Consider the following 144,179-nt stretch of genomic DNA (forward strand, 5'->3'; position numbering starts at 1 on the left):
ATGTTTTGATACATTGTTCTATTTGTACCTGATGCTAAGTGGTTTGAAAGGTTACAAAGTTTATATACAGTGGAACCTCGGTTTATGAACACCTCGGTTTATGAATTTTCGGTTTATGAATGCCGCGGACCCATCTGGAACGGATTAATTCACTTTCCATTACTTTTAATGGGAAAGTTCACTTCAGTTTATGAACGCTTCAGTTTATGAACAGACTTCCGGAACCAATTACACCCATGTTTCAGTTTATGAACGCTTCAGTTTAAGTACTTCACGGACCCGTCTGGAACGGATTAATCCACTTTCCATTACTTTCAATGGGAAAGTTCGCTTAAGTTTATGAACGCTTCAGTTTATGAACAGACTTCCGGAACCAATTGTGTTCATAAACCGAGGTACCACTGTATGTTTAAAAGCTTTGACAGCCTGTGCTCGTAAAAGCAGCAACAAAGTTACTACACAAGCACTCAGTACCTCTACATTGTTTCTCTCCCTGTCAGCCTAGGTTCATTTTTAAACAAAAGAAAGGGGACATGTGGGGTTGGTGTATGATAGTAGCGTGGCAAACCCGCTAATCCCTTAGGCTTAGCTAGAGTAATACTGGCAAACCAGTACAGTGTGAGAGATAGGAAGGTGAGGTACGGGTCAACTGTGCTGGGGGAGGCTGGATGCACCTGGAAAGGTTTGGTTCAAACTAGTTGGATCTAGCCTGACAGGGAAAGACCGAGGTGAGAAGAGCACAATGAATCCTTATGGGGAGTTTGGAAAGTTACTGAGGATCACAAGACTGAGAGGAGGGGGATGTTTGATGAGAGGGACATGTGACAGGTATGGGATGTGAGAGATGTGCCACTAGCCACTTCCTCTATGGCGGAGAAGTTAGGGTGTTGGCAGGAAGTGACCTGTACCTGTACATGTTTATGCATGAGGTTTGCTCTGTGATTGGCTGGAAGTTACATCGTGAGTTAATGTTTACCTGTCAAAGCTGCTGCTAATAAATACAGATCCCCAAGCTCTGTTTGGGGTTGTTCTTTTGGAAACTCAGCCTTGTCTTAATCTCATTGTTGGATCTAACCATTACTACAGTCCTCTATCATTCCCTCATTGCATGGGCAGAGTCGGAGGTTCGGTGGTATGTTGGAAAAAGCACCGTGTAAGAATGCTGTAGGTATGGCGTGGAATCGGGCTAGTGTGAAAGCCCTTCTTAGCTTGGGGTTTGTTAAATCACACAAATAGTGGGCCAGAGATTTAACTGCCTTCACGTGGGGAAGCCACGTGGAGATTCTAGCCGCCTTAGAAAGAAAAAGTTCTGGTTTTATGTTATTAACAAACTCATACTGATGCCTTTAGCTCTGTTGTGTTTTCAGACATAGTCACGTGATCCAGGTGGGTGAATAGGACCTCCCCAAAGGACTGTACACAAAGTCCTGTAGACCACAAATCTCCCACTGTTCTAGATCCTGCCATCTGCAAGGGAGAGCATGGGTACTTGGTACCCATTTGAAAACCTGCCCCTTGCTTAAGTTATCCATGCCTTTTCCTCCCTGCACATGCCCAAGGTGAATGAAGAAATGGTGCCCTCCCACTCAACGGATTCACCCTGACCGTGCCAGCTCTGCTTAATGCAGACTCAACCTGCAATAAACATTGTTGTTTTTGGAATGAAACCAGTTTCTCAACAAGCGGCTTTTCAGGGGCAAAGAGCATGTGATAGATGTAGACAGTGTGAGGACTACATGGGGGGGGGACCCAAGTACTGTACTCATGTGGGAATGTTCAGGGATGCAGGAGAGGATATATTGTTTGATTATATCCTTTCCAACTTGTGTTAACAAGTTCCACAATTTAGCAGAGTAACATTCCCCCTTTTAAACTTGCACAGCGGATGCGTTGGCTCAGGCTCGCTAAAGCCTCTAAAAGAAGTTACCTGGTAATTTCCCCTTTAGTCCCTCATAAAAGAAATAGACAGAATGTTGGTACAGGAATGGTATGTCAAATTGGTATGCCTACAACTCCCATGATCCCTAGCTAAGAGGACCAGTGGTCAGGGGTTATGGGAATTGTAGTCCAAAACATCTGGAGGGCCAAAGTTTGGGAGTGCCTGAGATAGAAAGAGAAAATGAGAGACCTAGGGTCCTCCTGACCTGACTATTATAGTCAGCATGCCCTTGACAGAAAGGATAAGAGAAGCAGTTTAAACCAGCTATGCCGACAAAGGTCCATATAGTTAAAGCTATGGTTTTCCCAGTAGTGATGTATGGAAGTGAGAGCTGGACCATAAAGAAGGCTGATCGCCGAAGAATTGATGCTTTTGAATTATGGTGCTGGAGGAGACTCTTGAGAGTCCCATGGACTGCAAGAAGATCAAACCTATCCATTCTGAAGGAAATCAGCCCTGAGTGCTCACTGGAAGGACAGATCCTGAAGCTGAGGCTCCAATACTTTGGCCACTTCATGAGAAGAGAAGAATGCCTGGAAAAGACCCTGTTGTTGGGAAAGATTGAGGGCACTAGGAGAAGGGGACGACAGAGGACGAGATGGTTGGACAGTGTTCTCGAAGCTACGAACATGAGTTTGACCAAATTGCGGGAGGCAGTGGAAGACAGGAGTGCCTGGTGTGCTCTGGTCCATGGGGTCACGAAGAGTCGGACATGACTAAACGACTAAACAACAACAACTCAGCTTCCCAGAAGGAATAACCCAAACATCAGAAACCTTCTGTCTCCTCCTCCCACATGGAAAGAAACCTTCAAGAACACTCTTGAATTAAGTAGAATAGGAAAGATCTCTACACATCAGATCAATACTTTCTGTACTAAGAAATGCAAACTGACAGTACAGTATTTGCATTCCCACCTGCTCCCTCTCTCTCACGTGTCCTGGGAATCTAGCTCTGGTTTCTTGGAATCTGCGTCGTGGGATGATGGCTTCCTTCTGTTTTCGGTCAGGGTTGAGCCCTATGAAACAACCATCTAAGACTGATCACCCTTGGAGAAGGGGAACTGTCCAGGCCTGCAACTACTGTGTTTCTCCGAAAATAACCTTTGGTCAACGTCAGATAGGCAGAATCCCACACTTTCACCTTGCTGGGGTTCCAGACCACCCAAAAGAGGGGACAGCACACGTTGACGGAGCGTACTGTACAATGGGCAATGAAAGAGAATCTGCCTTGTAGGTTAAACTGTACCATATTTAATAAAAATAAGACACCCCCTGAAAATAAGCCACCGTGTGTTTTTTAAGGAAAAATAAATATAAGACGGTGTCTTATTTTTGGAGAAACACGGTAGTTACAATGTTGGGTGGAACCCAGCACGCTTGGATGTGACTGTGGCGGATTTTGGTTTTGTAATTGTTCATTTAGAGATATATTGAATTTGATGGCGCTGTGGTTACTGTTCCATATTGGTTCAGCTACAATTACACCGGGTCCTGGGCACCACCCCTTTCGTCACCCCCATCTGTTCTAGGACACAGTCATTTGTGGTAGATAACACTGGGTATAAGAGAGTGTTCTGTGCACCCCATAAAGTTGGGGCTGAAAGACACCCTCCCAATGCTACTTTCTGGACCTCTGTCCCAGAGGTACAACTGGAACTACTGTAACACAATGTGCCCAATTCCTATTCCTCAAAGCTGCTCCAAGAGGATGCCATGGTCAATAATAAGCTCTATATATGAAAACTGTGCCAGATAAGCAAGTTTCCTTACAGGATTCCTCCATCCAGGTATTGCCAGGTTTGACAACATCAATCACATGTTCTGGGGTGACTGAACCCAGTCCATCTTTCTCAACAAATGCTCACTCTTTTCAAAGCTGACAGTGTCAATTATCTGTTTGAGAGTGCACAGGAGAGCATACATGCTCTTATGTGTAAAGTGGTGCCCTATTTGCACTTGAGACTCAGTGGATCTTCATTCTTCTAGTGCCAGAAGAATTGACCCAAAGCACACACAGCAGCCAAAGAAGGAAAACTGTTTGAAATAGTGCTGTGCTGAAACCCATCCTCCAATTTGTCACAACTTTTATTCCCCCTGCAAAGAGGCTTCGGTGTCTCTGTCTCATTCATTATTGTAACTCGCTCTACGCGGGGCTGCCCTCAAAGCTGACCCATAAACTCCAGCAGGTGCAGGCTCCTTACGGGGTCCCGGCCGCGGGATCACATTCATCCAGTGCTTTACCAGCTGCACTGGCTCCCTGTGGAGTACAGGATCAGGTTTAAGGTGTTGGTTTTGACCTTTAAAGCCCTATGCGGCTTGGGACCCTCATACCTATGGGACCGCCTCTCCTAGTATGCCCCGCGGAGGACCTTAAGATCCACAAACAACAATATTCTAGAGATCCCAAGCCCTAAGGTGGCTAGATTGGCCTCTACTAGGGCCAGGGCCTTTTCAGTATTGGCCCCAACTTGGCGGAACGCTCTTTCACAGGAGACCAGGGCCCTGCGGGATTTGTCATCTTTCCGCAGGGCCTGCAAAACAGAGCTGTTCCATCTGGCCTTTGGGTTGGACTTAGTCTGACCCGTGTTTTCCTCCCTCATGGCCTGGATTTATGGACTACTTAAAACCAGGCTGCATTTTAAACTTAAATTTTAAATTTTAATACTGTATTTTAATCTGTATTTTAATCAATTGCTTTTTATGTTTTTTTGTAATTTTATTGGTGTGAGCTGCCCTGAGCCTGGTTTTGACTGGGAAGGGCGGGGTATAAATAAAATTTTATTATTATTATTATTATTATTATTATTATTATTATTATCAGAGCACTTTAGAATTTCTTCATTAAAAGGCTTGACTTTAAAAAAATAATGAACAGCTGTCAGGCACAGCTTAGGGTGTCATATTGTTTTCAGAAAGCATTTGCACCCATGTAGACTGCATGGTGCAGGGTGCTGAAAAGATGATTTGCAGAATGAAAGGAAGGACACTCACAAAGTAAGCTAAGTGCATTTTTTTAAAAAAAACACAACTACATCCCACCCATGAGAATCTCACCATGGTAATTTCATATGCAATTTATTTTGGCATTAATTGCCGGAGAAAATAAAATGAAAGGCTTTTTGGCGCAGCACTAATATAAAATGAGAAGTTAGATAATCACTGCAATGTGAAAAGGTTGAACGTTCCGCTATTTTTCTACCATGGCACCTTTGAATAAATGAAGCCAATGCTTCAATAAAAAGTGGTCATTTCTGCCTTGCCCTTGTTTCATTTCTGTTAACAGCAAAAAGCCTGTTTACTGTGCCTTGTTTCATTATTCCCTTTCCTTTTGTTTCATCAAATGAAAATATTATTTATGTGAGAGTTGAACAACATGTTTTATTGTACTATTTTTCTCGTGGTTTTATTGGGAAAGATAGCATGATTTTGTGTGTTAAACAGTGGTGGTGACTAATTTCCCTAAACTGAAAAATGAGGGGTTCAAAATTTAAGTCTTTACACACAGTAGGTTTTGTTCGCTTGTATTGGGTGGGAATAGGTGGTTAATGACAAGAAGCAGCTTGTATAAAAATCAAGTTGTCCTGTGCATAATAAAAAATGAACTTCTGCCAATTGCCCAAATGTTCTTCCAAAACAAGAGTGGTGAACCTTTGGCCCTTCAGATGTTGCTGAACTGGATCAGCCCTAACAAGTTTGGCCAGTGACAAAGGATGATGGGAGTTGTAGTTCAGCAACATCTGGAGTGCCAAAGGGCCACCCATTATAAAGTCTAAAAGAGTAAAGGACAGGTTCACACGCACAACATAAGCTCTCATGTTGGTGAGCACAAAGGTTTCCAAGATTTCACAGACTCCCCTTGCTAGCCAGTACATATGTACATATAAAAATGGAAATTAAGAAAATGTGTATCCAAGCTTTAGATAAAAAAACAAAGTAAGAAAACCATGAACTTATGAAAAAATAAATCAAATGTATATTTTGACTGTTTCCTAAATATATACTGTATCTATTTGTCTATGGATTATTATTTTTAAGTAGCAAAACTCTAGTTCGCCTGACTGAAAATTTTGATATATTTATTGCCTTGTTTCAAAGTGATGGAGTGCATAATGGCAGGATATATATGATAAGTAACCTCCTTCTGGATAGGAGTGTAGTCTCTGCTTTCAGAATCTATGTAAAATAATAGCAACGGTTAGCAAACCTTGAACAGGGATACTCAGGAAGGAGAAGACTTAAATTATACTGATACAGTTTAACGTAAGATTTTCCAAAACTGCAGATAAAATAATTTGGGGGGGGGGTTGCATCTATAGAAAAGTCATGGATATATAAGTAAAACACAAATAATTTGGTTGGCATATTTATAAGGTGATTTTTAAAAAAACAAAACCCACCTAACAACCTTGAAGGAAACCAGATATATTTAGTCCAATCTTTATTAATATGTATTTTAATAAAGTCACTGCATAAAGGTTGGAACTGCAATATCCAAGACAAGAATATAGAAAATTTATTAGAATCTGGTGAAGAGTGGATAACATCCGGCCAGCCGGGTCCCGTTCTGAGGCTGTCACGTGATGGTGTCTTTCGGGGTGAGCGCGCGCGCACAGACACGTGTCCAAAAAAAGAACCCCTCTGGGAATGCACACTTCTAGTCTGTTTGTTCTTTAATGGGCTTGTGAAATGTCCATCTTCTTTGCAGTGCAAGAATATTAGGCACCTTTAATGTTCAGAAAGGAAAAGGGCCCCCAGCAGGCTATTGGGGAGCCTGTGGGGGTCCTGACCGTCCAAAATACTGCTTCTGCCCCAGTCTCTGCCCCTCCTCGTTTTAGTGGGGCACCTACCTAGGCAGGGGGGTTGTTTTGCTTTTTTTATTTTAAAAAAATGTATATATATTTTTAAGCAGAATGTTCTCCCGTTGCACAGGAGGGCCCCGAGCAGTTTTCATGCGAAAGCAGCGGGATCTGCCGTGTCCCCGGCGGGCGCAGGGCGCCTCTGGGCCGGACAGCCGCGCGCTCCGGGTCTGCGCCAGCCCATCTCTCCCGCTCTGTCTAGCTGAAGTCGGTTGTCTATTTGTTCCTTCACGGCTCCTCGTCCTTAGATTAGATTTCTCCTTTCTCATTACCAACCTTAATAGACCTTTCAGACCTAATTCCAGCCCCAGATATTATCTGACCCGTATAATTAATTAATTATAGCCCAAATATTATAGATTATTAAAAATAGCATAACTAATAGTGTAATATCTCAAGCTGTCGACTTTAATAGTCAACATTGTCTTGGTCTCTCTTATCAGGCTGGGACACCCGGTGAGAATATTGATTCCTGGTAATTTTAACCATCATCTGCCACCCTGACGGGTAATTGTCAGATTTTCACCCGAGTCAACGCTCATTTGAAATCGTTAAACCGTCGGCAGAGCTCCCGGTTGATCTTAATGTTTCCTTTTTCTCCCCCTTCAATATGTTGCAGCAACCGAGAGGAAAATAAATAGAGGAGGAGAAAAGAGATAGTTGTGGCAGGAAAAAGCCATCTGATTCTCCCCCTCGCGCTCGCTCTCTGACAAAAGGCGAGCGCGTTACGAATGGTCCCGGCGGCTAATTTTGGCCTCTTTTGTTTTATTTCGAGATTGGCCCGGTTTTATTTAAAGCAAGAAGAGGGGGCACCTCCCTCTCCCTCTCGCTCCCCGATGGGAGGCGGCAACCAGGCAGCGGCTCTCGCCGTTCCCTGCGCGGCTGCCGGCTGCTAGGCAAGCGCGCACGCGAGTCCGCTCCGGGCTCCAGGCTGCGAGGCGCCTCCCCTCGGGCTCAGCCGGCCACTTTGCCGGGCAGGCGGGGCTTCTGTTTGCGGGGCTCCCTTTGAGTTTAGGATCTGGGCCTTGGAGAGGAAGAAACTCCAGCAGCCAAGCGGGGTCGGGTGGGGGTGGCGCACGTCTAACTGCACAACTCCTGTTTTCGTTTCATTTGGAAAGAAAACGTGCAGTGCAGCTACCGAGGCCTTTGGCTTGGGCCGGGGGGGCTTTGGGTTCGTTCAGATTGGGGGGGGGGGCGTTATGCAGGGTCAGAGCAGACTCCAAACTGAGCCACCGAGGACTCCACCGAGCCGCTGCTCCTTGGGGGAATACGCTGGCGCAGAGGCGTCTCTTCCAAGGATCCCTGCGCCTCAACAGGGACAGATTTCGGAGAGGCAGCCTGGCCTCTCTGGGGAGGGGATCCTACAGAAGTCAGAGTGCAGGAGACGAAATCATTCTGACGGCATCAATGCATGGCAACAGCATTTATATTAATAGTCTGTTTCAACTCCGAGGACTGGAGAGATCGGTTGTGAGGTCCGATCAACAGAGGAGGGGTGACGTTAAGCAGGATTCTGGTTGCCTCTGGTACAGGGGTGATCAACCACGCAAGAGGGGCTGAGCCGAGAGACGTCACGGGAGAAGCAGGCAATAGCAGGGTCCGGGAGGGTGGGCTGGCGGGAAAGAGATTATTCTGCGCGCGCACGAACTTCCCAGGCCCACATCCCCGAGCGCAGCACCCCTGGATCCCGCAAGCCCAGCTGCCATTGCGCGCCTCTTTCCCCGGGAAACCAGCGAGAAAGGGGGGGGGGATACCCCCGTTTTAATAGGTCCTCCGAGGATTTCCCGGAGCATTATTTAAACTTCTAATTATGATTCATGCGTGTGATAATATTAATTTAATAATCAAGGAGATGTGCAGGAAGCATTAACCTCAATTAAGCTCATTACTAGCCTAACCTGGAAATCCCCTGAGCTTTTAAATCTTCCAGGATGAAGAGCTGACAGTGTATTGATAGAGGGCAAGATCAGCTCCATAGCCCTCCTTCCCTCCCACCTACCCCCATTCCATTTGTTGGGGGAGAATTAATGCCTCTTTGACTGTGGCTTGATTAGCAATTTAAATAATTTTTAACCTTTATCGTGAAAACCATCTCTGCTCGCGTCATTTCAGGAAGTGGGAGAAACCCAAACAACATGGAGCTCATCTCGTTGTGTGCCACACACACACACACACACACCGCTTGGTTGTGTCCGGAGCAAAGGCCTGTGCCCGAATTCTCGGGGGCAAAAAAAGTTGGGGGGGGGAGGAGAATCAGCTGGTTTTGCTACTGCTGAGAGTTTTATAAGAACCTGGGAGCAATTTTTTTTAAAAAAAACTCCAGTAGCCTCCCCGGACCTCATTCTCTATCTTGAGCCAAAAAGTGTCTGGGACTCAGCGAGGTGGGGAATCCTCCCCTCTCCAGAATGTAAAAGAACCCACGAAAAGTTTAGCTCCTTGCAGGCGCAGAGGTTTGCCTGTGTGTCCCGGGACGGTACTGCTTTTCAAAGGGACTTGGTCCTCCCCAAAAGCCCCAAACGGACAAAAGCAAGAAGTCCTTTCCAACCCAGCCCATTTAGAGACTGCCTAGTGGGGCGGGCTAGCTTGCGTATTTACGAAAGGGAGGGAGTGTGGAACCACGAGGCAAGCAGAAACCAAACGGAAGCAGCTCTTTTTTATTTATTTTTTGCTGCCAATTCCCGACGCGTTTCCGACATGAAATTCCCTCCTCGGGGGAAGTGAATCAGCAGCAAAGCAAATGGAAGGACAATATTCAGGTTTGCGATTAGGACAGATGCTGGACAGCAACCAGCTCATCCCCAGCAGCCTGCTGTTCTTTCATTCGCTTCGTTCCAGATTCGTTTTCCCCGGAGGAAAGACTCTCAGGATTGAAACGTTGTTTAACCATAAGTGTCGGATCTGGCCCAAGCAATCATGCTTGCATAACTGCGCCTGGAGATTTTCAAAGTGCCCAAAAAGGGTCCTTGCCCCTAAGAGCTAAAAATCTATTATAATTCAGCACAATGACGCCTGAAAGGGAATGAAAGTCAGGGATAAAGAAAGCAGGACTACCGTATATCCTTCTCTTAGCTGCAGATACTTCGAGCTGCTAGACAGTGGAACGGTTTCCCTCGGGAGGTTGTGGACTCTCTTTCCTTGGAGGTTTTCACGCAGAGGTTGGATGGCCACCTGTCATTGGTGCTTTAGCTGAGATTCCTGCGCTGCAGGGGGTTGGGCTAGATGACCCTCAGGGTCCCACCCATATCTCCAATTCTATGATTCTAAGACTTAATTGCAGCACGTGAGTTGTACCAAAGGGCTTCAGAACCGACAAGCTCATCTCCGCGTTGCAACCGGGCGCTCCTCCGGTTGAAGCTACCCCGAGTGAGTGGCGAGAATAAAAATGGGGCAGGCCCCTTCGTGCCATAGGGTGCAAGCGATGCTCTTTCACCAAAACCTGGTTGCCGTGCTGTTGGTGTAAAAGCTGCTTGTCTCTTTCTGTTGTCACTTCTGCTTTCACCAGTGGAAATGTATCTGCGTTTTGTAAAGTGTGTGTTGGGGTGGGGGGGGGTGGGGAGTTCAAGCAGAACTGAAAGCGTCTGGTGGCTCTTCTGGGGCAAAATGACCCGCCTGGTTATGCTCTTCTTGGCAGTACACAGTCCTCATCATATTGGCCGTCGCTGCGCTCTCGGGAAAATGATGGCGGCCTCGAGGAAGAAAGAGAATCGTTTCTTTACGCGGCGCTCCAAATAGGTGCACCCAAGACAGGACAAAGGGCGGACGCGCGACGGGTGCTCTCGTCTTTTCCCGTCGGAAATGTTACAGGCGTTGAAGGCACGGGTTTAAATTAATGAATGAATGAATTGGCCCGTTTGGGAAGAGACGCCTTCCCTCCCCGCCCGCGTCTCCCAGTCCCACCCTCTGAGCACCTTGGGGTGCAGGGCGCACAGGACAGGGGGGCCCCCTGCCGGAGCCTGGCTTCTCCGTACCCCCAGCCCGGGGCCTGGGCGCGTTTCTCCTTCCCCCGCGATGACCTTTCCGTGCTCTCGGCACACGTTTCTGATCAATGCTCGCGGCTCGGAGGCGCGGAGGAGGGGGGATGAGCACCCCCCTCCTGCCCAGTTTCCCCCCATCCCGTGTAAATCCATCAAAGTGACCTTCCCAATATAACAAGGGCTGCTAAACTGTTTTACCACCACGATAAATGTCCTTAATTACCCTGAGATCTGCCTGCGCCGCTGCAGGGCGATGATGAATGGAGGAAAAGAAAAGGTTCATTTGTTGACTGGACTTGGGAAGATCTAATTAAAAAGGAAGTTTGGCGCTGAAACTCCGGAGCGGGACGCGGAACCGGCAGCGGGGAGGGGGGGTTGGGCGGAAGGGCCATGAAAATACTTTCGGTCTTCCGTCGCTTCGGCAGCCCTCGGGACAGAGAACCAAGCGGGCGTCGAGTGCCCGGTGGCCGGCTCGACGCCCGGCTGGGCCTCGCTTGAAAAGCCCCGGGGCACCTGCGAGTCCCACCAGCTCGGCCAAGAGCCCCCTCGGTTGGCCGCAGCTTCTTTTCCCCGGAGGTGCCCAGCTCTCTCCTGCCCACCCACCTGCCTTACGATACGGCGCCCCCCGAGGGCATCGCTCCTAAGGCAACTCAGGGAGAAGACAAGCTGCTGCCTCGCCCAAAAGGCCCTGGGGGGGGCAGTTGGGGTTGCTTTCCGGGGCAGGAAAGCCTTGTCCCTGATTCGGGCTGCCTTGGCCCCCTTCCCCTCCTCCCTCCGAGAAACGGAAAGGAAAAGTTTGTGGCCGCCTCGCTCCTGCCCTGCCTGTGGCCGGGGATGAGGCTGAGACCCGGCCCGAGCAAGAACAGAGATATTATTGCCTGCCACGGCTCGTCGAGGCCCCCAGAATCAGCGCCAACTTTCCCGAGAACAGATAACCGGAGATGGCAGATGGATGGAGATTGCGCAAATGAGCCTCTAATTGACAATCAATTGTGATTAGGAGCAATGGAAGGTCTTCCTTGCGCGGCGCCCAGCTCCTTCCTCCTGCCAGGCTGGGGGGGGGTGGAGGCAGGAGGCCCAGGAGGCGGCTCCCCGCTTCGAGAAGGTCCCTCTGGGGCCTGTCAGCGAGGACAGAAATCCGGCGTTGGTTTCTGCTCCAGGGCCCCTGGTCCTTCCCCTTGGGGGCTTTGCGTCGGATTAATGCGCAATTAATTGCTTGCCCAAAGTGGCCAAGATGTGTAAGAGGGGTGAATGTAGATCATGCGGGACGAGTTTTCCCCACGCGTCCTAAATATAACTAAGTCCTAAAGGACCCTTCTTGGGCGGGGGGGGGGGCTACAGGTAAAAAGAAAGAGAGAAAGGCCTCGCTCGGGTACCCGGCGAACGCGGTGTCCAGAAAGAGCCGAGCCGCGCTAGCTCTCCTGCCTGCAGGGCCTCCCCTGGGCCCGGCCCACTGATGGGCTAATCATGTCCGAGCCCGACCAAAATTACAGCTGATTGCTTTAGCCATTATTCCTTCCAAGTTTTAATTTCTGCTTTCCAAAGGATCATTGCTCGCGGTAATTGCAAAAGACCTGCCCTTGTATGTGTCACTAGACTCAAAGGCAAAAAAGAAAAAAAGGGAAATGGGGGGGGGAACCCACCCACCCACCCTAATTTTTCGTTTATTCCTTCTCTAGTCCCGGCCTTTCTTTTGGCAGGTAATTCAAGCCACCGTGATCTAGACATACAAAACAAGAACAGAATTTACGCCCTCAAAGAAGCAAACAACAGAAATTTCCAGATAGCAACTTGCATTTTCGCCTCCCCGCCCCGCCCCCCCCCCCCACGGGCTGAAAAGTCATGTTCTTTTTATTGTATGTTCCAGCTGACGCGCACATAGCTGCCAAGTTATCCCTTTTTTTAAGGGATTTTCCCTTATGCTGAATAGGCTTCCTCGCGAGAAAAGGGAAAACTTGGCAGCTATGCGCGCAAATTATTGGATGGGGAGTTCTAGTCCCGCCACCCTCCCCACACTGCTTTGCAGGAGGTCTTGGCGTTCCAGGGCTTTTTGACTCGGGGTCTCTGCTCCTGGGCAATTTCTTCTCTCACTAATTCCGTAACAGGGTCAGGAGGGGAACCTGAATGTGGAATTCGAGGGGTTTCCTTGCGCTAAGAGGGCCGGATCATCCGTTTGGCGTCTTTTCCACCCTCGTGTGAAAAGGTCCCGAGCTTCTCACGTATCTGTGGTTCTTCTGTACATCAGTGTGTCCTTCTTGTTCGTGAGTAAGTGCTACTTATGGGCGGATCTGGAGGGCGGCGATGGTAAAGACCCACCGTGGGACTGGGGGCGAGTGACTTTTGCGCGCAATTTACGCCTCGGGGTGGAAAGCAGCCTCTCCAGTCGCTGAGAGCGCCTGAAGGGCCAGAGCCCAAGCGCGGCGTTTCGTTGGATCCCGCAATTATTTCAAAGCGAGCGCCTCCTTCTCCTCCCACCTCGCCAAATAAGGCTATTTAGATGCTTTCCAGATGAGTGGAGGGCGCTGAAACCGAGCTGACAGCGAAGTATATCTCCGGCAGCCCCGCCATTCTTCACCCTCCCGGCCGCCCCCTCTCTACCCTCCTGCGCGCTCCTCTGGGACGAAGGTTGCTGGCCGTTCTGGGCAAGGGATTAATTTGCAGCCAATTACCACCGGGTGTTAAATATGAATGCATAACGAAGCCCCCCTCCCCCTCCTGCGGGAAAGGAGGGTGGAATAAATGTCTAGGCTGCCCTCCAGCGAGGAGGTGTGGGGGTCAGAAGCCGCAGCAGCGCAGGGACCTTTCGAAGCGGAGCGCACAGACACGCACACTCCGCGCCTCGCTTTCTCTGCCAAGTTCCTCCTCCTCCTCCGGAGGGGGTGTTTCCAGGCGAAGTTTGCAGAAGGAAGTCATCCGGAGGGGGCGGGCGGTGGAGGCGGCGGTGGAGGGGGGGAGGGCTGCTCTGCGAGGAGTCATGAACGTGAGGCGAGACAAGGCTCAGGTGGGTGACGTCTCTATTCCGGCTGCAGCGGTGGCGGCGGCGGCGGCGGCGAGCCCTCCGGAGTGCCTCTTGGGGGAACCCGGGTCGTGCAGCTGGCCGAGGGGGGACAGCATGGACGGGCCAGCGGAGCAGCGCCTGACGCCCAGCAGCGACCTGACGCCGGTCTACTCGTGCCCCGTGAGCAGGGACAGGCAGGGCAGCGAGAACGCCAACAACACGGCCGGGCCCGAAGGGGCGGGCGGCGCCTTGCCAGTTGTGCACAGAACCACCTCATTCTCGGTGCTGGACATCCTGGACCCCAACAAGTTCAACAGCAAGAGCCGCAGGCACTGCGCCGTGCTCTACAAAGCCGCGGCCGGCGGAGAATACACGCTGGTGAGCGAGGAGAAGCTGGACGAGGCGGGCGCGGATGGCAAGGCTCTGGCTGACGACTTCCAGGCAGCCAGGAGAAAGTCCGCGGCCGACCTGCGCAGTAAGTACCACGGGCCGCCCTCGCCTGCACCCCCGACCCCGCAGCAGCAGCCAGGGAGGACCCCGGTGGGTCCCGTCTAATCGCCTGCATTGGCCGGCTCGTCGGCCACTTCTGTCTCCGCGCAGAAGGCGTTCCTCTGTTGTTGCGGGCCAACCATGGGGAGCAGAGGCCCTCAAGAGAGAGGGCAAGCTCTCGAGGCCCTCTGCAGAATGGGGAGAGGAGAAGGGAGGGCTTGGCGGAACTCTTCCTGGTCAGTCGCGCCCAAAGTTTTGTGCCAGGCAATGCCACCAAGTGGGGAACTCGCCCTCTAGACTCCTATGCTAGGCAGAGGGAGAGGGAGCCTGGGAAAGGAGGAAGAAGCCTCCTTTCTCGGCCTGGAGAATCTCTCTTGCCGGAGAGGAAGTGGCCCGGGCCGGCGCTCCAGCTCTGGAAGATGCCTGCTTTGTGCGCTCCTAAGCTTTTAAGGCCAGGGCAAACTCTGCGCGCTGCTTTCTTGGACTCAGACGCCTGAAGGGAACGGACAGGCCAGGCAGCATCCTGCAACTCCAGGTGGCCGGCTGGGGTTCCCAAGAGATGGCACCTTGCAGCCACGTCCCCTTTTGGGCCACTGGAGAGCGGCTGGCGTTAGCGGGAAGCCTGCCAGAACCCTCCAATTGCTTCAGAAACACAACCGCCGCGGTTCCTGCGCGGGTTCTGGTCCCCCAGGTTAACCTTTTTCGGGGTAAAATGTGCCTTTAAGGTCCAGGGATGTTCTTTTTTTAAAAAAAGCAACAACACACACACACAAGCACAGAGCTGGCTTTTTGCTCCCGGCGACAGATTCAATTTTCTCTCTCTCCCACCCTCTTTAGCTTTTTTTAAGGACAAATCAGACTAATTGTGACAAAATGCTGGTTATCTCTGGAAAAACAATTAAATTCCTTCGATTACATTTAAAGTAAAATGTGCTTAGCAGCGTAAAGAGGCTGCATAATGGGGGAAATCGCCCCAGAGTGGCGTATAGGACTGAGCGGGTCGATATCCTATTATCGAATTGTGCATATCTCTTTCAAGCACCTTGCAAACTCTCGCCTAACATCTAAATTATAGGGTCAAAATTCGGATAATTACTCGATTAAAACCTATTACACTTATTAGGGCTGCCTATCGACCGGGAAGGGCGTTCGACCCGGGCGCCAGATTGCTTTTGCCTCCCCGGGTCCCTCCTAGGCTCCCGACGCCCCCTCCCTCGCCCTTGCTCCCATCCGGTTCCTTGGGCTGGGACACCCCTGCGCGGGACCGGGGAGCGCCGGAAGCTCCGTTCCGAGGCCGGGCTAGTCTCTGCAGCCAGCAGAGCCGGCCACATCCCCGGGGAGCGCGAGCCGCCCGAGGCCTGCGCAAAGTCGGCGGGCGCGCAACTCCACTGCCCCACGCTCGCACCCAACTGCCAAGACCTGCGTCTACTCCTGGACACTCCGGCTTCCAGCCACTTGGCCATGGAGCCCAGAGGGGTCCTCGGGGTCGCGGGTGTCCCAAACAGTCCAGGCCAGGAGGCGCGGAGGCCCAGCTCTCCTACTCCCAGTGCCAGGGCCCGTCTGGACCCCACTCCTGGAGCCAGGCCCAGATCCTAAGGGCGTGGTGGCGCAGGAGAGGGACTTCGAGGAGTTTGGGGACCAGAGAGGAAAAGGCCCGTTCTCCCTCGGTCGGCGAGACTGCTGCGCTCGCACTTTTCTTCTAGGGAAAACTTTGGGGCGCAGTCGAATGGGAAAGCCTCCGACCGAAGCGCCCCGAAAGGATACCGTTTTGTGGCAAGAAATGCCGCGCACATCCAGAGGCTTTGCAAAAAACCAAACCAGTTTGCCTAAACTTTCATTGAGCTTCAAATTTCCCGATCGCGCGCCGGAGTTTCTGCACCTTTTCCCGGGGTAGGCGGCAAACCAAGCTTTGGAAAGCTCGATTGTCCGACAACTCCCCACTTCAAAAATGAGGTTCCGGTTTCTTTTGTCAGGCGAAGATCAAGCAACAGCCCGCGTTAAAACAATTTATCTATAAATTCGTTTACGCCGAGCCAAATTTGAGATCAGTTAGTTCTGGTTTAAAGGAGGTCGATATTGCACAGGAGGGAAATCTGTATATTTTACGCCCAAGCCCTGTATCCTGGATTTCATGTTTCCTCCAACAATTTAAGTGCGCGAACTTCCCTGAGAAGTTTGGGGGGTCTTGGCGATTTAAGGCTTTTAAAACCAAACAAACAAATCATTCCCAGGCCACGTTTTGCCACCCGGGAGCTGCTTCCTTTCGAAAAGTGAGATATTCTTCTTCGCACATTTGCCTCGTCGGCGAAAGCAAAACACTGGGGAGGTCTGGGGGCACCGGCAAGAGCCCGACTCTCGCCCGAGTCCCATTAATTGGCGATTAATATATAACCCCAAACAAATTAAGTGACCGCTAACTGCTTTGTACATTACACAGAATTGGTTTAATTAAGTTTGGATCTGCTCTAGCAATCGATACAAGTATTTGGTCCAATTAAATCCTCCTTCCAGGGGATAACCAAAAAAACAAGAATAAGCAAACAACGGACAGACAAAGCTTTGATGGGAAGTGAGCGACGTACTGCTTGCTTCTTCGGTTCCATTCGGATGAATGGCACTTTCTGACCTTTTAAAAAAAAATTAAAAAAAACAACAACCAGCTTTTTCAAGATCAGGCCATAAACTGCACGTGTTCTGCCTGCCTTCAACAAGTCCTTTGCAGTAAGGAATGAGGGAGCCATTATTTCCACGAAATCTGCATGTTGCGGGACCGATGCCTTTTCGCCCAGCTCAGCTGGCTGGTGAGAAGCGTTTCTCCGGGCGTCCCCCGCGGTCCGCTCCCGACTTCTCCGGCTTCGTTTTGCTCAGGCTGCAAGGCAGCGAGCGAAGGGCACCGATCCTTTGGCCAATGAGATCGTGCTTATTTTTTTTAATTATTAAGCTTTTTATAAAAAATTTAAAAATATTATTATTTAGTTGGAGTTTTGTCCTCCAAGTTGAGTCCGCGCGTTCCTGGCAGTACAGTATTTTAGTAAGCCAAAAACAACATATTCTTTCCGTCGACTGATAATCTTCTGGGCTGAGGGTAACGGGACCTAAAGTCTATAGTGCAGGATGCCAACAGCCTAAGAAGTCACCCCAGGGGTCCCAGAGGGTTGGACGGTCATCTCCAAGCCATGCCAGGGAACACGCGCTTCGGGTACTTAAGGGGGACCCGGAGTTTTGTGTTTTGGCGGTTCAAAGCAGGGGAGTGAAACCTCCCCCTGGGCTCCCCTTCTGGGGGTCCTCTGGACGCTAACCAGCGCCACTCGCAGGCCCCCGCTCCCGGGCCACCTGGATGGCTCTGGACGCGCGCGATCAAACCCCCAAAACAACAGAGGCGACCATCGCCTGGCGGCCTGCCGCGAAGGAGACAGCTCCGGGTGTCGTCCCCCCGCCAGCCCCCTCCCTCTCCCCGCCAGCATTATCCTAAGTTGCAGCGGCACAGCATTCAACAAATAGGTCCCGGGGCTCAAAGGCGACGCCACCCACCTTCAGGCCGCGTCCCAAGGCCTCTGCCGCGCTCAAGTTTCGCCTTTCCAAACAGAGCCTCCGGCCAGCGGGCCTAACCCGACCAGCCCCCCGCCTGCCAGGCCTCCCCGGTTGCCCCTCCGACGACTTGGACGAGCTGACCTCATCCAAGGGCCTCGCTGCTGCTTCTTCACCTGCCACTCCCCGAACTTCCAAGGCCGCAAGTTGCGGACAAGGAGTGGGAGTAAGGCGTGTAGAGGGTGGGAATAATAATAATAATAATAATAATAATAATAATAATAATAATAATAATAATAATAATAAATTTTGAAGTAGTTTTATCTTGCCCAAGGTAGCCCAAAGTGACTTACAACCAACCATTCCTTGCTTTGCCTAAAGAGGGGATTCACATAAATTATTCCGAGGGGGGCGAAGGAAGTAAAAACTAAAAATAAATAGACAAAGCTAACTTGCATCAGAGAACAGGTCTTCAGCGGTGACGCCTGGACAGACCTGGACACACCACCTACTTGGCGTCCAGACCAATCTCTGTCCGTTCACCACTGACCATCTGAATTATTTCCCCGACTCCATTTACTTCCTCCCAGCCTTTATTAATTGCACTGCTCTGACAATCAACTTCACAGCCACTACATTTATTTTAAAAACAAAAGCACACGACCCAGATACCAGGTAACAACACTGAGCAACATTGAGCTATACTTTAGAGCTGTCCTAAAGTACTTCAGCAAAATGGGTATAACGACACTAGGTTACTTTGCAGAGCTGGCGAGACCCCTCAATTCCGCAGGCACCCTCCTGTCCTCTGCAATATGGCAGAAACATGGAAGATTTTATGTGCATTGGTATTAACAGAATGAAGAAAATCACATTTTTTGGTGTGAAATAAAACCCAAGTTAGAAACATTATGAGCTCCCGTCTTGGCTGTTACTTTGGCTGACACGCTTTTATTATGAATAAATTTATCGGTAAACAATACTACCCCAATCGAAGCTAACCCAGAACTCCAGACCCCGGAGTTGTTTTCCTGTGGGGCAGCAATCTTTTTTTTCCCCTAACAGGGAAGACCAGCAGAAAAGGCTTTATAAAACACCAAGAGTCTCGCCTTCTGTTTGTTTAATTGGCTAGCTCTGCTTTCCTAAATCTCGGTCACTGATACAACTTAATTCTTAAAGCACCGAGAGCAGGGCGGGCAGGGAGGCAACTTTCTCACCAAACAAATGAAATGAGAATGGGGTCCCAGGTTCTACAAATGCTACTACAGTAGAAACTTTCTATTTTAAATGAAAAGTGGGGATCTGGAGTATTAAGGTCTGTGGGAGGGGGGTGGAGACGGCCCCCTCCCCGGTGCGGACACCAATGCCCACCTTCAGGATCACGAATAAGTAGACGCGCCTCGCCTTTGAACGACACATTTCTGACCCCTACTAGGGCAGAACAGCAGATCCACGTATGTTTGCAGAGCTGTAGTCTGAGGAACTTATGGGGGGAGGGATAGGATGAGCAAACTAGAACGGAGAGACTTCGGTTGTGCGGCTGAGGAAATGTGCCCACTGTCAAAGGAATGTCTCCTCCGTTCCCGTCTTCGACGGTCTGCGCCTGGCGCTGCTGTTCTGGGGGCGAGGACACGGCCCGGCTCGGCGCCGGCCACACTGAGCCCAGCCAGGCTGTATGGGTGCTTTGCGCGTGGAGGGGTGGGGGCGAGGACGGCCGCAGGAGCCCCGCCCGGCTCACTCTTTTTCGCTTGTGTGTGCAGAGACCGGCGAGCTGTACCGGAGCGAGGAGGCAGAGCTGGATCCGAGCAAGCGGAGGAGCCCCTGCGCGGGCAGCGAAGCCGCTGACGAGGAGGACGACGAGGAGGAAGAGGACGACGAGGAAGAGGAGCTGTGCAGCGAGGAGAGCAGCAGCCACAGCGAGGGGGGCGCCCTCGAGGCGGGAGGCGGCAGCACCCTCGCAGCGGACGACCTCGGGGCTCACCCACCGCCGCCGCCTCAGCAGCCCGGAGGCGCCTCCGGAGGGCAGCCGCCGCAGCCTCAGGCCCAGGCCCAGGGCCAGCAAGCAGCGTCGGCGGCGTCCGTGCCGTCGGGCAAAGCCAAGCGCAAGCGCCCGGGCTCTGATTCCAAGTCGGGCAAGCCCCGCAGGGCGCGGACAGCGTTCACGTACGAGCAGTTGGTGGCTCTGGAGAACAAGTTCAAGGCCACGCGGTACCTGTCGGTGTGCGAGCGCCTCAACTTGGCGCTGTCCCTCAGCCTCACCGAGACGCAGGTCAAGATCTGGTTCCAGAACCGGCGCACCAAGTGGAAGAAGCAGAACCCCGGCGCAGACACCAGCGCCCCGACGGGCGGCGGCGGCGGCGTGGGAGGCGGCGGTGGAGGCCTGTCCGGCGCGCTCAGCCCGCTCAGCCATTCGCCCCCCATGGGGGGCCACGGCCTGGCCATGCACGGCCCGCCGGGCGCCTACGGCAGCCACCCGGCCGGCGGGCTGGTGTGTGCAGCCCAGCTGCCCTTCCTGCCCAGCCCAGCCGTCCTCTCGCCCTTCGTGCTGGGCTCGCAAACCTATGGCGCGCCAGCCTTCTACACGCCGCACCTCTGAGGGAACGACGGGGCCCCCGCCGCTGCCACCAGCCCTTGCGGAACAGACGCCTGGCGCGGAGCCGGCCTCCGGGCCGAGGCAGCCTCGCTACCCAGCCTATGGTCCCCGCATCCACCCGACGGAGCGAAGAGGATAGGTGCCCTGGCGTCTGGTCCACGGACGATTCTCGCCTGCGGGCAGCCGTCACGTTGCTCTGAGCTGCGGGACAAACTGAGCAGAGGCCGAAGGATGCAGCCTCGGTCTCTCCATGTAAATAATGCGAGCTGCCCCGTCTTTGCCCGGGTCCCCTTTCTCCTACTCCACCGCCCCTTGCCCAAGATGCCTCTGCCCCGCAGACTCTCATGGTGAAACGGGGCGCGGCGTCCCTTCTAGGCGCCGTTTAAGAAATGAAGCGCTCTCCGCGCTCGGGACCCCGCGCTTTTACGCACTTCAGCGTTGCTGGTTTTTTTTTTTAAAAAAAGGACGAGGAACTGGGAGGAGGGAGTTTAAAAATTGGAAACTGAAGGGGCTGTCTTACCGGAAATGCGTTTTAAAAAAAACGAGGGAGAAAGAGACAAGCTTTTTGTAACATCAGTCAACTATGTATATTTCTGGATGTTATACAAATGTTAACTTTATAATTTGTGTATAAAGTGCGAAGGAAACATTGATCCAAAAGGTATAGAAAGCACTTTGCTGGAAATCTAAATCAATAAAGAATTGATTTAGTCGACTTTGTTCTGCCTGAGCGACTGTTTTTAACCTTTTTAAAAAAAAGAAAGAAAGAGAGAAAAAACACTGCAATCATCGCCAGAGTTAGTTGGCGTTGACAGAAGAAGCAAATAATCTAGGTTACTCACGATCCAGCCAAAGTTAAGCAGTTATTAGTCCCCACCCCCTTGTGATTTCCGGAAGATTTGAAGGCGCGCGCTCCGCTTTCCCATTGCAATTGTTGTTACAGGTAGGTAGCCGTGTTGGTCTGAGTCGAAGCAAAATAAAAAAATTCCTTCAGTAGCACCTTAAAGACCAACTAAGTTTATATTTTGGTATGAGCTTTCGTGTGCATGCACACTTCAGGTGTATCTGAAGAAGTGTGCATGCACACGAAAGCTCATACCAAAATATAAACTTAGTTGGTCTTTAAGGTGCTACTGAAGGAATTTTTCCATTGCAATTGTGTAGGCTTAACCGTACATGGATTCGGCTGCCTTTAATGTTTCTAGTTTTCAAATAAACCCAAAGCCCACCGAGAAGGCTGCCGCGTCTTCCCCAACACCTCCAGCGTTTCTGGTTTGGAGAGAAACATATTCCGCATGTAGACTTTTTTCTGTGTGGACGTTATTTCCCATCGTTTATTTCCAGGCCCCTCGCCAATAATTCGTGTGTGCGTGTAAAGGTTCTCCTCTTGGTAGTTTCCAAAGACAGCGAATATAATGTGTTGGGATTAAATAAGTGTAATAATAAACCGATCGTGGTTGTATTTTGGCTGTTTGTTCAAACATACGATTACTGCCATTATTTGTGTACATAAAATATGTAATCTGTTTCTTAGCCAATATTTGGTTCCCCCCTTTTTAAAACATGCTGCGTTTCGGGAGCTTTTTCATTTCCCATTCCTACCCCCACCGCGCCAAAAAAACCGAACAAACTCCGCTTTCCCTCTGAGTAGTTGGCGTAATTTAAAAGTTAAACGATATTTTGCATATTATCAATAATAATGATTTGTCGTTTAAGCTATTTATTAAAAGCCAGAAATATTTGGCTCATCTTCCGCAGCTTTGTGGCGTGTCGGGAGGCGCGCAGGACTGAGTTCAACCTAGGTCAGAAGGTTTTGCTGCCAGGCGGAGGGGGGCACTTTGCATTCTTTTCCCGACCCCCACAGTTTGGCAATGTTAGTCTTTGGACTTGCGAGGTGCGGTTGTTTCTAGATTGCAATGGGGGAAACTTCTCTCGCGGGCTGCATTCCTGCCCCCTCCAGCTGCCAGCGCATTTTCGACGGCGCGCAAGATTCCTGCTGGCGAGGCGCAAAGCCGCGTTTGCAGGGGGGTCGGCTGGGCAGCGTTAGTCCTGCTGGCCCCAGGGCCGGAGGGACTGGGCGAGGGGTCCCCGCTGGTTCTTGGCGTTCAGGTGACAGGGCCTTCCTTTGGGGACGGGCACTCCTTCCTTGGCGCGTGGTGACAGAATTAAACGACTTCTTTCTAATCCCATTAGCTCCTTCCTCTCGTTTGCTTCCTCCGCTGAGCATTTTTGACAGCCTCTTGCTGCCACCGCTGACACTTGAGGGGCGAGGAAGTTATAATTTCTGACAGAGAAATTACAGCTTCGCGCAGACGGCCTCGACGGCTGGGAATGGAAAAGGAGCGAGAGGGAGAAGGAGGAGGGGCGCACAGCTGGCTGGGTCTGCGCTGAGCGCGCTCGGCCGCCAGAGGGAGCAGGAGGAGCGCGTGACGGGGCTAGGGGAAGAAGAGGGCTAAGGCAGAAGGAAGGCAAAGAATTCCGCTAATAAAACGCAGAATTCTGCTACCACTGACATATCCAGACACGGCTGGCTAGGGAACAAAAAGCTATATACAAAGTTGCATCAGCCCCAGGCCGGTCAGCGTGGCCATTGGTTAGGGAGGATGGCAACAGGAGGGTATAATGGGAGGAGGAATTCCACCAAGGGCTATGTCCTCAGCGCTGGATGGGAATGGGAACTAACAACAACAACAACAACAACAACAACAACAACAACAACAACAACAACAACAACAACAAACCATTTGTTTGTGACTTTACGTTGCCCAAAGCGACCTACAAACAAACACATCAATGCATCGAAACCAAGCGGGACATGCCTTGAAATTTTATTATTTATTAAATTTCTTAGTCGCTTTATCTTGTCCAAGACAATAATAATAATGATGATGATGATAATAATAATAATAATAATAATAATAATAATAATAATAATAATAATAAATTAATAATCCCCCTTCCCCTTGCACTGTTCTGGGGTTCTCCCGCCCCCCCTGCAGCCAATTTTGGGGTGAGGCGTGGGGGAAGGAAAGGGGGGCGCTGCTGCCCCAGCAGGACCCGTTGAGCAGCTGACAGGACTCCTTAGCTGAATTCCACCCTTTGTGTGGCTACTCATAAGTAAGCCCCCCTGAGTTCAAGTGTGTGCTGGCGCATTTGTATCCTCAGCAACTCCTAGGCCCAAACTGACTGCCCTTCTCTCTCCGCCCACCCATGAGCACAAAAACACATTTCAACAGAGCCAGAACTTTCCCCTGTAGCAGCTTTGAGAGCCAAGGCAGAGAAGAGGGGCTGGTAAATGTTCTTCATTTGCTCATAATAGCAGCACACAAATGTGTTTATTTATGATGTTTCTATACCACCCTTCATTGGGACCCAGGTGGCGCTGTGGGTTAAACCACTGAGCCTAGGGCTCGCTGATCAGAAGGTCAGCGGTTCGAATCCCTGCAACGGGGTGAGCTCCCATTGCTCGGTCCCAGCTCCTGCCAACCTAGCAGTTCGAAAGCACGTCAAAATGCAAGTAGATAAATAGGAACCGCTCCAGCGGGAAGGTAAATGGCGTTTCCATGTGCTGCTCTGGTTTGCCAGAAGCGGCTTTGTCATGCTGGCCACATGACCTGGAAGCTGTACGCTGGCTCCCTCGGCCAATAATGTGAGATGAGCGCGCAACCCCAGAGTCGGTCACGATTGGACCTAATGGTCAGGGGTCCCTTTCACTTTACCCTTATACCACCCTTCATCCGAGGATCCCAGGGCCCACAGAAGAAAGAGCTTTAGAGGGATAGATTTGGGCTGGGTTCTTATGATTTGACTTGCTGCACGGTGTCCCCATCTGCAGCTTGGTCCGGGAAAAGGATTCCACCAGGAATTTAAAGCTCCTTTCTAGTGTTACCTTAGCTGTGGGCAAGCGCCTGCAACACCTGCTAGCCCCAGAGGATCTGCAACACCAAGGGGATCCCTGCCATCGGTGCCATGCTACCATCTCCAATCCTAGATCTGTGGTGGCTCCTTTCCTGCTAAGGCTCAGATCCTATCAAGATCAGAGGGTTTGGCTGTTGTTTGTTTTTTGCCATAATGCTACTTATTGGTTGTTCCTGAGCCACATGGTGAATTAATCACCCTGCAGTTACTCATCTGCTTCTGCCCTTTTATTTTAGGATTCTCCTCATTTTATTATTCCCCTGCACTATTTTGGTTACTCTTGTGACAGATTTCCATGTGAACCAACTACTATACACTATTGTTGGGGGTGGCGGCTTTCCACTGCAGAATCAGTTTGCTACTTTCCTCTCACCTATATTGAACCTTCGGCCTCAGATAGGTAGAATGGAATCCTTAGGAAGGAAGAGCTACCTTCTTTTTTCCTCCCCAAATCATAATATATTATTTATTATAATGCTCATTCTCAATGCACACATCCCCAAAAACCTTCACTTTTCACTGCAGGGGAGATAAATGCTTGTTATTATCCTACATTTCCCCACACTTTTTGCAGAAGTGTGTGTGTGTGTGTGTGTGTTCGTGTTCTCAATGTACCCTTGCAGTGCTGTGCAACAGTTATCTGCAGCCAGACACCCCAATGGAAAACATTGCCAGTGCCACAGAAGATGTAGCTGGTGGGTGTCTATCAAAGTGCAACTGTAATGTGTGGGAATGTTCAGGGAGGCAGGAGAGGATATATTGTTTAATTATATCCTTCCCAACTTGTGTTAACAAGTTCTATAATTTAGCAGAGTAACAACACCCCCCTTTAAACTTGTACAGCGGATAACGTCTTTGCCAGGCTTCTTTAAGCCTCTAAAATAAGTTTCCCGGTAATTCTCCTTTATTTTGTCATAAAAAGATTAGACACGACACAGTCTTGTATAAAACGTATAAAACGTATAAAAGAGTTTACTCACACACATTCTGTTCACAGAGGGCAGACTTAGGTTACATAAGGAGATAGTTCCTTTGTCTCTCTTGGCTGGAACTAAGAAGATGTTGCTTCTTTGAGGAATGGAGTCAGAGAGAGATGGCTGCCTCCCCTGTGCTCTTTTGTTACCTGCATAGGTGAGGTCACGCCCACCTCTGGTCACATGCAGAGGAAGTCTGTCCCAGCCCAGGAGGAAACAGGAAGTTCCGACTGGCTGGTCCAGACATACCCTTTTATGTCCACTCTAGGAATGTTGTATTTGACTGCTCTGTGTTTCACATCCCACATAATGTACCCTTTCAGCTGTACATCTTAACTTGGTAATCTTAGTGTGTTCAGGGTGTTGGTGACTTGTGGGAGTCAGTTGGTAATTCACTACATCTCAACCTGTGCGATGCATCAGCAAAGGATGCGGAGCCCCAGCAGAGGCTTCAGATATTTCCTACTCCCGGCAGACAGCTTCTTCCAGAGTCCCCGGTGAAGGGGAAAACTGCTCTCCCACACAGTTCAAAGTAACCAAGTAACAAAGTGTTTATTGTCTCCAGACGCAAGGCAAAAAACTAAACATGATATACAGTTCTTCAGGACTTTGAAGTAAAGATACATATGTACAGCGAGATCTACTAACACTGTCACCCTGCTAGTTAATGCTGCTGTGTAAAACCCACAACCTTGTCCTCTGACTCTCACAGATTCAACAGGACATAATAAAAGGAATGCCCTGGAGACTATTATACCTGTCTCTACATTCCTGAGCCAATGGGAATGACTCAGTGAGTCATGCCTTGCTCTGTTGCTATGGTAACCCAGTGCACCTGGTACCCTTATCTCAGAACATCCAGACCTGGGGGGGGGGTGCTACTCAGGACATGAGATCAAGCATTGTGTAATTCGACCCATTGTTCACATTGCACCAACAAGGGGGACTGGCTCGCGAATAACTGTGCCTAAAGCTCTAGCCATGGTGTTCCTTTAGTCAGATGAACTTGAAAATGCGCAGTAGTGATAAAAGGGTAAGTAACAACATTTAGCAAAAGCGGTTACTAACCATGGTTCCCCCCCCCTGATTTCCAGGTAACCAAAGGGCAATAGACACATATCTTTTTGTTAGTTGTGCAAAGAGGGCATTTTAGCAGGTTCAACTTTTCTTACTCCAGACAAGAGCATGGTGCTCCCCGCTGTTGATTCATAGCTTATAATCTGAACTATTAAGAAAGTAGCAAAATTAATAATGTGCAGGTAGAAAAGGCTAATACATGGACTTTCCTGTGTGTTATAAGTTAGGCTGCTGGTAAGTTCAAATGAAATAAAAAATAGCTATAACAACAGGCCACATCAGTTAGAACCCATGGTTTGCATGCACCTTAGGTTCTTAAATCCCAAGCATCTTACATTAGCAGTGGGTGCTAAAAACCCGGAGAGCTGCTGCCAGTCAGAATAGGCAATAAAGGTAAAGGTAAAGGGACCCCTGACCATTAGGTCCAGTCGTGACCGACTCTGGGGTTGCGCGCTCATCTCGCATTATTGGCCAAGGGAGTCGGCGTATAGCTTCCAGGTCATGTGGCCAGCATGACAAAGCCGCTTCTAGCAAACCAGAGCAGCACATGGAAACGCCGTTTACCTTCCCGCTGTAGCGGTTCCTATTTATCTACTTGCATTTTGACGTGCTTTCGAACTGCTAGGTTGGCAGGAGCTGGGACCGAGCAACGGGAGCTCACCCCGTCACAGGAATTCGAACCGCTGACCTTCTGATCAGCAAGCCCTAGGCTCAGTGGTTTAACCACAGTGCCAACAGGCCACATCAGTTAGAACCCATGGTTTGCATGCACCTTAGGTTCTTAAATCCCAAGCATCTTACATTAGCAGTGGGTGCTAAAAACCCGGAGAGCTGCTGCCAGTCAGAATAGGCAATAGCTCTACTCAATATATGGCAGCTTCACATCTGTATACATTACAACCTGAACCTAGAATGGAGCGGCTCTCAGCATTAACTCCTGAAAAGGTATTGCTTCTCTCATTGCCATGGCTTTGAATTCCAACATAACTTCCAGCTTCTGCCTGCTTTTGGCTCAGCTCACACATACTCCGCCTTTTGTCTTCAAATACTTCTTTCTTCTTTGGCGGTCACTCGTAGCTGAGTAAGATTGTTTTCCATTAACATGGTCTTAACAGTGAGTCTGCAGGTGACTGTGGAAGCCAATTCTGGATCCAGACGTTGTTGGGGACATAGGTTTCCAGGCAGGAGTTGATCATGGCGAGGGTTTGCCAAACACACCTTCCTCTTAGCACATTTCTCCCTTTCATCCTGAGTTCAAGAATCTTCAAAGCCCACAACACCTTTGGTGAAGGCTCTTCTCTCACAGGTCAACATTCCCCAATTATCAGTGTTTATACTACATTTTTAAAGGCTTGCCCTGAGAGAGTGTTTAAACCTCTTCTGTTGACCACTGGCATTACACTTTCCATTTTTAAGTTCGGAATAGAGTACAGGTAGTTGCTTTGGGAAATGATAATCAGGCATCAGACCAGTCCAACGAAGCAGATGCTGAAGAATCGTTGCTTTGGCACTGGTGATCTTTGCTTTTTCCAGTACACTGACATTAGTTTGCCTGTCTTATGTGCAAAATTTTTCAGAGACACCGTTGATGGAATCTTTTGAGGACTTGGAGATGGTGTTTATAAGTACCACCCAGGTGAGGGAGGCAGCCTACCCAATTGCACTTTGGCACAGATCAACTTCTATAGTTATACTAACAACAGTACTCAGGCCATTATATCGCAAATAGATTGGGCTGACTAGTTTAATAAGGGACCCAGGTGGCGCTGTGGGCTAAACCACTGAGCCTAGGGCTTGCTGATCAGAAGGACAGCGGTTCGAATCCCTGTGACGGGGTGAGCTCCCGTTGCTCGGTCCCAGGTCTTGCCAACCTAGCAGTTTGAAAGCACGTCAAAATGCAAGTAGATAAATAGGAACCGCTACAGCGGGAAGGTAAACGGCGTTTCCGTGTGCTGCTCTGGTTCGCCAGAAGCGGCTTTGTCATGCTGGCCACATGACCTGGAAGCTATACGCCGGCTCCCTCGGCCAATAACGCGAGATGAGTGCCGCAACCCCAGAGTCGGTCACTACTGGACCTAATGGTCAGGGGTCCCTTTACCTTTACCTAGTTTAATAATGGGATCCTCCATTAGATTTTAACACTTGCTGAATCCAGGACCCCAGGAATGAGAAGGGACTCGGGTATCGTGCAGACGAACTCCTCAACCAAACTCACAACCAATAATTTCCGTCTTTTGCTTTTCTTTTTATGACAGTTATGGCCTCTACAGTTATACTAGCTATTGATGTGTTCAGAAAGGAAGTTGCAATACAGGAACAACCATTTATCAAATGTGGTCCTGCAAGAATTTGAAGTGTGTGTGTGTGTGTGTTTAAGGAGATTATTTCAAACTGGAACTATCCTTCCTAACTCACACTAGTGAGTTTATTCATACAGCAGAGTACCTCCCCCCTTTTACACAGCAGGAAGCTAGTTGCAGATGCGTTAGAATCTCGAAAGTTATATTATTCCCGGTAAGACCCCTTTGATTCCCTCCTAAAAGGATAAAGACACAACAGTCTTGTTCATTAGTAACAATAAGAAGTTTACTCACGATCGGAGCACAGTGTGATCCCTGAAGGCAGGCTTTAGGCTTGACGTTACAAATAAGTAGAAGGTGTGGGTTTACCCCATGTGGGTATATCCCTGTACTGCTGTCCAAGAGAAGAAGAGGCATCAAGAGAGGGAGATGGCTGCATGACTGGACCTTCTGTGGGGTCTGAAAGGGTCACGCCCACCTACCTGGTCACATGCAAAGGAAGGATGCGCCAGACCAGGTGTAACAGGAAGTTCAACTGGCTGCACCAACATTCCCCTGCATGTCCACTCTAGGCAAACAGGAAATCTTGTATTTGACTACTTATGTTACATCCCACACAAGCAACTCCCCACTAGCACATCTACCTGTGTGCGACTGCACACATGCACGGTGCTGGGAACCCAGAAGCGGGGAGCACCCTCTTGGCTCCTGAGTGTGGGAATGTTCAGGAATGTGGATAAGGAGATATTGTTTAATATATCCTATCCCCGCTTGCGCTAGCAAGCACCAAACTTTAGCAGAGTGAAAACATTCCCCTTTTGCAAAATACACAGCAGAAAAGCGTTTGCGCTGGCTTGATTTAAGCCACTAAAATAAAGTGTATTTTCCTGGTATTTTCCCCTTTATCCCTCTTAAAAGAAAAGACACAACACAATGCTCTTAAAAGTGTAAAAGATGTTTACTTACAAGCATCTCGAGGTACAGCACACTCAAGAGGTAGACTTGCTTAGTTAAAAGGTAATATATACATTGTGAAGTTCACTTATAAGAAGTGAGACTCCATCTCATCTCTCTCTCTAGGCTGGAGGCCTTGAGAGAGAGACTCACTAAGATGTTGCTTCTTTGCAGTCCAACAGAGTCTGGTCCAAGAGAGGGAAATGGCTGTTTCCTTCAGAATTTATCTATCACCTTTCCTATCTAATTAGCATGTAAAGGAAGAGGAAACTAGGCTTAGTCATGTGTTCTCCTCAGTCCTCCAAGTGGACTATCTAGGGATTGTTGTGACTTGACTGCACTTAACCCTTTGCATCCCACACTGAGGAGACTCACTCCAGAGCCCAGAGAGGACATCCTCTTTGAGCTCCAGGGAGGGTTTCCTTGCAAGCCAGAGGCACAGTAGTACTTTGTTTGCCATGACTCACCTTGGGGCAATCTTAAGATGGAGAGTAGGAGGCATCTAACAGATGAAATTAATTCTAAACAATTTACCAATTTGCTGTATGTTTGACTGTATTCTTTACATTGTGTATGCATGGAATGTTTCTAGAGGGGTGGGGGTATATGAGGGTTGCTTGCTATGTGAATTTTAAAAAACTGAAAAATAAGGTAGCAAAAACAAAACACAGAAACCTTATTTGGAGCACGGTAGCTGCATGATTCAAGAATGTTTTGTTTTGTTTGAGCAAGTCAATGTAGTTGAGGAAGTTTTAGCCATTTCAAGAAAGATAATGAAAAAGAGGACTTGTAAAAAAAAAGTGACAGGCTTCTGGGAAACGATACAGTATGAATTTAAAAAGATAGATTCCCCAGATGCTTGAAGCTTCTCTTTTGGGGATTATAAGGGCAGAGGTCTTGAAAAAGATGGTTGAATTGTTTATGCATGCTACTACCGCAGCCAGAATCCTGTATACACAGAAGTGGAAAGAAGGAGAAGTTCAAACTAAAGAAGAATGTCTTTTAAAGTTATCAAACTATGCAGAGATGGTGAAGCTGACAGCAAAAAATAAGAGATCCAAAAGATGAACATTTTGTTGAAGAGTGATGATTCTTTTTGGACTGTTTAAGAAAAAAATACAGTCCAATGAAATTGCAACCAGGATTCGAACTATAGGCAAGGGAAGGAGAATAAATAAATGATTGTTATGTAAGTCACAATATAATAGAAAATAAATGGTAGTGATGGCAGCAGATAAAGGATTACAATAGGAGCACCACAGACATAAGGATGGAAGTCAAAATGTAAGAAATTATTATATTGAAGGTGAATTGAACAATGTTAAACTGTGTGTAAAAAAAACTAATAAAAATTATATATAAAAAGAAATATGTGGAAAAGTTGGAGGGAAGGGATGTAGTTTGGGCAGGCTAATCAAACTGCTAGGAACCCGGGTGGCGCTGTGGGTTAAACCACAGAGTCTAGGGCTTGCTGATCAGAAGGTCGGTGGTTCGAATCCCTGCAATGGGGTGAGCTCCCGTTGCTCCGTCCCAGCTCCTGCCCACCTAGCAGTTCGAAAGCACATCAAAGTGCAAGTAGATAAATAGGGACCGCTCCGGCGGGAAGGTAAACGGTGTTTCCGTGCACTGCTCTGGTTCGCCAGAAGCGGCTTTGTCATGCTGGCCACATGACCCGGAAGCTGTCTGCGGACAAAACGCTGGCTCCCTCGGCCTATAGAGCGAGATGAGCGCCGCAACCCCAGAGTCGGACACGACTGGACCTGATGGTCAGAGGCCCCTTTACCTTTAATCAAACTGCTACCTCCTCTCTGCCAGAACCTGGCGTCTCCACTCTGGGGGCCTTGGTTGGCTGTGTCTGCTCTCCTCTCCCTAGTCTCAGACCATATTGCTTTCTAGATGTGCCAGTTCAGCTGTTCTAATGACACAGCCTGAAACATTAGGAAGGCTACAGCTACACAGGTCCCACAGCTGACTGGCAACTTTCACTCAATTAAACAGCTGTGGTATATTTGCACCAAGGGCTTGCAAGCAGCACCTTCATAGCTGGTGGCGATAGGATGAGCGTTCTTAGAGCCTCTTGGTGAACAGGGACCAATTTCCCTAGTGGCTAGTGATTATAAGGTAGGATTCACCCTAAATGAGCTTTTTTTCCCAGCGACAGCAGGTGAGGAAGGGCTGATGATGGCTGATGAACTGATGAGCTCAAGGGGATTAGTAATGAGACCCGGAGACTTTCAGCTTAGTTTTCACTGGTGTGAACATCACTTGTTCCAGCAGCGACTTGAGGTCATTACCAGTTGATAGCTGTTTAGTGAAGTCTCGGAGAGACACTGGTAATACTTTAATCCCTTTATTAAATGACACCGTCAAAATGCAAGGGGAAGTCCAAACAGTTAAATATTGAACTAATTATGGAAGCCAGGTGGACTGAAATATTAGTGCAGGATGGTCCCGTATATTAAGTCCGTTGGGACAGTACAGTTCACACAGCCCAGCAAAGAAATGTCTGCACAAGTGAGGGAAAAACCTCAGCATGATAAAAGTGATGTTAGCAGTTTAAACCCAGATGCCTAGGGCTTTAATTCAACTGCTGTGAACACTGTGGGGCCTTATCCACACTTATATTTCCTCCACTCTTTCAAAGCACTTTAAAGCTCTGTTTACAAGTTCCTTGATTTTTTTAAAATTACTATTCCGGAGCTTTCCGTGCAAAAAGCTCCATGGGGAAAGCTCAAGGCAAACATTGGGGACATGGAGCTTTTAAGTGCAGAACCATGCCTGGAAAGAAGAGGGCAAACAAAGAAAGAACCTATATGCGTGATGCTGACACAAAGACTCTGCACACATATTATGCAAAAGAATGAAAGATCATTTCCCCTGGCTTCTCTCTCCCCACTTCTCTCTCTGAGGGCCTTCTGGTGCTTCCCTCACTGTGAGAAACGAAGTTACGGGGAACCAGGCAGAGGGCCTTCTCGGTAGCGGTGCCGTCCCTGTGGAAAACCCTCCCACCAGATGTCAAGGAGATAAACAACTACCTGACTTTTAGAAGACATCTGAATAGGGAAGTTTTTAATGTTTGATGTTTTATTGTGTTTTTAATATTCTGTTGGGAGCTGCCCAGAGTGGCTGGGTAATCCTATATAATAAAGTGCAAGTGTCTCTGCGTCCAGTATTCCCTGTGTCCCTGGGTTTGCGCTACTGCGCATGTGCCCCACAGACACAGGGATTGGACACAGAGACTTGGAACGCACACTCTCGTGCGTGCTCTCCCCTCCCCCACCCCACCCCTCTGCCTACCGTTTCCCTCGCAGTCCTCAGAAGAATCGCGGCCTTCTCCTGGGCGCCCGCTGACCAGCTGGGCTCAGCGGAACGCCCCGATGAAGCGGCATGTTCTAGCGTCCATTTATTAAACGGGCTGAATGACACTAGTAAATAATAATTATTATTATTATCATCTCCCCTCCAACATCACAATGCCTTCTACAAAAGTGTCTCACGCTAACTGTAACTGACCTGCAGCAAGGACTCTTATTAATTGAAAACAGAGGTGTTATATGCACCTTTGTTATCCATGAAAATGTTTCAATAACATTTTTTTTTTAAAAAAAAAAAGTTAAGTGTGTATAAGCCCTTAGACTGCTGCTGTTGCTGCTAAGCATCAGATGAACGGGGAAAAAACCTGCTTAGAAAGTCATTTATTGCCTGCCATCTTGGAACTACTTTCTCTCAATTAATTTAGATCGCCAATAGCGTCCCCCCCCATGTCTTTGGGTTTAAGTTGGGGGTGGGTGGCACCGCTAGGTGGTAGTTGCAGTTCTATTTGGCTAGACGTTTCCAGAGGGTGATATTTGAGAATGTTCTTCAGCTCCATGGAGCCTTCAACGTGGGGTTCCTCAGCATTCAGTTTTGGCCCCTATGCTGTTAACATCTACATGAAACTGCTGAGTGGAGTTATCCAGAGGTTTGGAGTACGTGGTCAGCAATATGTTGATGACACTCAGCTCTATTTCTCCTTTACATCTGCAGGTGAGGCAGTGGAAGTACTGGAACATTGTCTTGCCTCAGTGGACTGGATGAGAGCCAATGAACTGAAGCTCAATCCAGATAAGACTGTGAGCGGTACCCTAGACCAGACGGATGGGATGTTGCCTGCTCTTGATGCAGTTACACACCCTCTGAAGGAGCGGCTTTGTAGTTTAGGGTACTTCTGGATCCTTTGCTGTCATTTGAGGCTCAGGTGGCCTCAGTGGTGCAGAGTCCCATCAGTTTTGCCTCTATCTGGACAGGATAGCCTAACTTTTGTCATTCATGCTGTCATAAACTCTTAAATTAGATTACTCCAACACACTATATGTGAGGGTGCCTCTGAAGGCAGCAACTTAAGCTGGTGTAGAATTCAGTGGCCAGGCTGTTCACCACGGCAAGACAGTTTGAACATAAAATAACAGCATTTGGACCCCATCCATCTGATTGGGTTGCCCCAGCGACTCTGGGCATCTGGCACATATCCTAGCCCAACTGCACTGGCTGCCAATTAATTTTCGGGCCCAATTCAAAGTGCTGCTTTTGACCTATAAAGCCTTAAAACAGCTCAGGACCACAATACCTCAAGTGCTGCTTCTCCCTATATGAACCGACAGACCCTGGCCTGCGATCATAATCTGAAGCCTTTATTCAAGTGCCTCCTCCGTGAGAGGTCAGGCCTCTTAAATGTGTTTGTGGGAGGAGAGCTATTGGTTTTTATTTGTTTTTATTATGTCATGTATTCCGCATTTTCATTTTATATTTTTGTGCTACAAACTACCCTTTGATCTTCAGATCAAGAGAGGCATATAAAATAAAGATATAAATAGGTAAAGGGACCCCTGCCCGTTAGGTCTAAGTTGCGGACGACTCTGCGGTTGCAGCGCTCATCTCGCTTTATTGGCCAAGGGAGCCGGCGTACAGCTTCCGGGTCACGTGGCCAGCATGACTAAGCCGCTTTCTGGCGAAACCAGAGCAGCGCACGGAAATGCTGTTTACCTTCCTGCCGGAGTGGTACCTATTTATCTACTTGCACTTTGATGTGCTTTCGAACTGCTAGGTTGGCAGGAGCCGGGACCGAGCAATGGAAGCTCACCCTGTCGCGGGGATTCGAACCACCGACCTTCTGATCGGGAAACCCTAGGCTCTGTGGGTAATAAACAAGAACCCCCCCCTCCACTTTAATCCTCTTTATAGTCTCTGTGAGCCATGCCAATTTGAGAGAATGCAGCCGGCCCAAGGTCACTCACCTGATAAATACTGAAATTATTGAGAATTGCATGTACATGTTACAGTCTTCTCCAACCAGGGGAGCAGGCAATGTGCTGAAGGCAAAAAGCAGGTTTTGCCCATAGCTCTCTGCTGCCATATTCCAGAATTTGTAACTTATTGTAAAGGTAAAGGTAAAGGTACCCCTGACCATTAGGTCCAGTCGTGACCGACTCTGGGGTTGTGCGCTCATCTCGCATTATTGGCCGAGGGAGCCGGCGTATAGCTTCCAGGTCATGTGGCCAGCATGACAAAGCCGCTTCTGGCAAACCAGAGCAGCACATAGAAACGCCGTTTACCTTCCTGCTGTAGCGGTTCCTATTTATCTACTTGCATTTTGACGTGCTTTCGAACTGCTAGGTTGGCAGGAGCTGGGACCGAGCAACGGGAGCTCACCCCGTCACAGGGATTCGAACCGCTGACCTTCTGATCAGCAAGCCCTAGGCTCAGTGGTTTAACCCACAGCGCCACCTGTAACTTATTGTGCTATGTCTATTTACTTCTGAAGCTTCCAGCAGATGAAAGCTCCTAAAAAAAACCCCATAGTGTGAGACAGATGCTTTCTATATAACATGTAACAGTTTGCAAGGATGTGAGCTCTACAGCAGCATTAGAAATAAAGCAAATAGATGGAGGTTGCAATAGCATCATCTCATCCCCATGAATATTGGGACTGGGGCAGGAATGGCTATTAAAGTAATAGACGAAGTGGGCACCTAGCATCATTTGTTGTCTCGAGGCTTTGCTAACTCAAAATATAAACAATCTTAACAATCCTGGAGTGCTCCGATTTTTCAAGCCCACACTAGGAGTGTATTAGTCCTGGGAACTGACTTGCAGCCTTTCAATAAAGCAGTTGTGAAAGAGATGCTTCCAGAGGAAAGAGGACCCACAGTGTTGAAAAGCTGGTCCTGCGTCAAGCTCCTGTCTCCGCAGGCAGAGGTGCTCATATGAATGTCTTCTCCTCCTGCTTAAGTGGAGCAGAGGGATCCTAAATCAGGAGAGAGTTGCATGAAATCCTGCCAAACGGTGCAGGGCTTAACCCCCAGCTCATCAGCTAACAAGCAGGGGGCGAATCCTGCTCTTATGGCTGAATGCCTATTCCCTGCTGGAAACACAAGATTTAACCCCAGCCTCTTGTGCATCAGAATACAAGTGAAGTCAGCTGATGGGCGGGCGAGTGGGCATATTTTTTTGGGGGGGAAATGGGTCTTGTGGGGCAACTTGGACTCCCTGTTGGGCCAAGACTAATTCATGAGCCAGAGGTTCCCTCCCACCCCCACTCCAAGGAAATGCAGCTCTTTCTGAGAAAAAACTGTTCTATTCCAGATAGATGTGTTTTGCATTTTTTTAAAAGCTATTTACCAAGCTAATCCAGATTTTCAGCTGTCTTCTCAGTGTCATCAGCCAGCACCTTGCTTCTGAAGATTGACATTCATGAACTGAACACTTAGTATAGAATTATGTGACCCCCTTCTCAACTTATGCAGCACAGGCAGGCAGCCGTACTCCACACACAGCTGCCCTCAGGCTGGTTAGCTAGCTATGTACAGTGGTACCTCTACTTACAAATAACTCTACTTACGAATGTTTCTACTTACGAATGGAGCTCCGTCCGCCATCTTGTATGCGGTTTAGATAGGATTTTTTTATATAGGGTTGCTTCGATTTACGAATTTTTTCTCCCAATGCATTCCTATGGGATTCGACTTACAATTTTTTTCGACTTACAAATGTGCGTCCGGAACGCATGAAATTCGTAAGTAGAGGTACCGCTGTATTAGCCATTCCCCCTCCTGATCAGCGTCCTGAATAAATCAGCCTTACCTAGAGTGTTGAGGGGGGGGAGGGGACCCACTCTGGAAAACAAAAAAGCAAAAACCGCTACCAAAAAATAGTAAGAAAAAAGTATCCACCCACACTAAGTAGAAGAATAGAAGCAAAACTACCTGACCCCACCCCACTCACCATTCTCTCTCTCTCTCTCTCTCTCTCTCTCCTTCCTTCTCTTTCTTTCTTTCTTTCTTTCTTTCTTTCTTTCTTTCTTTCTTTCTTTCTTTTTTTCTTTCTTTCACCAATTCATGAACCAAGAACCTGTATATTGACCACTAATAATGAAACATGTTGTAGATATTTCCCCACATTTATTATGCTATTTTTGTGACATGACAAATGACATGAGAAAACTTGGTATACTTGTTTGTATAATGTTATTCTTGTTTATAAAACCCAATAATATTTTTTAAAAAACTAAGAAAAAAGTATCCAAAGCAAAATACACTATTTATAAGTGCAATATCCATAAACATTTTCACAATCTTCCCCCCCCCCCGTTACCAGACCCTCCCTCTCCTATGATAAAATACATATTTTGATTTTAAATATTCCTTTTCATTTTACATATTACTTCCTTTATATAAGCTCCTCCAACTCTTTGTCATTACATGGCCTTTTATTAACAAGTCATTTAAAAGAGAATTTACACAGTACGGTCCTGCTTGCTGCGTTGAACCCTACCACTCTCCCTCCTGCTAAGGTGCACTTGCCCGGCCGTGGGTCAGGCGTGCTTGTGGTGAATGGGAGCAGACTTGGCCAATACATTTTCCTGTCTGGCAGTATAAGTGAGGAGTGAATAGTGAGCTTTCTGCTCAACATAAACCTTTCACTCTGCTGCTTTTCATGCATCCAGCTTGTTGCTCAATTCTTGCACCCAGCACCTCAGTAGTCTCGAGCTTTCTTTCCATAGTCTTGCACTTGTGCTCTGCCCTCAGCAGCTGCTGTCCTTTCCATGTGTCCAGATATTCCCCCCTCCTTTTTTGGAAGTGGAATGGGGGAGGGTTTGACTTAAAAAAACCAAGATTTATTGCTTATTTCAGTGGCTAATGCTCTGTCCACTGGGCCCATTTTGTTAGCCTGCAGATCCCCAGGCAGGAACTAACTTTAATAATAATAATAATAATTTCTACACCGCCCTATAACCGGAGGTCTCAGGGCGGTTCACAGAACATAGTTGTTCCTCTTTAGGAGTTATTAGCAAATTTACATGCAAATTCTTATAAAGCTGCCTCCTAAATTATGTAGAGATCTGACAACCATCATGAACAAGAGTCTAGTTGAGAGCCAGTGTGGTGTAGTGGTTAAGAGCGGTAGACTCGTAATCTGGGGAACCGGGTTCGCGTCTCCGCTCCTCCACATGCAGCTGCTGGGTGACCTTGGGCTAGTCACACTTCTCTGAAGTCTCTCAGCCCCACCCACCTCGCAGAGTGTTTGTTGTGGAGGAGGAAGGGAAAGGAGAATGTTAGCCGCTTTGAGACTCCTTCGGGTAGTAATAAAGTGGGATATCACATCCAAAATCATCCTCCTCCTCCTCTTCTTCTTCGGCATTTAAAATTGTACACAATTGTACACAAGTAATAAATTTCTCCTTGCCTTGTTCATGTGATGCTAGTCCATAAGGCATGACTTTCCCCGAGAAATGAAAATTGTGAGCAAGGCTGACCTCATCCACGATACCTAGACAATGACTGTGTGATCATGTGCACCCAAGGGCCAAGGTGGGCTATAGGGAAGCCGTTCCAGCGAAACCTTATGCCCACAGTTACAGCCAGAGAATGTTTCTGGGAAACTGCTGCAAGGTGCTTATATTCTCAGTTAGTCACAAGTGTGCTGACTACAGAAGAACACCTTCTCACCTAAAGACAACTGGACAATTGCCGAATCGCAGGAATGAACTCACACATCCATATTGACACAAAAACTGCTCAGAGGGAGTTTATCCTTTGTTGCCAGATGTTATTCTTCCAGGAAAAGTAAATGCAGGTGTTGGAAAAGGAATGTACCAAAAGAAAAAAAAAGGGGGGGGGAGTGTGGGCCCTGAAGCATAGAGGGTGGGGAACATGTGGGATGCCAGATGTTGCTAGACTACAACTCTCATCATCTGTGACCATTGGGTCAAGGTATTAAAAGCTGAAAATCTGCAGTCCACCAAAAAGTAAAAAAAAAAATCTAGAGTGGTGTTAGAATATATACAAGCCACAAGTCTTCTGTTTAAAATGAGATCATAACAGTTATCAATATAACCACACACAAAATTATGTGTATAATTCATGTTCATTGTAAAATGTATTAGATTACGCAAATTGATACTAAGTAAACTAGTCCAGTAAAATGCTTTCCTCTACAGAGTGGCAGTACTGTACTGGCAAATGTCCTTGCAGTTTTGCCATTCGTGGCAACTCAATTTAGTGCATAGTTAAACTGGTTTGCAAACTTTTCGTGTTTTCTTTGATCCATTCGATTCATTGCTTTCACCACCCGCTTCATGGCTGTTCTGTAAGAAGAAAACAAGGCAAGATGAAAAGGAGAGAACTAAACTGAGGTTATACACAAATGTGAGGAGCATTTATGGACATGTGAGCAAATATAATGAAGTGGGATGTGATAAATTGCTAATCAAGCCTCCACAACACTGCACTGATGACGAAGCAGAACAAATTTATAATCTTAATTAAATTAGCTACAGAAATAGTTTTAATTTAGCAATGGGCTCATTAATAGAAATAAACAAACAGAAGTCCTTCACTGTAATGATTGGACACTCCACACCTTTTATGGCCACATTCATTTTACACAATTGCTTTAGTGAAATTTTAAACACTGAAGTGGGAATATGCAGAACATGTACCTCTAGGGGGCAATGATTATGATCTTCTGCATATCAGTAAACAGTCTGTGCGCTTGGTGAGCAGAAAGCGTTTTGCACATTAAAAAGGAATTAACCAGAGCAATATAAACAAACAGCAACTATTTTGAAACTATCAAATTAGTTCAATGGGGACCCTAAACCACAAAGTCTTAACAACAGGTACTGTGCATGCATGCGTCCATTCAATTCATCCCACAAACCTCCAAATAGGTTTAACAGAACTCAAAGCCTCTGCATAAAATCATTTCTGGAAACGAATTTTGTTTCACTCCCCCTCCCCAAGCATAAACTGAGAAGAGTTGCTCATATCAGAGGGAAGGGCTTTAGCCACCCTGAGCCTGACTCCGGCTGGGGTACAAATAAATATTATTATTATTATTATTATTATTATTATTATTATTATTATTATTATTATTCTACAGACCACACAAAGGGAAAGATCTCAATCCATTTCAATACACTGAAGCCACTGAATCTTATTTCCATACTTATTCTATATGTGTTAAACTACACAATTTACAGACCAGGTGTGGTCTAGCAGTTAGAGCAGGCATCCCCAAACTGCGGCCCTCCAGATGTTTTGGCCTACAACTCTCATGATCCCTTGCTAACAGGACCAGTGGTCAGGGATGATGGGAATTGTAGTCCAAAACATCTGGAGGGCCGAAGTTTGGGGATGCCTGAGTTAGAGGGACAAAAATCCCACTCAGTCCTAAAGCTCACTTGATGAACTTGGGCAAATCACACACTCTCAGTCGTCGACTTCACAAAACTCCTGCCTCCTACATTTCATTTCATTATTATTTTTTTGATGTATAGGCTCGAGGATAAAAATTATTGTATATATGTCAACCATTCCCCAAGTCAGCTTTAGAATTTCTGGAAATCTCTAGCTTTCGAGACAGGTGCCTAGTTTTCCTACTTGCCTGCAACAGGATGCCCCTAAAGTTTAGATTCTCCAATCTGCATATAAGGGAACTGAGACAAATTTTCTATGAACCTGTATTGTAATATTCGAGCACAACCATTCCCTCAAGTTGCAAGATGACTGGCAGCTGTGTGGGAGTAGACAACATATGCCCATGTGTGCTGTTCATGGGCATTTTGGCTGAATTCTCACACCCAACTAATTGATGGCATCAGTTAGCCATCAGCCACTGATGGCAGTCAATCTGCAGATGCCCCAAACCTTGCACACTTCGTTATTCATAGAATCACAGAACTGTAGAGTTGGAAGTGAGCCTGAGGGTGATCTAGTCCAATCCCTTGCAGTGCAGGAATCTCAACTAAAGCATCCCTGACAGATGGCCATCCAGCCTCTGCTTAAAAAGCTCCCAAGGAATGAGAGTTTGATACCACCTTCTACTGAGCTTGTCATTGTATTTCCTGAAAACTAAGACAATGATGGCAATAGCTTTGGGCACGTTTGGCTTTTGCTTTACTCTAAACCTTTTAAAGTTGTCCAGAGGCAGAAGATCCATGGGGCAAATAGAACAGATTAAAAGAGGTGCCCCTTTAAGCGAAACTCCTCTGGCTTGAGGAGTTTACAGGAGCATTGCTATAAAAGAACGACAACTATGTGGTCATGGTTTTGGAGTGGGAATGATATTTAATTGGCAGGGGAAAAGTGAGTCTTTAGCACGGCACAATGGCCTTGGCACTTTCATGTCATGTAGGTTTTACATTAGCAGCACTAGCTTGTGAGATACTGTAAATGAAATGAGATCCCACTCTGATGATCTGTGTGCAATTTCACTTAACTTTATTGGCAGACTAGAGCCTGGGTTTATCACCTGTACATTTCAAGTAATTTGGGACTGTTATATAAAGCCAAGGTTATCATCTTGTTTAGTGCTGCAAACTATGAAACCTATTAAAACATGACAGATTGAATTCCCACGCCTGGCACTAACACACATTCAAAATCATTAGCACGAAGCACAGTAAACTAAAAACAACTTTTAAAATTTATTTTCTAAAGCTGATGTGAAATTCTGCTTATTAGAACTTTATGGCTTATTGACTCCTCAAAATAAGACCAGATAATACAAGATTGTCATGGACAATGTGTTGTTCTGCGAGGAGAAGAAAAGCAATGCGGGTTTTCATTACTCATAACAACCATTACATCAAGACAAGGAAAGCAACACCATTTTAAAATAATGAACATCCCTCAAAACTGGCTCATTCAGGCTTTTGAGGTTATATAATATTGTAAACACTAGTATTTTTGTTGCAAACAAAAAGTGTTTTGCTTCTCGATTTAATAGCATTTGTTTTGCTCCACTTGGATTGATCACACTCGCTGTAGCTCTGCCACACGGAGGCTGGCTTCAAACAGCCACTGTGGTCCAGCTGGAACATGCACTGGTTGCAACATGCAACCAAGGCAGATCTTTATGTCTGAGAATGAAGCTTTCATGTCACCAGCACACATTTGTGGTAGTGGCTGGCAGAGGTGCGGAATGAGCTGTACAGCTGTATTCATGCAGACCCACAGCCACAAGGATGTCATTTCAAGTCACAGACACTGTGGATGTGTGTATTATTTGAAAATAGCCGCTGTTTACATATTGTTGCTACTTTAATGTTTGTTGCCCTGGACTCCTTTTAGGAAGAAGGGCAGGATAAATAATAATAGGAAGATGCTAAAACATTAACGATACATTTTGAATGCATGAATAAATTGTGTTGAACATCAGGTCAGACAAATGATATATTGTTGCGGAGACTTCACTGCAGAAGATGCAATGCCAGCTTCCTTGAACAAGAGTGAGCTGGAGAAGAGGGAAATCCCATTTGAGAAAATGTCTGAGGTGCACCGCTCATGCAACTAGGTATTTCACACATCCTGGACCCAATTCAAAGGGTATTGTGAGGGGCAAGGGGTATCGCGAAGCCCCTCCCCTCCTGAGTTCCAGCCCAGCCCAGAGCACTACTGAGAGCAGGGAGAGCTCCAGCTCCAGTGGGGAAACAGGAAGTGGGATCCAAGGCTCTGGCAGGGTAGAAGAGCCAGCGTCCCAGGTGGGACAGGAAGGAGGAAAGAGGGGGGGCAGACCCATCCCCCCAACTCCGGAACTTCGCAGAAAGCGTCGGGGGAAGAGGATGGGGCTCCCCAAGTTGTTATGCTGGCGCAAAACGCGCCAAAAGCCATTCGGAGGTTCTGATGAAAGCTGAAAAGATGTGTCTCTGTAAATAGCTCTACCTTTAGCACTGTAAATACGCAGCACCAATAAAAAGATAAAATGCAGAGCGGTGGAGAGTCGTTACTCTGAAGTAGTCCCATCCGACCACTGTGACAGGTATGAAAAGTCTCAAAGTTTCCTAACTTTTTTACTCTGAAGAAAGGTGGATAGAAGGCCTTTCCTTACTCCATCCCATGTGCAGGTTCTTGGCTTTGACCTGTATATGCATGTTCCCAAAATATAGGGAAGAAGTAAGAATTGGAAAAAATGGAAAATGAATTGGAAAAAAATGGAAAATGAGCAAAGTCCCAACTAAAGAAGAATGGCAATTCAAACTGATGGAATATGCGCAGCTTGCGGACATAACATATAGAATAAGAGAACAGGAAGAACATATGTTTAAAGAAGATTGGAAAATGTTTACTGAATATATGGAGGAAAATTGTGTATATTTGAAAACGTGGGCAGCATTAAGATTAAATTCAACAGTGTAAATAAGTTTTGATGGATGTAATAATGGAATACTGAATGGTTTAGTTTATATTAAAATATGCAGGGTTTTATGTTATGCAAAATGAACCATGGAAAGAGAAGAAGGGAAGTCATTGATATTTTAAGGTTGTTTAAATGAATATTCTAAAATGTAAAACAGAAAATTTAATAAAAAATATAGAAAACAGAACAAAAAAAGTAAGAATTCTTATTTAGTGACAGACACGAAGCATATATTTTCTGCACAAACATGCTACAGTTTCAGACTTGTTGCTGCCTATTTATTGGGACCAGATTTCTAAATGATCGGCACCCAAGCACTGAGCAGGTAGTTGCCCTTGTGTAGAGTCAGATTTGTGGAGGGGTTCAACATACTGGCCTGCACAGGATTACAGTTTCGAATTGGGAGTGCTTAGCTATTTTGTAAGCATAGATTCCTGTGATCTAAAGAACAGACTCCTCACACAAAGAAGCAATCTATACAACCAGCAAAGCTGTTAGCTGTCCAGCTTGGGAATAACGAAGAGTGGGTGGAATCCAAGTATAACACTTAATAGCTGCGTTGAGTATAAATGGAAATAGAAATACTAGCATGTGCCATATTGTTCTTAATATCTCTTATGGTCCGTCCCATTTTGCTTAAAAATAGTAGCATGTTTTATGTAACCAATGCATGCTAATGTATTTGTTATGTATCCTATGCAACCGAAAATCAAGATGTATGCATAAGCTGTTACTTTCTTCTGTAACATTGTCAAGGAAACCCAGCACTTCCATGATCTTTTGTAGTAGCAATAATCTATCTATATATATATATATAAATGTAAAGGGTCAATGTTTGGGACGTTCCACTTTTCTCGGAAACTGCTTGACCGATTGCGTTCAAATTTGGACACAGCGTCCAGTACCAATATGCGAGGGCCAACATAACCTTAGATTCCAAACGTGCCAAACCTTTGGCAGGTAAAAACAGATTTTTCTCAAAAACACACACACACACACGTCAAAGGAACATACACCTCACCTGCTGCCTTTGGCTGCATACTATCAGTGACATCACAACAGAACATTCCAACCAACTGAATATGGGCCAAAAAACAACACCAATGTGGAGGAACCGGCCAGGCCACAGGGGTCTGCGAGGGGGACAGGGTGGGGCCAGTCACAGGGAAGACCCAGGGGTGGGGGGGGGAGGGGGCAGAATAGGTCATAGGTCAGGACAGAGTTGGGGGAGTCACAGGGATGAGCCGGGGGGAGGGAACAAAATAGGTCATGGGTCGGGACAGGGTGGGGGGAGTCAAAGGGATGAGCCACAGCAACGCATGGCCGGGACAGCTAGTGCTTGATAAAAATGTGTATTAAAAACAGATATCCATTACCTTAAGGCACACAAAATGCACAGAGATATGAAATACATACAATGTGCAAAAAAGTCCAATCACCACTGTTCAAATGGCAATGATGTTACCAGTAACATACCTAATACAGTGGTACCTCTGGTTAAGAACTCAATTCGTTCCGGAGGTCCGTTCTCAACCTGAAACTGTTCTTAACCTGAGACACCACTTTAGCTGACGGGGGCTCCTGCTGCTGCTGCGCCACCGGAGCACGATTTCTGTTCTCATCCTGAAGCAAAGATCTTAACCTGAGGTACTATTTCTGGCTTAGCGGAGTCTGTAACCTGAAGCGTTTGTAACCTGAGGTACCACTGTATAGACAGCGCAAAAACTAGCTGCTCTTATGTACCAATATTCTATGAATCAACATAAATAATTTTAAAACAAATCTTATTGTTAACAGTTTTAATACTGTGTATAACTTCATATTTCTGACTTAAGTGACATAATTTCAGATTTCCAGCAACAGCGTTTCCGGTACCAAAACCTACATTTTCCTTGATATTGTGTATAAAAGGCACACTCTAAAGAAGCAAGGCATTGCAGGGGGTGGGGCTAGATGACCCTTGGGGTCTTTTCCAACTCTATGATTAAAAACAAAACTAAATTAGCAAGAGCAACAAACAAGGTAGGCATTATAAGCAAAGTAGCATCTTACTTATCAAAAACTTTCTTTTCAAGGCGGGAGCGACAAGTGTTTGCCTGCTGCTTCAGGTCTGTGAGGTTTGCATATTTCTTTTTCTTCCCTTTCTTTTTTCCTCCTTTCCCACTGTACCGAGAGGATCCAAGATCAGCCCCAGTGGCTGCTTCAACTTCTCTCATGAACTCTGGATCTTGCCACTCTAGACAAAGGCAAAAACACCAACAAGCATTTTATTGCTGAATTTTCAGAATGTCAGAACCGAATTAAAAATGGAGGCCGAGTCAGAAAAAAAAAACAAGCCATTCCACACTGAAGAGATATCGTGTAGAGCGGCTTCCCCCAACTTGTTGCCCTCCAGGTGTTTTTGGTGAATGATTTCCATCCGCACAGCTGTGTGAGCTGCATTCCAAACATCTGGAGGGCACCAGGTTGGGGAAGGCTGTTGCAGAGCGCTGGTGAACCTTTGCATTCAGTGCAAATGGGGAAATGGAGCTCTAGAAAAATTTCAAGGCAAGAAGCCTAGAAGGGCAAAATTAAAGCGCTCACTTGCAGTAGATGGATCACACAGTTTCCTTTTTTTGAAGTAAAGGAATACAAAGCAGAACAATTCAGATACAGGAACTATTAATCCAAGATTAACAAAAACTAAACAGTTTATCTCCCAGTAAATAAGAAGGCAGCACAGACACAACAGTTTAGGAACCCTGTGAATGGAGCGATTGTTTAAACACACACAAAAAATGCTGGCGTTCAGTAGAGATGAAATGAGCATTTGAGTAAAATGAAGGAGCAATTTAAAAGCCTTTGAGAAAAATCGATAGCATGCCAGGAAGAGCAGCCTTTTTGAGCACTGATGGGCCCCTAAAGCTCTTCATACATTGTTACTGGTTTAGCAGCAGGGAAAAGAAAATTACACAGTTTGCAAGGGGTAGGGCGGAATCAATACTGTAGTTAGTAAAGAGATACCGGTACTATTTCACATCTGACTGGCCAGCGGCTGCCTTCACTACCTTGTCCTGATACCTGTTTGTTAACAAGTCACTAAGGGTTGGAAAACCAGATATTCTTCAGGGCTGACACAAAAAATAGGCACTTAATTTGCTCCTCTGTGTGAACTATTGTAAAAGGATGAACACCACAGATTAGCAGGTCAGCCTAATCCCTCATGATTCGTCGTTTCAGGAGAGCCTGAAGCTCCGTGGGCACTTGGGCTAGGATGTAATATTTTTAAACAGTCAAGAAACAGAAATCAAGGCTTCATCACTATTACACTGTACCATGAGGATCATTCAACCTTTTGCTTTCAGCTACCTGGACGTGAAGATATAAAGGGCACAAGAGGGGACTCATAATGCTTCGCATTTTACTTTGCCTCACATCCCAACCCTCTATTTCTAGCACTGCAAACATGGTAGATGCCATCATTTTCAGGGGACCCAGATCCCCAAAAAGGGGGTGGACACTTTCTGAAACCTTGAACCAGTGAGGCCAGTGTCCATTTGAGGTAGGGCCAGGTGTCTTAACAGGTGGAGCTAATGATAGGCAGAGCCAGTTAATTCTATTTTGCTTGACACCCTCCTCCTCCTTTGCAAAGGCACCAAGGACCATGTAGGACAATTGCTGCCTTATTCTTGCCAAACCAAAGATCCCTTTAATTGGTCTGACTGCACTGGCTGCCAATTAGTTTCAGGGGCCCAATTCAAAGCGTTGGTTTTGACCGATAAAGCCTTAAAGGGCTCATGACTGCAATACTTCAAGGACTGCCTCTCAATCGACGTATGAACTGACCTGGCCCCCGAGATCCATCCTCGGAGGCCCTTCTTTGCATGCCCTCTCCCACGAGAGGTCCGGAGGGTGGCAATACGAAGATGGGCCTTTTTTTTTTTTGCAGTGGTTCCGCATTTGTGAAATGCTCTCCCCAGGGAGGCCTGCCTGGCACCTTCCTTATACACCTTCAGGAACCAGGCGAAAACATTCCTCTTCAACTGGGCCTTGGGTTGAGTAACATCCTATATCCTTCTAAATGTGTTTGTAGGAGGGGGTGGGGAGGAGGGTTGGGGTTTTTTTTGTTCTTGTTTTTATTATGCATTTTGTGTTTTTATCTTTATGCTGAGAACCGCCCTGAGATACAAGGATGAAAGGCGGTAGGCAGACAGTCCTATCAAGAACAGCCTCATAGGCCAAATTTGACAGGTGGCGTCGCCACTCAACACCTCTCAATCAATTGACATCACAAATGATGTCAGGGGATTTGGTAGTGGGCACCACGGCACTGCTGAAGGGAAGTTTCTTTCCTTCCTTTCAAGGAAAAAAAAAACCTTCCTGTTGGCAGTGTCTTGCTTTATTTCTGCAATGTGTGCAGCCAAACAGATCAGTCTGGGTGCACAAGAAAGCTCTCTTGTGTACCCGGACCAAGCAGGGTCACCTTCCCCTAGCATCAGCTGACACTGGGTAGCAGGGCGGATAAAAATCAATGATTTTTTAAAATGATTTTTTTAATTTCAATCAGATTCTTTTTATTTAAATTGGATTTTTAAAATAATAGGATAGGATTTTTTAAAAAATAAAATGCTTTTGGAGGAAAAATCTTTCTAAAGATACTTTTCTATTTAGGATACATTATAGTCCAAAGGCTATTCATCAGGAAATAAGGATTTGTTTTAAGTTTTTCATGTGTGCTAAAACTCAGACTAAGTTGAAACAAAATAAAAAAATTCCTTCCAGTAGCACCTTCGAGACCAACTAAGAACCTGGAAGGATTTTTTAAATTTTGTTTCAACTACGGCAGACCAACACAGCTACCTACCTGTAACTATAACTCAGTCTAAGTTGTTTTTGCTTTTTTAAGGTTTAACCACATCAGTTAACAAACATGGATACATATGCTATAATGTTATTGCTTTAGTTAAATAAATTGTTTAAACTGTTATTAAGGAAATGACTATTTTTCTGCTTCCAATAAAGTACAGCAGAAAAGTTGTCCAAATACAGTTAACTTATTAAACCCCACAATAATCTCATAATTATCTGTATATGTATTTCTAATAATATAACCAAATCAGTATTTTTTTTATATCTGTAAAAACTGCTCTGAAAATTTATTATTCCAAAAATGAAACTATCATCTGGTTGTAAATATTAAGATTATACCATTTCCATTTCAACAGTACAGTCACTTGCCAAAGGGAAGAAGAGGCAAGCAATCTATTTCACCTCTGTGGGTCTCCAGAAAGGGCAGGGTCCTGCAACGTACTTTGGCGGCAAAAAAAATCAAATAGAGGAACTTAGCTACTGTGTTGGTGAGCTTATTTTGAATGTTTGTAAGTGATGCCAATAAAGGTTTGATGATGATGATTATACCAGCAAGAATGAATCTTTCTGAAAAAAGATACGATTTAAATCAAGTCTTACTGATTTAAATCAAATCCACCCTGCTGGGTAGTGAAGGTTTCCTGCTTGGTTTGGGGGTGTGACCAGGCTCCCCGAAGAGAGCTCTCATGTGCATCTGGACCAAACAGAATTGCTCTCCTGCTATATCGCTCAGTGGGAAGAGGGGGGAGAACCTGCTTTGTGCTTGAAGCATTTTGCAAGTGCTTCTGGAAACAGCCTGTATTTCTCCTTTAAGTGACTGGGTGTGGCCAGAGGCAAGGGGTGCTGAGGCAGAAGCGTGAGGTTAAATCCTGCGGGGAATAAGGTGTACAAGCCAATGCAGGATTAAACCCTCTCCTCCTGCCCATCAGCCAACGCAGGCATAGGCAAACTCGGCCCTCCAGATGTTTTGGGACTACAACTCCCATGATCCCTAGCTAACAGGACCAGTGGTCAGGGATGATGGGAACTGTAGTCCCAAAAATATATGGAGGACCAAGTTTGCCTATGCCTGAGCTAACGTCACTAGTGATGAGAAGTTGGGTGTGGTTTGGGGAAAATGACTTCATGGGCCAAACTAGACCCTCTGGCAGGCCAAGACTGGCCTGGGGGGCCAGAGGTTTCTCACCCCTACTTTAATCCAGATCTGACTGGCATTTGTACTGCAAGGCCTCAGGCACAAGGAACTTTTCAGTTTTGCTACTGAGAATCTGATAATTTAACTTCTTTCTTGTTCCAATAATGACTTTGACCGGGCTTCTCCTCAGCCCTCCAGATGTTTTTGGCCTACAACTCCCATGATCCCTAGCTAGCAGGACCAGTGGTCAGGGATGATGGGAATTGTAGTCTCAAAACATCTGGAGGGCCGACGTTGAGGAAGCCTGACTTTGACTGTAGCTATACTTAGGCTATGAAGTGTATATTCAACCTTATTTGTGACATTTCACCCTAAATTAATTTGATGAAGTTTGTGCACTATTATTTAAAAGCAGCAGAATAGTCATTTGCTTTGGAATTTAGAAAATGGCTTATGATACACAAAATATAGAGCTTTAATTTATGAAAAGCATTTTGGTTACAACCAAAATGCTGTCAAAAAAAGGTATTAGTAAAGATGACTTGTCCTTTCTAGCACCAGGAATAATCTATTTCCACCTAGGATAAATCCATGTTTTACTTTATAAATTAATATTGTCTGGCTTCTCCTCCTCACTCCCTATGGTTATAGTCACATTCAAAGGTAACTTTGCACATATTTTAAATTCAATAATCACAGATTTCATTAAACATACAAACCTGGTTGCTTTTCTTTTTTCTCAAACTGTTGCTTTGCTTCTCTCTCTCTGTCTTCTTGATCAATAGGAGTCCCAGAATCATCCCGGGGGATTATTTTTCCATGAAATGGGCACTTCAGAATGAAACAAGGATATCTGTGGTGTTACACACACATTCTCTCTCTATATATATATATAACAAGTTAGGCCTGATTAGGAACATTTGTTATAGCTTATGGATAGAACAGAGAATCTGCAAGTAGGTTTATTTGAATGCTAAAAGTACCTAACAATCATCAATAAAATGCAACCCCAAACTCCAGGATAAAAACAACTAGTGGAATTCCTTCGCTCTTTTAGAGCTTGAGGTCATCCTCTGTTTTAGGAAAACAGAGGTCATTCCCTCTTTTAGGAAAACAGGGAAGCATTTCTTCAAACAGTTCTTTTATGGCTGGATTTAAGTTTAATATACCAAATTGAGGACTTGAAATTCTTCATATTCAAAGTCCATTTTGGCATTCTCAAGTGATCTTACACCACAAATCTTATGGTCAGAAATATATTGAGTAGACATTATAGTGGTACTGAATAATATAGCATCAAACTGTTAAAACGCTGTGCCCAGGCCCCAGTCCTTTCTATTCTGCAAAGTTTTATTTTGCTCCATGTTGGTCTGGCAGCAACAAGATTATTTTCCGTCATTTCATCATGAATTACGAAGGCAGACTTTTAGAGAAAGGAGACCTAATTCAATTCCAAGTAATGCAACAGGTGTACTATGTGGGGCTCCAAGCAGAGCACACAGGAATTCGTTTGGGATTACATTAAATTCTTCCCTAATAGAGCTTCCCCCCCAACTGCTGCTGACTCATATCTCTGGACAAGCACATTACAGTATTAATATTTTAGAGAAAGGGCAAAATGGGATCGAGTGGAATGCTCTAGAGGTGTTATTAAGCACCCACCTTAAATCTATCCTGCCTTTCACAAAGTCCCCCATTAGGCATTGGTGCCCGACATTTGTGTTTCACTGGCTCAAACTTGCCAGCAAATGTTATATATCTGCTGTTCAACATCTCTGCAACTTCTTTGTTTTCCACTTCCTCTTCCATTTCGCTGGGTGCCCAGAAGCGATGCTGAGAAGAACATCTAGAAAACAGAACAGTTACGTCAGTGCTTTGTTATGAATGTAAGCATAAATTCTAGAGAGACATTTTAACACCTTCTCCTGATATATGACATACCCTTTTAAAATATCTAAACATTGCTTGGGCTATATGCCCAAATTCCTAAACATCTTTGATTTTTTTAAAATACTGAATATATTTAATTCAGCTGCAAGCTAAAAATATATATAAAACTACTAGCTCAAGAGGACTGCAAGTGATTCGCTTCTCCATAAGCAGCTTCATCACATATTTTGTAAGGTCAATTTACCATTTTGTGTTTTTGCACTGTAAATAGCCTTGTGATCTTTGGATGAAGCGTGGCATATAAATTAAATAAAATGAATTTTAGAAATGGATCAGGTTATGTCAGAAGTGCTGTCTGTCATCAGATGGCTCATGAAATTTGCAAGTGTGCAGAAAGTTTTTTACATTTCAAGGTTTCAGTAAAAATGAACAGATAAGGCTTGATGCGTCACAATTTAGGAGAGGAAATAATTTTACATATTTAAAAAGAAAACGTGCAGTATATTTACTTAATAATCTTCCCAGAATCTGGTTGCTCTTGGCCCCAGTAGAAAAGATCTAACCCAAACGGTACAACAGGGACATTGGCCTTTTCTTCTTCAGACTTATTGTTGGGTGCCCCTGGTTCAGAATTCCTAGATTTGTAGGATAAAATATAAATGATGAAGAGACAACAGTTACTATCCAGAACGACAGGAAACATTCAACAATTTGCATCCACTTTACGTTAGACCTACCTCAACTTTTAGCAGGTCAAAATGCTGTGAAAAGCAAATACATTACTATGACAAGGAATTAAAGATTCACCAGAAGATGTGCATAACTCTTAAATAATTTTCCAAGGTACTTGAACAAGAAAAGCTGAGAACAATACAACACAAACCAAGCAAGAACCACAATGCTGATTAAATACTGCCTTTGTCTTTAGAAGTCTAAAGCAAGATTATACCACTTTAAACAGCCATGAATTCCCCCAAAGAGTTATGGGAACAGTAGTTTGATAACAGAGCTGAGAGTTGTTTGGCAACTCCTACTACCTGCCTGGGGCTACAATTCCCAGAGTTCCCTGGAAAGAGGAATTGACTGTTAAATCACTCTGCAAATTGTAGTGCTTTGAGGGGAATATGAAAGCTAGGAGCTGAATGGCACCTTAAACCTGGGTTATGGGCGCAACAATGGAATGTCAAGGTCTTGTCCAAATGAAAAGAACAAAAGGGAACATAACCTTTGGCAAAAAGAAAAGTGGAAGCAGACAGTAAGGGATGCTAAAGAATAATTAGGATGACAAGAGAGTCAAAGCTGTGCTAGATGAGATTGCAGAGCTGAATGAATTCTTTGTAGGAGAAGTGTCTGAGGAATTAAGTTCTAGGACTAACAGGCAAAAAAAAAAAAAAGATTCACTACTCAGATGGTATGGCATGAGGCCTTGAAGGGGCCGGAAGATTCAGCAGCATATGAATTCCATGCTGGAAATTGTGGTAGAGCTGAGGGGAACAGGGAAGGAACCCAAAGACAAACTTGTTACAGCCCTACGGCTGTGCTGCCTCTATGAATCATACCATGCCTTGATTAATACCTGTGAAACCAGACCTGACCCAAGAATATGTTCAAGGCAGGCTGATTTATAGAGTACAGCCACAGGAGGGAAAACAGGGCAGGCAAGAAGACTGAGGGACTAGAGACAGTTCAGAGATCCCCCTTTACCCTCCTTCTTCTCAAAAAAAGGGACTCCTCTGTATCAACAACATCTTCTCCACAGATTTATCCAAAGTCCCCTCCTCTGCCATGAGGATGAGCTTGGCCTGAGCAGCTCAAACTTGGCCTTGACCTTTCGGTGGTGGCAATCACTAGCTCCTGGAGGCATCGTAGTTGTTGGGCAAAATCCCAAACATTAAATAAAACCTCTTCTCTGCAGGAGAGAAGCAAGGTTAATGCTCTGTAAGTATTAAGGCCTGGCTTTTTTTTGGGACGTGAAATGCAAAGGATAAGAGATTGCCAATGGAATATTTGTCTCATTACAACCTGGCACCTGGAAGATGTAATCTAGGCAGTTTATCTTGGATCATTTTCCATGTTGCAGCTGCACAGGTTGGATCAAGTTCTTCTTCATTTCTTTTAGGCTGGGAGGTCACTGCAGATGCTCTTCCTGTCGCAAAGGGTTTTGAAGGTGATACTGGCTCCAACCCTACAAAAAGTAAAGTTAAGGTAAGCACACATTTGCAAACCTATGTCTCTGAAAAATAACAGCTGGCCAGTTTGTACAGCACATTTCAGAAATGGAGGCAAAATTCTGGTCTTCACCAAAATATTAACTCTAGCTGTATAGGACAAAATTTCATTTGTACCCATGTTTCTTTAGAAAGTCCAAGAAAAAGCACCACTGCCCAATTTAGATTCCACATTCACAAATGTCTCCAACCAAATACTTTCCCCTCTCTGTCAGCAGCAGGAAGAGTCTTGTACTCTTTCAGAAACACAGTGTCTGATCTAGCGTATCTGAGAACTTGTGACACTATAGAGGAATGGAAAGAAAATTGGAAGAGGCCAACGCAGGGAAAGGTCCTAACAGAACCCTCTTGTTTTACAGTGATGGGACAACAATTAGTGTTCCAAGACCTGTATTTGCCACTGTGATTGCAGCTCCAATAATAAGGAAGCCAAATGACACCCCCAAGGAGTCCTGAACTTTGTCTTTTGCCAGTTATGGAACTGGTCTGGCGACCCGATTATGTTGGCTATTGTTAGGAGGTCAAGCATTTTGTGATTTTCTATCCATTCCTTGTTTCACTGCATATAGTGAGATTGCCCACAAGATCCCTTTTGTTGCTTTGGTAGGAGGTAAAACTCTCTTCAAAACAATGAGATGGGGTGGGAGAACTTGACATGCAACTCTTTTCTCTCCAAGGATGAATCTACAGGTAATATTGACCCCGCCCCCCCAAAAAAACCCACCTGCTATTGTTCAGGACACACTCCAGTCCCACATATGGGATCTACTCATGAGTAGGTCAAGTCACTGGATCTTCTAGAGCAGGCACCCCCAAACTTGGCCCTCCAGCTGTTTTGGGACTACAATTCCCATTGTCCCCTGACCACTGGTCCTGTTAGCTAGGGACGATGGGAGTAGTAGTCCCAAAACAGCTGGAGGGCTGAGTTTGGGGGTGCCTGTTCTAGAGCTTGGAGCCCCCTCTCCCTTTGACTGATGCCTTTGGTATCAAGGGCCTCAGTTGAAGGGCCAGGTCACCACCTTACCTCCCCCTAGACATCACTAAGGTCAATTTCAATGAGAGAAGCCTCTATGGGGAGGAAGGCAAATGGGCTGCAGAAAGACTTTCAAAGACCAGCAAGTGCAATAATTTCTCTTTCATGGACTTTGGCAGTCTCGGTTTTTTTCCCGGGGAGAGGGGGGGACTAGATAACTTTTAGCTAATGGAGGGATAGAGGCTCGGTCAGTTGAAGCTAAACTGTTTCCAGTAAATTAAACCAAATTCATTCTAATAATTGGGCATCAATTTAATTTTGATTACATAGAGTAAAAACAAATACTCAAAGAAAAATACTATTTTTGGGCAGAAAGCATGTCTGTACCAGAAACAGAACAAAGCTCGCTAGCTAAAGCTAATCCCCCATCCAAAACCCTCCATTTTCAAATATCCTTTATATTATCACTACTACAATACCTTGGTTCAAATTTATTACAATACTTGGTTTTAGGAAGATTTTTTTTTAAAGTCCAATCTCCTGGTGGTGTTTGTTGTTGTTTAAATTGACCAAATGGCACCTATTTGCCTGAAGCAATAAAGTAGACAGCGTTAAAGAGATAAATCAATAGTAGGAAATAGAGAGGCTGGGATTTCAGCTGAAAGTTAGGCTGCTGAATGCTGACATTATTGATTTCAGCTAGTTCAGCTGGCCTTGTAATTAAAATGTAAATTTGAGAAAGAGATTGTGTCCTGACAGAAATGGTGGGATTAAGGGGAGATAAAAGCTCCTCAATGAAAATTCAGAGAAAGTAAAAGAACAGGTTTCACCAGCCATTTGGACTTAGGAGAATCAGAAGTAGGTAGCAGTATATATTTAATTGAAAAGGGGGGGGGGGAGCCCACCGAACTAGAATATAAATAATATGAACAAAAAGATTTGAAGAACAGGTTTTGCTCCCTTTCATCCGTTCTGTTCTGCACATAGCCCTTGCTAATCCAAAATACCGGTACATGTCTATCAACACAACATAGCATACAAATGACTACTTCAGGCATGCCAAAGGGCAAGAGTGTGTGCTGAAGAGAATTTTTATTACCTTTTTCCTTTTAACATAAACATGTATGCACATACATGGACACTCCCTCCCTCCCTCCCTCCCTCCCTCTCTCTCTCTCTCTCTCTCTCTCTCTCTCTCTCTCTCTCTCTCTTACCAGAAACGGATTTTCATACTTCCCATGAAGCTAGTTACATTTTTCTTTGGCTCTTGCCCATTGTTGCCATTTTACCATTTATCTTAAATGATTTGGGTGCTGAGTTATGATGCCTATGTAACCAAAACAGGGCTACTGAGGCGAGGAAGGGATATCACTATGCTCAGGGAAGTCCCAATGCATTACTATTACTAGTAATAATAATAATAATAATAATAATAATAATAATAATAATAATGATAATAATAATGCTTGCAGAAATACGGGGGGGGGGGGAATAGGAAGAATAAAACTGAAGGAGGAAACCAGCCACTAGAGATGTGAAGGCCCGGAAAAGACCCGGAAAAATTCAGGAAAAAATGGTTCCCCCCCCCCATTTTTTTTTCTTGAAGCCTTTTTTGTTTTTTCCCAAAAAATTGAAAAAATTTTTTTTACATCTCGACCAGCCACCCGCACCCCCCCCCAAATCCCTGTATAATGGTGACTGGGTATACTGTGGGCCACAGAATGCTGAGTGTCTGGTGAGGGAATGGAGGAATGGAACAGTGTGGACTATCTCCAAAAAGGCATGGCTGGTTGGCTGACGCTCTCAACAGAAGCACTCCACACTGCAACCGTTCTTTGCAGCTCCTGCAATAGTTTGGTTAAAAATGTTCAATTCGGAAAATCTTGTTTGTATGTGCATGCATGAACACACTATGTGATATTATATTCACTGAAATCATCATTCCTAGTGAGGGGCAGATGGGGCTCGACCACCTGGGAAGGTGGTTCATCTTGGAGAAGGAAATGTGTGATCCTAAACCTCTGCTTTGAGAGATGTGGGTGGCGCTGTGGTCTAAATCACTGAGCCTGGGGCTTGCCAATCAGAAGGTTGGTGGTTCGAATCCCCGCGACGGGGTGAGCTCCCGTTGCTCGGTCCCAGCTCCTGCCCACCTAGCAGTTCGAAAGCACGTCAAAGTGCAAGTAGATAAATAGGTACCGCTCCGGCAGGAAGGTAAACGGTGTTTCCATGCGCTGCTCTGGTTTGCGAGAAGTGGCATAGTCATGCAGGCTACATGACCCGGAAGATGTCTGCGGACAAACGCTGGCTCCCTCGGCCTATAGAGTGAGATGAGCACACAACCCCCGAGTTGTCCGCGGCTGGACCTAATGGTCAGGGGTCCCTTTACCCTTAACTTTAAATCCGGCACTGCCCTTTAAATCCGGCACTGCCTAGTTAAAGGTGCCAAAGGACCCAAGTTTGCAGCTAATAATGCATTGTTCAGGGTGGTTAAAACAAAAAGGGGTTGTGAGGGGCTCCAAACAGATCCCTCCAAACTGGGTGAATGGGAAGTAACATGCCATATGCAATTCAATGCAAGCAAGTGTAAAATGATGTACACTGTGACATAAAATCCTATTGTCACATATTAATGGCACCTGAAATAGAAGTAATTGACCAGGAAACAGATGTGGTGATTGTATTGGATAGCTTTGATGAAAAGGCCAATCCAGCGTGTGGCAGCTGTAAAAGTGTGTGGCAGCTGTAAGAGAGGTTCAGCATGACACTGAAGTGGAGACATTGTTACTCCATACAAACAGTTTTTGGCAACAATTCATGTTTAATGGACAGTGTACTCTGGACATGCAACTGGTCCACCATGAAGAAATTATTTATCAAGTAGCACCTGAATGAATTCTCACCCCCCTTTATACGTGGTTCTTTTGTAAATTCCAGCCTACAGTATTTGTTTTAATTACTTTGACAGAAGTTTTATTCTTTACACAATGTCCTTAATCATATGTTCTCCTTTGTATGTCTACAAAACATGTATGAACATCACAATGTTTTGTAGCTATACATAGGTGTATATATGATTAAGGACATCGTATAAATAAAACTTCTGTCAAATTTAAAACAAATAGGCTGGAAATTACAATTCCAAGAGAACCACATGTAAGGGGGGGGGAGTGGGATCTGCAAGAAAATGTTGCAATGCATCTTCCCGTCTCATAGAAAAATGAGGGAGTTGCCCTGCTAGGTTTCTTATTTAGTGTATTTCTGCAACCCTAGAAGTTTCTCCAAGCATTCTGACCTTTCAGTCTTGCTTAACAGTAGCCCCTTTTTGGTTCCATTTCTGCCTTCACCTGTCACCTGAGTTTGCTATTAAGAAGAAGTGATAGTCTGCACCCTGGAAAATTATCGATCTATTATTGTATATTCAATATTGCATTACATGCAGAGGTACTTTTTTTTCCACACACAACAGTTTTCTGCCTGAGAACATATCCATCTATTGTTGTTACAACTGTTGCCTGCCTGTTCTTTAAAACCACTCTTTCACAAGTCAAATCACTCTTAGTGTCCATTTATGTATGCGTTCTAGACAGAGGAAGACTGGGGTGTCATCTTATATGACTACAGGCATACAAAACAACAAGCAAACTGCAATACTGCAAAATGAGAGATCAGGTGCAAATGTAAATAAGGATTATACAAATGAGAGGTCATTAAAAACCCTGGTAATGTTAATTTGGCATGGCACCCCTTAATGGGTTATGTCTTCACACTTCAGTGGTCTAATCACCTAAATTCTTTTACAAATTTACATTTTATCTTACACATGGAAACTCAAATTGACTCCCCCCTTATTATAACATCTATTCAAACTCTCAATTCTTGCCTTAATTTGCAGTTAGAATATACTTTTTGACATATAAAAACTATTTACAATATGTAACTTTTTTCCTTAGTGGGGGGAAAAAAACCCAGTGCAAAGTAAAAAATAACTAACCCCAAACATATATTTTGTCCATTAAATTAAGACTCTGACTTCGCATATTTGAACAATGACTCATCAAGAAAGTATTGTATAGGTCTGCGGGTTTGTGCATGTGTGAATCAGGATTAGTTAGTACAAGGATTGTGGACAGATGGCGACACACACCAACACAACCCCCCCCCCCGCCCACTAACTGCACAAAGAGCCCAACTGTCCTTCCTTCCTTCCTTCCTTTTAAAAAGGTTTAAGTTGTAAATAAAACTTGCCTACTTGGCACCACATCTTGAGTCTTTTCTAATGCTGGAGCAACAATAAGTATTTGAAGCAGGGGTGGCTAGCCTGTCTCTGCTCCCTATACTGCTGGATTGCAACTCCCATTAGTCCTGAGCACTGAACATGCTGGGTGGCGATGGCGGGAGCTTCAGTCCAGCAGATATGGAGGGCCACCCCTGATTTAACATACTGAGCCAATAATTCTATATTCCCTGCCTAATAGAACTTGTTCCCCCATGGCTCAGGAGCCCTGCCCAATTAAGTTAGTTTCCCTCTTATTTGTGTTCCCTTAAGGAAGTCCGAAGCACATTCTTTCTTAAAATATTCCATGTTCTAATCAAGGGCAAAATTTCAAAGAATCCTGTTTCAATATAGATTGTGGTCATGTAATGCTAGAGTCCTTGGACTTTAATATAGAATACAGAATAATATTCCATCTTTTACTGTTATTTGGAACATCACCTTCTTCTGATCAGTATACTGGGGTATTCAGATGAGGGTTTGGTTATGCACTGTTTACCATACAAGCTCCTATATATTACTGAGCAAATGGCTTATTTTTTATTGCTATGTGTATTGAGCTTTGGGTAAACTGCAGGGTCCCCTTGCCTACTTTGTTGTTGTTGTTTTATTTGCATTATGTGTTCCAATATGAATGGATCATAAGACTGTGATAAATATATTTCATTCATTTAGAACATATTCCATACTTTATTGTACATGTCACATGTCTTGTTTGTAACTCTCATGTGCGTACACAGTGTGCAATGCTGTGCATGACTACACTCGGTCCTAATTAATGCTTGGTGGTAGCAACTTTATTAAAACAGTCAGTTTGCGCAACGCATTTCCAACACCCATACCAATGAAAACTCAATATACAGTAATACCTCGGGTTACGAACGCGATCCGTTCCGGATTGCAGTTCGTAACCCGAATAGTTCGCAAACCGAGCGCGATGGGCGCCGCCATTTTGCGCATGCGCAAAGCGCGATTTTCGCGCTTTGCGCATATCGCGCGATCGCGGGGGGCGAAAACACTTCCGGGTTTGCGCAGTTCGTAACCCGAACTGTTCGCAAACCGAGGTGGTCGTAACCCGAGGTACGACTGTATCTTGATGGAGGGTGTAATTGAAAAACAATATATATAGAGAGAAAAATAAAAATAAAAAAGAATAAATCAACATATCAGCCATCTAGAAAGGAAGCAGAATTCATTGATTGAAAAATCTAAATGAAACAAAGACTGATTTAAATCAAGTTCCCTATTATTATTTATTGAATTTATATACCGCCCTATACCCGGAGGTCTCAGGGTGGTTCCTGTAGGGTGGTATTCACTGTGAGTAGAAGCCCTTCACAAGAACTACCACCTGAGCTTTGCCCCCTTTCCCCATGCTCCCTGAAATTGGCTCAAAGGGGTGGGGGTGGGAGAACCCCCAGAACACTGTTGGGAGGGGGGAAGGAGAGGGAGACTGTTTCATCTGGCAAGCTCAGTGGTAAAGCCTGCTCTTGATATAGTTTTACTCCACTTCAGGGCTTTTTTCAGCAGGGGGCCGGTCTACTGTCCCTCAGATCTTGTGTGGGGCTGGACTATATTTTTTTTGGGGGGGGGAGAATAAATGAACTAATTCCTATGCCCCACAAATAACCCAGAGATGCATTTTAAATAAAAGCACACATTCTACTCATGTAAAAACATGCTGATTCTCGGACCGTCCGTGGGTTGGATTTTGAAGGCGATTGGGCTGAATTCGGCTTAATTTGCCTACCCATGATCCACTTGATGGAGTACTCTAGAAATAATCACTGTCACTTGAAGTCCAGGTGATCTCAGTGGCTAGGAGTGCCTACATTTGGTTTGGCTGGTGAGTCAACTATGATCTTTTCTGAAGAGGGATGGCGTAGCTACACATCAATTATTTATTATTTATATATTTCATAAAATTTATACACCGCTTGATTGTAAGTAACCTCTATGTGGTTTACAAAAGCCGTTTCTACTGAACTGCTTTCAACAGAAGTACAAAAACCAAGACTATATTTATTTCATGGATGTGTGCATGTGTTTCAGTCACTATCATGTGCCACTTCAACGCACAAACCACTGGTTATGAATCAGCACACTACAGTACACATAAGTGAATAGATGTCTTATTTTGGTTAACACACCCTTGGAAAACAGCCCTATTTCTTCAAATGGGTTTCTAAGCTTAGTCTGCTAGATATAAAGCACAGGGGATGTCAGCCAGAATCTTGACTAAGGAAAGGGCTGATGAGGGTGAAAGCAAAGATTTCATGGAGGTAGAAAGCTCTAAATTTCATTGTTAAATTAGGGCTGCAGGCTTTAATTGATTAATTTGTGTCATCAATCAATGAAAGCCTTAAGCACACCTTAAAAATGTCCCCAGATTAATCAGTGAAGCTGAGAATAAAGATTATGGACTCTTCAAGGGCCTGCCATATTGCAGTCCTCCTCATACCAGCGCCAAATTTGATGAAAGAAAATAAATTAATTACCTAAAAGCAGCCTTTTTCTTCAAGTCTGCATCCAAAGTAATTAGGAATATTATCAAATTAAGTGATTAAATATTAAATATCACCTTTAATCCCAACAAGCTTTTGCGCAATACACTGCAAGTTTTCAGCGTTAAGAGAAATCTCAATTTCTTCTAGAATCTTCAAAACAAACCTTAATTGAAAAAATCTCAGTGTGTATACTTATTTAAATGTGATTCATTAATCAATCAACTGGTTGTAAGCAAAGGCAAGAAAACAGTTGTTTATGCAGCTGATATCCACATATTAAATATGAACACTTATCAGCACAAGAATACTGGCGCTTACTCCAATCCTATGCACACTTACCTGGAAGTAAGCATCACTGAATACAGTGGGACTTACTTCTGAGTAAATATGCACAAAAATGTGCTTTGAAGTTTCCACAAGAGAACAATAAGTTTGAAATTTTACAAATTAGAGTAGCAAACATTCCAGAGAACAGAGAGAGCCTGCTAGGCTTTGGAACTAGCAGCAAATTTAAACTGAATTTATCATTTTTACAATTCTAAAACTGCAGTCACAAAAATTGAATTGCATGTGATTAATAGAACTCAGGTCAATAAGAAGCTTTTTGAGACCATATAGTTGGAATAAAGACAGAGGAGTTAAGGTTATTTTGGTAGTTAATTTTAGACAGATAAAGAATCAAGTATTTTTCATTAATAAACATGCACATCTTAATGGCAATTCCATTCTGACTGGAAACTGAATACATGCATGAGAGCTAAAGAAGCTGTATTAACTCACATTTCACATTGGGGTGGGATCATTAACTCCTTGGGTTTGGGGGGCTACGGCATCTAGAGATTTTCCTGAGCCAAATAATCTGGGCAAATGTGGTGCCAAACTCTGGCATACTAAAGATTGACAAAACATGGCTTGCTTATGCATGACCAGTCTCGAGATTGTCACCTAAGCATCTGTTGTTGTTTAGTCGTTTAGTCGTGTCCGACTCTTCGTGACCCCATGGACCATAGCACGCCAGGCACTCCTGTCTTGCACTGCCTCCCGTAGTTTGGTCAAACTCATGTTCGTAGCTTCGAGAACACTGTCCAACCATCTTGTCCTCTGTCGTCCCCTTCTCCTAGTGCCCTCAATCTTTCCCAACATCAGGGTCTTTTCCAAGGATTCTTCTCTTCTCATGAGGTGGCCAAAGTATTGGAGCCTCAGCTTCACGATCTGTCCTTCCAGGGAGCACTCAGGGCTGATTTCCTTAAGAATTGATAGGTTTGATCTTCTAGCAGTCCATGGGACTCTCAAGAGTCTCCTCCAGCACCATAATTCAAAAGCATCAATTCTTCGGCGATCAGCCTTCTTTATGGTCCAGCTCTCACTTCCATACATCACTACTGGGAAAACCATAGCTTTAACTATACGGACCTTTGTCGGCAAGGTGATGTCTCTGCTTTTTAAGATGCTGTCTAGGTTTGTCATTGCTTTTCTCCCAAGAAGCAGGCGTCTTTTAATTTCGTGACTGCTGTCACCATCTGCAGTGATCAAGGAGCCCAAGAAAGTAAAATCTCTCACTGCCTCCATTTCTTCCCCTTCTATTTGCCAGGAGGTGACAGGACCAGTGGCCATGATCTTGGTTTTTTTGATGTTGAGCTTCAGACCTTATTTTGCGCTCTCCTCTTTCACCCTCATTAAAAGGTTCTTTAATTCCTCCTCACTTTCTGCCATCAAGGTTGTGTCATCTGCATATCTGAGGTTGTTGATATTTCTTCCGGCAATCTTAATTCCTGCTTGGGATTCATCTAGTCCAGCCTTTCGCATGATGAATTCTGCATATAAGTTAAATAAGCAGGGAGACAATATACAACCTTGTCGTACTCCTTTCCCAATTTTGAACCAATCAGTTGTTCCATATCCAGTTCTAACTGTAGCTTCTTGTCCCACATAGAGATTTCTCAGGAGACAGATGAGGTGATCAGGCACTCCCATTTCTTTAAGAACTTGCCATAGTTTGCTGTGGTCGACACAGTCAAAGGCTTTTGCATAGTCAATGAAGCAGAAGTAGACGTTTTTCTGGAACTCTCTAGCTTTCTCCATAATCCAGCGCATGTTTGCTATTTGGTCTCTGGTTCCTCTGCCCTTTCGAAATCCAGCTTGCACTTCTGGGAGTTCTCGGTCCACATACTGCCTAAGCCTGCCTTGTAGAATTTTAAGCATAACCTTGCTAGCGTGTGAAATGAGCGCAATTGTGCGGTAGTTGGAGCATTCTTTGGCACTGCCCTTCTTTGGAATTGGGATGTAGACTGATCTTCTCCAATCCTCTGGCCATTGCTGAGTTTTCCAAACTTGCTGGCATATTGGGTGTAGCACCTTAACAGCATCATCTTTTAAAATTTTAAATAGTTCAGCTGGAATATCATCACTTCCACTGGCCTTGTTATTAGCAGTGCTTTCTAAGGCCCATTTGACTTCACTCTCCAAGATGTCTGGCTCAAGGTCAGCAACCACACTACCTGGGGTGTACGAGACCTCCATATCTTTCTGGTATAATTCCTCTGTGTATTCTTGCCACCTCTTCTTGATGTCTTCTGCTTCTGTTAGGTCCTTACCACTTTTGTCCTTGATTATGGTAATCTTTGTACGAAATGTTCCTTTCATATCTCCAATTTTCTTGAACAGATCTCTGGTTTTCCCCATTCTATTGTTTTCCTCTATTTCTTTGCATTGCTCATTTAAGAAGACCCTCTTATCTCTCCTTGCTGTTTTTCGGAAATCTGCATTCAGTTTCCTGTATCTTTCCCTATCTCCCTTGCATTTTGCTTGCCTCCTCTCCTCCGCTATTCGTAAGGCCTCGTTGGACAGCCATTTTGCCTTCTTGCATTTCCTTTTCCTTGGGATGGTTTTCGTTGCTGCCTCCTGTATAATGTTACGAGCCTCCATCCATAGTTCTTCAGGCACTCTGTCCACCAAATCTAAATCCTTAAACCTGTTCCTCACTTCCACTGTGTATTCATAAGGGATTTGATTCAGATTGTATCTTACTGGCCCAGTGGTTTTTCCTACTTTCTTCAGTTTAAGCTGGAATTTTGCTATAAGAAGCTGATGATCTGAGTTACAGTCAGCTCCAGGTCTTGTTTTTGCTGACTGTATAGAGCTTCTCCATCTTTGGCTGCAGAGAATATAATCAATCTGATTTCGATGCTGCCCATTTGGTGATATCCATGTGTAGAGTCGTCTCTTGTGTTGTTGGAAAAGAGTGTTTGTGATGACCAGCTTGTTCTCTTGACAGAACTCTATTAGCCTTTGCCCTGCTTCATTTTGAACTCCAAGGCCAAACTTGCCAGTTGTTCCTTTTATCTCTTGATTCCCTACTTTAGCATTCCAATCCCCTGTAATGAGAAGAACATCCTTCTTTGGTGTCATTTCTAGAAGGTGTTGTAGGTCTTCATAGAATTGGTCAATTTCACTTTCTTCAGAACCGGTAGTTGGTGCATAAACTTGGATTACTGTGATGTTAAAAGGTCTGCCTTGGATTCGTATCGAGATCATTCTGTCATTTTTGAGATTGCATCCCATTACAGCTTTTGCCACTCTTTTGTTGACTATGAGGGCCACTCCATTTCTTCTACAGGATTCTTGCCCACAGTAGTAGATATGATAGTCACCCGAACTGAATTCACCCATTCCCTTCCATTTTAGTTCACTGATGCCCAGGATGTCGATATTTATTCTTGTCATCTCATTTTTGACCACATCCAGCTTACCTCTATTCATGGTTCTTACATTCCAGGTTCCTATGCAATATTTTTCTTTACAGCATCGGACTTTCCTTTCGCTTCCAGGCATATCCGCAACTGAGCGTCCTTTCGGCTTTGGCCCAGCCGCTTCATCAGCTCTGAATCTACTTGTACTTGTCCTCCGCTCTTCCTCAGTAGCATGTTGGACGCCTTCCGACCTGAGGGGCTCATCTTCCAGCGTCATAACTTTTATATGCCTGTTGTCTTTGTCCATGGAGTTTTCTTGGCAGGGATACTGGAGTGACTTGCCAGTTCCTTCTCCAGGTGGATCACGTTTAGTCAAAACTCTCCACTATGACCTGTCCATCTTGGGTGGCCCTGCATGGCATAGCTCATAGCTTCTCTGAGTTATTCAAGCCCCTTCGCCACGACAAGGCATTGATCCATGAAGGGATCAAGCATCTATTCAGAGCAAACAGTCAAAGATTGCAACATTTCATAGTGACATTGTGAGCAGCAGTAGCAGCAGCAGCCTGTGTTGTCTGCAGTTATGTTACTAACATCCCTGAAAAAAACCTAGTTACTGGAAGAAGTTGTTTCAGTTAATCATAGCACTGTTTCAGCAAGTCACACCGTATTCTAAAATGTGAACCAAAACCACTCTCAGCAGCCAAAGCTCTAACTTTTCCCAGATTAATACATTTTCTTCCTCTGTGATATATCGAAAGCTGAGATGCTTTGAAAACCCACAGACCCATGAAAAAGCAGATTACGAATAACTGGGGATAAACACAAACAGTGGCCTTATACATATATGCTCTAAAAAGCATGTGACTTTTAAAAAACGAGGCTTTAAAATAAAAGCCAGAAGAATATTTTTCTTCTCAACCTTTGTAAGAGATTTTGTACAGACAACCTGGTTTATTGGTCCCCTGAAATACTGGCTCTGTGAGTGGCATGACCTGCAACAAGTAATACAAATGCTACCCTGCTTGATCAGATGGCCAGATCCTGTTCTGTCCACCTGAGTAAACAATTTATCCTGTGCATGGACACACGCACAGGTGCACACACGTACGTAGGCTGCAATTCTTGGTTCAAAGCTACAGTGAAATATGAGTGAATAAAATAAGCCTCCTGCCCCGAACAAAGTTGACTCCTAGAGGACTTGTGTTTTTGTAAAGTCGGTCTTGCTCCCCCTATCTATGTACTGATTTCCTCGCAGCAGTCGGAAAGATTACCCACACCACTGATCGCTTTATTACCTTGTAATGGCTGTTTATTTGCTTTGCCGCAGTAGCAACATGCAGTGATGAAGCTTTTCACAGCTGAGCAAACTCACCGTATTCATTACGAAGGTGGTCTGGAATGTAGGGCTCGTAGCCCTCCTTCTCAGGCACGTCGACAAACTCGTCCTCCTCGTCACTGTCGTCTGTTGCTTTCATCTATGGAGAAAAGTCAAGAGCACTGAAGAAACACGGAAAACACCCAGCGGACACCCCATGTGAACATCCCTCACATCAATGCTTCACCCCTGAAGATCTGCCATCCCATTTTATTTTCAGCGTTACCCAGAACACTATATGGCACATACAAAGCACTGTTAAAAGCAACATTTCAAGTACGGAATTTACTGCCTTCTCCTGGAAGGGGATGAAATCTTCCCTTCTACTTATGCATGGTCTTTACTGCCGCTTCATGTTTTGTCAGGAACTGGGTTTCCTCAATAGGCAATGTAACACACGGTAAACAAAGCCTGAACCATCAACTTGATTGTGTGGGGCTTCATGCACCTACCTTGCAAAAGCAGCCTTAGGAAATAATTTGCAAGCAACATTTTACTCCAGTGTACTCCCATTACATCTTTTAACTACAAAAAAAATTACTTAATTACTGCACCAGGACGCATGCCTGCAAGGAGCCTCAGACTCTGAGCTTTCATTTTTAAAAAGTCAGTCTATTGGCCTCCTAGAAATAAAGTGAGGAAGAAGGCGGGTAAATTGGCTTGGCTGCTCTTGCCTTTCACTGTTCTTAGCCAATGAAAGGAAGTAAAAGTTGTGATTGACAAGTGAGCTGTTTCAATATCAGGCGATAGGAAACCTGGATTCCTGAAGAGCTGCTGTTTCCCCCTCCTCTTTTGTGCAATTTTTACCTCTGTTTTTAGCACATGGAATCTCTGTAGTTTGCCCACACCCAGCGCAGTTCAGCCAGGTCAGAGCACTGTGAAAGCTTTCCAAAGAGGCATATGCATGTCTCCTGCTGTGCAGGAACTAAAGTCCAGGCACTCATTAAGAATTTACTGTATAGTTAACTTAAAGTACAACTCTACACATTTTTACTCAAAAGTACCGGTAATTCCCTGTGTGTTTAATGGAGCTCACTCTCAGGTACAAGATTGCAGCCTTGACTTTCTTGTGAGAAAGGAGAAGAACTTAAATACCGGCAGCCCACCACATTTAAAGTCATTTTATAACAGAGGGGTATAAAAACCAAAAGTTAACACACTAAATTAAATTATTATCATTAAAATAAAATATATTTTATAACATTTTAAAACCCTGTTAATATAATTCAGTGATTTTGCTGCTGGGGCAGAAACTGGAACGTGGCAGTAAGCTTTATTTTTTTACTGAGCTATTAAGGAAAATACTAACTGTATGCTTTTCCTTACTACAGTACTTTACCTGTAAAAGTAAAAAAGTAAAACACAAATAAATAAAACTTAAGCAATTTTAAAAATGAAAGCAAGACATTCTGCTTTCTGCAGCCTCTCACCCCGAGTGGCAACAGGCCTAAAGTAACTCCTTAAGAATTCCCAACCACCATAGTACAGTCTTGCATGAATAATATATACAAGAGGCACACTGTACATTGGTTAATAGGGTTGCCAGACTCAATAGAAGATAGGACTTCTGTGCCTTTAATTGCCCTGCTCTCTTTTGAGTCTGGGAACCTTAAAGAGAAACCAGCAGACCCTTTGCTTGGAAATTAAACACAGGGTCTGCTGGTTTCTTTTTAAGGTTTCCAGACTCAAAAGAGAGCAGGGCAATTAAAGGCACAGAAGTCCTGTCCTCTATAGAGTCTGGCAACCCTATTGATTAAACTGAATTGGGGGAATAACGCAGCTGACAGGTAAATCTTATATCCACTAGTTATCACTTTGTAAACTCACTGTGTCTCACTGGGAAACATCCAGTGCAAAAATAGATAGAACTATACAGTAGTGCCTTTTAAGTCTCTAACCCAGGGAATTCTAAGCAATATGCAAGTTTAGGAATTATGCAAATTTTTTAAAATATATAAAACTAGGGGCAGCCTCCCAGCGTCTGCCAAGTCCCCACCTCTCCCTTTACACTTCACCCAACTCCACATCCCTTCATAGCTCCTTTGTATCCCTCCACCCATGACTTATTCAACCTTTTGCTGTTGTTAAACTGCCTTCTCTGTTGCTCCCCCCCACTAAATATTCTATGCTGCTAAACTCTCAGGCTAACATTCATGCCAACTGTTAGTCCTTAAATTGCAAGAGGAAGACGTGATTTCCCCCTGCTGCAGGATCTGAGATCACCGAGGCTGAACTACTGGTACCTAGTCTATGTGGGACTGCCCTTGAAGAATATTCAGGAACAACAGGTGGTTCCGATTGTTGCTGCTGGGCTGTTGATAGGGGCCTGTTATTTCATAATCCTTTACATGCATTCACTGCCAGTAGGTTTCCAAGTCTATATCAAAGCTCGAGTTATCACTTTTATCCTCTCCCTCCCCCCATTAATTTTTTAAAAAAACCAACCAAAATTCTGACAATATAAACAACAAACAGTGTTAGGGTTGCCAGACTCAATAGAGGACAGGACTTCTGTGCCTTTAATTGCCCTGCTCTCTTTTGAGTTTGGAAACCTTAAAGAGAAACCAGCAGACCCTTTGCTTGGAAATTAAACACAGGGTCTGCTGGTTTCTTTTTAAGGTTTCCAGACTCAAAAGAGAGCAGGGCAATTAAAGGCACAGAAGTCCTGTCCTCTATTGAGTCTGGCAACCCTAAACAGTGTTCAGTTATGTTTATTTGACTTTACAGCAGGCATCCCCAAACTTCGGCCCTCCAGGTGTTTTGGACTACAATTCCCATCATCCCTGACCACTGGTCCTGTTAGCTAGGGATCATGGGAGTTGTAGACCAAAACATCTGGAGGGCCGCAGTTTGGGGATGCCTAAGTTACAGCATACAAGGAAAGCTAGAAATTGCACATGGAAGCTTAAGCCCTTGCTCTGAGGCACAAATATGCCTTTTTTTAGACTTGGGCTTACAGTTGTAGAGGACTCTTTACTTCCATATCTAATAAATGGTAGTCACTGATTGTGAGTAGTCTCTCCTCTGCAACGACTGTGGTGCAGAGTTACTTTTTCAGACAGCTATCTGCCATATTCCAGCTGTCCAGCCTAGGAATGCGTCTAATTGTGCATGCAGAGGCAACCTTACTTACACACACACACACCCTACCTTTCATTTCCTACACTGGATCAAGCCCCTGAGCTGCTGTGTTACTCATGAACTAACGACTAGCCACACTTTTACAAAACATACGTGTTTTTTTTATTAGAGAGAGGAAGGTTTTTGGGAAGAGGATGTTTGGAGACTTTTATATAACAGTAACAAGACAAAAAGTAAGGCGTGGTTTAACACTAGATTCAGAAGGCGTTTTTTTCCTGTTCTCTTTTAAACATTTCAGCTTTTACCTGGTGATGACAGGAAGGCAAGTCACCTATAACAGTTATCAAAGTTTCTCCTAGTTTAACTAATTATAGGGTCGACATTAAACTCCAGTGCTAAGTACATTTCTTTTTTCAAACTAGCTGAGAAGAATATATATCGAGAGGTAACAGCTTCTGTCAAATAAATTAGAAAATAAAACTCTGAGGGACATAATTAGTAGGCAATTATTTTATAGGAAAATGGTTTTTTTTAAATGTATTTCATAGGAAAAGTTGTAACTCAGAAGTATTAAAAAAAAACCATTTCAAACCAAAAGCAAAAAGAGTAAAATTCTCCTTTATTAGGGACCACTGATAAGCAAAGCATCCATGTATGACAGAATGCAAATAATTTAAATTGTGTATGCTTATGGGAAATACAGCAAATGTCTTTTTTAAGGTCGCTTCTTCTGTGATCAAGTGCGCAAATGTGAAAAAGTCAACACAACATTTCTAAAGACATTCCTAGATTTTATTTTACATGGACAACACAGAGAAGCCAGGCTTGAGAAAGAATTACAGCTAAAGAGGCCTCAGTCCAATTCCTAGAGCAAGAACCTGATCTGAAACCAGAGGGGTCAACACTGCTGCACACTTGCAGGTTCCCAAACTTTGAGACCCTCGCAGAGCCCTGCTGAGAAGAGAAATAATAAGATGCAAAGTCACTTTGTTTAGGCACAATCCATGAGCAGTGCATTTAGGCACTATAGGAAGCATTAATCATAGGAAACTGTAATTTTTGTTATCAGTCCAACACTAATCAAAAGGGAAACCTGTCACTAGCACTGACCTGTGAAACGTCCCAATTATACTCTTTGGAAATGACAGGAGCACTTAACTTCCTCACTGAGTAAATGACGACAATCAATCACGTTTGAATAACAATGAGCCACGGAGCTGAAAATTATTTTTTGTATAGAATCTACCCAGGAATTTATGAAAGGTGAAAAGCAACCCAAGGTTTTAGGGCCATTATAGCTTTCAGCTAGTGCAGTGCATATCAAACACTAAACAGAATTTATGTGTTTTAATTTTCTAAAAGGTAGATGTGGACTTGGTGCTACAATGCATAACATATAATGCCAGGTTTTAAATATGAGGGTCATTTTCATAAAATATTATGCTTATTGTCTGCACCCTTGAATTCACTGAGGAATTTATTAAATTCATATTTCCACTAAAAATATTTAACTGCTTAGCTAACTATGAGAAATTAAGCCTCAGCTCCTAGATAGGGAAAGATTCGTTTTTGTATCATTTTAAAACAAGTCACATTTTTCTCCATTTGCAAGTAAGCAAAGATAAGTGCTTAAAAGAGGCATGTAAAAGGAGGTGGTAATGAACAAAGCTACTTTACTATTTCAGTTTGCAGTATCGAGTTCCCTTTCTTTCCATAAAAATCTGCTTATTGATGCAAAATCCTGTACTGTGTAGCCAGGAAAACCTTATGCCTAGGATTCCACCCCTGAGCAGCAGGTTTGTGCCAACAAACACTCATAGGGCTGCAGTTTCCCTCTGCTAACTCACTGTACTGTACAGCCAGCCCAGCACTCAGTTCTGACTCTCTCAACCAAAAGCACACACTTGGCAGCCACCTATAAGGGCCAGTAAGTCCTTAGCAATAGTCCCTTAAAAAGACCCCCAAATCCATTAAGAAGCATTAAGTAATGAATAAGCAGGATTTAACTGGTGCATCCCTCTCAGTACAAACATGGCTGAAGCTCACCCAACGCACATCAGAATCCACAGCCAGGTGTCAATTCTGCCAATCCACACATCATTCTTTTCAAGAGGAAGTGCCCCCCCCCCACCTTGGGGCAACTAGTTAACACATAAACACCTTTTTAAGAGCAACTACTATTGTGGAGCACTGGGACAGTCACTTTAAAAAGCCCCTTTCCTACATTTACTATCAAACATAAACCAATAAAAATGATGGCTCAGGTAACACTCATTTAGTTTCAAACTATTATGCTTGCTAGTATAAGGTTCAATTTGGCCACTTGCATTTTTCAGCTTTTACAAACAACTCTGTTTTACAACCCCCCCCCCCCTGAGGATGGAAAGCAAATCACAACTCATACAGAGACTAAACTGGTTGTTCTCATCACATTACTGTGTGAACAAAACAAGCGGTGGGGGGGGGGATCCAATGAAGTAGTTCAGTTAGTGCATGGACTTCTGGCTGTGCAACAGAACTTTCTCTCCCTTTCCTCTGACTCGTCCCAGGTCTGTAAACGGATTTGGAGAGGGCCTGGTGGCAGGTGGTAGAAGAGAGAGAAATTTCCATGGCACAGTGAGAACTCCTTGCACTAATGGAACTGCTTTGTCGAATACCCTTTATAATTTTTAGTGGAGAGCTATTTAAATATAAAATACATTTCCCCTATATATTTAAGCAACATTTATTTTCAAATATCCACAACCTAGCTCAAACCTTACTGTTTTCTGCTAATCAAGCTTCGGGTTTTTTTTAGCCCACCAACTTATTGTATCCTCCTTTGGAATCTTGTAATATTTCCCCAAATGTTAGTATAATCTCATTATGTGTTCCTCCCACTGAATAACCAGGCACCTCCTACAATTATTTCCTGTGATCTTCCCCCACCATCAATGGCAGCTGGTGCTACTGGGGGACATGGCCAATGAGAGGTGGCAGGGCCATGGCCAAGCTCTTCTGGTTTTCTCCCCATCCTCCTTTGCAAAGATATTGTGGACATAACATTTCAGTTTTACAAACAGCAGTTAGCTGAACCTTGCTTCAGAAGGGGTCTCCGATGCCACAATTTTTCAACATGGGTTCATGCCACAGTAACTGCACATTGCTCAGAAGTAAGCCACACTGAATTCAATGGGGACTGCTCATAAGTATGTAAAAGATTGCAGCCTGAATTGGTTAATAATAAATTTCCAGACTTATTATTACGCCCCTTCCCTAGCTTATTAACTTTTTCCATAATGTGAAATAAAGTGGTAAATAAAGGTATTAAGTAGACTAGAACCTGGAACACCACGATTAAAATCAGCTATGCCCCCGAGCACAGCTGAAACCAACCACCCCCTGATGGCAAACAGTGTCTCCCTCCCTTCCTGGTTCTTCCTCCAAAAACAGCTCCCTCATGAAGGGACTAGGGTGAGAGGGTGGAGCCTATGAGCAATCTTTTGATCAATGTGCAGTGGCCATATTGCCAGAGATACCGCATTTCTATATTCACTTTTCTTTCTACTGCAATTGACTGTGCTTCTGGAGCCGGCTCTTGAAAAAATTGTATTATACAAGCAAAAGCAATGGCCAAGAATTCAGATATGGTGAGGTGCGTGTGTATATAACAAGAAGCTACAGCTAATTGTTCACTGCATCTGGGATCATTAACATTTTGTTGCCAGATTTCTTGTTCTGCCTTTCTGAACACTTTTCATTCCTTTTCCCCAGCCTAAGAAATATCTTTCTTTCAGGGATGGCTATGTGGCAGGCTTGGATTTTCTTCCTCTAACATGATGTAAGGCCTCCTCAGATAAGTGAACTCTAAACTTCATTTGTCTTTCAGCAGGCTTGATGACTATGCATTTAAAAACCCATTTTATCTTATAAACTAAAAATTAAATGTACTCAGCTGTGATGGTCATCATTGCATCTGCTATTTATATGCTAATACCCTCACTGGAAGATCTTGCAAATTATTCCACCTACCAATATTTCATGTGCATCTACTCACAGTCAACTAAATATTTTTCCAAGAGGAGAGGGGAATTTTTTTTTGCCAAGAAATTAATACTTACTGCAGTGGAACCAATTTATATGGGCAACTTTATGTGAATGCATTTTGAATTCAGCCATGATGTAAAATATAGTCAAGTCATCTTAAATGAAGGAAAACTATAATTTGTGTAACCAAATCACGTAGTGTTCATTAGCAGAGTATAAAAGCCTTTTGAAATGACTGACAATATAGGGCAAAACAAGGTACCTTGCTGGAAATGAGATTTTTACAACTTCTACACCTGTTAAATCATAAATGTAAATGTCACATTAACCAATCTGTAAACAATTTGCTTTTCTCTTTCTTAAAACTGCAGTAAAACGCTGGGCTAGGAATTCACTGTGAATTCAGAATACTACTTATTGTATCTGTATGTTGCTGTTCTTGTAGAAAATTCAAAGATTGCTCTCTTAAAGAGCTGTTTATCTGCACAGGCAATCCCCAATTTCCACCTGGGTTGCATCCCAGGTCGTTGCGCACAATAGCATAGCTGCCAAGTTATCCCTTTTTTTCAGGGATTTTCCATTATGCTGAATAGGCTTCCTCGCAAGAAAAGGGAAAACTTGGCAGCTATGCAATAGCAAAACAGCCATAAGCTGGTTACACCTCCTTTTCCGGCCACTTCCAAGTTGCTGCGATGCAAACGTGCACAGTCGTGCATCAATTGGAGGCGCATGTATCTGTTGTTGCCTGTAGCATATATCAGCAATGTATGGAGAAGGGTGGTCATGGTGGCAGAACTTTCAGGTAGGCTTTATGGTACTAGAGTTTGTTCCTCTTGATGGACAATCAGTGACTGACCATTACAGTGATACCTCCGGTTGCGGATGGGACTCGTTCCGGAGGTCCGGCCGGATCCCGAGGTTCTTTGCAACCGAAGAGACTGCTTCTGCAGACGCGTACACAGTGGTAGAACGCTTCTGCACATGCGCAGAAGTGGCCTACTGCTTCCGCACATGCGCAGAAGCGGTAAAAACCCAGAAATATACTTCCTGGCTTACCGCTTACATATCCCGAAGTTTACATAACCAGAGGGATACGTAAGCAGAGGTACGACAGTATTTCCCTTTCCTTCCCTATTAAGCCTATTAAGTAGCTCCAAATTTCTCCAACCAGATCCTGCTGGGAACAATTTTATTGCTTACGGAGATATAGGAGTATTGTATACACCGCCTTGCTTGAACACAAAGCACTAGAAAGTATTATTCCTCCTCCTCCTTTTTGCTATGAGTTAGTTCTGTGGTGGGGTTCTAATTTTTATCAAACAAAAAAATATACCTTTCTTGATCATCCATGTAACCAGGAAAAATGAGGTTGTATCCAATTAAGTTCTACTCAAGAGTTGGCCCACTGAAATTAATGAACCTAAATCTGTCATGCCCATTAATTTCAATAGGTCTATTTTGAGTAGGACTAGCATGGAAGAGAGTAGGACTAGCATCTTGAGTAGGACTAGCATCTTGAGAGTCCCATGGACTGCAAGAAGATCAAACCTATCCATTCTTAAGGAAATCAGCCCTGAGTGCTCACTGGAAGGACAGATCATGAAGCTGAGGCTCCAATACTTTGGCCACCTCATGAGAAGAGAAGAATCCTTGGAAAAGACCCTGATGTTGGGAAAGATTAAAGGGCACTAGGAGAAGGGGACGACAGAGGACGAGATGGTTGGACAGTGTTCTCAAAGCTACCAACATGAGTTTGACCAAACTGCGGGAGGCAGTGCAGGAGTGCCTGGTGTGCTATGGTCCATGGGGTCACGAAGAGTCGGACACGACTAAACGACTAAACAACAGCATGGAAGACCGGGCACGATCCAGCAAAAAGTGACCAACCTATACACATGTTGAGATGAGCAAGATGTTTAAGCAATATCCTGAAATTTTATTTCACACAAATGTTGCTTCACCTATTTCCCTAGGCATAAGTGTTTTGATATGGCAAGCTTTAATTACCAACAACATCGTTTAAGTCAGAACAAGAAAACTGCCCAGAAGGGGAATGCAGGCAAGTTTGGTTTTGAGATCTGAGCTAGAAGGAGGATGGGGTTGTTGTGACCTCTATAATGTACTTTAAATTATTCCCATAGTCAACCCCTGCCGTTCACTCCTATGAGAAAAAGTGTAGCAATTGAGGACACCACTGTAATAGGCAAGATCTCTCCCCTCATCTCTAACAGGGAAAGAAGAGTGGTCTCTACTGAGAACATACCTGGGCTCTTTCTTTAATCTATTCATCACAGAGACCAGCATCTTGCTAATTTTCTTTAAAAGTAGGCAGCAGTGGGAGTCATCTGCTGTAGAAGACAGCTAGGGCTATGATCTGCACCCTGAATATTAGTTCCCTAAAATGGACCACGAAGTTGAGCAGTGTAATGGGGTACTGTGCTGCACACTAACTTCTCCCATCTACCCAACTTGATTCAGGTTGCCCAAGATGGCAACTCCTCCCTGGGCCAACACTCTCCCCAGGTGAAGAAAACCACCTGTAGCCAAAAGAAAAAGGAAGGGGGAGGGCAGTCAAAATGAACCCGTTTCCTTCACAGAGTGAAGGAGGAGCTTCAAGAGACTGTTGGGTAGAGAGAAACAGGTTTCAGCAGAGACCCAAGCAAGGAGGAAAGTCATCAGCCCCAGAAAGCTACGGACTGAGATGGCACCAAGATGCAAGTCTCCCTCCTTTCGGAAAGAGAGCAAGACCACAAGGCAAAAGGGCAGGGGGAGCAAGACTCTAACCTAGGAATTAAGTAACTTCCATCCCCCCCCCAAAAATGCTTTATTTTTCTTGCCTTTGCCTACCCTCTAGTGGACACTGCCACAGTAAATCCAAGTTCTTTTACAGCCAAGGCATATTGTTTTTGGATTAAACAGCCTTTGCTTGCCCCTAGAGAACGAGGGAAGACCACCCCTGGCTTGTTTTCCTCTTGCTGCATTATTAAATGCTGTGCACCACTGGCTTAAGAGTCAAACAAAGGAGTCAAGAGCCCACCAGAGCCCCAAAGAGCTGTCTGCTCTGGCCCTTCTTGTGACCTCTGACCCTTCAGAAGTAGCATGCTACAAGAAAAATTGGTGGAGAATGTAAGCAAAACCACATAACCAGTTCATGGAAAGAAAGCTGCAAGGCACACCTAGAACCATCCTCTACCACAAATGCAAATCCACCCACACGACCCAATTATTCACCTATTAAATACAAACCATGTTGTGCTACAAGCAGACAAATAATTCTAGTTCACTGATACAACACAGCCAAATCACAGGCTCCAAAGGAAGGTACCCATACATACAGACAGTCTTGCCAAGTGCTTAGACAAGCTTTGGAGACAGATGCTTCTTATGAACTACAAACTTGGGCAGAATGCCACCTTCATGCATCTATGTAGCTGTGCCACGCATTCTTCCAAGGAAAAGCTTTTATGGTCAGAACATCTTATACCTCTTTCTAGTATGGATGTAGGTGAGTATTACTTACTAACCAAATACCCCTATGTGACTCAACGCAGCTACATTCTAGAGTCAGGGTGGCATAATGGTTAGTGTTGGACTAGGACCTGGGAGACCAGGGTTTGAATCCCCACTCAGCCATGAAACTCACCGGGTGACCTTGGGCCATTCACTATCTCTTAGCGTAACCTACCCCACAGGATTGTTGTAGGGATAAAATGGGGAGGAGAACCACCCTGAGTTCCTTGGAAGACGAGGTGGTATATAAATGTAATTAATAATAATAATAATAATTCCATAGCAATAATAAAAAGCCTGTTCTGCAATCTAGCAAGCCAGATTTTAATAAAATCATTTATTCAAAGCATCTTACAAAAGATAAACAAAAACATCTCTAAAAAGAGTAAATAACAAAGACCATTTTTTCTCTGGGAATTATAATAATGCTATTATTCCTCTGCTGTATCTGATGTAACATGCTAGTAAGTTACATGGTGCCTTCAGAACCATGTAGTAAAAAAAATATGCTTCGAAATCTGAGACAAATCTTAGAAATCTTAGTTCTATGCATGTTTTGTGTGGGAAGGACTGTGATTTATCCACATGAGTATTACAAAATAAGTGAGGGGTAACTATTAAGGGCTATACTTTTGCCAAATTATTAAGTGACACAACCTCCTCTCTAATCACCCCTAGACAATCCCCCCTCTATGCAGCATCTACCACAATATATATTTAATTAGGAAATGAGACAAAAGTTTATTTATGCTGTATCAAAATGCCTTTTAATCTCATTTCCACCCCTGATTGCACTCATTCTTGTACCATCTTATTTCTGACCTGTACTGTACTAAGACTGCCAATATTCCTTACAGCCAGTTTGCACATTACACAGGAGCGGGGAGAAGAGATGTCTCAATGGTTCACCCTCTGCCTTGCTCCACCTTTGCTGGGACTGATGAGGACAGCTGGACCAGCCACACTTGCACTGAAAGCATCTGTGAAATTTAGAGGTCACATTTCATCCCAAGGTCAGAGAAAGAGCTGCCCAAGAACCCAGAAATTCTCCTATTACAGCCTGCCTATGTTATGCAGAGAATTCACAGAAAATAGGTGGCACCCCTTTTATCTACTAAAGCAACAGCAACCAGTTTGGTCAAATGAACATTAATTGATACCTTGACCAGGGAAAAAGTTGCCATTTCCCCTAAGTTTATACTACATGTGTGTGTGGACATGGAGAAAAAATGTAAAAAATATGCATTTCTTTGCAGATCATTCACATAACACTAAAACATAGTTTAATAAACTATAGGTAATAATCCATGGGTGGAATTCAACATCCCGCTCTACTGAATGTTCCATCTGCATGCATATCAGCTTGGCAGACAAAACAAAACAAATCTTCCGCTTCTGCCAATTGGCAGATTAATATTCTACAGTATTTTAAATACGGCTGTGGGAAGGGGGGGGTCATTGCTTTGTTTTAATTATTTACTTGTGTTTTTATGTTGCATTTTATTCTGAGAACCACCCTGAGATCTTTCAATGAAGGGTGGTATAGAAATTTAAATAAGAACAATTATTATTTCAGGGGGCACAGTCAGCACACGGTGGGGAGGGGGGGAAGGTTCTGCATATGCTTAACATTATGTGTACACCAGGTCAATTCCATGTGACAGCTTCTTAAGTGTGCCTTCATTTGTAAAGTATTCTTCAGCTCTTATTTACAGAATTTGTGGATTATCAATGCTTCACAACACAAATTTTGATAAGAAGATTACGCATAACAATATCCTTCACAAAACTAAAGCAGGGGAAGAGAAATACTGCTATTTTTATTTTAAGCTACAAAAGCAGATTTCTTTTGTGTTTTTAAGCACTGCAAATGAATTAGATGATAAGTAAGCATAACTACTGAGAAATGTAGCACAGGTAAAAATACTAGGCAGTTATGAGATGTTAACACTTTAGCCTTATGAAGATCCTTGGGGAAAGATTCATGCCATACATACAGATAAAAACATTAGTTAAGAAAGGCTAATTTAAGGTACAGTACTGTCTACAAATGAGTGCATTTTCAATTTAAATATTGATGGAAGCTATAATATTCTATTCACCACAAACACATTCAAATCATGTGCGCAGAAGCTTGCTCCCAGCATGCTGGATGTGCTCCCTCTACTGGCCACCTGAAATCATTTTAGCTACATCTTGAACCTAAAAATATTCAGATAGAAGTTGCATTGTTTTCAACAACAACTACTGCCAAATTAAGTGTGCTCTGAATCACAGCCTTAGAAGCAAAAAATTCCAGTTCCCAGAAAAAGAGAGAGAGAGAGAAAAGCACAATGTAGCTTCAAGGTGGGGGAAGGATTCAAGTCTAATTTAAAACATCTTCAAAAATAAAGCTCTCAACAAATGCTAATATTTATTTTCACTATAAGAGTATATGAATTCAAGTGCTATGCCAGTGTTCACATACAGAATAGAAACTTGAAATCCAGTGCTGGCCTAACCTGATCATCCTTTGCAGAATTTTATTGTGTATAAGTCTGAGGGCCTAGAGCCAACCAAATAAGTTTTGGCATATGCAGTGCCAATTTAAAAAGATAGGCAAGGTTCAATTCAGACATGTTAACGGATAATGGTTAAGAAAATTTAACCATGGCTTAGTATAGGGCCCAAATTGACAACTTATAATTATGAGCATCATTTCATCTGCCATGACATTTTTACTGCCCAGAGTGCCTGGGGAGGCCCGGGCAGATGGGCGGGGTATAAGTAATAAATTATTACTATTATTATTATTATTACTATTACTGAGACCTTTGCAAATCCTGAACTTAGTGCTCTGTTTACAGCATATGGACTTGTCAACTGTGTTCTTAGAAAGATCTCTGTGGCATCACTGTATGGGCAAACTCATGGCAAGAATCATCTACCTTCCCATGCATTCTGTTTTCACCACTGTCATAACTGCATCCCTTCATTCTGCTCTTTCCAAGTGAACAAATGCAGTGGTACCTCGACATCCAAACGATTCGACTTCCGAAGTCGACAACCCCGGAAGTCTTTTTGCCGCGCGCACCGTGCGCAAAGCAGTGCGCACGGTCAGCGCATGCGCAGAAGCGACGCTTCGACAACCGAAGACTTCGACTTACGAAGACGGCCGTGGAACGGATCGTCTTCGTAAGTCGAGGTACCACTGTAGTAGTATTGCCCTGCATGTGAAGAGAGGTTCCTTAGTCGAATTCCCTTTTGCTGGAGACTCAAATGTCTGAACATTTTTGGGTAGATCATAACTTCTTTCATAAGCCAGTAAGAACTTTGCACTTTCTGTTTTCTTAAGAGGCGTTCACACAGTACCTCTCTATGCATATACCATACAGGTGTGGAGAGGGAAGTAGGACTGCCGCTGCTGGCCTCAACCCCCCCAACCACATGTTCAAGATGTAAGCGCATAGGCTCTCCTTTCCTACATCCTGCCTAATCTGTGTTACTCAGAAGTGACTTCAAATTTATTTCAGACATGAAAGACTAGTGTGCCAACTAGGGTGATGACTTTTTTACAACCTCATTTCCCTGTATCATATTTTGATGAGCTTTCATTAAAGATTAGATAAAATCTTACTTTCAAAGAGATTTGATAAAAAAAAACCTCATGCACAAAATGATTTTAAAAAAAATTTATCAGATTTTTTTGACCATTTTTGAAGTCACTGTAAGCAGATATAAAATTGAACTCAAGCTTTAGAGTCACATATATACAACATTATATAGGGTCATCAAACACACAAGGAAGCTTTTTTTCGCTGCAGTAACAGTATTGACGCCGCTAGAGGACGATGTTTTACTACCTCTCCTATAGGTTCTTTTCCCAGCATGTCCGGCAGGGTCTGCTGGCTGAGTTTTGAGGTCCCCAAAAGGGTCTTTTACCTTGCGCAGGTGTGACATTTGTATACCCTATGTTGCTAAGAACACTCCCCATTGTGGAATGTGGTGTTGTGTCCAAATTTGATACGAAATATATATAGAATTGTTAATACAATTTTATGAAATAGTAAAATAGCATACAAAAAAATTAAAAACGGTTTGTGCGTAACCCTTTTAAATATTTCAATGGAATATACCTCATTTTAGTCATTAATAGGCAAATGTTCATCCATCTGTGCTACAGGAAATAATTTTTGAGGGAAAAAAATGAAAAAGTCATCACCCTAGTGCCAACAGCTCCTCAATTTTAGGACCAAGCTCAATTAGATGTACAACGGCTGACCGTAGCCCTCTTTAGGCATTGCGGCCCCTCATATAATGACAGGTAGAGTGTAGGAACAAAAATGTGGAAGCAAAAGTAGAAGTTATTAAAATGTAGTTTTAGTAATCATGGAACATTATTCTTTAAGCATTCACACTATGGGAAAACCTCCACAAAAAAGACTAAACTATACTGCAGGCTTGATGAGGACTAATGCATGGTTGATTTTATTATGTGTGAAACACAGGAGCTTTAGGGGACAAGTGAAATCAGTTACCCCAAGAAATGCAATTTGTTAACAAGATGAGACCACTTTGATCTTTCTACAGCAATCTCTCACCCCATCTCAGTTGCCACTGTGTTCAGTATATATTGCGTTAAAAGCTTAAATTCAGGTCACGTATTCCTCAAACTATACCAGAAATATTTAACTTAGCTCACCATTGTCATCTTCCTGTCTTTAAAGCCAATATTCATTTCCTTACATTTCTCTGTGGCACGCTCCAATTTGTTTTTAAGATCAATGGCTTGTCTTAGATGTCCATCATTTATCCCAGCTCTTGTGAACAGCTAAGAAATAAAAACCGCAACATTAGCTGACTTGGCATTCACATACATGCCAAGGTTTCATGTACATTTGGCATGCCACAGGAATTTGTAATACAGTACAGATATCTCGCAACTCATGCACATTTAATTTGGGTGCATTCAGCTTCACACACCGCTGGTTAATAAGAAGTAAAGGTAGCTGCCACCACCACCACCAAACTCATATTAGGGAAATACGTTTATTAGATCAGATGGTAAATAATGTGGTGGGTAGGATCTGGTTGCTTATAATGTCGTGAACTTAGATGAAGGTATTGGCGGGATGCTGATTAAATGTGCAGACGACTTTTAACTGGGAGGGGTAGCTAATGCTGCAGAAGACAGAACCGGGATTCAGTATGACCTTAACTGATTGGAGAACTGGGCTCAAACTAACAAAATGAATTTCAATAGGGACAAATGTAAGGTTCTGCACTTAGGCAGGAAGAACCAGCTGCAGAAATATAGGATGGGGGACACCTGGCTTGCTGAACATAAGTCAACAGTGTGATGCAGCAGGGGGAAAGCTAATGTTATTCTAGGCTGCATCAACAGAAGTCTAGTGTCCAGGTCAAGGGAAGTAATAGTACCACTCTATTCTGCTTTGGTCAAACCACACCTGGAGTCCTGTGTCCAGTTCTGGGTGCCACAATTCAAGAAGGATATTGACAAGTTTGAACATGTGCAGAAGAGAGTGGTCAAGATTATAAAGGGTCTGGAAACTAAGTCTGATGAGGAACGGTTGGGGGAGTTGCTGCAGAAGAGGAGAATGAGATGTGATATAATAGCCACCTTCAAATATCTAAAATGCTGCAGATGAAAAAGCTTGTTTTCTCCTGCTTCGGAGGGTAAGACCCAAACCAATGTCTTCAAGTTACAAGAAATGAGATTCCGGTTAAACATCAGGAAGTACTTTGACAGTAAGAGCTGTTCACCAGTGGAACAGACTCCCACAAGAGGTCGTGGATTCTCCTTCACTAGAGGTTTTTTATGCAGAGGGTAGATGGCCATATGTCATCTATGATCTAGTTGGAGTTCCTGTATTGCAGGGGGTTGGACTAAATGACCCTTGAAGTCCCTTCCATCTCTCCAGTTCTGATTCTATGCCAGTCCTCCAACAGTGATTTCCAAAGCAGAAGTATTTTGACATTAAGAATTTCCAGAAAGGAAAGGCTTACCTAAGATTAACTATATTACAAGCATCCTGGAAACAACCCAAACCTTATTCTCTTCAATCAAAACACAACAGAGTAGGTGCCAAGTAACTCTGTTTTACCGACAGTACTTACTTTTCCCAATCCAAAAGAACAAATGACTGGCTAGATTTTCCTGTTGCATCTGATTAAGATCCTAGTACCAAGGATTACAATAAATGTCCATTTTCTGCCTTTACTAGCATTACTGTACTTGTCAGTGAAACTGTAATGCTGACTGCACCATTAAGCAAGCAAGCACACACACAGAATCTTCTCTCCACTAGGTTAACTTTTTGAATAGAAATTTATGAAAGCTTTTTAAAGCGTGAGATTATGAAAGTTTGGGTTGAAATCAGAGGAGATGGAAATAAAGGAATGTGTGATACCTCCCTCAAATTCTGAACTCAGCTCAGAAATAAAACATCAGTATAAGTTTGCATGGCTCCAAATTCACAAAATACAATGCTAAATGTGCTTTCAATTCAAGAATGCTGAAGTTAGTGCAGAGCCCAGGGGAACTAAAATACCACATGAGCATATGAGCATTTTGACACAGAGAATAAACAAAATACAGAATTTATTTTTATTCTCAGTGGAAGAGTTTTCCTCACCTGAATCCAAGACTGTACAGAAGGCATGAATTTGTTTCTGATGAGCTTATAAGCATCTGTAGCATTATTGATTATAGCCGTATTGTCTTCATTCTCCTGCAATTTCACATCTAGCAGGGGGGAAACAGACAAGGAGCAAAAGCATATCAGATCCACAGAATGTTTTGGTACAGTATTGATTTATTTACTTATTTATTACATTTATATCTCACCTATCCTCTAACCTCAAGGTTAGATACATGGTTCTCTTCTCTTAGCAGCCTCCTACTTAGTAGGTTAGCCTAAAAGGATAGGATATTTCTTCATACAATCTCTCCTCCCACCAATCTGGTTTGATAATTCAGTGGTTGCAACCACAAGAGTTTGGTGAGTAACTAGACACTTAAATAACTATTAGTAATACTAATACATCACCTTCCACACATTTCTCAAGGCAATGTACAAAGTACAGTAAACAACAAAAAACAACAAAGAAAACAGCAGCAGATTTTTTTTAAAAAACCAATACGAAGTAGACACCCATGGCAGAGCCCTATTCTGCTATGACTAGACACTTGAAATAAGGAAAATACTGAAAAACAGTAGGAAAAAAAGGCCGGATGATCTATTAATATATCTTAATTTTAAATCTGTGACTTCCAACCTTTATTTTTTTCAAGCACTGCTTGCAAAAATCAACAGTCAAAGGAAAGCAGGCCAGGAGAAATATGTTCCAGCCAGGAACTGCAACATACTTATAACAGATTCTAAATATTTGGTTATTAGCTGACCAATGAAGACGATCATTTAACCTGTAATGAAAAGCAGTGTATTGTAATTAATTATTACGTTCAACAGAATCCCAATACCTGTGGCTATTTCAAGATTGAGACTAAAAGCAGTGTATTGTAATTAATTATTATGTTCAACAGAATCCCAATACCTGTGGCTATTTCAAGATTGAGACTGTATTTATGAGATCCAAGACCATGGCTCCGAACAAAAGTGGCATAATCATCTTCTCCACTGGCAGCAGCAGAAGTCAATTCAGAATTTAAAGAGTCTTCCGCTTCACTATTCAAGTCTTTTTTGTTACCAGCTTTCGGAACCAGAGAGATGGAAGGAAGGTCCTTGCTGCAGCAAGGCTGCTCGTTATCGTCAAGGAAATGTGCCTGTTGAGCTGCCCTCTCCACAGAAGAGCAGGAAACAGTTTTGTCCAGCTCAGTCGTCCTCCAATTGACTGTTTCAGTGTCATTTGCCATGAAGTCAAAGGGATCCGGCATCAGAAGCTGAAAACAATTCTCCATCTCAGTCAGCACAGCTTCGATTTCTTGTGACATATCTGTCAAGTGGTGGTAGTTTTAAAATACTGCCGTAGAAATACAGAAATATCATATACACTAAAATAAGTTTAAGATTCAGGTAGGTAGCCGTGTTGGTCTGATGCAGTCGAAATATATATAAAAAACTGTCCAGTAGCACCTTAAAGTAAAGGTAAAGGGACCCCTGACCATTAGGTCCAGTCGTGACCGACTCTGGGGTTGCACGCTCATCTCGCATTATTGGCCGAGGGAGCCAGTGTATAGCTTCCAGGTCATGTGGCCAGCATGACAAAGCCGCTTCTGACAAACCAGAGCAGCACATGGAAACGCCGTTTACCTTCCTGCTGTAGCGGTTCCTATTTATCTACTTGCATTTTGACGTGCTTTCGAACTGCTAGGTTGGCAGGAGCTGGGACCAAGCAACGGGAGCTCACCCCATCACAAATGCACACGAAAGCTTGTACCAAGAACAAACTTAGTTGGTCTCTAAGGTAAGGTTACCAGATTTTTTTCAATGAATCCAGAGACACTTCAAACAAACAAACACTACACTTTTGGGATGTTGATGCTGCAGCGATGGCAGTGGCAGAGGGGCGGCCGCTGCCTTGACCTCAACCGCCACGTTTCCCCTTCTTCCGTGGCGCCTATCTCCTTTCTCCATGAGCCTGGCCAGCCCCTGAGTTGTTGGTTCTTTGGTGGTGGTGGTGGTGGGGAAGTGGTGCACGGTGGGTCAGGCATGGAAGGCGGAGAAGAAGAGCGGTGGTGAGGCTTGGGCAGTACAATGCCTCCCTTCCCATCAGAGCAGCCCCAATCCCATTCCTACTTGTGTGCAAGCAGGAGGGGGCAGGGATCCCTCAGCTGGGAAGGGAGGGTTCCCGTTGCCTAACTGAGAGATCCCTGTCCCCTCCTGCTTGCACGCAAGTAGGAGTTGGGAGGCTGCTCCAATAGGCAGCATGAAGCCTCCCTTCACGGCTTAGTTGCTGGGGTCAGGGAAGATGAAGGCAGCCCAGAAGCTGCATCTTAGAGCCCCTACACCACCATCAAATAGGGGCTTCCGAGCAGCTCCTGAAGCCAGCCAGAGCCAACTGCTCCGGGCTGCTGAGACTGCCGCTGCTGCGTTTCCCAGGGACATTAGATGAAATCTGGGGGACATTTCGGGGATGGAATTTGTCCAGGGACTTATTTGCAAATCTGGGGACTGTACCCGGGAAATGGGGACATCTGGTAACCCTACTCTAAGGTGCTACTGGACAATTATTTTATTTTTATATATATATTAAAATAAGTTTGTTCCTACAGAAAAAGTTCCCCATCACTGCAGAGATGGCCAATTAATTTCTGTATACTGCTAAAATTAGCACAAACCTTTCATCTGCCCTCTTTCTCACGTACAAATTACAGACAGCCCCGTTTGCGTGCATTCAATGTGTGAGCAACTGTGTATACGGACATCATGCCAAACCCAGAAGTGACCCAGAAACGTTATAAAGACGTCACTGAAACATCACTAAAAGGGTGGAATAGGGGTGGAGTGAAGCGGGGGCGGGGTGTTTGCAGGCTTTTTTCAATGGGTTTCGATTATACGTGATTTCATTGATGCTTGCAATGCCTCAGAACCCCTGTATTTCAAAACATGCAGAAAGCCCATGAGGGCTGGGGGGGCTGAATAGGCCGCAGCATAGAATCAACTGAATATGGGCCTTTTACAGGGCCGTGCCTTTGGGTAGACTAAATGTTATTTCACATAACAAACGTGGGTAGGGGAGTCAGGGTTGGGACAGGGCAAAATTTTACAGAATACGTGCATTGGGGAAATGATTGTGTGCAAAATGAACGGTTCACAGGGATAAGCTGGGGGGGAGGGTTGGACAGAGGAGAGGAGGGAAATCATAGGGGTAAGTGGGGGGGTTAGGGGGAGGAGAGGGGGAAATCACAGGGATAAGCTGGGGGTGGGGAGAAGAGGGGGCATAATAGGTCATGGATCAGGGCAGAGTTGGGGGATTCACAGGGATGGGGGGGGGGATCACAGGGATAAGCCAGGGAGGAGTGGGGGAATCACAGGGATACATCATGGATCGGCACAGAGTAGGGGAAATCAGACAAATAACCCACAGCAATGGGTGGCAGGGCCAGCTAGTAATAATATAACTAACTACTTTCATTATTAAAATTACTAGTACAGTTGAACCTCAGAAGTCGAACGCCTTGCGTGACTAACGTTTTGGCTCCCGAACACCACAAACCCGGAAGTGATTGTTCCAGTTTGTGCTTCCTGCAGCCAATCGGAAGCCGCACCTTGGTTCCCAAACATTTTGGAAGTCGAACGGACTCCTGGAACAGATTGCGTTCGACTTCTGAGGTACAAATGTATTGACATCTTCAAATGAAATTAGGACTAATGCACCACCCATTAAGGCACTAAACCCCACTCACCTGCCATTTCCCTCTCAGCTTTTTTGGCTTTTTCCTTGTAAATATTTTCCAACCTTTTTTGTTTCTCTTCATCTCTCTTCCTTTCTGCTAGAGTTCTGGCATTTGTATCTTGAAAATCTACCTACAGAATTGTAGAATATATTTTATTATTTTTGCTGTCAGACAAATTTTCTTTGGTGGTCAACATCTGAAAGTAACATTGCACAAAATAATACTTTCAGGTATTTCTAAAACATCTGTTTTTGAGCTAACAATAAAAGCTTCTTCTCAGAAGCTTAGAGCAAATCTAACAGCAAGCATTTACTAGAAGTAGCACAAAGTGATACTAATATAGATTGCGGTCTTTGTGCATGGGAAGGCACACAGATTTTCTTAAGCCGTTCAGGTTTAAGAATACTTACCTTTTTTGTTTCAAATACTTAAACGATGCAAACTTTCAGTAGCAACACACATCTGATGCAGGAAATTAATTTTTCAGTGTCGTCTTTGTTAAATAATAAGTATTTTAGTATTACCAATCAGTCTATGTGCAACAGCACTTTAAAGTAATATCATATGGGTCTTTTGTCTACTTATTTATAAAGAACAATAAGGGTTTTTTTAGTTCACATTTACTATATTCACGTCTGCTAGCAATGAGATAAACATTTCCAACATTTTACTCGTATAAAGCCACTAAGCATTCAATCATGAAAGTGAATTTTCCAGTACCTTCTTATTCTGTTTTAGGAAATGGAATCCTAGTGAAAGTTTCTTGTAGGCCTCTCCATATTTCTCATGCCACTCTTGTACAGATTTAATGGCAGCTCTTTTTAGCTTTTGCGCCACTTCAGCTGGTGGGGGGAGTGGCTGATCATAGTCTGTTTCCACTGTGAGCTCCAAGAACTCTTGGAAGTTCGAAATGATTAAAGTCCTAAACTGATGGGAACGGGTGAAGAGTTCGTCCACAACTTGAAATGCTGACAGCCGTATCTCTGCGTGCTCTTGATTCAGCTGTGTCATCAGCAAGTGATAAACATGAGTAATATGCTCATCCGAGGACCTTTGGAAAAGTAACCAGCATGAGTAGCAAGAAAGCAAATACCGTCAACTGTGAAGTTTTTTTTTTAAAAAAATAACACCCAGCACAAGAAAACCAATTCTCCCCAACAGTTACTCCACACTTAACTTACTTCTGAACAAGCATGCACAGGATTGCACCCCCCCCCCAAAAAATATAAAGAACAGCGGACAGCCACCATGGAAACATTTGTTTTTAAAAGAGAGATTCCCAGATTTGCTTTTTAACAGATTCTTTTTAAAAGAAAGGTTCCCAAATTTGCTTTTTGCAGCAGCTAGCATTCTTTATACACAAAAATGGAAAGATGAAGAAGTTCCCACCAAAGAAGGATGGAAAAGTAAAGAGAAGGACTATGTGGAACCCGCAAATTTAACAGCTAAAATAAGAGAACTCAGCGATGATTGCTTTACGAAAGGACACAAGCCCTTTTTGGACCATTTAAAGAAATATTACAGTACTGTATGATGAATTCGCGAGCAGGGTTTGAACCATAAGCAACAGAACTGGATGAGAGTTTGTTGCGTTATTGTGATGATAATAAAAGAGGGGAGACAAAGTGCAGTAAAGGGGAGGAATAAAACACACCCTGGGAAAATGGGATGGGAAGCGGACAAGAAGAAAATAAATGTATTGGAATGATGTAAAGTTTTGGGAAATTTAATAAAAATATATCCAAAAAGGAAAAAAGAAGAGGAAGGAAAGATACCCAGATGAAGATGATGGATGGACTTTGCAGAACTGGCGAAGCTGGCAGGAAAAATCCAAAACCAGCATGATCAAGTATTCCAAAAGGACTGGAGTAAATTTATACGATATCTGAAAGATTATTGTAAGCGATTATCATCACTAGCAGAGGTTGTCTGAAGATTTGTAATGAGGAGTTTTCTACTACCATTCTATATTTATTTAAATTTTGAGTTATTCTGCAATGAGCGCAATTAGAATTGGGAAAACCTACAAAACGCAAGGATGATAAAGGTTAATTTTGAAAGCCGTGAAACGGGAGGGGAGGAAGTCGACAGGCTCTAAAGAGCCAGGGAAGTAAAGTGGATAATAATGATGTGAATGTATATTATTAAATAAAATAATAATAAATAAGGGGGAGGGGGATGTCCACGTTAAGAGGTCCCTACTTGCACATCTTCTTCAGCTCCTTAAGCTTCGCGGGGTCCAAGCGCGGCTCCCCCGAAGTCGTGAGCTCCTCCACCAGCTGAGGCAGCTTGCCGTCCATTTCTGAAGGGAAACCCGGCTGTCCGAAGGGACGAGGACGAGGACGAAGAGAGGGGCGCCTTGCTAAGGAAACGAAGCCGCGGCCCTCCGCTGCCCGAGGGGGCGGGCGTCGCCGGGGCCTCGTCCGGAGGCCATTCCTCCCAAGGCCGCTTCCTGCTTCCCCGCGGGCGGTGGGAGAAGGAACCCGGCGAGAAGAGCGCTGGGAAACGCAGGCCTCGGCTGCGGAAGGGGCCGGAGGAAGGCCTCGGCCTCGCCCGCCTCGCTCGCCTGCCCGGTTTGTCAGGCTGCTGGGGCGGTTTCCGTGAGAGGAAGGCGGGGAGGAGTCCGGGCCGCTGCGCCGGGAGGGGAGGGGAAGGGAAGACGGGAAGGGCTCCCTCCGCCTCCTGTCGATCTGCGGCGGCCTCACAGCAGCAGGGCTTCTGGTACCGGTAGCTGCTGGAGGGCGAGCGCCGTCTTCTTCTGCCTTCTGGGCAGGCAGGCAGGCAGGCAGGCTTCACTTCAGCTTCGCACGGCTGTTGCTGGGAGGAGATAGTCGGACAACTCGTGTCCCTTTATCGGTAACCTTGAGGCTGGATTACAGCCGCACGGTCTGTTTGGGCTGCCCTTGGTGCAGAAATTCCAATTCCAGGAAGTTGGAAGCTATGGTTGATGCCGCCTAATCAATAATTCTGTTGCTAAGGCTGATGCCCTCTAATCAATAATTCTGTTGCTAAGGCTGATGCCCCCTAATCAATAATTCTGTTGCTAAGGCTGATGCCCCCTAATCAATAATTCTGTTGCTAAGGCTGATGCCCTCTAATCAATAATTCTGTTGCTAAGGCTGATGCCCCCAATCAATAATTCTGTTGCTAAGGCTGATGCCCCCAATCAATAATTCTGTTGCTAAGGCTGATGCCCCACAATCAATAATTCTGTTGCTAAGGCTGATGCCCCACAATCAATAATTCTGTTGCTAAGGCTGATGCCCCCTAATCAATAATTCAGTTGCTAAGGCTGATGCCCCCACAATCTGTTGCTAAGGCTGATGCCCCCAATCAATAATTATCTTGCTAAGGCTGATGCCCCACAATCAATAATTATCTTGCTAAGGCTGATGCCCCACAATCAATAATGATGCAGGCCTTCCAAGTGTCCCTATTTCCCAGGGGCAGTCCCAGATTTGCAGAATCCATCCCAGTTTCTGATTTGATCCCGGAACGCCCCGCTTTTCCTTAGGACGTCGCTAGTTTCATCAGAGGAAGTTTGGAGGGTATGGTAGGATGTCCCTATTTTCATTGGAGAAATGTTGGAGGGAACATCTATATTCCTCAAGGAAATGTCGGAGGGTGTGAACTATGTTGCGCAATGTCATAAATTGTGCTTGCTCTCAACTTGCTCTCCATGCTGCTCCCACACTTTCCCTCAGTCCTTCAGGCCCAAATCCCGATGGGGAGAATGGGGTGCCTGGACCAGCAATGATGCCTCACGTTGTACTGGCCCTATATTGCCTTATCGCATCGCTAGAGGAATCCTCTTGTGTTGACTCATGCTTGTTTGTAGGATAGTTAAACCAGACTTTCTTGTCCTTGATGTTCTCCATTGTGTTAAGACTGCGGCTCCCATGCAAGCTGGGGATGATGGGAATTGTCATCCAACATTTCTGGAGAGCAGCAGCATTGGGAAAGTCCTCACTAAACAGTGGGATATGGGGTTTCCTCTGATGCAGTGGGGAGTGCTAATGACTTGGGACGTGGGGGTTGTAGACACAATTCCTAGCCCATTGTGATCGAAGATGGTTCCAGTATTGAAAAACATCAAAGCAAGTTTTGAAAATAATAATCCTGCTGCACAGATTTTGAAAAGGCACCCTGTGCTCCTTTAGGAGGAAGGGTGGAATATAGATTTAAATAAATTTAAAGGGTAAATCTCGGCAGTGTACAGTGAGGAGCATACAGGTTTTGAGCAGGAATTGGCTGCTAAATTATTCAGTGCATTATCGAAGGCCAATGCTGCTTCCCCTTTAAATGATGCTCATCTGGATTTCAGTGGAATATAAAGCCAGTTCACAAATCTTCACCCACTTTTCCCCACTGCAAATTGGCACTGAGTGGACACAATTTGAAGCAAAGAAGAGCAACCTTGAACCGTCCATTCATCACTTCTTTACAACTACAACACCATGCCACCCAGCCTGTTTTATCCCCAACAAGCATCTCAGGTTCCAAAGTAACCACAGATGTCTTGCAGCATACCTGCCGGGAGAAATTTCAACATGTTAGTGAACGAGTATTGTCTCCTTAATCATGCCACAATTCCAAACTCACAAGAAACTTGAACTTTTAAGTCATTCAGTCTTACGCTGGTGGCAAACAAAAACCTCCCCTGTGCGGCACCAGTATTAAAGATGGTGAATGGCTCCTGTCTCCCAGTTTAACCTACCCCAAATGCATGCCGTGGAACTGAATAGCAGAAACTATTCTGAGAAATAGCTGCTATAATACACTAAGATACATGTTTAATACTTACATGGCACTGAGGTTAACAGCAGACCTTTAACTTGCAGTTTATCCTTATGTTCTAAAATTCCTGACCCTTAAGGCCAAGGAACATAATGTGCCTTCACTAAAATACTTTAATACTTTAAAAAATAGCAAAAACCTCTGAAGGCAGAGTTAGGGAGTCCATAGATAGCCCTCCAGATATTTTTAGACACCAACTCCCATGAACCCTGGGTCAGTTATCAGGGATAATGAGAGCTCTGATCCAGGAGCAGCTGGAGGGCAACAGGTTCCCTCACCTGAAAGTTCTTTGTACATGGTATAGCAAGCTTATGACAGAAATAATGGTGATTAAAAATGGCCTATAACCTTCACAGGTTCGTTCGAAAGCCCTGTTAGTCATTCAGTAGTCTTTCACTCAGAGGGATGTGTCTGTAAAGCTGGGTGTTTTAAAAACAAGAATGTAGCCAACTGTTATCTCTCGATTTGCAGTTTGTTATAACAGATAAATCTAAAGAGATGCAGAGCAATTGAGCTAAGCCAGGCTGCAAGATAAGTGAAATTGTGGGATCTTGCCCCCTTTCACAGCAGATGTACATGGAGCAGTCCCCCTTCTCATTCTGTAAAATATTACACTGCTACAGTCTGTTCACTCCAGCAGCAAATGTTGTTTCCCACTGTGGGGAAACAATGTTTATCTGAGACGCTTCACTGCCAAAGAAACACCAGTTAAGCTACTTGTCCTTAATTAACAGATTAAAACAGGAACTTTAAAATCTTGAAACTTTAAAAGTATTGAAATAATGAATTTTCACCAAAACAGCCGAATGCATAGCATTGTAATACCTGTGACTTCAACCATCTGAATTGCCAAAAAGAAAGATTTCAGCTAAGTTTTGGGTGACCAGCCATTTGTAAACACAAGACTTGGGCCTTCGAAAGCAAAAAAATTCAAAACTGTTTAACTCTGCCATTCTGAATGAGTGTTTTCTGGCTTAGGGTTACATTCAGATCTGGGCTTGTGGCTTGTCTAACTTGAGACAAATCACAAGTTGCAGCCAAATATTAAAGCTAAAAATCAAAGCTGCATCAAGCGTGTTCTATTTGTTTAAATCACTGCTTGTCTGTGATAATTAGAAAAATCAAGTCTCCCTGCATTAAAGTATTTCACTTAGAAACATAGATTCTGTATTTAATTTTGTTAACATGTGAGTATCCCAATTCCACATCTAAATGTATCTCCTAGCCAATTCTACACCCTTCCCAGAATTTTGAAGGTGTACGGGATCAAGTGCTTAGAGGAGATGAGCACATCTGTCCCTTTATCTGTTCAGTTTTCAAACATACAGTATCTATCATCCAATAATCAGACAAGTATCCAGAAAATGCGGAGTTGTCACCAGTATTAGGTAAACTATCTGTAATATAGTGAAAGTTAACTCCCCGCACCAATTCCTAGTTTCAAGAACAAATTAACATTCTACTGTACTGTCAACTAAGGAAAAGAAACAATGATTATAAAAGGGTTTATGTTTACAGTCTTTATTAGCTAATCAACATCAACATGCAAAAATAAATGCTAAATACAAACTTCTACCATATGTTTTTTTCCAACTACAATGGTTTTATTTGGAGAGTGATAAGGATGTGATTTGCAGCTGTTAAAATTGAACTAATCTCTTGTGTAATGAATACCCTAAAATTACATAATTAATCCTGCAAGGCATCTTCAAAATTTGCCCAACACTTAAGGTTACCAGCTGATCTTTATGTGAGTACATTCTCAAAGTAAGAAATAAGGCAGTAGCACTAATGGTTTGATATTGAATCCTATGCACATAGTAACTAATAAATGAAGAATTTTAACACTATGGTCAACTGGAAGAAGGACAGACATACAAGCAGTGCATTGTGCCTGTAATGTTTTCAGTTACTTCATATTTATGCAGTCTTCCCAAGATGGTCAATGTGTAGAGGGTTTTTGGAAGAGAATAAACCCTTACAGTTCTTTTCAAAGAACTCCTAACTGATCCAGTTAAATCAGCCTTGTGTTAGTGTTGTCGTCAAGCATCTACTATGGCCCATGGGATCATTTCAAAGGCAGAATATAAGAGGATTTCAAACAAAAGGGTCTTAGCCAATTGCTAACACAGAAAAAGGAAGCACACAGACCTACATCACACTTTTGACATTGCAAATGTATTTCCAGTTTATGTGTCTCATGCTGACAACCACATTTGAAGGGGAGATGCACGTGTGTGCGTGCACACACTTGAGGCCACAAGGTCGACACACATTCAGAGGCTGTGACTGGCCCCAGTTCCCTGGTGCATGTATCACAGTTTTGCATATTTGGCCCCTTCAAATAATATGTTCTTCCATACATGGGCACATATTGGTGATGTTGAAAACAGGTCTGGAAGTGTGAAATGGCCCTTTGAGGTTCACTGTAACTTTTTTCTCATGTGAAAACTGTCCATTTTTTGAGCTGAGTTTTTTGCTGGATGATTATTTGAGAAAAGTCCAATTGCTGTAACAAAATCCAAACATTCAACATTTGTTCCCTCCAAGTACAACCTTTTAGTCACACTTCCTCAGTTTCTAAGAGTGTATATTGTTGTTCATTGATCTTTGGTCGCAATAAAAAATGCCACCAACCAATCTGATTCCCACCCCAGCTCTCTTAGCCACACTCAAGATCTTTCTCTACAGGTCATGCCAAAATATATTATGTCAAATTCCAGCGGCACTTCATTGTATGTACGAGGGAATTACATAATGTAGACCTTCTCAGCTTGTGAGAAGTTGAAGACTTCTTTGGTTCTTGGGCAAACTACTTTATCATCTTGACGAACAGAAAGCAAAGACTGAAACAAAAAGAAGAGAGATTAATTAAGATAGTCCCAAAGTGAAATAAAGTGTTTATCCATTCTTCAGTTTCTGTTATCTTAACTGCAAAGTTTTAAGAGTTGGCAACAGCTATACACAATTTGAGACTCTACACTGCTATATACACACACTAGCCAATGTCTGTTCAGCCTTTTTGTAATCCTATTTTTACTGATTTCTTATTATTTACAATATTTATATACTGCCCAATAAAAATTATTTGGGTGGTTTAAAGGTTTAAACCAAGTAAGACACATAATAACACAGAATAAAACTAGGAAATGCGTAAGACCCAAGTAAAAATTTGCAACAAGTTAACATTAGTGCAAGAATCTAAAAAGCAATAAAATAAAAATATTAAAAAGGCTTCACAATATAGGCACCAGGCAAGTTTCTCCATGGAGGGCATCCCACAACTGTAAAGGTCCTCTCCGTGATAGCCAGGTGCTGAGTTTCCTTTGATGGGAATTCAGGGAAGGGCATTGAAAGATGATTTTAAGTTCTGGAATAGGTGCATGTAGGAAAAGGTGATCTTTCTGGTAAACTGTCAACCAAAGCCAATCAGAGCTTTAAATGGTTCATAGCAACCCTTTGAACTGGACCTGAAAATGGACTATAAAGCTAGTGAAGTTGGTGAAGCACTGGTATATGAGCATTATTAATCCGTCTCAGTTGGTTGCTGCTCTATTTTGGAGCAACTGAAGATGCAAGACAAACTGAAGTTTCTGGACCATCTTCAAAAGAATCCCCCATGTATAATGCATTCCAGCAATCCAAACAGGAGGTTAACAGGTATCAAAAGTTGTAGCAAAGCTATCTATTTCCACAGTCAATACATCAGCTTAAGCTAATAAAAGGTATTCTGAGCCACTGAGGCTACTTATGCCTCTAGTGACAATGAAAGAGTAGGCCAAAACTGCATGTGAGCCCTTAAGGCAGGCATGGCCAAAATTGGCCCTCCAGCTGTTTTGGGACTACAACTCCCATTATCCCTAGCTAACAGGACCAGCACTCAGGGATGACGGGAATTGTAGTCCCAAAACAGCTGGAGGGCCAAGTTTGGCCGTGCTCGCCTTAAGGGGAATGTAACCACCTCTAGTCCACATGAGCACCACTTAGCCAGGCTGACAAACCACCCTATAACAGCATTCAGTGTTGGCTAGATTGAGTCTGAGGTCTCTGGGCCCATTACTGTGCTCAAAACCAGATCTGTTTATTATGCTCAACGTATTCAAGAATTCAGAAGTTATTTCATCCGGAGCGTCTTACACTTCTTACCATTAACCCACAAAGATAATTTTCTGAAGCTCTGTCCTCTGCTGAATTCAACTAAAGGCCTAAGCAAATTATCGAAGCCTTTTGTAGAAAGCTGCACAAGTTAAAAGTCGGAAGATTCAATCAAGTTCATTTCCAAACCAATTTAACGTCATTACTGTCAAACCTTGGTTTACGTCTACTTCTGTTTGCGACCGCTTCGGCAAGCGACCGCCACGGACCCGAAAGTGTTTACATCCGGGTTCTGCGGCGTCGGATGTGCAGACACGATTTGCGCAGCTCTTGCATGCGCAGAAGCGATCTGTGCAGCGCGTGCAGAAGCGCTCTATCGGCGCTTCGTGCACGTGCAGAAGTGTGCCTTTGGGGAGTGACCACTTCGGCGAGCGACCGCCTCCACGGAACGGTTTGGTTGCAAACCGAGGTACCACTGTATCTGTTTTAGGAAACCACATATATCTCAATAGTTTGAAACATCTATTGAAAAAACACTTACATTGTATCCATACACATATCCATTTGGAAGCATCATGGGAGGATTATTTTCATTCATCACATCTCCTGAAATCTTGCAGACTAGTCGGGAGTTGGCACAATGTGCCATTGGCAGAGGCTGAGCCAGCTTATTTAGGGATTTGCTACAAACTGGGCAGTCAGGGTTTTTGGAACTGCCATCCTCTTTATAACATTGTCTATTTAAAAGTGAGTTAAAGGATAACAGATAAATTACATATTTGAATAATAAACACCAAACAAAGAACTCAGTTGTTACAGCAGATGGCTTTTAGGTTTGTATGAAGAAAGTGGATCTGCAGGTGCAGATGTTGATTTCAAGGGCAACCGGTTTTATTTTTGTATACTTCTGAGCCCCCTAAACCTGTTAAATTCTCAGCTCACTAAAACAGCGGCCAAGACACCCGATGGCTCAGGCTTGCTCAATTTTTTTTACCCAGCGCGTAAAAATGCATGAGTGTTTTCTGAATTCTGATATTACAAAAAATTAAATAAAATCTCATTTTACATCAAGATTAAGAGCCTGTGTGTCATGCAATCTGCATTTTGGAGGACACAAACTATGAAAGATGGCTGCTCTGTGTTTTTTTTTTAAGTATTCAAGGCATAAACATATATCTTAAATTTTGACATAAATTTGCCAAATGCAGCTCAAGAAACAGGTAGTCTACAAAAAAAATGAAGTTTTAAGGACTACCGGTAAGTTTCAGCACCCCACTGTGATGCACTGAAGGATACGGTGTTTTTATAGCTGAAAGCCCGGCCTGGAGTGTTATAGTAAAGACAGAGTTGTTCCCCAGCTGATGCAGCCTGTAGTTATCATATCTAAACTGCTGGATTAGCATCCTCCACCGGGCAGGGTCCAGAAGATCCTGTGGGGGGAACACAGACACAAAAAGCAAAAGGCAGATTGTGACATTCCAATAGTTTCAAAGTATTGGGAATGTAATTATGTACTGCAACCAGTTGAACCTGGATTTTTTTTGTGCGTCTCAATTTTAATACTTTCAAATAGACCAGCGGGGAATCACAACCATTCCCAGCTGTCAATATTGAGAAGCAGATTAACAGAACATTTCGCCAATAGCAACAAGCAGGTTAAATACATGTTTGAAATCCTCAATATTTAATAATGGGCATCAATTTAGAGTCAGTAATCATTAGCGCATCAGTAGACCGAAAAAAAGAAAGAAAAAACCCTCTGCCCATCTTTTTAGCATAATAAAATTGACACATACCTTGTAAGGAGAGATATGAGTATCTGAAGGGAAGGCCAACATTCCCATCACCTGTCGTACCTCGTCCAGTTGATTTCCTTCGGCCTGGCTGAAATGCTTCCTTGCATGTCTGAAATTCAGAATGCAAAATTACTCTGCTTGCATCCTTGCATCCTCAGCATCCCTGAAGAAGTGTGCATGCACACGAAAGCTCATACCAATGGCAAACTTAGTTGGTCTCTAAGGTGCTACTGGAAGGAATTTTTTGTTTATAATTTTGTAGCATCTCAACATTTGCTTTATGTTCTTTTTATGAAGTACCAACCCTTACCTAGAAAGAGAAACATTTTTCGAAGCAAATCTTACAACCCCAGGAAGTTTTCTCACTTATCTATGAAAGTATTACATTTCTGAGCCACAAAGTTTATTCCAAAAGAGAATTCAATGAACCGTGATCATCCACCATCAAAACACCATTTTTGTTCCAAGTCCTGGGGAGTGTCTGATTCAAATATAGTGCTAACCATGGTCAAGAGACTGAGGGGTGTGTACACTCCCTCACCTACAATGTCACCACCATAGCAAGAATGGTGTGGGAACACTTTTGATTTTCATGTAGCAGTGTGAGGGCTGGTGAGGACCAACATGCTGTCAAGTCCGCTGTTGCAGAACAGGAAGAATTGCTGCTGTGGCAACAACCAGGTACCAGAAGAAGAGTTCTGGCATTCTGAACATCAGCTGGTCCATTCAATGCAATCATCTCACAACCTCTGCTTTTGATTCTGTGTGACCAACACAGCTAGTATGTCCCCAGTCACCTTCCTTGCTGCACCCCTTGTCCCAGGATAAGACGGTGTTGAGTAAGAAAAACAAAAATTTGCTGAATACAGGTAACTCACAACATAGGCGCATTTAACTTGCACACATTAAACTTTACAGTACAGTATTGGCATTTTTAAAAAAAATTAAAAGAGTGCAGGTATCTGGGAAGAAAGACTTTGGCAATCCTAACTGCAATTGAACAAAAAGTGTTTTGGTTTTTACACACTATCCCTGGAACATAATCCCCATGTAAGTTGAGGGTTGCCTGCATTTTAAGGCATTAGTTTAGAGCAGGCATAGGCAAACTTGGCCCTCCAGCTGTTTTGGGACTACAATTCCCATCATGCCTAGCTAACAGGACCAGTGGTCAGGGATTATGGGAATTTTAGGCCCAAAACAGCTGGAGGGCCAAGTTTGCCCGTGCCTGGTTTGGAGACACAACATGTCAGTTTAACAAAGCAGTAATGGTGCTGTACAACAGCTCTAAAATGGTCTAAAGAAAACAAACAAAAAATCTAAGAACACAGAGTTACAGTAATACACCGTGAGTCGTTTATCTAACTCCAAAAAGCAGGACTCCCTCAATACAAGGCCTGACAGGTGTTTAGCTATGGTTATCTGAGCAAATTCATTCTACTTGCTGGCTTGCAGCTAGAAAAGTCACATATTCTAATGGCTCCTCCTAATAGTTTACTGTATTGTGCCTATTCGATGACTCATCATGCAAACTGAGCTCTTCACAATCATATCAAAGTCCCAAGGGTTATATCGCACGCCACCAACAAATGGCAAACAGGGAAGAGTGATGATAGAGACTGGATCAATTCTCAATGGTTCCCACAGTTTACTTTTATCGTATTTAAATCAATCTGCAACCTGAGATACAATTGAGAAGGGGTAAATATTGATCCTCATCACAGTTTGAGTAACTTGGGATAGTTAATCACTAGCCCAATGGTGTTCAAGTGTAGTATCTGACACCTTATCTGACATCATGTTCTATGATGGAACTTATTTCTACCTCATCCCCTTTACATTATCCTACCACCTACAACGCTACTAACACCAGCACTGTACCTAGCAGAAAAAAATGATGGCAAGTCTTAACGTATCATGTAGCAAAAGGCCTTTCTAGCTGTCTTAATATTTCCAGTTTAGGTTTGGAAAAGTTTAGCTTCTTGGATCATCATCTCTGCTTCCTTAAGGAAGGATTTCTGGAAAGAGATGGGTTGCACCTCAAAGTGGTTGGCAAGAATATGTTTGCTAAGAGTCTCACAAACCTGATCACGAGAGCTTTAAACTAAATCCCATGGGGAAAAGAGGATAATAGCTGGTCGATGGGAACACTTGGCACTGGGGATAATAGCATCACTGACACACATTAAACTGAGGTGGTGCTCCAGAAACCTGCTAAAGGGCAGGAAACTACGAGGAGGAAGCAGCTGGAAGGAATGACTTGTATCTATATTAACGTACAGGGTATAGGAACCAAGCAAAACAAATCTGAGCAAATATGGTCTAATAGGCATCACTGAAACCTAGTGGAATGAGACTCATGACTGGAATGTAGAAATTGAGGATTATAACTAGCACAAAATTCTGCACACCCTATTTCCATACCTGACAGCATCCAGTCTCTTGTTTTGTCGAATAAGTTCAATGAACTCCTGAATCCTTAGGCTGAACTCCAGACAGCTCTAAGATTAAAGAAAAGGCAGGGTCTTAGATGTGGCCACATTTAACCTGTGATCTTAGACATACTGACTTTACATTACACTGAAATCAATAGTAGTTTTGAGTTTATATATTTAGGATTAAGGTGTATGCAGTTCTATTTGTTGGTGTTTATGTCAACAATGATGTGCTACTAAATTATAATTAGTATTATTATAATACTATCATATTGTATCATAATATAGGTTTGAGTTTCATAAAAACAAATCTATTTGCACCTCAGAATTGAAAGGTATTAAAAATCCTGTTACTATGACTAAAGTCTGATTTCTAGCCAGTGTTACCTATCTGCATTTTAAATTTGAATTCTGTGCCTTAACTGAAAATACTTTCTGAGAAGCAACAATCAGAAATAGGATCTGCATCTTTCAATGAGACCTCTTTGAACAGGAATAAGTTATTATTCCACCCTACTTAATAAAATTGAAAGAAAATCAAAAGGCATTTGTTCATCGGGGGGAAATTAGATGGACTGAGGTCATCTGCAGGTTAAATGTTTACTTGGTGATAACAGATCACCAAGTCCCCTTATTATTTGTTCATTGTAATGCAAAGAGCTTGTATTAAAACTAACCTTCACTTAAAACCGATCCTAATGTTCTCTTTTGATATACAAGCATTAATCAATTGCACTGCAATATTATCCATGTGCCTAAAGGTTTTTTTAAATATCATTAAGTGGGGGATGCTGTTTTTGAAGTTACTTTCGGTTTAAAACTGCAGTCTGCTTACATCAAGGCAGAGTTAAAATACTCTTCCCCAACCTAACACCCTCCGGATGTTCTGGACCTGCACCAGCCCCATCTGCTGACTATGCTGTATGGAGCCGATAGGAGTTGCAGTCCAAAACATCTGCAGGGCACCAAGTTGCAGAAGGAAGAGTTAAGGAACACATTGCAACGTGTGTATGTATGGATAAATGCTACAACTTGCACTGGACCAGACATTGTCACGTCTGTACTGCTATGGCAGCTCTCCTCCTTCACACCACTGTGGCAAGTTACAGCTTCAGGATCACATATCCTGCAATTTTATACTTGGGGGAGGGGCTGCACTATAGTTAACTGTATACTGTACAATATGCTTCAGCACTATAAAGAGGTTCCCCCCCCCCGAATTTAAAGGACACTACACATTCATATTCTGCTCTCTTCCGCTTATCTTGTAGTAAACCTTTTTCATAAAACATTACGTAACGATTGTATGCCACTGAAATCCTATACTGCCAAAGTCGACAGGACCTTGGACAGTAAGGTTTCTGCATGCAACTAGACTGTACCGAGAATTTGCAAAACAAAGAGCTGGTGTGGCAAAGCAAATGTTGGTACTTACCATGGTAAGTTCCTTCTCTGGAGGGAGAAAGGGGATCCTGTGTGGGTTGTCACTGCCCACTTCTCCACTGGCAGGAAGTCACACTTTTGAGAGGGCACGCCTGGTGGGCAGGGAAACCCCCTCACCAGTTCAATTCGTGCTTAAGCAAGTAACTGTATAGCCAAAAACTAAACAACTTAACAGAACAGGAAGGAAAAGGAACACAACTTGTTAGGAGAAAGGAACTCAGCCGTCCCACAGTGGGACATACCACTCGGTTCCTGAGGTCCAGTCCCAAGAGGTTCTAATGACCCCTGCAAGGTAGCCCAGGTGAAGAAGTGAAGAATGGTATGGGCTAAAGAATAAGCGAAGGGAAAACCGGGGTGGAGGGAGAGGGAGAGAGAGAAGAGGCCCCTGAACATTGGTGGTGGGGCCCCCAAACCCCTGGCTCTTTGTGTCTAATGGCACAAGTGGTCACTTGGGAAGACTGGATCCCCTCCCTACAGAGAAAGAACTTAACATGGTAAGGACCAACATTTACTTTTCTTTTAGTAGAAGAAGGGAATCCTGTGTGGGATGTATCTCAGCAATTAACAGACTGGTTAACTGTGGGTAATGGTGTTCACCACCTACTGAAGCACTCATTTCCCAAAGGAGGCCTTGGGCTGAGTTGTAAATGTTTAGCTAGTAATGGCTCATGAAGGTGGGACATGAGAACCAGATGGCCGCCCTGCATATGTCACCCAGAGGGGCTTGGGTGCAAAATGCCGCTGAGGCGGCTGCGCTCCTGGTGAAAATGGGCTGTGATACCCAAAAGAGCCCGCCCCACTCCAGGAACCCACGCTGTGTCCCTTGGATCTGGACTTGAAGGAAACAAACATGAATTCTGATAGGTGGAATTCCACTGTGCACCTGAAGTAGATCCTGATGGGCCTGAACACATCTAGAGAGTATCATTCCTTCTCCCTATCCGACTCGGGCTTTGAGAAGAAGGAAGGGAGGACCACCTCTTGAGCCCTGTGGAGGCTGGCATTAACCTTTAGGATGAAGGTCTAATCACAGCCTGACGGACTCCTTCGGAATAATACATAACTCCTGGTGGACAGAAAGGGCTGCAATCTCAGATACCTGCCAGGCTGAGGTGATAGCCGCTAGGAAAAGAGCCTTCCAGCTCAGGAACTTCAGAGGTACCATCTGCAGGTCCTCAAAGGGGTGGGGGAGACCAGTGAGCACCTTCAGTACCATGTGGAGGTCCTAGGTGTGGAACCTGTGCACTTTATTATTATTATTAGTAGTAGTAGTAGAAGAAGAGGACGAGAAGAGTTTGGATTTGATATCCCACTTTATCACTACCCTAAGGAGTCTCAAAGTGGCTAACAATCTCCTTTCCCTTCCTTCCCCACAACAAACACTCTGTGAGGCTGAGAGACTTCAGAGAAGTGTGACTAACCCAAGGTTACCCAGCAGCTGCATGTGGAGGAGCAGGGACACAAACCCGGTTCACCAGATTACGAGTCCACCACTCTTAACCACTACACCACGCTGGGTCTCTAATAGTAGTAGTAGTAGTAGTAGTAGTAGTAGCAGCAGCAGCAGCAGCAGTAGCAGTATACCACCCTTCATCCAAAGATCCCAGGGCAGTTTTAGCAGCACTGCCAAAAAGCATTTGAACAAGGAGAAGGAACTCAGAGGGGCTCCTGCTGACCTAAACACTGAGCCCAAGGCTGTTACTTGTCTGCCGAGGGTGTTGAGGCAGAGCCCTTTGTCCAGGCTAGGATGTCCATTGTCTTCCCTGTCCGGGGTTCCCAATGACTCTTCTGATGAGTCTACAGAGAGCTCCATCCTCCTAAGCAGATTTCCTCCTGGGCAAAACCACCTTCCATCGCTTTTCACCCATTTATGAAACCTTCCGCCCACTACAGAATGTCCAGAAGCCTCCAAGCTTGAAAGGCCAAAGAAAATGGATACTTGAAGGAAGTAAAGGAGAGATTGATGATGCTAGGACCGAGCGAAAAAGTGGCAGGCAGAAGAGGAGCGGGAGTAGAAAGATGATCCAGGAACAAAGCAAATGAAAGATCAACGGAAAATGCCTTTCAAAATGGTGTTCCCACCTTCTCTCTTTTGCTGTGCCTGGAGCTCCCAGCAAGAGCAACCTTCAGTGAAGCTAGTAGGAAGTTAAATTGTCTGGGGGGGGGTGCCCTGCCCACCAGCTGTACCCTCAAAAATTTGACTTTCTGCCAGTGGAGAGGTGGGCAGTGACAACCCACAAATGACCCCTTTCCTCCTCTACAGAGAAATAACTTATCATGGCAAGTACCAATGTTTGCTTTACACCACACCAGCATGTGGTGGGGCAGAGCCACCCTGCTAACTTAGCATTGCTACTTTTTACCTAGATGGTGCTGGGACAAAGTGGAGGCTGTGTGTGAACACCAGCAGCCTCACTAGTAAAACTGCCTTGCCACATTCCCATCTAGGTAAACAACAGGGGTGCCGGAACTGGGACCTTGGCTCTGCAGCACCACACACACCACTTCTGGCTAAGACACAGCCATGGATCAAGAGGTACCTGGTTTCAATCATCGTCTCTGCCAAGAACTCCTTAGGTGGCCTTAGGGAGCTGAAGTAGACAGTGGCTTGCCTATCTGCAATGTGTAGATAATGTTGACTTACCTTAGAGGAATGCTGTAAAAACAAGGATTACCTATGTTAAGTGCACTCAACACTTTTTAAAGCACTATAATTATTTTCAAGCAAGGAAATGTAACTGCATGTGGTTATGCTGCCCAGAAACGAACTTCTACCAAAGGCACCTTTCCCCAATATGAAATTACATCTGTTCGCACCCAATTCAATCTTCCTACTATAAAACTTGAGCTTTGCTTACAGAAAGCTTCTCAGTAGAATACAAAATTGTAGCTATGTAAGCCCTGTACTTCTCCACATACTTGCCCAAGTTATTTTCACACACAAGATATATAAAACTTATTTTGTTAGGTAAAGGTAATTTAGTAAGTATACTTTAATCAACTGGAAACAAATTTTGCCCATGATACAGCCTCATCACATGGGACAACTTCTAAGAATCAAGCTAGATTACATTAAATGCATTTTTAACCTGGTGGTAGTGGTTATTGTTTATCCATTCACCCTTCCTCATTCAGGCATAATCTTTTTTGCAACCTATAAAGGTTACATTAAAGCACCATCCAGTTTGCATACCTTCATCTTCCTGAGCCTAGATTTGTTATCATGACACCAAGCTAAGCAGGTCATTGTTTCTTGTCTTTCCAAGGATTCTTCTACTTCTTTGGCAGTCAGGAACATCTCAATATTTACCAGATCCTAAATAGAGATAGGAGTGTGGGAGAGAGAAAGAAAAAGTGAGAGACAAGGTAGTTACTCACCAGAGGCAGAGGAATGACACCATATACAGCTTTCATTAAGATAACTAATAAGCTTTACAAGATGACCCAAACATTTAGGTTTTTCCTTTTTGTGGGGAGAAGGGAGGGATTTGCGAGCACCAACATAAGGACAGTAGAACTCCTTTTCCTTAATGAAGAAAGATTTTTATCCAAATCCCAATCAATGTCTATGAATTAAAAAAAATAAAACATTTATACTGGCCAAAATCTGAAGAGCTATTTTAAGTACACTCAAGGGCTTGGACATGTCTAGGGAATCTTAGCTTTTTCCCTTTGAGGAATAGGCCCCAATAATCTGTCACAAACTGCGTTTCAAAACTTCTTCAGTGTCAAAGAATGTTTGCCATGTACAGTGGTGGGGGGCTGCTGTTCAAGAAACATAGCTAAAGTTCCCTGAACATGTGGAACTAGTTGTGCAGTGCTTTGGTTCCAAGCTTTTAAGTATTTCCTTTTGAAATAACCTGATTTAAAATACTGGAATTCAATACAAACATACGGAAGTCTATATCCAAACAAAATGAACCCCTGCTTCTCTATCAAACACGATGAGTTAGTCTGCTTTCCTATACAAAAAAACAAACAGAGGCAAAGATGTGTGACTTGAAGTCAAGCACTGTAAATTACACAATACAATGTGCATTTCTTAATGCCAAAAGCATCTTTTCATTGCATGAAAAAATAACCCTGCTTCTGGGAAGTTTGGAGCACTTTACCTTCAAGTCCTGACCTGTGTCTAGAGGACCATACAAAATCTCAATTCCACAACTGTTCATCAAAGAAGAGAAATTTTGTAAACTAGAAGCATGTGAACTGTAAGATTGAAGACTTTGGATTACTCTCCAGAGTGTCTTCAGCAGTAGAAGGTTTGAAATACTTACACTATACGATACTACAGGTGCAACAAACAAGTTATTTATACGTGTACTGTAATATAGTTACTACTTAAGAAAAGTTAGAGAAAAACAGCAATGAGGTTTAGAGATCTCTTCCTTGCGAGCACTTTTCAACTGTTCCCCTTCTTTGTCATAGGTCAATGAGAATTTTTACATATACTGTATATTTTGGAAACTTGGAAACTTGTTTAGTTTTCTATGCATTTGGACTCCTCTTAGGATATTGAAACCATTTTTTTGCATGATGATTCCTGAGCCCAAGAAGCAGGTTTTTGTCTAAGTGGATACAATTGGATTCCATATTGAATCAAGATGGCAGAATGAGCCTTTCAAAGAGGAGCAAAGGAGTGGCAAGGCTGCCTGGAGTCCCATCCCCACTTATTTAGAGCTGTGAAATCCTGACAGATTCAAATGGTGTTGCCCCTTCTGACTGATATGCTCTGCATTCCTAGTCAGCAAAGATGACTGTGACCCTACATACCAATGTGGGATAAATTAAAAGAGAGCTATTCTGTGAAAAAGCACCCAAGGCTTGTGGAAATTTTTTGGCACTCTGCACTAGTAACTACTACAATGGCTGTATTTTCCACTGGAAGATCAAAGGATTTATGGTGCAGACCAAAACTCCAACAGGTTCTGGAAAAGGAGGAACTATGTTGTACCAACCACTCAATATTCTCAGTGGAGAGGTTACATTAAGTAATACGTCTGAATGTTGAATTTTGTAAGCGTATATCTGGAGACAATGGATAAAACTGACACCATTAGATGTAAGTGTCGAATGGTTATTGTATTTGTATAAAAACAATTAAAATTTGTTTAAAAGAAAAGGAGGAAAGAGCTTTTGGGGCATAAGATTTGAAGATGAATAGAGTGAATACTTAAAACACAGTGTTCATGGAGTTGTTTCCATGGAAAATAATGGTCCAAAAACAAATGTATCCCAATTCTTCATCACCCATGACAAACAGCCACACCTGGACAAGAAATACACTATTTAGGAAGGTAATCGATGGCTTGGATGAGCTGGAGAAATTGACAGTTAGCGAGAATACATTGCACCCTCTTAATGACATAATGTTAAAGATGTTACAATTCATGCTAATTCTTCTGCTCAATAGCTAAAAATACCAATGCAGATTTCTGAAGGGCTGGTTTGAAAAACTGCTGGTGAGTCTTTGAAGACAGATGGAGCTTGTGCATTCTCTCTTGGATTATGGACTTGGATTATGCTTTTCAAATTTCAACATTTCACAGGACAAAAGGCCACATTTGATGTGTGAAATTGTACACATTTAAGAAAGCTGGGTTCACTTTTTAAAAAATAATAAAGAAAAAAGAAAAAATAGAAAAAATGAGCCTTTCAAAACTGCAGATTCTTCTTGGTTTCTTAGAATTCCCAATGCCAAGTAAGCAGCTGCTACTATTTTATATCTGATACGTAGTCAGATACAGCATCAGTACTTAAAATGGTATATGAAAATACTTCCTGAACTGCAAGCCAGGAAAATGTACAATTTCTCTCCAGTATAAAACCTTCCTGTACTTGGAAAATGAAGGACAGAGAGGAAGACACAAGCTTAGTACTCTCTTTGATAAGTTGTAGTCTTCCATTTGTTGGCTATGTTTGGTTTTTGATAGCTGATCCAGTCAGGCATAGGGTCAAATACGGGGTGAAGAATGGGGGAAGAGAAGGGGCATGATCGCAAAGAGTTGGAAGGGACCCTGTGGGTCATCTAGTCCAACCGGCTGCAATACAGGAATAACATAAGGCAGTGAACATAGTGTTTGCTTCCCTGTCTTGTGGCTTACCATGCTTTACCATGCCTGTCCCGACAGGAAGCTGCCTCCATAACATCACCCCCTCCCCCAAAATCAGGATCTAGTCTCCCAGCCTTAAAGACTCAGTAGGCACCCCAGCACTGAATGATTGCCTTTGAGGTCTCCACGACAACCTTTCATTTCTCAAGGAAAGTGATGTCTTCCAGATAAGCAGTAGTAATAACAATCTAATAACTGGAAGTAGCCGGGGGGAGCAGATAGCTATCTAGATTCCAGACAGTACCAAATAAAGCAGCCTTTTGTACTTCATCACAGCAAATACCAACCTCAATACCACTTTGCCTGGCCAGCTTTACAGCTGTATTGTAATAGCCACATCGCAAGAGATGCTCCACCATCATACGATCCATGCGTTTTTTCTTCCACATATTAGCAGCAGCTGGTTGATCACTGCTGTGCTCCTTGAGATGCTCAATCCTGCGCTTGCATAATTTTGCACTCTCGTCTTCAGCCTGGATTGATTCCACTGCCTATATCAAGAAACCCCTCATTCAGTCATAAGTTACACTGAACAGGTGTGTACCCCACATTTCACATTTTCTACCATGTAAATGTAGAAAAATATAGACAACCTACTAAGAAAGACAACATCAAATACAACACCCTCACCCCACCCTGGCAACAGTCAAGTCACAGTATTAATACGTAGCTGAAACATATACTATTCTACCCAGGACTATGGAACACACACAAACAGCCATTATTACCATCTACCACTTATTTGTTAACATCCTTGCAGTTAATGGAGATACTGGAGGAATCAACTGTCATACCATGAACATGCAACTGTTTAACAAAGGAAGTTGATGCTTCTGACAAAGGGCAGAACATGACTTTTCAGTAACGCACAGTGCTTATTTTGCAGTTATCATACACGTATAGTTAAAATATTGGTGGGACCAGAACCTTGTGAAATCTTCCTATCAAAAATTTATAACCCGAATCTAATACAAAGGTGACACATCTCACTTAAATCAATGGGCTTAACTACAGCCACAACTGTGCTGAATTATGGTCCAGAACCTGTGCAACACTATGTACAGTAGACTCACAATCTGCGCACATTTAACTTGCAACTTTAGTGCTTGGTGGCCAACCAGCTGATATCACACAAATTAAGCACATGGAAGGCAGACCGCTTAAAAGCTCTCAGGCTTGCGTACTGGATTCTGGGAAGGCATCACATGGGCTCTGGAAGGCTCCTGCAAGACCTCACAGGAGCCCCCCCAGAGCCTGGTAAGCAGGCAGAAGAGCTTAAAATCTTAAAAGCTCTCCACCTTGCTGGGGTGGGGGTAAGCAAATACATGATTTTGGTTTTATGTGCAAAAAGGATTTGCATTTTTCCAACCTGGGTTTACTCCTCATTTTTTCTATATTCTACTTTGAGTTCCTTGTTAGGTCATTTGGGGGCTGAAGAATATTATCCTATTTAAACAAACATTTAGAAGTTAAGTTTTCATCAAAAACAGATCTGTAGCTTCCTAGATCTTTTAAAAAACGACACCTCTCAGCAAGTCCTTGTGTTTATGACATACATTTCTTTCTTGGCATAGCCCCTAAAGAACATAAGAGTAGCCTGCTGGATCAGGCCAACGGCACATCTAATCCAGCATCCTGTTCTCACAGTGGCCAACCAGATGTCTATGGGAATCCAGCAAGCAGAACTTTATCCTCCCATGGTTTCCAGCAATTGGTATTCAGAAGCTTTGCTGCCTCTGACTGTATAGGCCAAGCATCCCCAAACTTCGGCCCTCCAGATGTTTTGGACTACAATTCCCATCTTCCCTGACCACTGATCCTGTTAGCTTGGGATCATGGGAGTTGTAGGCCAAAACATCTGGAGGGCCGCAGTATGGGGATGCTTGGTATAGGCAGAGCATAGCCATTGTAGCTTGTAGCAACTGATAGCCCTCTCCTTCTCCATGAATGTCTAATCCTCTTTTAAAGCCATCCAACTTACCTTTCTTTTCAGAACACTGAGTTTTTCAACTACTCCATCAAGGAGACTAACCACCGAATCCACAGCTGGGCAGCTGCTCAGCGTCTTCTCCAGCTCTGCTACAACCATAGTTACGTGGCTAGTCTCTCGGTCAATGTTTTTCTGAGCAGCTCGGAAGCGTTTGTTCAGTGTTTCGTATGGTACCTTTAAGAAGAAGAAAAATTAAAACAGTGTTTACATCAAAACTATTGTGCTTAGATTTCTATTTAGGAAGATAGGAAGCAGCCTTATACTGAGTCACACCATTGGCCCACTGAGCTCATTACACCAGCCTTTGCCCAATGTACAGCACATACGCCAAGTTGGAGAAGCCTGGTCTCCACTGATGGACAGCAACTTTCCATAGATCTGAAGGTGTGTTTTCCAGTCCTACATGAATATGTTTACTGTATCTTATGTGGAAAACTCTCAATAAAAAATAATTTTAAATAATTTATTTAAAAATATCCATGTTGGCTTGGCTCTCCCTCCATAAAGGTAAAGGGACCCCTGACCATTAGGTCCAGTCGTGACCGACTCTGGGGTTGCAGCGCTCATCTCGCGTTATTGGCCGAGGGAGCTGGTGTACAGCTTCCAGGTCATGTGGCCAGCATGACTAAGCTGCTTCTGGCGAACCAGAACAGCGCACAGAAACGCCATTTACCTTCCCGCTACAGCAGTACCTATGTATTTATCTACTTGCACTTTGACGTGCTTTCGAACTGCTAGGTTGGCAGGAGCAGGGACTGAGCAACGGGAGCTCACCCCGTCGTGGGGATTCAAACCGCTGACCTTCTGATCGGCAAGCCCTAGGCTCTGTGATTTAACCCATAGCGTCCCTCCATAAAGGTGTTCTAATCACTGTATCTCCAGCTGCAGGTCTCATTCAATATGTCAAAGTACTTAAAGCACTCAGGCATTTGATATGTTCTATGTGGTATCTTTTTCTGGATTAGTCTTGATCAAGCATCTAACAAAGCAGATATAAATTTCTGTAAAACTGCCTTCCAATCCACAAGCTGCAATCTGAGTTTAAATTCTGTGTTCCACTTACTTCTGATGGAGTCTAAATTAGGAGTTTGTATTCCTCAGCATTTGAAATGCTAACATTTATGAAGACTTCTTGTGAAAACCACAGCACAGGTCCCCTGCAGCACCTCAAGTGGGTCTACCACAGTGAGCACACATCTGGACCAAATTGTTCCTCAGGTTATATGCATTGCTATGCTGCCTCGGGGACAGGAATTGAATTCCTCCCAAAAGGCTAAAAGGTAAAGGTAAAGGGACACCTGACCATTTGGTCCAGTCGTGACTGATTCTGGGGTTGCGGCGCTCATCTTGCATTATTGGCCGAGGGAGCTGGCGTACAGCTTCCAGGTCATGTGGCCAGCATGACTAAGCCGCTTCTGGCAAACCAGAGAAGCACATGGAAACACTGTTTACCTTCCCACTTGGACCGGTACCTATTCATCTACTTGTACTTTGACGTGCTTTCGAACTGCTAGGTTGGCAGGAACAACGGGAGCTCACCCCGTCGCAGGGATTCGAAACGCCGACCTTCTGATCGGCAAGCCCGAGGCTCAGTGGTTTAACCCACAGCGCCACCCGCGTCCCTCCCAAAAGGCTACAATGCTACAAATGCTTTAAATTTATTGTTTTCACACAGAATTTATGGGAGATTTACAATAACTTTATCTAAACATCCACAGGAATGGTTTGCTTGCTAGTCATACATGAAATGCCCCAAATGATGAGATGGGCATGAGCATTAGAGTCAAAATGAAGTTGAACCACAATCAACATCTAGGCAGCTTTTGTATGAGTATATTGCGCATGCGCAGGGCACCTTGAATGCTTAGAGCCTAGAGCTACTTAGCAGGGATACTAAATATAGAGACTAGGTAGATAAAAATTAGGTATTGCCCTTATGACCCAACTAACATGATATATTAGAACAAAAGAGACAAAAGATGTGATAATTTTATCAGAAGTTGGAATCCTCTTATTTAATACTGTTTGAAAATAAATTCAGTGCTCTTTATTCAAAGTTTTGATTCAAATTATAAGTAACTGCAACTATAACACAATTAAACAGTACGTTTTTTACATTTAATATATCTTTTAAATGTATGCATTGTTGAATATTGATAGAAAACTAATAAACTTCCCCTCCATTCATAGTTTAAAAACAATACAGACCATTTATTTGCTTCCTGAAATCCAATACACACTTAAGAATTCTTTGTATGTATTTGCCTTGACCTTGTCACTCAATAATCCCAGAAATTTGTCAAGCTGAAGAGCAGTATGAACTACGCAAACAATTATGCTAGTACAGAAGTGCCAACAAATACCCTTTCCCCCAACTTTTATAAAACACAGTGAAGCCTGTAGGTATAACACAGCAAACATAAGAAACCTAACCCCTCTCTCTCTATGCTTGGCTACGACGGCAATAAAGTGTTGTTGTAACCAAGTATTTGCCTATATAATCAACTTTTAGCCAGAGTTTTGAATAGCACTTCAGATAAGCACCATTATATATTGAGGAGGAGATGGGATGGGATGGGACAGAGAAGCCATGCCCCTCCAGAGCTTCAGCTGGCCACCTACTTTTGGTGGCTGTGCATTTGGCCTCTGCATGAAAGGAAGCCTACACATGTACAATGTTATCACAGAGCTCCCCCCCCTTCATAGACACAAGGCTATGGGAGAGGAGAGTGGCTAGTGGGAACATGAAACATGGCCTGTGAGCACAATCCCACTATTCCTCATATGTTCACCCACTGCACAAGGTCACCCATCTAAATATCCCTATTATTCTTTTCAGAGTGGACTAAAATACCATAATACTGTACCACTGTTGAGCAAGAAATAGGAAAGGGGTTTAAGCTCCTCAACACAAACCTATAAGCTGTTCCAACTGTCTTACAATCCACCTTAGTGCAAATCCCAATGATTCAAAAATACTCCACACGCCAAGACAAGCAAACAAGTAGCACCATCTCTATTTTCCCAACACAATGATTTTTGCATCACAATGGAATTGTTTCATACGGTATCAATGGGTATAGCTGAGCCTCTATCTGCTGTTAAGACAAGACCTCTCACAGGCTGGGCAGAAGCTGTGCACCCTTAAAATGCTTCTGTCAACTTGAGTAGAGGTTAAACTAAGGGAGCCCACTGAGAAGCATATGCAATCTGAAGGCAGCAGGATTTGGAGAACAGAGAGAATGGAATATGCTGTCATGGGAAATGTGGTAATAGGATCACACAATGAATAGAATCAGCCTTGCAAGCTGTTTTAGTTATTTATTTAACATATTTTTTTTCTTAACCACCCTTCATCAGAAGATTATACTGCAGTGCACACAGTGTTCGAAATTGCCATTGTTCTAGGCGCGTTTTGCGACAGGGAATTTCATAAACGCAAGCAGTTTCTGAGCTCTGGCCGCAGTACTGCGCCTACAATTTCAAATTAAAATTGCCACTGTGACTCAGAAAAAAAATCCCAACCAAGTTCAATGGGGCTTCCTCCCAAGTAAAATGAGCATGGATTGGGAACCTGAACATTTTTTCTTTTCTTTTAAACCCAACAATGCTTTGTTTAGGTTTTAGTTGCCTTGTTTAATGTACTTTTAATGTATGATGTGCTTTTAATTTAAACATACTAGCCAGTTAGTTATGGTCTAAGTAGTGCATGTTAAAGTGTTATCTACCTCAGACTCACATAGGGATGCTTAAAATCAAAACAAATTTTGGAGTGGGATCACTGAAAGGCCCTTAAGCCTTAGCTTTGCGAACTGGACACTCAAGGTGGGTGCACAGGCTTTTAATACAGTGGAACCTCGGTTTACGCCTACCTCCGTTTACGAATGCAGCGGACCCAAGAGTGTTTACATCCGGGTTCCGCGGTGTCGGATGCGCAGACGCGATCTGCGCAGCTTGCACGTGCGCAGAAGCGCTCTATCGGCGCTTTGCGCACATGCAGAAGCATGCCTTTGGCGAGCGAACACCTCCCCGGAACAGATTGCGTTCGCAAACCGAGGTACCACTGTATGTGTTAATTGTGGTGCCAAAAAGATATATTTATATGCAGTGCTGTTTTTCTGGGGGGACGCATACCCCTAAACATTTTGTGAATCTAAGTTTGGCCTCATTGAAGGGCAGTATTTCAATATGAGTGGGAAAATGAGAGTACCCCTAAACATTTTTTAAAGAAAAAAGCACTGCTTATATGAAGGAAAGGGGGTGTAGGGAGAATCCAGGGCTTGTCTGCAGAGTGGAAGGGAAGGAGGGCCTTTTCTGCCTCCCCACTTTCAGCCACTCTCTGAAGACTGCAGAAGTGACCATATTAAGAATATTAGGGGGGGGGGTCAGGCATGGGGAGCATGACTTTGTTTTTTGAAGTCTTCAGATGCAGACTAGACCATGTGAAAAACGAACATAATATTTTAGCTGCAGTTCATCCATTTTCAGCTTTGTATTCTTGTTATAAAAAAGTGTGCCTAGACATTCCGTTCTTGCATCCAAAACCTAGGTATAAGGTGCCATTTAGCTCCTAGCTTTCATATCTCTGTTTCTAACACTGAGTGCACAGAATGAATAAAAATATTCACACAACAAATGAATACAATTAGTAAAGTGCAGAGGTTCCCCCTACCATAGGGATGGGCATTAACAGTTCAAATAGTTATATAATATTGACATTATAAGAATAAAGATAAAAAATTATATGATATACCCTACACACCCTGAATAGATTTGCTAGCTGTTACTGAAAATTCTCATTTTTAAAAAGCATAACAAATGTTATTACCTTTTTATTCAGCCATTCTCCAAGAAGTTCAGAACAACATAGTTGTCTGAATGATTTTATACTAACAGTATGGTGAGAATGAGAACATGACTGCCTCAACATTACCTAATAAGTTTATTGTCAAACAAGGATTCAAATTTGGGTCTCCGTGGTGCTAGACTTGGTTCATTCAACTATACCAGGGAATGAACATCTGTGGCTCTCAGGATGCTGCTCAACATCTGGAGGGCGGCCCTCCAGGGCCGAGGGCCACAGATTATCCACCCATGAACACACCTTTGCCACTGATAATGTAAAGGGGGTGGAGAGGAGATGAACAAGGCAATTGATTACTCAACTTCCAACAGCTGGGTGAGATGGGAAGCAAATAAAACAACATAGCATCTGGATGGAGTAGCGCTACTCCAGAGCAGTATTACACAGTTGATGGGACATAGGCAGCGCTAATTTAATTGTATTTCATTATTTTATATGTAAGCTGGCTTCCAGAGCTTACATATAAAGGCATGCTTGATCACATAAATGTAGATCCAGCATTCTACCCATAAGCTTGCACCAAAAGACCCCCTCATGAAGCAAAATAATCTGGTAATAAAACTGAATTTCCTTTGATTAATCTTTTTACATAAAAAAATGGCATCACAAATATTGCCATTATCAAAGACAAAGTAAAACCTATACAAAAAATAATCAAGAAAGGGAAATCTACAAAGACAATAAAATCAGTGCTAAATATGTAAGTAAATAAAATTATAGACTGACTAATGCTCCAAGCATTCATGCCACTTCTATCAAGGAGAGAGATTGCTGGGTACCAGCTTGGGGGAGTGCAATGACCTACAATGTTTTGCTTCCCTCCACACAACTGGTTTGTCAGAAGGGAATGGTATTGTATTCCTTTCATTGCTTTCTTCAACCCTCTAGGCCTGATCGTCCACCACCCGTTTCTGAATTTCTGCTCCAGATAGACAGATCAAACTAAGGTTTCTAGACATATGTAATGTTTTTAAATTTCAATATATCATTACTACTAAACCTTTTACATTTTATACACTGTTGGGCACTACACTTGTTTCATACAATCCTCCTGAGATTCTGGAACATACTGCAGGATGTCATCAACTGAGATCACTATAGGAACCTAAGGAGCATTGATGAACGTACTAGAACTTTCTTTGCTTTCTGCAGTCTTACTCCTCCTTGCTCTTTTCTACCTAATTAGAAAAGGTATAATTAACAATAATTTCATATTGTTTGATAATTTTATCATGTTTGTTGACTTTTTTAATACTGGAAACCATTTTGTTATTTCATTTTATTTGCAAAACTAAAAAAGCAACACATCAGTGGAAATTGATATACTGTACTGTGTGTATATATATATATATACACACACACACAAACATATATATACACTCAGCAATCCCATTGTGTTTTGTTTTTACTTCTGAATAGTTTTGTATAATATAGCACAGTACTGTAAAAAAAAAAATGGTGGTATTCATCAATAGAAAATCTGAACCATATAAACAGTAATTCTAATAGTAACCAATGATAACCACCAAGGAAGCAGGTTTGAATAGTTCAGAGTTCAGTTCCTTAAATGTAAACAGCAGCTTAAACCAGGGCAGTGAAACAAACTGTCCAAGGGCTGCATGCAGCCTTGAGGCATTTCTGGCAGCTTTCGGCAACATTTGGCACATGCCCCACAGCCCTCGTGCTGTGCTGCCTTCCCAAAGCTGGGTAAGCAAGGCGCTGGAATTTGGGAAGGAGGAGAGAGGACTCTAGGACACTGTTACAGCCCTCTCACCTCTTCCCAAGAGGCCTCTCACCTCCTTCCCAAAGCCTAATTAGCAGTTTCCCAGCTTTGGGGATAAGTTGGAAGAGCTATAGGACTGTGCCAGAGCCTCACATTTCCTTCCCAAGGTCCCACACCTTGCTTTGCTGGCTTTGGGAATGCAGCACAAGGGCTTGCAGGGAGGTTATCCAATTTTGGCCTCAGTTCCCCCCCCCCTGCATATGACAAGGTGCATGAGTTCTATGTTGAAGTACTCTTGCAGCCAACTTGGCTTGAAAAGTTGGATCACCCTTAAACCGTTCTCACTGATCCAACACTGCAAGAACTGAAAAAAGTGTATTAATTCTGATGTTTAATTCATCAGCTGGAATATACAACTAAAAACCCTTAGTAAAAGGGGTACTTTAGAAAAGCCTTATACAAACAAATAAGTATACCTGGTTTTAAATTGACTTCACTTAACATTCATAACCCCGATACAAAATAAAAACACACGTCCTCTGAAGCTATAACACAATCACCAAGATCTTTTCAATGGGCTGTAGTTCTTCAATTTCCCTTCTGTTCCTAATGTACATGGATTTTTAAAAGTTTGTAAAGCTCAAGCAGGAGATCATGTTGATTCAGCTATATGCTTTAAAAAAGAGGAAAGATGCTGAAGAAAGGGAAAGCATACAGAAGATGTTATCAACACATGACAAGTTCAAAGAGGAAAAGGAGGCTTGTTTTTTTCCAGTCAATTGTGCAATTTTTACTACACATACCTAAGAGATGAGAGGCCTTTCCATTTTTCATTTTCTATCACTATTCATGACGGAATTATTTCCATCCCAACTATTAGACTCCTATATACAATATACAATTTGATTTACTCACCTTATGATACTATGACTCAAGCCAACATACTTTTGGCATCACTATTAACTATGGTGTACTAGGAAGAGCTACACCTTTTATTAATAGCTCTCTTCCATTAAAATGTTTGTACCTTGTTATCAAGATCCTCCGTTCAGGCTTTAAGACAAATGCCATGCCAATGAATCATTTGCCTCTTTTCTGCACCAGTTTAGTTTAGTTCTAAGGAGCTTTTTCCAGATAGCCCTTGGCCTCCCTTTCTGTATACAAACACAAGAAACATGCTCTCGGGAGCAAACTTTTTATTTCCCCCTCTAACTTATATTTATCCTTATTCTAGTCCATCCATGCATCTATGGAACCCTCAAGATTATTCCAGGCATTAGCTGGTCAAAGAGAAAGCCTTTGGAAACAAGGTGCTCATTGAGCAGGTGGTTACACTTGGATTTTGGAATTTTCCATAATCTGATTTCCAGCTGCATTTTGTTACCGAAACAGTACAGTGGTAACCTCTGGTTGCGAACGGGATCCATTCCGGAGCCCCGTTCACAACATGAGCAGTATGCAACCTGCACCTGCGCGCACGCAGGTCACAATTCGACACTTCTGTGCATGATGTCATTCGACGCTTCTGCGCTTGCGCAAACTGCCGAACCCGGAAGTAACCCGTTCCGTTACTTCCGGGTTCGGTGTATTCGTAACCCGTGTTGTACGCAACCCGCAGCATTCGTATCCAAAGGTATGACTGTATTCATCATCCTGGTGTAGGCAAATAAAGTTCTATTAATGCTTCTGAACCTCCTGGTAGTTTTTTTTTGCAACTATCAAGCATGGTATCCTGCTCAATGTCTAAAGTGAGGAGTAGGGGTACTACATCTACTGGTACATCAGAAATGGGGACCCTGTAACCCTCCATGTGTTGTAGGATTTAACTCCTAGCAAGCATGTCCTATATGGTAAGGAACATCAGGAACCACAGTCCAAAATTTGGATGGCCGTAAGTTCCTCCTAATCATAATGAAAGCACTGAAAGTCATCTAGGGATTTGGGGGCCAGACTCATCAGTGTTCTAATGACACCATATCCACTTCTTTGTTTCATCAAATTCAGATGATGCTGTGAAAATTTGAAATGAATACAGTCAAACCTCAATTGTTGAACGTAAGCCTTTTAGGCTTCCGAAATGTTCAACAACCGAGGCACGGCTTCCAATTGGTTGCAGGAGCTTCCTGCACTCAAGTGGAAGCCCGTCGGACGTTCGGCTTCCAAAAAACGTTTGAAAACAGGAGCATTTACTTTCGGGTTTTTGGCGTTCCGCAGCTGAAACTTCCAAAACGGAGGGATCCAAGGTTTGACTGTATCTGGGATTAGTAACAGACTGGAACAGACTTCCAACTGAAGCTCAACCCTGATATGACAGATATGCTATTAAGCTGTTCATCCAAGAGCTGGTATGTGGCCTATTCCCCTTAAAAGGCTGTGTTGCCAGTTTGGGAATAGAATCAGAGCTATCTCTATCGCTGGGAGTTCAAGTGGCTCAAAGCACCTTCCACTGGCTTTGGCTGGTGCTCCAACAGCAGTCTCTAGGAAAGAGCACAACTTAGCACACTACTCTAAGCCAGTGGAATAACAGTCTGGTCACAGATATTTGTGCTGTGGAGGTGCCCAGTTAGTACTACTGCAATGTACTCTAGGTGAGGCTACCCTTAAAGATAGTCTGAAAACTACAGGCAACTAGGTATCTAAACCAGGCATATGGAACACATCTTGCAAGCCCTGAAACCATTGGCTCCTAGTTTGCTTTGGGGGTCTAATTCAAGGTGCCAATTTTTTAACGTTCAAAGCCCTAGATAGCTTTGGACTGCAAAGCCTCAAATGGTGACTCTTTCCACAAGAATCTGGTCAGTTTCTCATATAAGAGAAACTCCCACAGGTAAATCTGAGGTGAGGAGGGTAACCCAGGACAGGACATTTTCTTTTATAGTGTTTACTTTCCTAGGGAAACACACCACCTTGTTTTCAGAGCCAGATAAGGAGGATTAGTCTGACTGACAAGTTTCAGCTACATACCTTAAAAAAAACCTTTTACTCATAAATGTTATGATGGATGGATATGTTGACGTATTGTACGATTCTACCCCTTCATCTTTCTTCTTCTCCCCCCCCCCAACCATGGTGTTGTGTGTGCGGTGTAGTCGCTTGGAGACCTTCAAATGACAAGCGACTAAATGGTTTAATGAATTAAATAATAGCAAACCTGATCTCACCACCATCACCACCAAAAAAAGCCCCGGTTTTAAAACAAAGGCACATGTTTTTATATATTCATTTTGCGCGTGCCCGTTTTTTAAAAAGAGAACCTACCAAGATAAATACCATGAATAGCAAAGACAAGGCTGCATGGGTGAAGCCTCTCGCCACATCACATCACATACACACACAAAATGAAGATTAAGTCTCTCACCATATATGTGTGTGTGTGTGCGTGCGTGTGTATCGTGGGGGTGGGGTGTATATACATATGTGGGTGGGTGGGTGTATATAGTGTGTGTGTGTGTAAATATATATATATACACACACACATACACATATATACAGGGTGAGTCTTTTAAAAGAGGCCCCGTGGAACATGTGCACTCTGTATCCACAGGGCCTCTTTTAAAGGACTCACCCTGTATATATATATTTACATTTACATATGTATGTGTACACACACACGAGATAACAAGAGAGAGCATCGCTCGTTCTCGGGGCCCCCTTTACCATGCTCCTCTCGGTAGCGCCTCGGATGCCCCCGGCTGCGTTCGTGCGAAACGCAGGGAGGAGTCTCCCCCCGCCAGGGAAAGGAGGCCTCGGAGGAAGAGGGGCCGCCGCGCTTTCTCGCCTCGCGGAGGGGCCGCGCCGTGCCGGGGAAAGCGGCCCACCCACCTTGAGCGTGGGGTACTCCTGCACCTTCAGAGTCATCGAGAGCTGAGCGGCCGACTCCTGCACCGCCATCTTGGACCGAGCACCAAACGCCAACGCCGCCGCCGCCACGGCGCCGCCTCCGCCCGCCCGCCTGCGCTGCTCCTTCTCCTCACAGAACCCCGAGGAAGCCTTTGGTACCCCCTCGCGAACTGCACCCTGGGAGATAAAGCGCTTCCGCCTCCCCCACCCACCCTCGGCCGTCGGATGACAGACGAGTCCAGCCCAAGGGCCCTCGCTCGCTTCCTTCCTTCCTTCCTTCCGCTCCCCCCCCCCTTTTTTTTAAAGCAGGATGGTTCGTGCCATTAGCGCGACGGGCTGACGCAAGGAAGCAGGGCAGCCAATCAGAGCGCCCCTCTGACACCCGTTCTTGTCTGCCTCTCTGTTTGCGATGTTTAAGCAGGAATCTGTAAAAGCAGGTTGGGTTGGGGAGGAAGTGACGGGAAGGGAGGGACTTGACGAAACGAGGAGAGGCTTCTGGTTCGCCCTGATTGACACCTTCCGGCCGCCGCGCGCCGTCGCCGTCCCTTCGGCCAATCCAAGCCGACGGTGGGCGGGACTCGCTGGACGCGGAGTCTGAGGCGGCGCTTTCGAGTTCAGTTTGGCGGTGGCTGCCCCGTTGGTCTCCTTCGTCGAGCAGCGAGGACAGCGGGCCTGGTTTGTTTCACAATTGTTTCTGCCCGTTGGAGCGACGGGAGTGTTTCTGAGCGTGTACAGAATTGTTTTCTTTCTAGGCTGGGGGAGTGGAGTTTCTGTGTGTGTTTAATGACCTCATAGCAAAGTTGGGTTTATTAAACTTCATACTGCTTCCTCACAGTGATTGTTGTGTGTGTGTGTGTTTAAAAAATGAAGTCAAATGTTTTATAGTGGCCGTCTATTGACAGGGTTTTTTTTTAAAAAAATATGTTATTAAAACCTTGTCATAGTACTATAAGATGAAGGAAACAAATCTAAATAAAATAAAAACAGAGAGAAAGAGAAAACAGCGAAGGGAAGAAAAGGGATAAAAGAGGAAAAATAAAATGGACTTCTGATTTTCTGCCTGTTGGTTACATAAATGAAATTTATGAAAATACTCTAGAATTATATCCAACAGATCTACTTTCTGTTAGGCAATATTTGCCCAGTCTTCCAACCCAAATGACTCAGATTAATTCATTTTTCTTTTTACACAAAAAATCCAAAAGAGGTTCTCTAATTATTAATAAATTTCAACAGTAGTTTTTATGTAATCAAACTTGATTAATTAATTAATTTGTATATCGCCCTATACCTATAGTTATCAGGGTGGTTACAACATGAAATCACAATATAAAAACACAATGTATAATATCAAGAGTCCACTGTGAGTGTATATTAAGGTAAGATTCCACAATTCTCTACTTATTTATTAATTTGCACCCAGTGCCATATCTTCAATTCCCATTTCCTGTTGCATTTGCCGTAGTTTTCCATCCTGTTTTTTTAATCCCTTTCATTATGTTTCTTCCATTTCCCTCCTCCTAAAAAGTGCCAGAGGTTTGATAGCTTTTTCCTCTGAATTGACTCCAAGTCGTGCACGGGGTCCTTTCTCTCTCAACTCTATCTCTGCCAGTTCAATATACTGTATCTTGTCCACTCTCCATCCGTGGCTTCTTTCCACTCCTGCAACATCACAACTCTCATTTCTCTGAGCACCATTTCTTTCACCTGCTGTTGCCTCCAACTCTACCATTTCATGTTCCTGTTCTGGCAATCCTTTCTCCATATTAAGCTCTGAACTCTTGGTGTCCTCTTTTCGGCTTTACCCAGGCCTGGGAAATGGATCACAGCTTGTCTGCCTATTTGGCCAATGGCAGGCGGGCTGTGGCCCCGCCCCATGCTTCACTCTGGTCCTCATCTGCCCCATGGATTTACTTATGTAACATTGAGTTAAAGTCGTAGTGTTTAGTTTATTTTCCAAGTAAAAACACAAAAGGCAAGTTATAACTGATCAGTGGTCAAGTTCGCTGACAGGGCTTAGCAAGCAAGTGTCCGGAAGTCCTGCATGCGTCAGCCGGAATATGTTGCATGTAATGACTCGTTTACAATATAATGCTATAAATAGGCAACACACAATCTAATTTAGATTGTTTCTGAATTGTGTGACAAGCGGTTAACAGTAGTGCAAGTGCAATAAGTCTTTAAAAAAATCATATTTGATACCTTCAATCTTTACGGATTACAGATCACATGCAAATTGTATTATTGTTGTTTCAATAAAATAGCAATTTACACTTGAGTATTTTTATACATTTTCTTACACATCTACCATATCTTTTTCCCAAGACACATCCTAACTATGGAACTCTCTGCAAAAGAAAATCTATTGCAGTGTGGTCCCATGTCATGTGAGGGTTCTGCCCCAGAAGCAGTGCATATATGCAAAATCACACATAGCCAATAACTGCTGGCTCTCAAGGGAGGGAACCACAACACCGAGGCCCTCCCCGTGTCTCCACTTCCCTCACTCTTCCATGCACAGTAGCAGCATTGAGAGGACCATAGCAGATTGGTTTTCCTCTTTTCTGAGTTGCCACAGCAAGGAGAAGAGAGCAGGGAGTGGCAACCAGCCTCCGACAGCTGCGAGATGAGCCGGGAAGCAGCGCAAGGCAGACGGAGGGAAAATACCGGTAAATCTGGCTCTCTTGGCTGCAGTAGGGAGGAAAGAAGCGGGCAGAAGCTACAGCACTTCCACTTCAGATCCTTGGTGTCAAGCTCAATGCCAAGGAAAGGAAAGCAAGGTATGGGGCCTCGAAACATCCAGATAACTAATCAGGTCAGGAAAATCAAGTGTGCACACTGACAAGGCTATCCAGATAACGGGCAGTAGGGGCACCACCTGGCTAAACCCTCATCACCCATTCAAGGAAAATACTAAAGCCCTTGAAGGCTGAACAGGAGGCAGAGCAGCTCATGAACATAGCTCTGTCAACAGTACTGACCTTGAAACAGGACGTCTGACAGGTCCGTCCCCTTTAGGGAAGGAAAGAATATGGATGAGGTGTATTCCCCAGGCAGGAGGGAGGAAAAGGGTCCAGAGATCCTCTCATATCCAAGTAAGGACCCTGGCTTCTGTCCCTTATACGTGGGGCACCAGGAGGGCAGCAAACACAGCCCTGCTTTAATAGTGGGAACAACATTCCCTAAGCAGTCTTGATACATCCACATGACCATGCACTGTGTCACATTTGAATAATTTAGTAATATTTATTTCTGCTTTCAGTAAGCAAAAGCAGCTGCATATTAACTATCCTCATCTGTATGAATACAGAGACTGAAAAGCATCGACGACAAATGCAAATATTCAAATATTTCCAAACGAGTTTCGGGCATGCAAGTTGCAAAGGCATTGTTATGTGTGGAAACAATATAATAGCAGTGAAATAATTTTCATGGTAGCTTATTTGTTCTAATAATGTGGTAAGACATTGAATAGATGGCACTCTAATAGGAAGAGTTGTTGTTTAGTCGTGTCCGACTCTTCGTGGACCAGAGCATGCCAGGCACTCCTGTCTTCCACTGCCTCCCGCAGTTTGGTCAAACTCATGTTCGTAGCTTCGAGAACACTGTCCAACCATCTCGTCCTCTGTCGTCCCCTTCTCCTAGTGCCCTCAATCTTTCCCAGCATCAGGGTCTTTTCCAGGGAGTCTTCTCTTCTCATGAGGTTTTCTCTTCTCAATAGGAAGAGTAGGAGTTGTTAAGTAGGCTGTGCGTTCTCATGTTGCTCAAGATAGGAAAGTTACTTCATATTTAGTTAAAATGTACTAATAGTCTACTTCTGGAGAAAATATTGTCTTGTTTAGCATATCTAGGACATTCTTTTGATTTCCCAACGTAAATGTATCTGTAGTGATTGTTTTCAAAAGAAAAGCAGGATAAGATCTTTTTTTCTTGTTGCATGGCTGTTTGTACCGTCTGAATCTGACAATATATACTCTGGTTTCACCTCAGATCGTATAAATCTTTCGCCCTGAATCTGACAATATAATTGATGTTTCACATTTATAGCTTGGTATTTGGGGCTCAATGAATCATCTTCAAAATGTTGCCAGTAAGATTGGAAAAACAAGAAACAGAACTTGAAATGGATAGGTTAATCTATCTCTCCCTGTGCCATCCAGAATCCTGACTGGGCACAATTCAAAGTTTTATGCCCTCTTGGCAATGTGCTAGATTCCTTGTAACAATATAATAGCAGTGAAATAATTTTCATGGTAGCTTATTTGTTCTAATAATGTGGTAAGACATTGAATAGATGGCACTCTAATAGGAAGAGTTGTTGTTTAGTTGTGTCCAACTCTTCGTGACCCCATGGACCAGAGCACGCCAGGCACTCCTGTCTTCCACTGCCTCCCGCAGTTTGGTCAAACTCATGTTCGTAGCTTCGAGAACACTGTCCAACCATCTCGTCCTCTGTCGTCCCCTTCTCCTAGTGCCCTCAATCTTTCCCAGCATCAGGGTCTTTTCCAGGGAGTCTTCTCTTCTCATGAGGTCTTCTCTTCTCAATAGGAAGAGTAGGATTTGTTAATTAGGCTGTGCGTTCTCATGTTGCTCAAGATAGGAAAGTTACTTCATATTTAGTTAAAATGTACTAATAGTCTACTTCTGGAGAAAATATTGTCTTGTTTAGCATATCTAGGACATTCTTTTGATTTCCCAACATTAACATAGTGATTGTTTTAAAAAGAAAAGCAGGATTACATCTTTTTTTCTTGTTGCATGGCTGTTTGTACTGGCTGAATCTGACAATATAATTGATGTTTCACATTTATAGCTTGGTATTTTGGGCTCAATGAATCATCTTCAAAATGTTGCCAGTAAGATTGGAAAAACAAGAAACAGAACCTGAAATTGATAGGTTTATCTATCTCTCCCTGTGCCATCCAGAATCCTGACTGGGCACAATTCAAAGTTTTATGCCCTCTTGGCAATGTGCTAGATTCCTTGGCTAAGGAGCAGAACCGCTTGCTGTGCTAAGGTGATACCAACCTCTAAGTTTTGATAAGTTAGATCACCTGCCTTTCTGTGCCTTCCATTAACTGTGCATTGCCTGTTGTGCCTTAGACTAGCAATTTCCATATGCAGCCCACCAATCTCAACATTAAAGGCTTTGGAAAGAATCCTTGTTCTTTTGTTCTTTTGCAACTGGCAGCCAGGACTTTAACTCAGAACTTGAGATCTTGCCCATACATGGACCTCCCCCCACTTTCTCAACCAAACCTGGAATTTTTTATCCCGATTTTGGAGAGCGGGGGTGCCTTGACCAAATAACAACTATGAGCTGGTTCTTCCTCTCATATCCAGCAGATGGTGCTGGCATAACATAACTCAGGTGACTTAGTTTTTTAAAAGGCCAGGCTCAGCCTTCTTTCAAAATCCACAAACCCCACAAGCTCTGTTTTCCTAGATTATAAAACCTTTAAGCTGTTGTCGGGGGGGGGGGACCCCAGCTGAAAGCTTCAGCTGTCAGTGCAGATTAAAAATGTCTAAAATCTAGGCTCCTTGAAGTAGAGTACAAGGTAGCGCCACACACCTATAGGGTAACTGGCACTTTTAAAAGTGTGCTCTTGCCAGTAAATAAAACAGAAATAAAGTAAAAGCTAGTTAGCTTTTTTCAGTAGCATTACTAAGAGTGCAGAGCTGCAAGTGTCCCTGTTTTCCAAAGACAGACCCAGATTTACAGAAGCTGCCCCGGTTTCTGATTTGATCCTGGAATGTCCCGCTTTCCCCTATTTTCATCAGAGAAATGTTGGTGGGTGCGGAGTAATGCGACCCCCCGAGCCAAGGAGATAAGTAACTATACAGCCTTTATAAGACATCTGAAGGCAGCCTTGTATCGGGAAGTTTCTTTAATGTGTAATGTTTTGTTATGTTTTTATATATGTTGGAAGCTGCCCGAAGTGGCTGGGACAACCCAGTCAGATGGATGCAGTATAAATAATAAAGTTGCTGCTGTTGTTGAATAGGATGTCCCTGTTTTCATCGGAGAAAAGTTGGAGGACTCTCAGGAAGAAAAGCAAGCTGAATGAATTTGAGCCACACCTCCTGCCTCAAATTGGCCACTACAGAAGCTAGGATGAACTAGCCAGGCATATAGATTTGGAGCCAGCTGCACGGAGAGCTAGGAGCAGCCCCAGCTGACGGAGCTACTTGGCATCAGCTGACAATGCGTAAAGTGGGGTAAGCGGTTGTGCGAGTTTGGTAGCAGGGCAAGGAGGTCAGGGCACCCCACTCTGCCCCTTCTTTCTTTGACATTGAGAAAAACCAAACAATAAAGCCAGTTATACTACAAAAACAATCGTGCAGGCAGAAAGCTAACGGGTGTGGCAACTTTCCAGTGTTTTGCATTGTCTGTCACACGTTGACCTATCACCTTTTTTTGCAAACTCCACAGCTGTGCTTAAGAGGCAATGAGTACCACACTCTCCGGGAACAAGCTTGTTTGCTTGGGCACTTGGCACTGTCAGATTCACGTATAAGCTAAACAAGCTATAGCTTAGGGCCCCACTCTCTTGGGGGTCCCCAAAAAATTAAAGGAAAAAAAACCTGGATGTACATTTCCAAAATATAAGATAAAAAACAAATAAAATAAAACCCATCACACAGCAACAGTGTCTTGTGTTGTGTAGGCTCCTATGATGTAAGTCATAGGCCCCGCCTGCTAGCCTGCTCCCTAAAATATCACTGGTTTGCTTATATATATATATATATATATATATATATATATATATATATAGGTCCGTATAGTTAAAGCTATAGTTTTCCCAGTAGTGATGTATGGAAGTGAGAGCTGGACCATAAAGAAGGCTGATCGCCGAAGAATTGATGCTTTTGAATTATGGTGCTGGAGGAGACTCTTGAGAGTCCCATGGACTGCAAGAAGATCAAACCTATCCATTCTGAAGGAAATCAGCCCTGAGTGCTCACTGGAAGGACAGATCGTGAAGCTGAGGCTCCAATACTTTGGCCACCTCATGAGAAGAGAAGAATCCTTGGAAAAGACCCAGATGTTGGGAAAGATTGAGGGCACTAGGAGAAGGGGATGACAGAGGATGAGATGGTTGGACAGTGTTCTCGAAGCTACGAACATGAGTTTGACCAAACTGTGGGAGGCAGTGCAAGACAGGAGTGCCTGGCGTGCTCTGGTCCATGGGGTTACAAAGAGTCTGACACGACTAAACGACTAAACAACAACAACATATATAGGGTGCCTACATTCTGCATGTGCAAATGGCTTTAGATACCTATTTGGGCCATAAATTACCATATAGCATATATTCATCACATAAAAACAGCGACAATTTGTTGTTGACAAAGGACTGCTGGACATATAAAGGGCCCCATTACCTTCAGTAGCTTAGGGCCTCATCAAACCTAAATCCAGCCCTGGGGCTTGGTGCCAAACCTGGGAAAACTAACACAGTTGTTAAGAAGGCAGGTGATCAACCCTGACCTGCCTGCTCCACCCCACCGACTGCTACTGAAGATGGGGAGGTTGACTTCCATATTTCTAGTTACAGGTGTTGGTCTGAGTCGAAGCAAAATAAAAAAATTCCTTCAGTAGCACCTTAAAGACCAACTAAGTTTTTATTTTGGTATGAGCTTTCGTGTGCATGCACGAAAGTATCTGAAGAAGTGTGCATGCACATGAAAGCTCATACCAAAATAAAAACTTAGTTGGTCTTTAAGGTGTTACTGAAGGAATTTTTTATTTTTCATTTTTCTGACAGCTTTTTCTCTCCTCCCCCCCCCCCAAAAAAATCTGTACAGAGTACACTTAGTAATTTTACACACAAATTATTCTTAAATTATTTTTTTTGAAGTTGTTTGGGCATAAACAGACATAGAGACTTCTGTTGTGAAGACCTCCAGCATTTTAAAGCAAATATGGTGCTGGGTTTTTCAAAACACCATGATCAAATAAACAATATGGTATGTTGGAGGACGACGGCAAGGTGTTGACTGATGAGGAGGATGAGAAGTCAGCAGGTGTTCACGGCACTTTTGGCAGGAGAGGGATAGAAGGAAGAACAAATTAATACTCGGGCTTCATGGTAACAGATACCCTATCAAGAAACATTGCATAGCTTTCTATGGCTTTAAATGTTCTGGAGGAAGCCATTCGGATTTGAGCCCTTGGCCTTGATCCTCAGATACTTATGAGACGTTCCATGTAACTCAGACCACAGTAAGAAAATAAATAAAAAGTACTGTATAGTGACGGAAGCATCAAATTTGTAAATGTATTTGCATCTGTTGTGAATGATGAATGGGAAAGTAAATCATAACCTATCCTGTCTGAGTGTACCCTTCTGTTCTGCCTTGGTCAGACCACAGAGTCCTGTGTCCAGTTCTGGGCGCCACAATTTAAAAAGGATATGGACAAGCTGGAACATGTGCAGATGAGGATGAACGAGATGGTCAAGGGTCTGGAAACCAAGCCTTATGAGGAACGTTGAAGAAGCTCGGTATGTTTAGCCTAGAAAAGAAGAGACTGAGGGGAGATATGATGACCATCTTCAATTATCTCAAGAGCTGGCACATGGAAGATGGAGCAAGCTTGTTTTCTGCTCTGGAGGGTAGGATCTAAACCAGGCATCCCCAAACTCCGGCCCTCCAGATGTTTTGGACTACAATTCCCATCTTCCCCAACCACTGGTCCTGTTAGCTAGGGATCATGGGAGTTGTAGGCCAAAACATCTGGAGGGCCGCAGTTTGGGGGTGCCTGATCTAAACCAATGGCTTTAAATTAAAAGAAAGGAGACTGCAACTAAACACCAGGAAGAATTTTCTGATGATAAGAGTTGTTTGACAGTAGAACGTATTCCATTGGAAGGTATTGGATTCCTTCCTTTGAGGTTTTCAAGCAGAGGTATATGGATGCTTTAGCTGAGATTCCTGCCTTGCAGAGGGATGGAGCAAATTGACCCTAGGGGTCACTTCCAAGCCTACAATTCTAATACTATTCTTATGTAAAATTGAGCTTTTTTTGTTCATTTGCAGATAAAAGTTAAGTCTGCACTTCTGTGGTACTCTGCTAGTTTAGAGCTGTTTTCAGCGTTTTTATTGCAAGTACACAGATGGTGATATTTGATTTCCTGTCAGTTTTAATGAACACAGGCAGGAGAAATAAGAACATTTGTTTGTTCAGCAAAGTTCATTTTGTGGCTTTTAATTCATAAAAGTGCTTACCGTTGTGTTGCTGTTTTATTTGTACAATGTGGTTATATGTTTAACCAATACAGATGTTAATAATGAGGAATTTTGTAAATTACAGATTGCTAGGTCTCTGTAGTGGGTTTACTCAATAATTTTTAATGATATTGTATATTTTGTATTGTGTATTTCATTGTTGTACACCACCTAGAAATGTGAGCATGACAGGTGGTATATAAATATCCCTAAAGAAATATATGCAATGCACAACAAAACATCACTGAACAATACTTTCCTTTTTTTTAATAATAATTTTTATTAGTTTTATACAAACAAGACACACAAAACATATAATATAACACTGTCCCTTCAATTTCCCTCCACCCACCCGTCCACTTCTGCCACCAGTAGGACCTGTGGGCATTGAGAATCAAAGGGGGTCCATTGTAAGCTGGGTTTGACCTCCCCCCTCCCTCCTCCCCCCTATCCCCTCCCTGCCACTGAAAGGACAAGGATGGAGGAGCTCTGAGAGTTGGTTCCCCCCCCAGCTTTTTCAAAAAGAAAAACACATTTAAACAAACACACACAACAGTAGGGAAAACATAAATTCCCAAGTTCTTATTGTCTTAACATTGTAATTGTGACTTCCTCGATACTCTTCCTCCTGGTTTTCCTAACTTCTCAAACTAATTGTGGCGGGTTTTCTATTCCAATTCAAAATCTTTTTCTTATAATATTGACTCAATCCTCCTCCTTTTCCATGCTGCCCTCCCACAGGCCCCCTTCTGCCACAAGAGGGACCTGCAGGGCACAGCACTTCCAAGGTGTCTGGGTTTCCTTCCACCCCCTCCTCTCCCCTCCGAGCACCCCCTGCCACTGGGTGTCTCCAAGTAAAGAGAGAAGGGTAGGCAGCTCTCTGCCCAGACACCTATCCTCACAGAAATTAATATTAAACTATAAAATAAAATTCTTTCCTCAGCCATTCTTTTAATTCCCTCCAGAAAACTCAGTTCCCCCCCCCTTAACATCAAATCTCTACACTAAATCTTAACCATATACTTTATTACACTCTCCTTCCCCCCTCCCTATGTCTTTTCCCCCAATTGGTTCAGCATTTCCGTTAACAAGCCAAGATTTCGAAGACCGTCATTCAAAAAAAAAAAAAACCTTTTAACTAAAATTTTCACCCCACACCAGTTCTTTCCCAATTCCATCTCCAGGCCTTTATTCCCCCCTGCCCCTGTCCTTCCCATCCCTGAGTAACACCACTCCACATAATAACTCCTCCAGGATCTTCCATTCCATTAATCTTCATGTCCCTTTGCTTCTCATTTTCTTGCTTTTCTTGTTTTTCTTCCTTTTGAAATCCATGCTTTGCTTCATCCAAAATATATTTTTTGTAGTCCAATTCGCCTTCAGAGTTCTCCTCAGGTTGTTTCTCCTCACACACAGTCTCAGAATCAAAGATCTCAATATCCAAATTGTCCTCTAAATCCTGAACTTGGACTTCAGCCTCTACTGATGATAAATTAGGATGTTGCCGTTCCTTGTAAATGTCCTCCCATATTTGTAGGTAGTTCAGCACAGCCTCCTGGAAGGCTCGAGAATGCTTTGTTTTCATAGTTCTCTTAACCACAAACGAACAGGAGATAGGGAGCAAAGGGTGCTGGAAAATTCCTTCCTGTTTAGACGATCGACTCCATCTTGGCTGATCTTTTCCTTTGTCTTTAACTCAATCACAAATCCATTCTTAATTCCAATTTAAATAGTTCTACCTCATTTTCAGTCAATTTTTACTTTTCGCAGCAATACAATAAGTCCACCCGGTCTTTTGACAGTTTGACAGCTTTTGACAGCTGTCAAAACACTCTTCCCCTTATCAATGCTGTACCTCAAGGGGTGCCGGACTCGGGAGCTGAGAAGGTTCCAAAAAGTCTTTCTTTCTCTCGGGTCTACCGTCCCTGAAACTTTTTCATCGTTCGGCTTGGATTTATTTAAAGCGCCTCCCTATTTGCCATTAGGAAGAGATCGACTTCCGTTTCTTTAGAATCTCTCCTATTTTTCCAATTGATGATTTTGAAGTCCAAATAAAAATTCCACTTACTTTATGGAAATCTTTTATTTTGTTTGGAAGAATCCGCCGCTTGCCGGGTCAGGACTCGGAGCTTCACTTCTTGGAGGTAAGATGTAGCCCAAAATGGCTCCCGCGGTTCCACCCCGCCGGCTCTCGATCGCTCTACTGAGCTCTCGGGCAGCGGGGGATCCGCAAAACGGAGCAGCCGCTGGGCGCGTGAGTCACCGGGACTCTCTACCCGGTGTTTTTACGGGGAGCCCGCTCGCTCTGCGGACTTCCCCCCCCCTCCGCGAAGCCAGGGACTTCGGCACGCGAAGTCCCTGCGTCCTTCTCTCCGCCGCGACGGACCGGAAGTCGGGAAAAATTGATACTTTCCTTTTTTTAAGCCCCTCAACTGCAAACCCAGGTGGCGCTGTGGGCTAAACCACTGAGCCTAGGGCTTGCTGATCAGAAGGTCGGCGGTTCGAATCCCTGTGATGGGGTGAGCTCCCGTTCCTCGGTCCCAGCTCCTGCCAACCTAGCAGTTCGAAAGCATATCAAAATGCAAGTAGATAAATAGGAACCGCTATAGCGGGAAGGTAAACAGCGTTTCCATGTGCTGCTCTGGTTTGCCAGAAGCGGCTTTGTCATGCTGGCCACATGACCTGGAAGCTGTATGCCGGCTCCCTCGGCCAATAATGCGAGATGAGCGCGCAACCCCAGGGTCGGTCACGACTGGACCTAATGGTCAGGGGTCCCCTTTACCTTTACAACTGCAAATTAAGGCCTGTGACTCAGCAGGCAAAGTCAGTGTTTTTTGACCCCTTAGTCCAGGCATCCCCAAACTGTGGCCCTCCAGATGTTTTGGCCTACAACTCCCATGATCCCTAGCTAACAGGACCAGTGGTCAGGGATGATGGGAATTGTAGTCCAAAACATCTGGAGGGTCGAAGTTTGGGGATGCCTGCCTTAGTCCTTGCCCAGTTGAAAATAAAGGCCCTGTTAAAATTAGATGATAAGCAGGTCCTTAGGAGCGTTTTTCCTAATGTTTAACTGTAAATTAAGAGGAAGGTGATGTTGAAGCAATTGCTTCTTATTCTGCTCTCCCTGGACCAGGTAAGCAATAGTTTTTCTTTTTCTTTTTTCAAATATACTTTGCAATTATTATTACTGAAAACTGTTTTTCCTTAATTTTCTTCAGTTGTAATGCTCAGCGGGTCAACATAACCTTTGGGTTCCTTCTTTTCTTTTATTCCTCTTGCACGGGAGAGGCTCTTTTCCCACCACCATGGCTACTCCAAGAGATGCAAATTAATGGATACATAACAAGAAAAGTGCTATGTGTCTATATAGGATCACATCGGAGAGACTATGGACAAAGACAGAACTATTAATTATTGTGTGGTTGTTGAAGTTTTTTTAAACAAATATTTATGCATTTTAAATAATTTGATACATCCACTTTAGTTATCTTCATTTATCTTACATTCTTCGCCCCCCCCACACCTCCCTCCATGGGTTCTTAATTGATCCTTGTTGTGCTGCATTTCCTTAATTACCACCCCTCTTCATGGTTGCTGAAGTTATTGGAGGCAAACTTGATAGGTTTGATTAGAGAAAAACCATTGCTGACATTTAATAATAATAATAATAATAATAATAATTAGAGAACCCCTTTTGGACTTGTTGTGTGAAAAGGAAAATGAACAAATTTGAGACATTTAGGTCTGAAGATTGAGAAAATATTGCTTAACAGAAAATAGAACAGTAAGGTGTCACCCTAGACTGGATGTTTTGAATAATTTTATTTACGTAACTGACAGAGGGAAAATCAGAAGTCCTTTTTTCCCTTTTATTTCCCCCCTTTTCTTTCTCCTTTTTCTTTTCTTGTTTTTATTTATTAATTTGGTATCCTCTGCTCTGGGTTTATTGGGGTACAAGGATTACACACAGGATTACACACACACACACACACACACACACACACACACACACACACACACACACATAGTGGTTGGTTGCTGGAAGAACTCTAAGTGAGAGGCAAGGCAGGAAAGACCATCCAAGGTGAGAGAATGAGAGAAGAAAAGAAATCTCCCAGGTGAGAACTAGGAGGGTCCCCCATTTTCTGTGTGAGACAAGGGTTAAGAGCTTCTTTTGAGAGAGGACTCTGCATTTTCTTTTCTCTTTCTTTGGTTTAGTTTTTTATCTGGATTGGTTTCTTTCATCCTACTGTACAGTATTATGAAAAAGCTTTAATAGAATGTTACTATATGTGGAAAAAGCGAGAACATGGAGGTCTCACAGCTTGTAGAGGTCACCAGTGGTGAGGCACTTAAAAAATCAGCAGAGTGGAGGAAATGGAGCTGTAAACAAAATAAATAAATAAATAAATAAAGGCATGAGAATAACTGGAGAAAGTGAGTCCACAGGTAGAAGTTATAAATCTTCTGAGTTTTTTCAAAAACAAAAAATAATACGTCTGCATAGAAAAGCACCTGTACATTTTTTGGACAACATGGGGCAACATTATTATTAATGTACTTCTTTGTTTTCTACAGAAACGTGTACAGTGGTACCTCGGGTTGCAAACGCTTCAGGTTACAAACTCCGCTAACCCAAAAATAGTACCTCAGGTTAATAACTTTGCTTCAGGATGAGAACAGAAATTGTGTTCCAGCGGCCCAGCAGCAGCAGGAGGCCCCATTAGCTAAAGTGATGCTTCAGGTTAAGAACAGTTTCAGGTTAAGAACGGACCTCCAGAACGAACTAAGTTCTTAACTAGAGGTACCACTGTATCATGGTGGTGATTTTGAGAAACTACGTATCAACACTATCTTACCTACTTCTTTGTTTTCTACAGAAACGTGCATCATGGTGGTGATTTTGAGAAACTGCGTGTCAACACTATGCAGGTATCTTGCCCCAGTTCTGAGACCAGGAATTTTTGTATCAATTAAAAATACAGTTTAAGAGCATCAGACGTGCCTGCTGGGTCAGACCAGTAGCCCATCTAAGTCTAATTCAAGGTGGCAACTCATTGAGGTACCCATTGAGGCTGTGAGTGGCTGCTTGGCTCAAGGTTACCCATTTGGTTTTCATGGCTGAGTGGACCCTGGCTTAGTCCAAGACCGTATCCACTGCACAACACTGGCTGTGCTTAAGATGCGGAAGGTCTAAGGTCCAATCACCAGTATCTCCAGGTATGGCTGTGAATGTTCAAAGTCTAAAACTATGATGGGCTGCTGTTAGTCAGTATAGATGCTGAGCTAGATATGGACCAGTGATCTGATATTCCTGTGACCTGCTGTTAGGGAGGGGGTGGGGGAGAAATTCCAGTTCAGTTAAAATCTTTATGATAGACAACCTGATTCACACTTCTAAGAAATTGTTTAAAATCTGCTCAAGAACAAAGCAGGACATACCTTAAGATATCCACAGCCAGAACCAGAATGAGATAGATTGAGATAGATTTGTCTATTCCTAGCGACGCATGGAACTTCCTCTTTTGTTTTTGCTTGTGGAGTGAGCACTATATCTTCTTCAGAAGCACAAGGGTGTAGGGTTGTTTGTGTGTGTGTAGTGGAGCAGAGTATTTATCAAAGCACAATCCGTAGGACATTGAGTTATCTCATAACTCATAATGTAGGCTATCACCAACCATTTGCGTTTGACTTGGCTAGTGAATAAAACATCTAGATGTAGAGTAAGAAAACAACCAAAATAATTTAATTTTTAATTTAGCAGGAAAAAAGATGTGCATCTAAGCACAGAAGTCACTGAACAAAGAAGTATTAATTGCTCTCCTTTAACAAAATTCTCTGGCATTTATCTGCACTTATAGAGGAAGACAGTAAGTGCATTTGATGTGGTTAATGACAACCTATTGTATAACAAAGTTACATATTTCGTGCTATATAAATGTTGTTTCCTATTAAGCCTAGATTGATTGTAACTCAGTAGGTAAAAGTCCGTTTGAGATTCATCCAGTTATTAATTTTGTCTCACTAATTATTCTTGTTGAGCATATTAAACATACAAAAGTAGGATGAATCCTTTTTTTGTCTTTCGCACAGTAACTTAGAAAGCTGTTTAGACTGGGCTTGGTTCTTTTGTGTTATGCCTGTAATATGTTGTCATGATAGGAAAAGGAGGAACATTTTGTACAGCTTCCACTGGCCCAGCCAGGAATGCAAAGAGGACGATCCAGTTAGTCTGGCATCTATTCCAACGGTTAGAATATCTCGCTATTGCTTGCTGAGGCTAAGATTATATGTCACTCAGTCTTGTCAAAAATTCCATGAATATTCAATGAGGATTTTAATGTATTGTAATCAAGGAAGCAATTTCAGTAGAGAAATATTAAATAAGTTGTCATCTCCTCACTTTAAATGCATTGTTTTGCCCATGAAGTGACCTTAGGCAATTTTTAAACAGTGTTTCTCTTCTCTGTTTGGCTTATACCAAATAAATTATTTTTACCTAATGGGAATAAATTCTGATTTAATACATTCATAAAGGACGAGGTAGTTTTCTAATAAAATCAGGTTTTAATATCTCAGTTTGTTTTTGCAATTTACACTGAAACAAAAATGTAAGTCAGTATATTTATTTTGAACATACTTTTTATTAATTTTACAAAATACAAAAAAGCAAAAAAAAGGTACATACTTAAACCCCTTTTCCACCTCCTTCCTACCCACCCACATGGGTCCTCCCCTGCCACAGAAGTATCCCATGTATGTGAACAGTCAGAGATGGTCCATTTTATGCTTGGGTTTCTGTCCTCCCCCCCCTCCCCTGACCCCAAAGCCCCCCCCTGCCACCAGGGAGCTCCAGCAAACCAGGGCAGTACGCAGGAGGACATCCATCCAACCATCTATTGTCATACCAAAAAAAAAAAAAAGAGAAAAATAGAAATAGGAAAAAAGGGGGGAAAAAAGAAAGGGCGAAAAAAGAAAAAAGAAAAAACAATACAAAACAAAACAATTTTCTTGCATTCATAGTTGTAAAACCATATTTTGTGGGCTTCCCCTCCCCCCCCTTCCCCGGTTTTCATCCCTTTTTTATCATCTGCAACATCCCTTTTTTATCATCTGCAACAGTTTCTTACTTTATAAAAATACAGTATATTTAATCTGGCACTTGGATAGCCGAAGCTTGCAGTCTTGTGCTTCCTTCATGTCATCCCAGGATTGCCTCAATGAAATTTGCATATTTAAAGTCTACATGATGTTTGTATATACACACACACAGTACAGTATGTGTTAAATTGTACCTCTTCCAATGAAGTATAGCTTAGGTTTCCTTTAAATTTTGCTTCCTGGGTTTCATATAAAAGGGTGGAATTTTGGTCAACAATATTCATTCTATTAATTTTCAACATATAATGATAAAAAAGGAAGATTTGTGTATTGATGCTGTCTTAGAATATTTGGATTTCCCACAAAATGTTGGCTTTATGGTTATGTAAGCCAAAACGCCAGGCTATATATATATATATATATATATATATATATATATATATATATATATAAATGTGTATGATTATTTTGCAGTATTTGGCCATTCCCCACCCCCCTACGTAATTACACCCGACCGCACCAGCTTGGAAGCTGAGTTAGTGGAGAGGTAGTGGGACGGGGGTGGCGCTGCAGTCTAAACCACTGAGCCTCTTGGGCTTGCAGATCAGAAGGTTGGTGGTTCGAATCCCTGCGACGGAGTGAGCTCCCATTGCTCTGTCCCAGCTCCTGCCAACCTAGCAGTTCGATAGCATGTCAGTGCAAGTAGATACATAGGTACCACTGTGGCGGGAAGGTAAAACGGTGTTTCTGTGCGCTCTGGTTTCCGTCACAATGTTCCATTGTGCCAGAAGCGGTTGAGTCATGCTGGCCACATGACCCAGAAAGCTGTCTGTGGACCAACGCCAGCTCCCTTGGCCTGAAAGCGAGATGAGCGCCACAACCCCATAGTCACCTTTGACTGGTATTAACCGTCCAGGGGCCCTTTATCTTTACCTTTTACCTAGTGCTCTTGAAGGGACACTTCTTGCTGCTGGGATATCCAGATCTCCAGATCTGACCACCACATAAGTGGCGCTCTCACACTGCAGCTTCTGCCTGCCACCTGCCCACTGCTGCTGGCTGCCTTTAAAAACAGTGCTTCCACTCTGAACTCAGAAGGTGTTCTGTGCCTACCACAAGCATCATGTTCCCCACTGCTAAGGAGATCCATTATGCCTGCCTGGCAAGACTGTCTTCCTAGGACTCCATTGCCGGCTTCTCCTCTGCCTGCCCACCTGCCTGCCTTTCAGTATAGTAATTCAGCTCTGCATTTATGAGATGCTCTCAGTGCCCACCTGGCTAAGGTGTCTGTCTTCCTTTGAATTAGCTGCCTGGGAGATGGAGTCGAACTCTTCAATCAATTTGTTTTTCTTTTAAAATAGCTTCATAGAGTGGGCCAAATAGGAGCATAAGTATTGGCAGGATTGAGCACTCGGCTAACTATGGTGGGACGGGGTAGTACTAAGCCCCTGTAGTCTGTCTGTCTGAAATTTGTTGAAGTTAGGACCATAATACCTCAAGGTATTGAGGACCGTAATACCTCAAGGACCATCTCTTTCCATATGAACCTACCCGAATCCTGAGATCATCTTCTGAGGCCCTCCTTCGTCTGTTTCCTTGAGAGGTCTGTTTCCTTGAGAGGTCTGTTTCCTTGAGGGTGGCAACACGAGAACGGGGCCTTCTCTGCAGTGGCTCCCTGTTTGTGGAATGCTCTCCCCAGGGAAGTTCGCCTGACACCTTCATTATACACCTTTAGGTGCCAGGCAAAAATGTTTCTTTTTAACGAGGCCTTTGGGTGATCTGATTGACAACCTTGTCCCCCTGATTGAAGAGTGCTGGATGAGATTCTAGTCCTTAATTTGGAAGCTAGATCTGTCAGTGCTCAAAGTCTGGCTCTCCTCCTCCAGGCATTCATCTCTATAGTATTGCAATTAATAACTGAAGATAGGCTGTCTTGCTTTCTTTACAGAGTGTCTTGAACTCAGGGTGACTTTCAAGAACTCTGGGTGGATCCAAATTGCTCTGGAGTGATCCAAGGCAGCCTCAATCCACTCTGGAACAGCCCCAGTTTGGTCCAGGTCATCCAATTTAATTCGGGATTCAGGCAGATCAGCTGCACAACCCTGTCTTATTTGTATAGTTTTTGTTTGTGCATTTGATTTTGTTTGATGAAAACAATAAAAAGCAACTTGAAATGGTTCCATTTGTTTCCTCAGTCAAATGAGAAAATTATGAAAAGTTAATGTGGAAAATGCTCAAAGCAAATGTTCTTATTAGAGGATTTTAAAAGTAGTCAGAGAAATCTTGATCCATGAGTGATTTGATAGTAATTCACTTTGACAGATTTTTCTCATTTGCCAAAAGGCAAATGGAAGCTACTCAAATAAACCCTTTATGTAAGAAACCAGAGAGATCTTGAGCAAAATTAACTGAAGAAGACTGATAGTCTAGCCCATCCTTAAGATACACCAACTGGACAAGGATGAGATCATTCTCAAATCCTCTTGCACTGATGGAATACAAAACTACATGGCACAAGATAGTGATGGTTCTACACTTAGTGCCAGGTTCTACACTTAGGGAGGAATAACCGGCAGCACAAATATCAGATTGGGGGGGGGGCACCTGGCTTGCCAGTAGGACATGTGAAAAGGATCTAGGGGTCTTAGTAGACCGTGTGTGCAGAGGAGGGTGACTAAGATGAAAAAGGGTCTGGAAACCAAGGCATATGAGGAATGCCTGAAGGAGCTGGGTATAGTTAGCCTGGCAAAGAGAAGACTGAGAGGAGATAGGAGGTTGTTGTTGTTTAGTCATTTAGTCGTGTCCGACTCTTCGTGACCCCATGGACCATAGCACGCCAGGCACTCCTGTCTTGCACTGCCTCCCACAGTTTGGTCAAACTCATGTTCATAGCTTCGAGAACACTGTCCAACCATCTCGTCCTCTGTCGTCCCCTTCTCCTAGTGCCCTCAATCTTTCCCAACATCAGGGTTTTTTCCAAGGATTCTTCTCTTCTCATGAGGTGGCCAAAGTATTGGAGCCTCAGCTTCACGATCTGTCCTTCCAGTGAGCACTCAGGGCTGATTTCCTTCAGAATGGATAGGTTTGATCTTCTTGCAGTCCCTGGGACTCTCAAGAGTCTCCTCCAGCACCATAATTCAAAAGCATCAATTCTTCGGCGATCAGCCTTCTTCATGGTCCAGCTCTCACTTCCATACATCACTACTGGGAAAACCATAGCTTTAACTATACGGACCTTTGTAGGCAAGGTGATGTCTATATATCAAGGGCTGCCCCATGGAAAATGGAGCAAACTTGTTTTCTCCTGCTTCAGAGGGTATGACTGAACATCAGAAGAACTTCCTGGCTGTGAGAGCTGAGTGACAGTGGAAGGCAATGGAGTTTGACCATTGGAAGGCAGTGGAGGTTTTTAAGCAGAGGTTGGATGACCATCTTCCATGGTGTTTTTGTTGCGATGCCAGCATTGCAGGGGGTTGGACTAGATGGCCCACAGGGTCCTTTCCAACTCTGCCATTCTATGATTCAATGAGGCAGCCTGTTGGATGGTTGATTGTGGACTGGAGGGACTGGAGTATTTTATGGGGCACATGAGAACAGACGGTGTGTGGGAGGAGGAATCTGGTTCCAACAACAGTTTCTTCTCCACCCTCCACTGTCTCTTCCCGGTTATGGGTGACATCATTGATTGTGCATTTAGGAACAAAATAAAAAAATTCCTTCCAGTAGCACCTTAGAGACCAACTAGGTTTGTCATTGGTACGAGCTTTCATGTTCATGCACACTTCTTCAGATACACTGAAACAGAAGTCACCAGACCCTTATATATAGTGAGAGGGTGGGGAGGGGTTTTACTCAGAATGATGGTGGGAATGGGTGATTGGCTGATAGGTGTGGTAAACCCGTTGATGACACTTAGCGACTGCAATTGGTCTTACTGGAAAAAGCAAGGGGTGAGATGGCCAAAAATAGCTTTATCATGTATCATGAGATAAGAATCCAGTGTCTCTATTCAGACCAGGTCTCTCCATGGTTTTAAGTTTGGTAAAGGTAAAGGGACCCCTGACCATTAGGTCCAGTCACGGACGACTCTGGGGTTGCGGCGCTCATCTTGCTTTACTGGCGAGTGCATGCCCACGAAAGCTCATACCAATGACAAATTTAGTTGGTCTCTAAGGTGCTACTGGAAGGATTTTTTTTATTTTGTTTCGACTATGGCAGACCAACACGGCTACTTACCTGTAACTATGGCAGACCAACACGGCTACTTACCTGTAACTGTGCATTTAGGCTGCAATGTAAGGGGGAGGCAAATGGGAGAGATGGGTGAAAAGTCGTGATTGGAAAATAACCGTTGGCAATGGATCAGATGCAGTGTGTGTGGCTTTACTGCTTTGCCATTTTAGATGCACACTTCACATTTCCAACAAATGTTCATTGAACCATGCAGGGCGTAGCAGCAGTGCTGGCTCCTATAGACATTGGGGCAGCCATTAGTGCATTTATGGGATTTCAAGTAACATTAAAGAGGCAGGGGAAGTATCTAATAAGGACACACATTAGGGGTATAAGAAGACAGCAGCTTTAATTCTGACCTGTCTTTGACACAAGCAGTGCTGTTTCAGTTTCTAGCCCAGGGAATATTGGCAATAATTTGCATCTGGTTCCTGCTGGGCCAAAACTTGCAAACTGCATAGTCCAGAATGCGGCAGCTAGACTAGTAACTGGGAGTGACATAACACCGGTCCTGAGAGATCTACATTGGCTCCCAGTACGTTTCCGAGCACAATTCAAAGTGTTGGTGCTGACCTTTAAAGCCCTAAACGGCCTCGGTCCTGTATACCTGAAGGAGCGTCTCCACCCCTATCGTTCAGCCCAGACACTGAGATCCAGCGCTGAGGGCCTTCTGGCGGTTCCCTCGTTGCAAGAAGCCAAGTTGCAGGGAACCAGACAGAGGGCCTTCTCGGTAGTGGCACCCGCCCTGTGGAACGCCCTCCCAGCAGATGTCAAGGCAATAAGTAACTATTTTACTTTTAGAAGACAACTGAAGGCGGCCCTGTTTAGGGAAGTTTTAAATGTTTGATGCTGTACTGTTTTTAATATTCGGTTGGAAGCCGCCCAGAGTGGCTGGGGGTACCCAGCCAGATGGGCGGGGTATAAATAATATATTATTATTATTATTATTATTATTATTATTATTATTATTATTATTATGTGCTCTTGCTCACCTGGAGATTCAAGCCCTCCTCCTTGGCCAGCCAAGCATGGAGACTCGAACAAACACCACAAAATTCCTGGCTTACTACTTCTTTGAGTCTTCATATTAAGTGTTTAATTTTCCCTGTTGTTATGTTGTGTAACGCGCTCTGTATTGAGACTCAAGGCCCTTTTGTTTAATGTTTTAAAAAGTGTTCATTAGTTTATAATGCAAGTGTTAGTCCCTGTTATGATATTAAAGTCTTTACAGCACATAAGTCCAGGCAGAAATTATGGTTAGGTGTTTAAGGCTGAAGCCTACTTAATGGGGAGCAAGCATCACGAATGAAAGGCACGAATACAGGATGGGTGACACCTGGCTTGAGAGCAGTACATGTGAAAAGGATCTAGGAGTCTTGGTAGACCCCAAACTTGACATGAGTCAGCAGTATGATGCAGCAGCTAAAAAAGCCAATGCAATTCTGGGCTGCATCAATAGGAGTATAACATCTAAATCAAGGGAAGTAATAGTACCACTGTATTCTGCTCTGGTCAGACCTCACCTGGAGTACTGTGTCCAGTTCTAGGCATCCACAGTTCAAGAAGGATACTGACAAGCTGGAACGTGTCCAGAAGAGGGCAACGAAAATGGCGAAAGGCCTGGAAACGATGCCTTATGAGGAACGGCTTAGGGAGCTGGGTATGTTTAGCCTGGAGAAGAGAAGGTTAAGGGGTGATATGATAGCCATGTTCAAATATATAAAAGGATGTCGTATAGAGGAAGGAGAAAGGTTGTTTTCTGCTGCTCCAGAGAAGCGGACACGGAACAATGGATTCAAACTACAAGAAAGAAGATTCCACCTAAACATTAGGAAGAACTTCCTGACAGTAAGAGCTGTTCGGCAGTGGAATTTGCTACCAAGGAGTGTGGTGGAATCTCCTTCTTTGGAGGTCTTTAAGCAGAGGCTTGACAGGCATATGTCAAGAATGCTTTGATGGTGTTTCTTGCTCGGCAGGGGGTTGGACTGGATGGCCCTTGTGGTCTCTTCCAACTCTATGATTCTATGATCACTGAATTCAATGAGACGACCTTCCCAATCAACCTCCATCATTGTGCTGCAAAAGAAGCATTTGGGCTTCTGTTGGGACTGCTGAGTAAAATATTGATATCCTTTCTCAGAATGTATGAACTGATATCTGGAAGCAGCCCAAAATGATTTTGTTCTTCCCTTAAACTCCGTTAAAAAGATGACCTATGCATGAAGTTCAACAGTGATAGCAATCAGTTTTATGCAGTGGGTGCAAAAAAAAAATCTGTAAAAATTACTTTGCTGTGTACATGAGCAAAGTAATGTTTACAGATGTTTTATTGCATCCTTACATAAAACCCATATTACCATTACTATTTTATGTTGATTAAACAATTTCCTCATTAGTGCTAGAGTGTTTTCTAATTAAGCATTAATTAAGCTATTTGTTTTTAATCTCATTGTTCAGGGGTAATGGCTTAAATTACTGAATTGCTGAAAAAGTACAGGAGATTTTGGTAACACATACAGTGAGCATAGCTGGTCTGTGAAACAGCTCTAACTATGAATTTATTTCACCATTCCAGTTCAAAGAGGAATAGTAATAAGCATAGCTGTCAAGTTTTCCCTTTTCTCGAGAGGAAGCCTATTCAGCATAAGGGAATTTCCCTTTAAAAAAGGGAGAACTTGACAGCTATGGTAATAAGTCAACAACGGCTAATTGTTGTCCAAGAATAAAACCAGAATGACTTCACATTGCTATTGGGTTGTGTTCCATTTAAGTCAGTGGTGGCCAAACTTGGCCCTCCAGCTGTTTTTGGACTACAACTCCCATCATGCCTAGCTAACAGGACCAGTGGTCAGGGATGGTGGGAATTGTAATCCCAAAACAGCAGGAGGGCCAAGTTTGGCCGCCATTGATGTAAATCCTACTCAGAGTAAACCCATTCACATTCATAGACATGGCTTTGAGTCATCAATTTCAATGGGTCTAGGCTGAGTTAAGGTTGAAGGCAGTGGATGTGGTATTTTTCTCTCCATTCTGTGAAGAGAAGCTAGGCATCCTCTGGAGTGCTCTGGAGTCCCTAAACTAAGGCCTGGGGGCCAGATGCGGCCCAATCGCCTTCTAAATCCAGCCTGCGGACGGTCTGGGAATCAGCATGTTTTTACCTGAGTAGAATGTGTCCTTTTTATTTAAAATGCATCTCTGGGTTATTTGTGGGGCCTGCCTGATGTTTTTACATGAGTAGAATGTGTCCTTTTATTTAAAATGCATCTCTGGGTTATTTGTGGGGCATAGGAATTCGTTCATATTATTTTTCAAAATATAGTCCGGCCCCCCACAAGGTCTGAGGG

The 144,179-nt window shown here is 43.7% G+C and overlaps 2 protein-coding genes and 1 pseudogene across 3 annotated transcripts; 1 reads left to right on the forward strand and 2 right to left on the reverse strand.

Moving 5' to 3' along the window:
• Positions 1–37,145: 37,145 nt before the first annotated feature.
• Positions 37,146–89,783, reverse strand: UVSSA (UV stimulated scaffold protein A). The gene is made up of 13 exons (XM_035137354.2): positions 89,380–89,783; positions 87,898–88,228; positions 87,187–87,307; positions 84,375–84,773; positions 83,453–83,562; positions 81,499–81,627; positions 66,198–66,300; positions 53,175–53,337; positions 51,662–51,787; positions 50,925–51,108; positions 49,982–50,093; positions 45,332–45,515; positions 37,146–39,224 (listed from the first exon to the last, which is right to left on the reverse strand). Exons 1-13 carry the CDS (start codon positions 89,475–89,477, stop codon positions 39,131–39,133), a joined length of 2,154 nt encoding a protein of 717 aa, XP_034993245.2. The 5' UTR covers positions 89,478–89,783; the 3' UTR covers positions 37,146–39,130.
• Positions 89,784–93,479: 3,696 nt separating this feature from the next.
• MAEA (macrophage erythroblast attacher, E3 ubiquitin ligase) lies at positions 93,480–120,544 on the reverse strand. 2 transcript variants are annotated; one of them, XM_035137355.2, is made up of 10 exons: positions 120,253–120,544; positions 109,835–110,017; positions 108,141–108,344; positions 104,934–105,056; positions 104,385–104,396; positions 100,287–100,363; positions 97,866–97,974; positions 97,366–97,499; positions 96,611–96,806; positions 93,480–94,820 (listed from the first exon to the last, which is right to left on the reverse strand). In XM_035137355.2, exons 1-10 carry the CDS (start codon positions 120,319–120,321, stop codon positions 94,725–94,727), a joined length of 1,203 nt encoding a protein of 400 aa, XP_034993246.1. In that variant the 5' UTR covers positions 120,322–120,544; the 3' UTR covers positions 93,480–94,724. The 2 variants fall into 2 exon arrangements, with proteins under 2 accessions (XP_034993246.1, XP_034993247.1); XM_035137356.2 differs by lacking the exon at positions 104,385–104,396 and having other exon boundaries at positions 120,253–120,542.
• LOC118096092 (peptidyl-prolyl cis-trans isomerase-like 3) lies at positions 106,494–107,153 on the forward strand (annotated as a pseudogene).
• Positions 120,545–144,179: the final 23,635 nt, after the last annotated feature.

Source organism: Zootoca vivipara, chromosome 5 (genome assembly GCF_963506605.1).
Source record: "Zootoca vivipara chromosome 5, rZooViv1.1, whole genome shotgun sequence".
Taxonomy (NCBI): Eukaryota; Metazoa; Chordata; class Lepidosauria; order Squamata; family Lacertidae; genus Zootoca; species Zootoca vivipara.

Coding starts and splice junctions, on each gene's coding strand:
- UVSSA (XM_035137354.2), bottom strand. CDS start 89,477: ATGGACGGCAAGCTGCCTCAGCTGGTGGAGGAGCTCACGACTTCGGGG. Junction 88,229..89,379: donor GAGCTGAAGAAGATGTGCAA/GTAGGGACCTCT, acceptor ACTTTTCCAAAG/GTCCTCGGATGAGCATATTA. Junction 84,774..87,186: donor AGCTGAGAGGGAAATGGCAG/GTGAGTGGGGTT, acceptor ACCACTTGACAG/ATATGTCACAAGAAATCGAA.
- MAEA (XM_035137355.2), bottom strand. CDS start 120,321: ATGGCGGTGCAGGAGTCGGCCGCTCAGCTCTCGATGACTCTGAAGGTG. Junction 105,057..108,140: donor CCAGGCAAAGTGGTATTGAG/GTTGGTATTTGC, acceptor ATCTCTATTTAG/GATCTGGTAAATATTGAGAT. Junction 97,975..100,286: donor AAGAGACTGGATGCTGTCAG/GTATGGAAATAG, acceptor TCTGAATTTCAG/ACATGCAAGGAAGCATTTCA.